Below are 126,295 nucleotides of genomic sequence, written 5' to 3' on the forward strand. Positions count from 1 at the left end.
CAACTACAACCACAGCTGCCACAAGATTCTCACATTAAATTTTCTTCATTATTTAAACACATATACGAACATTTGGAAACTTCTCATGATCTAAAATAATGATGAACATCTTGGCCCTTGGTTAAGGAAGTTCAGGTGACGGGCAAGTCAAAGGGAATGATTGAAACCCGCCTTTTGATGAATTCAATATTTATTGATGTGTTCAAAACCTGCAGAGGAGAAGGCATTCATAATTTTACATGGTGATCCATCTGATACATAATTAGTTAGTCTCACACAATTTTATCTTAATTACAATTTATTAAACATAGTCACATAACACAAAGTTCATTACTCTATTAATCTTAGCTACGCTTCATTCCACATTGTCTTATTACTCCAGATAAGGCAGAAACGAGTAGGCGTAATTAGTCAACAATAGTTCAGTACTGAGAGGTATATCGTCACTTAGACTATACAGGTACTTACAAGTGTGGGTCAATGCAGATCAGTATGGTGTTCCAAGAGACAACAGTACTGCATAAATTGTCCCAGCACAAATTCTCGGACAGGATTGTAAGTCGGTGTTCATCAGTGCAAGTAGAAGGCTGGTCTTCACAGCATCACTAGAGAGGGTGATCTGCCTCATGGCGGGGCGGGCAGCACCACCACCCGCCGAAGACAGTCCACTCAGCAGAATCAGGACTTGTCTGTTAACACTTCTACTTGTGGCGAGGTCACAGGTTAAAAGATTTAATGGCAACACATGCCAGGGGGGCGTCGGTGGTAGAAGCAGTACCGCTCTTGCCTCGCAAGCGAGATGTCACGGGTTCGGTTCCCGGGCCGGTGGAAAAGTTGTTTGGACATACTTCCTAGCCCCAATTGGTCCCTGTTCACCTAGCAGTAAATGAGGTACCTGTTGTAAATCGAAAGTTGCGAATTCGTATTCAGGGAAAGTTGTTGGAGCTTCCAATAACAGATGACAAAAACGATTGACTCTTCAGGCTTCTATGCCCTTGACCCTTCAGGCTTCTACGCCCTTAACTCATGAGACATAAAGGCAAGCATGAACTTAGCATGCTTTCCTGTTGGGCGCTGTAAACGCTTCTGCGCTTCACCTAACACAGGATGTAGGGGGGGATGAAAAAAAAAAACATGCCAGCACTGTAGCTGAAGCCAGCGGTGATAACAAACAGTTTATTATTATAAAGATGTTACCTTTGGTTTGTTTAATAATTATCCTGACAGTGATACAGCCGATAACAGATCCACCAATCACCTTTACATACAGCCTTCCTTTACCAAGTATTGCCAGGTAAAATTGTGAGCATGAGACCCAGGGTGGGGTCAGTGCATCTTTGGCTGACTGTACATGTGAGAGAACATAGCTACTGTACATGATTCTTGAGTAAGGAGATCTTTCCTGCTTGTTTTGTCTTGGATTTGTATGTTTAGACACTAAGATTGTGATTCTAAGTGGATTAGAAGCCGTGATATTGGTAGATATAAGTTTTTACATGGCAGCCATCTTGAAAATTCAAAATTGCCACCATAATATATCTGGAGGAAGTGGTTCCTATCAAAAATGGAACATTAAGGCACTGGGTAGCAAGTGGGGAAAATTTGTCACTTTTGTTTGGAAAGTCCACAACCATTTGCTAAGCTTGTTAGCTCCCATTTACCAGTTGTAATCATTGATGAAGATCCTGTAGATTCAGTACAGTACAGGTTGTACCTCTCTAGTCCGGCAACCTCGGGACCTGACCGGTGCCGGACCATGGAAATTCACCCTTTTCCTGGACAGATAATGACTCGCGTTTAAGTTAGCACCACTTTCACTGCTTCGTGGTCTCTTTGAAGACATATTGAAGGGTTAAATGTCGTACAGTAGCTTCTCAAATTTCGCGAGTTTTTAATTCGCCGTTTTTTATTTGGACAAAAAAAAAAAACACTACATAATTAAAAATTTTGACGGCGGAAACTCGAATTTTGACGGGTTTGAACGGCTCGCCAACGTTCAGACGATGTGCCCAATCGTGTAAACAGCGTCATTTCTCTTATGTACAAATAATTCATTATTGTTTATTACTGAATGTCTTTTTTATTGAATTAATGTTTATGTGTGCAAAATGAGCAATACAATTCATTAATAATACGTAGAATATTAAAACACACGAGGAAATGAGACAGCATTGTTTTCGTCGAAAACAAAACCAGTGACTGAGTGGTTCTACATATAAAACAAGAAAATAAGACCCTGGTTGTAGCTGTAGTAAAATTAATGTAAAATTTAATATGGTTGTTTGAAGTAATGTTATTTAATGTTAATAAATGGAACAATACAGTGGTCTCTCGATTAACAGACACAATTGGTTCCACAGAGTCGGTTGTTAACCGAATATTTCGTTAAGTGAATCTATTATTTCAATGGGATATTGGGTAATTGGTTCTAACTCATAGAAAAAGTAAACATACAAAATACAGTAAAGTATCGAATAACGAGGGTAATGTGTCCTCCAATATTGCAGTGTAAGGTGAATCATCGTATCCCTAATCATTAATTACCATTAAAATAAAGCAATAAAAATGGGATGCATTCCCAAGTGTGACCTTTTCATATCTTTTGTGTGGCTTTTTACCTTCTTTTCCCCCCAAAACAATAAAGTTAATAAAAATTGGTTTTTGGGTAATTGGTTCCAGCTCACCGAAAATTGCCTAAATTCAACCAAAAAGGTAGAAAAGTGTGTATGTAGAAGGCTCCTGGATGATGATGATGATGATGATGGGAATTAGAATGGGGGTGGAGGAGAAGGGAGAAGAGAAGGCATTGGGATGGAAGAGAAGTCACCCCATGGTGCCATTTCACCCATAAAATTTTAGTTCTCTTGGTGTAATTCAAGATTATTTTCTTTAAATCAACACTGCACTGCATTATATATTGTCAATATGTAAAATAAATTTCAAAATGACCAATAATTTGCTTGCAAACACAGAAAAAAAGTGTTTAGTTGAAGAGAGTCTCAAGCAAGATGTTACCTCCAGTGAAAAGACAGAGAGACTGGCGCCTGTTTGGTGTGTTGACAGGCTGGATGGCGTGCATAAAACTAGTCTCCTTACCTTCAATTATGTTCAATAATTGTTAAAATGACTAAAAAAATTATATTAAAATTTTATAATTATTGAATAGTATAAACTTCTTGATATTTACTAAAATGGTAAGGAATATAAGCCCCAGAACAGATTACTGTATTGGCGGACTAATACTACAGCTGGTGGACCGACAAATGCAAGTGAAAACATGTTGAGGTCGGCTCGTAACAAACTCGTTAATCGAGGGATTGCTCGTTAACCGAAGTTAAGAATCTTATGGAAGGTAACTCGTTAACCGAAATCTCGTTAACCGAGGGACCACTGTATAAGTAGCTAACCATTAATGTTAAAGAAAAAAGTGAGACTGCGCGTATGTAAGTGAGCACATGTAAAAACATATCGTCATTACTCTTCACAAGAATATGAAAGCAACACTTATTTACTGTTTATATATATTGAAGGGTTAAATGTTGTACTCTGTATAGACAAGCAGAGAGAGAGAGAGCAGCCGAACTGCCTGATGTAAACAAACCTTACTTTCCCGCGGCTTTGTTGTTGTTGTTTTTTACGGGGATTAGCCCACCCGGGCACAGGTCACTGACCCACATTGGAGCTTGAGGGACGAAAATGCAATACTCCAGTAATAATAATAATAATTCAGATAAGTAAAAAAAAAAAAAAAAGCTGCTTATCTACCTATTGGACAAACTAAAATCGTTCCTGACCACGGGAGTTTCCGGACCACAGAATGCCGGACTAGAGAGGTACAACTTGTATTAATGTTTATGGGTTAAGTTTTCAAACTGAAATGGTCTTTTCTCCATTTATTAAAAAAAAAAATTAAACTACTGCACAAACAGTTATGATATCACAGAAATTATTATTAATATGATTTTTTTATGATTTAAAAAAAAAAAAAAATCAAGAGTGAGAAACAATATACTGTTCTGTACTTTATGTATGTTGTGTTGTCAATAGTAAGAGAAACAATTGAGACCTTGCAATTGTGTGTAAATGAGGCAGAAAGTCAGATCAGCAACCCAGGATTTGGTCACAATTTTTGTGATGCCATATGGCAGTAAGGTCTACCATTAGACATCACATTATGCTTCCAATATCTTCCCAGGTGGTAGTACCTCCCTGTTTGGTAGCTGCCTACTACCTGTGAGTGTTAATAAAGTATGAAGCTCATGTGTAGCGAGCTTCGTGAACACACATTTGATGTGGTTGAGAGACTGAGCAGAACTGACCATATGGAGTAAGGCACTGGCCAGGGGCCGGGTCCTTATTGCTGACCTAGCCAGGGCGGAAGAGCTAGATGTCAGAGGTCCTTTCATAGGCAAGGAGATTACTTGACATATATCACTTGCTTCAATATTAGAGAGAATAAACTGATACAAGCTGCCTGACTAAATAAATGTAGTTGCTTGGGTAAGATGTGGTGTGTCTCAAGCCTTACTTTGCAACCTTTTGCTGCACCACATACTGAATTGGGGTTATACAGTACATTACTTAGAATATAGTCAAAGTTCATTAGTCTTCCTTAACTATTTTTAAAATTTCTCACATTATAAGTTATTATTAATGTACAGTAATGTATTTGGTAGGCTATCAATTTTATGTATTTCATTGTGATTTCTTTAACTGTATATACAGTACAGATATTAAAGAATAATTATGAACTTCACTGTATCATCTTCAATACTGTAAAGGTTTATTACCTTTGGGATTTTCACTAGAATGTATGATTTGATGCAAAAAATGTACAGTAACTTCAGTGGTAGAGAGCAAGGAAAACCCAACTTTGATTTTGTTTATGAAATGTTGAATTGGAATAAAGAAAACTGCTATGAAACTGGCATATTTTAGGAGGCATGAACCATTTAGTGCTGTTACAACCACATAAAGGTTTTTTCGCAGAAAACATGCATATTCCTGTGCAGAAAAATTTTCTTTGATTTGTTAATTATAATACAGGGGAGGGAGGCTGACTTGTGAACGCCCGCTGGTACGAACGAGGTTAAACTGTAAATTTACAGTATTTTATTTACCTGATGACTTATTTTTTACTTTCATTTGCTATATTTTGTCATTCTATTTCTTCTTTTTCCTTAAATTAAGTGATTTAAGATCTATATAAGGACTTAGGCTATGATATACAGTGGTCCTTCGGTTAACGAACACAATTCGTTCCACAGAGTCGTTCGTTAACCGAAAATTTCGTTTACTGAATCTATTATTTCAATGGGATATTGGGTAATTTGCTCCAACTCACAGAAAAGTACATATAAAGTATAAACAAAATGCAGTAAAGTACACTTACTTTGAGGTGTGTATGTAGAATGTTGCTGGTTGATGATGATGATGATGGGAATTAGAAGTGGGGGGTGGAGGAGGAGAAGGGAGAAGAGAAGCATTTTAATGCTTCTTGGTAGGCGAGTCACCTTCCATAATAATGTCAAGAACCTCTGGACTGACAGATTCTCTAACATGAAAATCCTCTCTCCTTTTTTGGAGAGGAACACTGAGGGGAATCACCTTTCTCACCCATGCTTGATGCAGTAATTTCACCAATAAAATTTAAGTTCACTAGCTGTAATTAAAGATTATTTTATTTAAATCAACACTGCACTGCGCTATATATTATCAATATGTTAACAAAATTTCAGAATGACCAATAATTTTAAAGTAAAAACGTAAAAATATTCTGTATTCAAGAGACCAACAAACACAATGTTTCCTCCACTGTAAACAAAGTTAAACAGAGACGCTTTGGCAGGTGAGTCAAGCGGCTGATGGGTGCACAAAAAACTAGATCTCTGTACTACATATACAGGTATTTATTATCAATATGTTAACTAAATTTTAAAATGACTAATAATTTTAATATCAAAAATGCAAAACTATTAAAGAGCACAACATTCTTGATATTTACTCCACTGGAAACGAATGTAAACATGGAACCGATTACTGTATTGGCGGACAAGTCAATCAACTGATGTGCACAACAAAATGTGATTTTCGTAAGGATTTCGTTAATCGAAGTTTTGTTCGTTAACCGAACTGAGAATCCTAATGGGAGCTAATTCATTAACCAAAATTTCATTAACCGAGGGACCACTGTACTGTAGTGGGATTTTGAACATTGTTCTGTAAGTACAGCGTGCACATAGCATATGTTCCGACTTAAGTACAGTGGTCCCTCGGTTAACGAGCACAATCCGTTCCAGCAGGTTGCTCGTTAACCGAAACCATTGTTTCAATGGGTTTTTGGGTAATTGGTTCCAGCTCACCGAAAATTGCCTAAATTCAACAAAAATTTTAGAAATGGACACTTACCTTGAGGTGTGTATGTAGAAGGCTCCTGGATGATGATGATGATGATGATGATGTGAATTTGAAGTGGGAGGTGGAGGAGGAGAAGGGAGAAGAGAAGGAAGTGGAGGTGGAAGAGAAGCATTTTACTACTTCTTGGAAGGTGAGTCACCTTCCATGAAAATGTCAGGAACCTCTAGACTGGCAGATTCTCCACCATGAACATCCTCTCTCCTTCTTGAAGTGGAAGACTGAGGGCTAGCATCATCCTCTCTCCTTCTTGAAGTGGAAGGCAGAGGGATAGCATCTTGTTCCCTCTGCCTTTTACTGAAGAAAGTGTCAATTGTGGTCTGTGGGGCATCTCTCCTCCTCACCATTAACTTATGTTTAAAGAAGGAGACCACTGAGTCCTCAACATGACACAAAGTTAGTTCAGTTTTTTCCACTTCTGGGTGCTTTGAAGCCAGTTCCCTGAACTTCTCCCAGTAGTAAATCACATCTTTCAACTCTTTAGTTGACATATGGTCATCACTTTCAATTTCCTCCTCACCACTGTCAGCCTCTACCTGTAACATCTCATCCAGTTGCTTCAAGTCATCAGGAGTAAGTTCCTCCTCATGAGACATCACAAGCTCTTCCACATCCTCCTCCTCCACTTCAAGGCCCAATGACTGACCAATAGACACAATCTCCTGGTCCAACTCTGTTTCTTCCTCAAATCCCTCAAAATCATGCACTACTGATGGCCACAGTGCTTTCCATGAAGAATTGAGGGATCTAGTGGAGACTTCTTGCCATGATGACACAATCAATTTTACAGCCTCCAGGATGTTGAATTGTGTCTTCCAGAACTGTTTTAGTGTTAGTTCAGGATCATTGGAAGTTGCCTGATGACACCTCCTAAACATTTTCTTCATGTACAACTTCTTGAAGTTGCTGATCACATTCTGGTCCATTGGCTGTATGATTGATGTACAGTAGTGTTTGGAGGCAAAAACAACACTTTCACAAAGTCAAATTGATACTCCAAATTTCTGGCAAGGTCAGGGTCATGACCAGGAGCATTATCCATGAGAAGAGCCTTTAAAGGGAGTTTATTGATGGTTAGGTAGCTCTTGACACAAGGGCAAAACACATCAACAGCCCATTAATTAAAGAGCTGTCTTGTCACCCATGCCTTACGGTTGGACTTCCAATAAACTCCAAGCTTTGTTCTTACCACTTACTGTTGCTTGAACACCCTGGGGTTTTCAGAGTGGTAGACAAGCATAGGCTTCAGTCGGAAATCCCCTGAAGCATTGGCACCAAGCAATAGAGTGAGACGGTCTTTCATGGGTTTATGCCCAGGTAGAGAGGCTTCATCTCTGGTGATGAATGTTCTTTTGGGCATCTTTTTCCAGAACAGCCCAGTTTTGTCCACACTGAACACTTGCTGTGGAAGATAATTTCCTTCTTCCATCAGTTCTTTAAATTCAACTAAAAACTTTGCTGCCCCTTCCTTATCAGCACTAGCAGCTTCACCATGCCTAACAACACTGAAAATGTCACTTCTTTTCTTAAATTTTTCGATCCAGTCTTTGCTGGCCCGAAAATCTTCAAATTCTGTGCCTGAAGAACCAGGTTGATCTGTCTTTAAATGTTCGTAAATCTCCCTGGCTCTTTCACAAATGAATTCAGTAGAAACTGAATCATCTTTCATCTGTTTTTCCCTAATCCAGATGGGAAGTAACCTCTCAGTTTCTGCAATTAGGGATCTACTTTTAAACACTCTTGTAGATTTGTCTCTCACTTTCACTTCTTTAAATTTCTTTCTGTGCAAGAATTGTCGACACAGTTGATGTCGACATGCCATATTCTTTGCATAACGCATTTGTTCTAATGCCTTGTTCATGTTTTTTTATGATTTCCTGCTTGGTTTGGATTGAAATCGCTTTTCTTGATCACTTAGGCCCCATGCTGGATTCAAACAATGTCAACACGTGTTTTTTAAAGTTAAACTTGTTGTAAATAAAGAATATTTTCTTTAAAATAACACTGCACCGCGTTATATATTGTCAATATGTAAAATAAATTTCCAAGTGACCAATAATTTGCTTGGAAACACCGACAAAAAGCGTTTAGTTGAAGAGTGTCTCACGCAAGATGTTACCTCCAGTGAAAACAGATAGAGACTAACGCTTGTTTGCTGTGTTAAGAGGCTGGATGCCGCTCATTAAAGTAGTCACTTTACCTTCAATTATGTTCAATAATTGTTAAAATGACTAAAAAATTTAATATCAAACTTTTAAAATTATTGAATAGTATAAACTTCTTGATATTTACTAAAATAGTAAGGAATTTAAGCCCTAGAACCGATTAATGTATTGGCGGACTAATACTAAAGCTGGTTGACCGCCAAGTGCAAGCCAAAACTTGTTGAGGTCGGCTCGTAAGAAACTCGTTAACCGAGGGGTTGCTCGTTAACCGAAGTTAAGAATCTTATGGGAGGTAACTCGTTAACCGAAATCTCGTTAACCGAGGTGCTTTTTAACCGAGGGACCACTGTACATTTCTGACTCAAGAACGTCCTCGGTAATGGAACCCGTTCGTAACCCGAGGGCCCCCTGTAATAATATTAGTCAGTAAAATTGGTATACAGTACACCTTTACAATTGGATTGGCATGTACAGTGGCATATATAAGTTTCTGGAGAGGGGGGGGACAAGACTTGAAGATAGGGACATTATTTTATTTCCATTCTGTAGTTAATAATACAGAAACTCACTCTCTTCTCTTGCTGTAGCTTCATCTTTTTTATTTTTTTATTTTAGCTTTGAATTGTTTAATACCAATACTGGTTTGATGTGTCTGGTAACTTGTTCCAGTCTGTTATTACTAAAGGAGAAAGTGTTCTTTGCTTGACTGCAGACACCAGATACCATAAGATTATGTTCACTCCCTCTAGTACCCTGCAGATTCATATCCCTAATCCTTACCTTTAAGCCTTAATTTTAATTTGGCGACATATGACTTAAGCTGTTGTGTTGCCAGGGATGTAATTACCACAATCAATCAATCAATCCTTACAAAGTTTGCTGTTAGGTACTCTGGACACAGTCCATTGAAAATCTTGTTAGCATGATTCAGCCTCAGTTGCTTCACTGTCTGCCATATTTAACATGTTCAGTGAGGGAAGAACTTTGTGACCAACATTTCAACAATGAATGAACCTCACTGCTTTGTTTTGAACAATTTGTAGCTTGGATTTGAGCCTCTGTGTTAGGGCAGAATACCATGACAAACAGGAATAGTCCAAGTGACATTGTATAAGCGCCAATCCCCACAGGCATCAGCTAAAAGGCAATTAGCATTTCTATAGATAAATTTTAATTAGCGGTAATTTTTTTTTACTATTTATCTACAATTAATTCATTAGACAAACAAAGAATCAGGTGTTACCGCCAATGAAGCGGTAAATACGCACCGTCTGGATAAGAAGACCTGTACACGTGGACTCAGTGATATTTAATGGTCACTACAATGTTATTGTTAACACATTACAGTACCGGGTACACGTGATTTGTGGATTACAAGTTAGGTGACTAATAACAGCTTTGTATCATATACAGTAGTAACAGCATTTACTACACACTTATCTGATAATTACAAAGACGTATACAGCTCCTCCCCGACTTACGACGAGGTTAGGTCGAAATAATGGGTGTCTCTTTTTCTTCTCAGCACCACAAAGCTCTCACCTTTAAGCTTGCCAGCCATTTTAAAGGGAATTACAAATTAAAATTTTGTCTGTGTACTGATGTTGGAACTCGAAAATATGTAATTTGGCAAAATTTTGGTACGACTGAGGCAGGTCGTAAGTGCGGGTGGTCGTAAGTTGAGTAGGTCGTAAGTCGGGGAGGAGATGTACATGTATCTCCCAATACATAACAGTTTAGAACAACAAAGCTTCGTTTGAGAATAGACTTACATGTAACGGGTCCTAGAACTAATCTGTATGTGATACTCGTAATGCTCACAGCTCGACAGTGTGTCCTGAACAGCCCGACCCGGGACAGATGGAGTTGAGAAATGCTGTCGTATTCGTATGTTTTCGTTCAGGGGCCCCGGCTGACCATCAGGCCAATCCAGTACCATTGCCCCTCGCTTAGTACACACCAACATCTCTCTCATTACTCTTGTGTGCTGTTTCAGCAGAACTGCTACCATCAACACTGCTAGCCTCACACCTTCAACTTTACTAGTTAACTCTGTATTCATATCAACTATTTTTCCATATTACCATTATCATAACACTCACATACGTTATCCTAAATTCCACCATTACCGCTCGCACATTGCAGGCGATAACACAGGAGTTAGTCCAAGTTATTTCACATAGTACAAGGAATTTGTTTACACTTCTGAGTTTTCTTTTAGGTCCAAATAATATTGCTTCTGTCTTTCTTAAATGTATGGATAATTTATTGTGTATGAGCCATTGTTTGCATGACTCCAGTTCAGATGATAACTCATTAGCTATATTGTTTGGATCTTTACCTGACACTAAAGAACACTGTCAATGGCATACAACAAGAGTTTACAAGAGACACTATTGGGCATGTCATTTACATAACACAGAAAGAGCAAAGGTCCTAGGATAATCTCTTGTGGGACTCCACTGACAATTGACATGGATGTTGACTTCGTGTTATTTGCAACAACAATTTGTTTTCTGCGGGCCGGTAGATTGGCTACCCATATCTACTTTCCCGAAAAGAGAAAAATCCATTTTAAAAGTAGATAACCAACTTTCCCGGAAAGTAGATATTTCCCATTTTCTATGATACAAATTTCCTGTTTTCATGGACAAGTAGATACCTAATCTTTCCCAGAAAGTAGATATTTCCATTTTCTGTGATACAAATTTCTGTTTCTATGATAATTCATTGAATTAGGCAATATTTCCTCAAATGTCGATAATCACTGTGGGGTTCAAGATGCTGGCTCCAAACTACCAAGATGGGTGGAGAAAGGAAAACTCACAATGTGCTCTCATGTATACATGTTGTATTGATGGATGGTTAAAATAATTAACGGTTTATTGGAAACAACTTGCAGCCCAAGGCTGAAAATATACATTGGACATAAATGATTTATTACATGCAGTGGTGAAGTTAACAAAGCTTATTAGATGAAAGGAAACATTAGCAGTGATATATAGATTAATGTAGGTGTTGAACAGCAACTGTAGGGTAACTCCCTCCATAGTGTTAGAGGAACTCACGTGGTGTAGTAGTTCCTCAATGGTGTTAGAGGGACCTGGCGTGTGTAGTAATTCCTCACAGATGGTGTTACAGGTGGCTCACGTGGTGTAGTAATTCCTCGCTGGAGATGTTATGCGTGGTTTCACGTGGTGTAGTAATTCCTTCACAGATGGTATAAATCACTGGTGTAGCAATTCCTTCACAGATGGTGTTATGAGGGTCACGGTAGTAACCTTCATGTGGTGAAGAGGAACCCATGTGAAAATTCTACAGATGGTGTTAGAGGCCTCACGTGGTGTAAAACCTTCAACAGTGTTAAGAGGCCTGACGTGGTGTAGTAATTCCCCACAGATGGTGTTATATGAGTGAGGTGGTCCCAGGCCTTCCATCGTAGACGATTAAACATACGTGCCAGTTGTAAATGGGCCGTTAATACTGGGTACCTGGGACCTCACTGTGTGAAGGTTACCTTGGGTGCGACTGTAACTGTTGAGTTGTTCTCACTGACTTAAGCACTGTTCACCTCTGTTTAACACTGGTTCCTTTCCTAAATGAAATTGTAACTGAAATTGTAACTTCTGGCGAGAACTAGTTGATATTCCGGTGGGGAGGAGGGTTCAGGGGAGGGGGTTGGTATGGGCCAACTTAACAGTTGACCTGGCTGCTCCGACAGGAGCGCCATGTACGTCTTGACCCTTCGGTGGTCAAGGATGTACAATGCAGCTTGGTGCTGGGAAGGCAGCATGGTTACAAGCATGATGTAGAGAGAGCTGGTTGGTGAGGATGCTCAGAGGAGGACCAGCTTGTGGGTCGCCGGCGGGAGCGAGGACCGCCAGGCAGCGGCGGAGGAGGAGGTGTTGCTGACTGGTTGGTGTAGGTAGAAAGAGACAGGTCACCACGAGGTCAGGTCTTAAATAGCGGGGGTAGACGTGGCTTAGTAGTTGACCCCCGCTCCGTGATGTATGGCGGCGCTGGTTGACGAAGCACACACTGTGGAATTCGTGGGGTCGGCTACGCAGCGACAAACAGCGTTTGTAGTGGAGAAATCCACTACACTACTTCCCCAAAAAGTCGATAATTATCGACTTTTCGGGAAAGTAGATATTTTCCATGATATCAATTTCACGTTTTCTATGATAGTCTACTTGGAAAAATTATGTAATATTTCACAAAAATTCGATAATCTACTTCCCCGAAAAGTTGATAATCTACTGTCCCGAAAGCAGAAAAATCTACTTCTCGGGAACGTAGATTACCAACTTTCCTGGATAGTAGATATTTCCCATTTTTTATACAAATTTCCCGTTTTCTATGATAATGTGCTTCGCAAAATTAGGTAATATATCACAAAAAGTCCACCTTGGCCCCCCCTGGCACACTAGGCGGAATCCTACCACATTCTGGGCAGAATCCCACCGTCTTCTGGGGTGGAATCCTTCCGTATTCTGAGGCAGAATCCTACCGTCTCCTGGAGCGAAATCCTACTGTATTTTGAATTGTAATCCTACCGTCTCCTGGGTTCAGAATCCTACCCTATTCTGGGATGGAATCCTACCGTCTTCAAGGGAGGAATTCTACCGCATTTTAGGCGGAATCCTACCCTATTCGGGGCCAGAATCCTACCTAACTTAACCTATTTGGACATAACCTAACCTAAGCAAATATATGAGTTAGCCATCAAAATAAATAGGTTTTCTTTGATTCTCCAACAAAGAAAACTGCCTGACTTGTCTTCTTGTGACAGACCATATTCACAAGATGTAAAAGTGCTTCCTTGGAACACTAGAACCATAAATCCTACCGGATTTTTGGCAGGGTGGGCCAGGGTAATTAGCATTGCAAAAGTAATTAAAAATTTCTAAATTTCATTTGAAGAAGCACTAATCCAGATATCAAATTTTGGTTAACAGATCCTTAAGCAGCATGTTCAGGAGTACCTATACTGAAATTTTGAACAAAATCCATTTTTTGGCCGAAAATGACAAAAAATACTTTTTCTCTCTCAACTAAAATTTAATGTGCCTAACTATTTAAGTACATCCAGAATAATACCCAAGCACCAAGAAATGACCTCGAAAACCCATAAGTGGCGAGTATCAGTACAAAGCATCACAAAATATTCTAAAATCATTTGAACATTTTCTAAAAGCCATTTGAACAAGTTATAATCAAGATATCAAATTTTGGTTAACAGATCCTTAAGCAGCACATTCAGGAGTACCTATACTGATATTTTGAACAAAATCCATTTTTGGGCCGAAAATGACAAAAATTGTAAGTCTAATGCCTTAAAGGATTTTTGGCCAAAAATACTTTTTCTCTCTGAACTAACATTTAATGTGCCTAACTATATAAGTACATCCAGAATAATACACAAACACCAAGAAATGACCTCGAAAACCCATAAGTGGCGAGTAATTAGCATTGCAAAAGTAATTAAAATATTCTAAAAATCATTTGAACATTTTCTAAAAGCCATTTGAACAAGTTATAATCAAGATATGAAATTTTGGTTAACAGATCCTTAAGCAGCACATTCAGGAGTACCTATACTGAAATTTTGAACAAAATCCATTTTTTGGCCGAAAATGACAAAAATTGTAAGTCTAATGCCTTAAAGGATTTTTGGCCAAAAATACTTTTTCTCTCTGAACTAAAATTTAATGTGCCTAACTATTTAAGTACATCCAGAATAATACATACACCAAGAAATGACCTCGAAACCCATATATGGGCTAGTAATTGTAGCATTATAAAAAGTAATTAAAAATATTCTAAAAATCATTTGAACATTTTTCAAAGCCATTTGAACAAGTTATAATCAAGATATAGAAATTTTACAATAGATCCTGCTATACATTCAGGAGTAATTTATACTGAAATTTGAATAAACTATTTTGGCCGAAAATGACAAAAAATTGTAAGTTTAATGCCTTTAAAGGATTTTAATAAAAATACTTTTTTCTGAAATCCAAATTTAATGTGCCTAACTATTTAAGTACATCCAGAATAATACACTAATACACCAAGAAATGACCTCGAAAACCCATATATGAAGTAGTAATTAGCATTGCAAAAGTAATTAAAATATTCTAAAAATCATTGAACATTTTCTAAAAAGCCATTTGAACAAGTTATAATCAAGATATCAAATTTTGGTTAACAGATCCTTAAGCAGCACATTCAGGAGTACCTATACTGAAATTTTGAACAAAATCCATTTTTGGGCCGAAATGACGAAAATTGTAAGTCTATAGCCTTAAAGGATTTTTGGCCAAAATTTTTCTCTCTGAACTAAAATTTAATGTGCCTAACTATTTAAGTACATCCAGAATAATACACAAGCACCAAGAAATGACCTCGAAAACCCATAAGTGGCGAGTAATTAGCATTGCAAAAGTAATTAAAATATTCTAAAAATCATTTGAACATTTTCTAAAAGCCATTTGAACAAGTTATAATCAAGATATGAAATTTTGGTTAACAGATCCTTAAGCAGCACATTCAGGAGTACCTATACTGAAATTTTGAACAAAATCCATTTTTTGGCCGAAAATGACAAAAATTGTAAGTCTAATGTCTTAAAGGATTTTTGGCCCAAAATACTTTTTCTCTCTGAACTAAAATTTAATGTGCCTAACTATTTAAGTACATCCAGAATAATACACAAGCACCAAGAAATGACCTCGAAAACCCATAAGTGGCGAGTAATTAGCATTGCAAAAGTAATTAAAATATTCTAAAAATCATTTGAACATTTTCTAAAAGCCATTTGAACAAGTTATAATCAAGATATCAAATTTTGGTTAACAGATCCTTAAGCAGCACATTCAGGAGTACCTATCCTGAAATTTTGAACAAAATCCATTTTTGGGCCGAAAATGACAAACATTGTAAGTCTAATGCCTTAAAGGATTTTTGGCCAAAAATACTTTTTCTCTCTGAACTAACATTTAATGTGCCTAACTATATAAATACATCCAGAATAATACACAAACACCAAGAAATGACCTCGAAAACCCATAAGTGGCGAGTAATTAGCATTGTAAAAGTAATTAAAATATTCTAAAAATCATTTGAACATTTTCTAAAAGCCATTTGAACAAGTTATAATCAAGATATCAAATTTTGGTTAACAGATCCTTAAGCAGCACATTCAGGAGTACCTATATGAAATTTTGAACAAAATCCATTTTTTGGCCGAAAATGACAAAAATTGTAAGTCTATGCCTTAAAGGATTTTTGGCCAAAAATACTTTTTCTCTCTGAACTAAAATTTAATGTGCCTAACTATTTAAGTACATCCAGAATAATACACAAGCACCAAGAAATGACCTCGAAAACCCATAAGTGGCGAGTAATTAGCATTGCAAAAGTAATTAAAATATTCTAAAAATCATTTGAACATTTTCTAAAAGCCATTTGAACAAGTTATAATCAAGATATCAAATTTTGGTTAACAGATCCTTAAGCAGCACATTCAGGAGTACCTATACTGAAATTTTGAACAAAATCCATTTTTTGGCCGAAAATGACAAAAATTGTAAGTCTAATGCCTTAAAGGATTTTTGGCCAAAAATACTTTTTCTCTCTGAACTAAAATTTAATGTGCCTAACTATTTAAGTACATCCAGAATAATACACAAGCACCAAGAAATGACCTCGAAAACCCATAAGTGGCGAGTAATTAGCATTGCAAAAGTAATTAAAATATTCTAAAAATCATTTGAACATTTTCTAAAAGCCATTTGAACAAGTTATAATCAAGATATCAAATTTTGGTTAACAGATCCTTAAGCAGCACATTCAGGAGTACCTATACTGAAATTTTGAACAAAATCCATTTTTTGGCCGAAAATGACAAAAATTGTAAGTCTAATGCCTTAAAGGATTTTTGGCCAAAAATACTTTTTCTCTCAGAACTAAAATTTAATGTGCCTAACTGTTTAAGTAGGCTACATCCAGAATAATACACAACCACCAAGAAATGACCTCGAAAACCCATAAGTGGCGAGTAATTAGCATTGCAAAAGTAATTATAATTATCTAAAAGCCATTTGAACAAGTAATTATCCATATATCAAATTTTGGTTAACAGATCCTTAAGCAGCATGTTCAGGAGTACCTATACTGAGATTTTGAACAAAATCCGTTTTTTGGCCGAAAATGACAAAAATTGTAAGTCTTATCCCTTGGTAATTTTTCGCCCAAAATATAATTTTTACACAGAATTGAAATTTAAGGGGTTTAACTATTATAAGTACTTACAGAATAACACTTTAACACCAAATTCGTACTTTGGAATCCCATAGTTGGCGAGTAATTAGCATTGAGAAATGTAATTAAATTCTCCAAGGGTCATTACAGCCACTAATTACCCTGCAATCGAATCGTGGACCATATAGTCGAAATCAGCATGCTCTGGAGTACTTATGTGATTTTCAACAAAATCTAATTTTTGTGCCAAAACTGTCGAAAAAGGCGGTGGCACCCCCAGGGTTGGCGACGCTCCTACGGGCCCTCCCAGGGGAGGTGGTGCCCCTCCTTAGGTGTGGCAACGACATCAGGGGCCCTGCCAGGGACAGGGGCGCCTCCAGTGGCCCCCTAAGTCCGAAACCCTCCCAGGTGCCATCTCAGGGTCCCTGCTAGGGGCGGACGCGTCCCAAGGGCCCACCCAATTGGCATCGGTGCCCCATGGGGCCCTTCCAGGGACAGCTCTGCCCAGGCGTAACCGCATCCCTAGGGACTCACTTTAGGGGTAGCGGTGCCCCCAAGGGCCTCCCAAAAGCAGCGGCACCCTAAGAGGCCCTTCCAGACACAGCGGCGATCCCAGGGTAAGTGAGCCCCGAGGGGCCCTTCCAATGGAAGCAGCGCCCCCTGGGACCCTCCCAGAGGTAGTGGAACCCCCAGGGGGCCTGCTAGAGGTAGTAGCTCTCCCTAGGGCCTGCCAGAGAAGATGGCATCCCTAAAGGCCCTTACAGGGGCAGTTTTCCCTCAGGATCCTGCCAGGGGCGATGACGCCGCCAAAGACCATTCCAGGTGTGTTTGCGCCCCAAGGGAAGGTGACACCCTTAGGGGCCCTTCCAGGGGCGGTGTTGCCCTCAGGTGCCCCCTTAGAAATGAGGGTGACCCGAAAGGCACTCCCAGGGTGGTGGCGCCCCCATTGGAACTCCTAAAGGCACCCTTAAGGATCCTCCCAGGGGTTCTTCAAGAGAAGGTGGCGCCCCCAGGGTCGGCAGCACTTCTACGGGCCCTCCCAGAGGCGGTGGTGCACACAGGGGGCCCTCCTTAGGGGCCCTGCCAGGGGCGCCCCCAGTGGCCCACCCAATGAAAATGGCCCCTTAGGGCCGCTCCGAGGGACAGCGGTGCCCCCACTGCCAGGGCCCCTGAGGCGCCCCCAGGAACCCTTCCAGGGGCAGTGGCGCCTCCAGAGAATAACCCAGGGTCACCTGCACCCCCAGGGGCCCCTCCCAGATGCGGTGACATCCTCAGGGGCCCTTTCAGGGGCTGTGACACCCCCAGGTGCAGTGGCGCCCGCAGAGAAACTCCCAGGGTCTATGGTGGCCCCAGGTGTGGCAGAACCCCCTGTGGTTCTGCCAGCATTGGAAGCGCCCTCTGGGGCTCCATCCAGTGGCGGCAGCACCCCCATTTTAGATTGTTTTTATCTCCTATAGAACTTATGTTATTAATATTTTAAACTGCCCCATATAATATACATATACCCTGTATGCAAGTCCTGGAAAACCAATCCCACATTAAAACAAACATTCAAACAATGCTGTTCTAATTTTCAAAACTGACCTTCAGATTACTGTACAGTATAGCATTCCAAGTGCTGACACCTGAAGGGTTAAGCACATGACCCTCCTGTTGATATGCCAAATAATAAAGTCCATCTATCAGTAAGCACAATTCTCTCTAAAGTACTTCGAACATTACTGATGAATCTCCTTCAGCTTAAAATACTTGTGAATCAGTTTCAACATGTACCAAAAAAACCTAATACATATAAACAAATACCTTCATTGTTACTGGCTGCCTAATGCCTTGAGCTGTCCCCACATTTCTTGATCAGCTGTAAGTTGACACAGATGAAAGGATTACACTACATTTAATAATTCCAACAATATATTTAAAGTTTATCACATAGGTTAATTCTCAGTACAGATTAAGAGTAGCATGACAGAACCTACTCTGAGATTAGTAGAACTTTTACTAAAATCTGTGGAACCCTTTCATAAAATTTGTAGACCTTTCACAACATAAATTGTAGAATCTTTAAAAATTTGTAGAAGCTGTAAGAGGCAACACATCCTTCAAAGCTATATTTTGTGCAATATGTGGAAAGAGACAATTAACTTCACTACATATACAGGACATATAATGGTGATTTACAAACAACAACAATAATGGGGAGGCAACTAGCATAGAGGATGGGTCACTGAAATGGTCCAGATACATGTACAGTGAAGGTGAACTTGTTAAACATATTCTGGAAATAAATGTAAGTTCAGTTTTCACTTTCTATTATTCACTATAGTTCACTTGAATGGACCATCCTGTAGTGTAGATTTATTATTAATGGTTCTCATAATGTCACTAAACCCAATGTCTTTATGAATGCAGAAAAACCTATTATAAATAACTATATACAGTATGCTGCTATGATAAATATTGAAAACAGCGTGGCAGTCATAATATACAGGGTACTGTAAATGTCTTTTATAACCAACACCCAGTACAGTACAGTATCTTCAACACAATCCACATTTAACTTAAACGTCAAGATTCTTAAATGTTGGTTTGACGGACATGTATTGGATTACCTGAAGATTAGCCCCTCCCCTGCCTACTTCACCTGCTGATTATAGCAATTTCTGGATGTTACATTTTAAGCTCAACTTAACCTTTTCACAGTACAGTCTAATTATATTTCAGAGATGTTCAACTAAAACTGTCACTTACCCAGGAAAAAAATAAGTAAAGGTACACCACTGATTTTCTGGCACCCTTGGTTCCAAAGCCTTGCCGGATTATCCGTTTTGCCAAACCAACCGAAATCACGTAATAATAATTCAGCAATATACTGTACCTCTGACCCACTAATTATACACCTCCCGTGTCTCTAAGTCACCATGGACAACTAGAAACATAAATTAAACACCACCACTAATGCTCTCACCTTTCTTTGAAGCCATACCTAGGGTTAAATGTAAGCAAAATAAGCTAAGAATCTCCCAGTAAACTAGTCTGACAGTCGCAGGAATTTTAAGTGCCCTCTCGTAATCTTGTCCGGACTAAACGAGGTGCCGGACCATCAGTTCCCGGAAAATCGGTGGTGTACCTGTACTGTAGTGTTTTGTAGTTTTCCAACTCTTGAAAAGAATATTACAAATGGATACAGGGTATTTAAATCTTAAGCAAGAATATGTGAAAAAATATACTGTAATAAAAAGATTCTTCAATAAATGTCAGTAAAATTTAGGATATTAATTCATCATGAAACTAAATATATCCCAAAAGCATTAAACCAATCGTCTAAAATATTACCACAAATCCTGGCAAATTTTACACACGCTAATACGTATTGACGGAATATAACGCTTAATCAAGAGATGGTTTCCTTTTCATTTATACAATACAATGCAGTACCGTAGTGTACTTAAAAAGAAGTACATTAACAGGAAATTAAAAAAGTTAAATGGATTCCCTGAAACCATATTACTGTAACAGGTTCACAACAACTTACAAAAAAACACAAATTCATTTACCATTCATAATAATTTATTAAGACAGTAATAGGTAGTATGATATAACACTACATATCATCTGATCCCATATAAAAGTTACTTAAATTATCGTGAAACAGTAAACAATTTTGCTGTATAGACGACGTCGCAGGAATCTAACTCGTCATTTGAGTGTCTGTTTACAATCCTGTTTATCAGAGCTGCTCACAGACAGCAGCACATGGGGTTGTTTACTGGTGCCATGGGAGAGTTGTTGAACTCAGTATTGTAGTAGAAGAAAAAATAATCTGAATGCTGTAGCGTGAAGTCAAATGCTGTTGCTTTAAGCGCTAATAAAAGTTCTTCCAACATTGCTCAAATTCTGCAGTGAGAAGGTTTGATTACCCCAGTTAGTTATGTTCTTACATCTTGTTATGCAAAATATACATTTTGCAAACCTTTGAGAATTTGGATCCAGGCTTGGAATTTCATGGGAACTGTTGCCCTTTGATTCCCCCCTCCCACCCAAAAAACTCTATGGCCATTGTTATCTGTTCCTCTTTGTTTCAGCTGTTGTGGTCTTTTCGTGGATTTCCAGGCCTGCAACTTTGTGCGTTATCTTCAAACAATTAATTTTACTCTATCCCTAACTAAACTAGGTGAAATACTGTAGGTGCACTGACCCTCTCTTGAAATTCAAATCAAAATAAAAAGTAATTCTCCATAACTATTAAAATTTCCAAGAACTGAAATATTACTAACAACAAATTGCCTTATTCCTAATACAGTAATAGAGTACAGTACAGTTCATGTCATCAAGTAACTTGTATACTAAATTACCGGTATAGCAATGTCATACAAATATGAAATTACAGTAGCACAGTATAAACAATTTATAGTAATAAGGTTTATAATAGTGGTATAGTATATATATTATAACAGTATACAAAATATCATGTGAGAATTACCCAGTTTGAGCTCTTGGAGTGTACAGATGATAACACTCATGATATTCTTGTACCATTGACATCTCCTAAAATCTAAGAAAACATCATTTTGTCTCGGATCTAATTTATTTTTGAACTGAAAACCAATGAGTAAAATTCTTAACCTCTTTAGCTGACACAATAACTAACACTGATACTTAAACCTATAGTGATCACTTAATGTATTAATTTCTACCACAGGAGACTGACCCAGGGATTTCAATAAGGACACAGTCTCTTGTCATTTATCTAACAACTGTCCAGATATAACCCAACAAAAGCAATAAAAAGAGTGTTCGCTTACTGATACAAACTATCTTGACCACACTGTTACAAAATTAACCCCAAAATAATGGTATAGAAGCAAAATCCTGACAGAACTCTAGCCCCTTTCCCTTGTTGGTGCACAGTCATAGCCTTTGTGGGTGTGACACTGGTGAAGACGACCAAAAACCCACTACTAGCCTCACCACACAAGCAAAATCTTTGGCACATTTGCCATAAAAATCAGAAAGAATCAGAATGTATCATGATAAAAACAAATGAGCACAGATTCAGCAAAATAGATGCAATAGTTTTTCAGTATTAAGAGACACTACACTATCATCTACAGTACCTTTCTTTTGTTCATATTCATAAACAAAAATTTTCCTCCATAAGGTACATTTTGCTACAGGGCATTATATTATCTGACTGTATGAAGGAAAGGCAAGGCCATTTTATTAATGAGTCATTACTAATAAAGTGAGATGAGTGAAAATTTCTTATTAACCCCTTCACTACGGGGAAGCCACTTATAATATTTCATTTAGCGGACAATTTAATCAGATCAGAGGGGAATCTGTACACAATGGGTTAACGATGTTGCAGTAGTGTTTAAAGAACAAACTCATATACAGTAAAGACCATAAAAAAGAGCTGTTATGGACTCTGCCACAATAATTACCATGCCTGTATTCTAATCCAAAATTTCTTAATCCATGTATCAGAAAAGTATTAACACAACAGAACACATTTGACAACAGAGCCAGACAGTGAATGAAGAGATATAAACTGTAGAGTGATTGCGCTGGGGAGGGTGGGAGTGAGAGATAAAACCTCTGACTATCCACAACCAATGGTGTTAATTAAAATATAATACAGTACAGGTATAGGTACTCTAAACTACCTTCAGTAATCAGTAATCCTAAACTCCAGCACCTCTCCTACCATCAATAATGTACTACTTTGTACATTCAAGCATGGTAATTAACAACCTCATTCCTAGTCCTCTTCAACAGCTCTACAAATATGCCATGAACTAACTTTGCTTCACTTGATCATTCATCCCTTTCTTATATTATTTCTTTCCTTTGTACATTATAACGTACAGTACTTTCTCTTCCCTGTCAACATCAGTTTTACATGTCCCAGATACCATTGTTAACTTCCCATTCATTCATAAACTACAATTTTAGGATAGTGATTGTACTTTCTCACAGATGTATACCAAAATTACAACTACCACCTACTTACCGAACCACTATGGAAATACAGCTCCTCCCCGACTTACGACCTACTCGACTTACAACCACCCGGACATATGACCGCCTCAGTTGTACCAAAATTTTGTCAAATTACGTATTTTCGAGTCCCAACGTCAGTGATTGTGCTGTGTACTGAAAAAATTTTTGTTTGTAATTCACTTTAAAATGGCTGGCAAGCTTAAAAGTGAGAGTTTTGTGGTGCTGAGAAGAAAAAGAGACACCCATTTTAGATTTTCTATGTATTATTTAAGCATTTTCGACTTACGGCCTGAATTTGGGTCCCTAACCCCGTTGTAAGTCAGGAAGCAGCTGTACTGTAAATATGCAACTACGTAAACCTCGGCAGGGTTTTAACAAGTAACATGTACAGTATACAGTATTGCCAAATTAAGTAAAACTTCTTTCACCATACACTATGAACAATATGTCCCTCTTGGCTAATGAAACTACAACCACTTCTATACAGTATATATATATCAGAATGTTCATGTCATCTGTACACTCCATCATTCATTTGCTCACAATATTTCCCATTCCTTTTTAACTCCTCCAGAATGAACTCTTGGGAGTCACAGTGAAATTATCATATATCACACCTAAAATTAACAGAGACTTTGGTGTAGCCTGATTTATTACTGTGGGTATGGCATTGTTTATAAGTGTCAGCTATGTTTTGTTGATGCTTCTTCTTGTTGTGTTAGTTATGTGTCCTTGGTGTATCAGCTATTTTTCACATCATTTGTGTTTCCTTGATACATCAGCCATGTCTCACATCAAGGATGGTTACCCTCGAACTCACAGACATGAAACGATGAGCACAAGAACAAACTGTACAGTATCTCAAAAAAGTATCTGCCAGGTTTGTTCCAATGACTTCCAAAATGCTACATGCAACTCATGATGTCCAGGGAGGGTTAGTTTGCGTGGCTCTGTGGCATAATGATCCTACTACATTTGGTAACAACGTATTATTAATCATGCCAAAATAAATACACATTGCTTTACTTATATTAAACTATGTAGCAAAGTAAATGCATGTCCCAGTATCTATCATCTGTGGTTTCATAATGTTTCACATAGTGTGGACAGATACTTTTTTGAGATACAGTACTATATCTTCATAGGTCCCCCCTTTACCCCTTTATGTTATACTATATATCCCCTAAAATGTATTCATAGCATATACCTAAAGACTCTTTGATACATTTTGGTGAGAAAAATTAAAACATAAAGAACAATTTAAAAGGGCAAGAAAAAAGATGATTAAAAGAAAGAAAGAAAAAATAATCCCAATAATCTTTGCACTTTTACATTTGCTTTTCCAGAACAACCTACACTGTGGTCTCTGTCATTATCTTGAGAAGGTTGTTTCTTGCCTGAGTGAGAGCCTTGAAAGCTTCTTCTGCTCCAGGTGCCTTGCACTTATCAGGATGAACTAGTGCTGCCAAGCGACGGTAAGCTTTGTTCACCTCGTCCCTAGGTGACAAAAACAAGTACTGTACAGGGTACCTGGTAATAATGTTTTTCATCAACTCTTAATTAATAACTTATTATACTGTACATGCTTTTCAAAATTAGCCTGCTTTGCTTATTTGATCATAAGTAACAAATTTTGTTTTCAATAAAACTTAATAAATATCTTATGCATGCACTTGATATCAAATTTAATTTTCATATGTTCGAAACATGAGATAATTCTATATCACCAAAACTTTATAATCTAAGATACTATGGCTGCACTCAAAAATATAAATATTAAAGTAGACAGTGGATCAGTTAGCCATCCTACTAGGCTATGTGTGATCCAAGATCCTGCCAGGCAGTTTATGACAATCTTGATCAGATGGCAGGACAAAACTTCTAACCCATAAACCTACAAACTGATAGAATACTAGGTAGCCAACATGGACGTCCCTCTTCTATCAGTAAACGAGATCTTATATGTTACCTGTACATAATTTGAATTACTATGATCGTGTGGGATATGAGGAACATGTAGCAGGCAGGTTGGGGAGACTTGTCTATATGGCTGAAGATCTTGATGAGCAAAAATGTATGCACAAAATTTATCTATCTAACTATTATCTTCACTATTCTCCCACTTTTGTGTGAGGTGAATTTAGGGGGGTACTGAAGCCCCAAAGGAAAAGGTAATAAGAGAAAATGGTGGATGCTGAAAATGACAAAAGTGCCAAGACAACATTTACAAACACTGTACCTACATATACTACAGTACTTGCTCATATACTGTACTGTACATACAAGTGTTTTGCACTTGTTTATAAAGATTGTATCCTTAGCTTCCAATGTACTTCACTAAATAAACACACATGGTATGGATAAATACTATACAGTACTACCGTGTGCTATGGAGGGTTGGGTTAAGTCCTAGATGCTATGGAGGTATTGTGATGGACAAATTCATTCATTAGAGTCAACTGTCACCTCAGTCTAAAATATCTGTAATTCCAGAAACTTTTAAGACTTTTCAGAAAATCTTAAATAGTTATAGTGCATCAGAGTAACATAAAAAGTTCTACAATTGTAACTTTATGTCCTCTCCAGGGTGACAGAGCTGTGAGTAAACACACAATGTTTTGAAAAAAAGCTTAAATTATCAACATTATATTCTAGAATGACATAATTCAGACACAAAAACAAGACACACGAATAAAGGTACCTTGAAATTGATCGGCGATTGATTCCCATCTTATCAAAGTCATCTATGGCATGAGTTAGACGATGGATTGCTTGTATAATATCTGGATCAATAGCACCACCTGCAACACCTGGCTGCCGTATACCATCTTTCATTTGCAAGGCTTGGACAAACAATGTCTGTACCAAAAAAAATCATTAGAAGCTAACCTTCAATATCATCAGCAATGAATGATTATTAAATATTTCCACATAATATAACATAAAGTAATGATACAACAATTTTAAGCTAGGCAGTATAATAATCTACTGGTAGCTTACTGGTCCAGTACAGTACAGCCAGAGATTTATGCTATACACATTACACATAACAGCAATTGTATACAAGGTATTCACAAAAATTATCTTCTTATATATGACTTTACTATATATACAGGTGCTATGTATGAAAGCACATGCTGCCCCTCACTCCATGGTCCTGCTTCATCCCAATATCTTGATCAAAGTCTCCCTCATTTCCTCCCTTCTCCTCCTCTCCCGCACCAACACTTACATGAAATGCGTGTGAAATTCCATTGCCCAGAGCAGCAGAAGTGAGGACATGGGAAAAGCTGTGTTTATCAGCCCAGCCACGACCATCAGCCTCAGACACCTGCCGTCCACCTGTCCCACCGGTGTCTGTTCTTGTGCCACAAACTATCACTGTTAAGTTCCATTCATTAGGTCTGAAAGGAAGAATAATTATCACTTTAAAAAATCAAACAAACTCTTTATAAGCATAATTGTTTCTGTAAAATCTCTAGTGACTATAGTACTTAAACCCAACTAAAAAGCTGTCCGTATAATTCTTGGACTATTATGGATCTTAAAAACATTTTAATTTGTAGCAACATTAAGTTTCCCTGAAGGGTTTCTATTATTTAACTCCTAAAAAGAGGAAAGTTATGGGATGAACCAAGAACAAACAAGTGAAAATGTGTCCCAAAAGCCTGATGGTTCATTTGGTGCAGTGTAGATGCATCACAATGACTACTGAGCCTTTGGTACACAAATGACCAGTGTGGCCAGCACTACAATCAATTACCTTCACTTGCCCAACTATGAAGTCAGGTGGGTCCCATGGGGTTACTCTATGAATGAACTTTTGATACTATGAACATTAAGACTACCGGTAGAGGTGAGTGATGTACCCACTAACCACTGCATCCCAAAAAATAATTAACTCATCACAAACCTTGGTGCTGGCATGCAGACTCCTCACACATTACTGTATCAGCTTTCCTCCATCTCCAAGCTGCTTGTTGAGGGTAACACAGTTTTAGTCACACATTTATACAGTAAATATAAAAAGCAAACTTTTTTATTATCATCTAACATGCGGTAAACAAAAACTAACCTGCAAAAAACAGTACATACAACTAACAGTAGTTTTTAGTACTTAGATAATGACAACTGAGGGACCTTAAGTTCTTGAAAAAGCAACAGAGTTAACACAGAACTTCTCTTGCCTAGGAACAGGAAAATCAAAGTTATGGTAAAATTCTTCTAAGTCTGATATGAAGATCATAAACAAAGTACAGTACCAGACATGAGAGAGTTTACTCTAAATTCTTGTTAAACAGCTAGAAAAGACGTGTGTTTCAGAAAGAGATAACCGTAAGTTGTTAGACAGGAGAGATATTTATTACAATAACAATGGTTTTCATACACTGTTGCTGTCTACTGAAAATCATATTTTATAAGGTAAATCAGTATATCTCATTTATTTCCTATACACTACAGTATATTGTAAGAGATGAGTCATGGGTAAGAGAGGTACACTGGTGCTCAAAGTCTCCCTGCCTGGTAGATCAGTTTCACCTTATTAAGTTGGGAAGCGGCCAAGTTAATAGACAGGAAGAGGTAAAGTGGAGTCATCAACACCGGGTCAGTTAGATGTAAGTATACTTTACCAACATCTGTAAGGGTCAGAAACCTTTTTTCTTTTATCTCAAATAATATTTTAACACACTGATCTATTTGGTTTCATGTGACCCACGATTAGTTCACACTTTACCAGTAGGAGTGACACACAACTCAACAGGAAGAGGCACAACTTTGAACAAAAAATAAAAATAACTTCACATCACCAATACTGAGAGGAGTTTATGCAGTCCAAGAGTTTACATATAACTGCCTTTAATGCTTGATCTTCTGTCAATTTGTTAATTTAAAAAATCTATAACTGCAGCAGTAATATTACTGGTAAAACAAATGAAGATCACACCACAAACACAAGAGGTACTGTACTGACATACAGTATACTTACGATCCCAAGTTATGTCTAAGTTCTGCTAGCCACGCATCCAGAGCAATGAATGAGGATCTATCAGTGACGTCATAGGTTAACATAATTCCTTGCATATCTCGATAAAACTCACTTCGAACCTGTAATAAATGTCATTTGTAGTACTGTACTGTATGTAGTGTGTTGGATATGGAACTACAGTACTTCTATCAACTAAAACATAAATAAAACAATTGTCATTTATTCATTGATACCAAAAAAAGAAAAATACCTTTAACCATTATAATTAGTATTGTTCAACTTCATTTAAATAACAACTTGATTGTCATGGTATCCACAGCCATAAAAAAGGTCATTAGAAATACAGGACAAAAAAGTTGTTTCTAAAGATAATTACAGGTCTGTCAACTTCCTGTCAGGAAAGAGTTGTCAGATCTGAGACAGGCCAGTTATCAAATTCTAGACAAGCCAGAGTTAGCATATTCCTGTCTGACTTGAGGTGCCACCCTCCTGTCAAGCCACAGCTGACAGCTCTATAAATAGTAAAGGAAACCTTCTTCTGTACTTCAAATGCTAAAAAGTAATATCAATGTAGAACTTGCAGCATTACTGTACAGGTACTCCAATACAGTGCACAGTAACTAAACTAAGAATACAATAGACTTAAACAGGTTCAGTTTAAGAGAAAGATGAGTACAGTCTAGCAGGAGGAAGAGGAAGGTAATAAGCTGCTGTGACTACCGTAAGTGTTTCTATAGATGATTGAGGCTGGTTTACCAATTAATGCACTGGTCATTTAAGACAAACTGTAATGAAGTACTTTAGACCAAAGCCAAGAATATATGTGGGAGATATCCATTACCAAAGAATGAGTGAGCTAAGATGAACAATGACTGTCGTACATGAAGAATTATTCTCTCACTATTAAGGCCACTACAATGTGTCTCAAAAAAATGTATAGTCATGGGATCTTCATGAAAATCTGTAAAGCAGCATTTATACATTTTTCTGAGATACCCTGTATGTAACTAATGCAGAACATACCTCCTCAAACAATGGGCTGCCTGAAGTGTCGAAGAAGTGAACCGAGACTTTACGTCCATCCACATCAACATTTGTCGAGCCATAGTCAATACCAACAGTCGGGATGTATTTGTTAACAAATCGATTCTCACAGTATCTTTTTATAAGGCAGCTCTGAAAAGTAAGCATTGTATGTACTGTACTGAGAACAATGTACCTTTAGCATAAAATAAATACCTGAGGTTATTTAATAGTCATGATAAATCACAATTATAAATATAACTAATAATCAGATCACCTACGTTTGCAACATCCCCCCTAAAAAAAAGTTAATGCATACAGCCCTCCATGTACCGACCCATTAACTCTACAGATATTCCAATCCTGACAAGAAAAAAAAAACTTAGTTTCAATTTTTTCTGAGTTTTCATTATATATATTAAGCTGATTAGTATTTTGTTCCATTATCTCCTCTACTCTCTTGATATATTCCATCTCATCTTCTCTTCATGCACAGTACCTAACCAAACCTAACCTAACCAAAGCCTAACACATTTCTAGGCTTTAAGAATTCAGTTAAAATTGATCCATATACTGTACTGTAGTGTATTGTAACTCTCTCCTGTCTTCAACTGTATTAAGACAAATAACTATCATACAGTACAGCACTATATTGTATCAGCAATCTGTATTTCCAAGGATGTGTAAATTTTCTTCTTTAATATCTAGTGTATTTTATATATCTATACCATCTACATACATTCATATTCACTATCTTCATAAAAAATAAATAAAAAAGGTTCTTGACATCACACAATTTGACATTTAACTTTACCCAAACAGATTTCTACTGCTTTAAATCTTTACTTATCTGTACAGTACATTGGGAGGTTAAGAGATTCTCGTCCAAATTCTTCCATACACAATAAGATGGTGGACCTTTACCTTACCAACTCCAGAATTACCAAGACTCAGGATACGAATTCTTGAGACGTGCTTTGACCCATTACGGCTATCCATGTTTAATATTGTACATCAATACTTGTGGCAGTGATGCACAAAATAATTCTTGATTTTAACCTGAGGGAGGAAAATTACAGCCTTTGAGTTCTCATGTTTGAAAAGTTCTTTTTCTAGGTAAATTATATATTTGTATACCTGACTTGCATTATATATATTGTTTACCTACACTATGTACATTGTTTGCCTGCACTGTTTATGTTCATTGTATACCTGTATTGTCTTTATAAGTTGTTTGTATACCTATATTGCCAACGTAAATTATTTATATACCTGCAATATCATTTTAAATTGTTTGTATATCTATATTTTTATTACAAATTGTTTGTGCACCCATAATGTTTATGTAAACTGTTCCTATACCTACAGTGTATATATACTGTACATATTGAAACATTGTAAACTTATATGACAATTTTACTGAATATCTATCTACAGTATCTATGTCCGTGTGATAATAGGCATAAACTAATAACAAAGGGGTGGTAAGAGCCATACCTCTCACTAACAGGATCACAGCAGACGGAACTATGACACAGAGTAGTTTTAATGACCTGTTGTGGGTATTTCCGCTGGCCTAAATCAGTGACACGCCTCCTCGCTACCCTCTTCACTCCTCCCCTTCTTCTAGCTTCTACTTGAGGATGACAGTCTTTAACCTCGGCGCCAGGTCCTCTTTAGGTCCATATCTAAGAAAGACTCAAGGACAGGAAGCCAGGGAAGGAGAAGAAGGATTATTCACGAGCTCAAAATACCTCGCTGGGTCCTTGTTTACACTGACGGGGACTCGGGTCCTCCTGAACTGCAAAATCAAAATTAAAATATCAATAACTGCTTCACTCAGCTTCAATATTCTTATTTTCAATGTTTATTTATTACTTATGTGTATATGAAACAATTTAATGAATTTTTAACCTTATATGAGTGTAAGTATTGTGTAGTCTGTAGGTCAGGTATTGAACAATGTTATTTTATCTTAATAAAAGAATTAAAAGATACAATCTGTGAGTAATTAGAATTTAAAAATTAATATTTCATACACAATTAATAATAATAACCTTCACATATGGATACTCTATTGAGGTTTAACGCGAATTTTCATGTTGGTCTATCAAGTTAGCAAATTTTCGTATTTCAGGAGGAGAGAGTATCATCAGATTCTCAAAAGTTCTTTTATTCTAACTGAATTATGATAATATAGACTTGAGAGTACTTTAAACAGATGCTGAAAATTTTGGTTGCGCACAAATATGTATTATATATATATATATGTATATATACATATATTATTTATTGAGAGAAAATGAAAAAAATCATTCAGAATTTGTTTTTTAAAGACACCCCTTATTTTCTATAGAAGAAAATGAAATGTTTATTTATGGTAAACTAACGTATACGGTAAATTAGCATTGCAACTGTGTGGAGGACGAATGAGGAAAAGATTCATAATGTCCCCCGGTGTAAATTTATCAGTGCTTTTGGTACAATTAGAAAAATTATATCTGAAACTGCTGGTATCATTACTATACTGAAAGTCACTTGACTACAATTTCTAGACTCGCAAGTCAATAATGAATACTGATTAGTGATTTTTATACAAGCTTAATGGAAGACTTTGCGTATACAATTCTATTAATTTATTATTTCACCACTTGTCAGCTTACTAGCCGTCCGGGATGTTGTTCTGTTCTGTTACTTTCATATGAACTTTCATGTTCAGTGTTTGTACATGAGGTAAGTTCTCAGGTAACCAGAGTACTCAGAACAAATCTGTGAATAACACCCATCCCGGGTGAGTCTCGCGCTAGGATTCGAACCCAAGATATAATGGTGAGAGATATACTACACTTTATGGTGAGGATTTCAAGAAGATTCATACCTTCCATGTCTTATAGTGTGTAACAATGGTTTGCTTATTAAAACGTAAACTGGGCGACTTCCGAAGGACACTGTAGATAATTTGGCACGGAATCAAGTGATGATCATCACCACCAACAGATATTTACGGGGAGAACGTCCCCAAAACAACTTTTCCTGTTGAAAGTAGCCAAAAACGGCTTGACGGAAAAATTCTCTGACTGACCCTTGAAAACCGGAGTTCCCCCTCCTCTCACTGTACGCAACAAATGACGTCACAGGCTACTTCACTCTCCTTTCTCCCTCTCTCTCTCTCTCTCCCTCTTACTATATATGTGTCTCAGGTGGCCAGAGAACCAGTTGTCCACTTTCTCTCGCTCTCGTCAGTGGTGTGTTAGTGTGGTGTTGTCAGGTGTTCTGGGAGGACGTGAGCCTCGCGGGTAACTTACAGTGCACAAACCTGAATTGGACTTTCGCTTTTGTATTACAGAGAAAATGTGAGTACTGTACTTTTTAACGTCTGATAGTAGAAATAAGTAACTCTTAACTATGTTAGTTGTAATAAAGTACTTGGCAATAAAGTAAGTAGCTACTGAAATGTATTAATTGTAAGAACGTACTTCATACTCGAGGTAAATAATAACTGACCTGTGTTGTTATAGAGTACATGACAATAAAGGTAAGTACTGAAGTTTTTACGATCGTAGTGTAAATGAGACATCCTACACAGGCCAGTGGCCACCTTCCCTTGGCACGGCCACCTCTAGTGTGTGGCCATTAGGTAAATAAAGATACCCGTAAAAATGAATTTGTTTTTCGTTGTATGTCTGTCTCCTTAGGTGTCTGGGTGACTCTCCTACCATCTATCCTCCCACTTCCTCGCGATTGTAATGTGTAAACTATACAAAATAGTCTAAATTCATGGTGCATTATAAACTATAAAAATATTTATAAATTTAAAGAACTAAAGGGATTACTGTCAATGCTAAAATACGGGCAGTATATAGAGTTATAATAACGGAATATTAACGGTTTGAAGGATAACTAAACAAAATAAGCTGACGTGATGATAGTGATCAAGTTGGTATTAATTCATCTTCAAGCTTTAATAAACGTTAATATAAATATGGACAAAACCGAGCAGATAACAAAATAGCATCATGATGTAAAAAACAAGATTAATACGTACAAGATATGGACGAAAACCGAAGAGATGTTTTTCATTTAAAGCGCCATGACGAGAATCATCAACAAGCTGGGTACATGGTCGCTGGGGTGTGACATAACACCCTGGCGGAAAATTGGGGGTCGGTAGTAGATAATTTTAGGTAATTTTATTGATGAATTTAATTATTTGAGTTTTCAGAGTGTAACATTGACAAAATTAATATTTCCTTCTTGACAGGATATCATTACAAATCGTTTCTCACTTTTCGCGTTATATCTGTACTGAATTGAAAAAGCTCTGTGCATTTACCCTTCTAGCCAAAGCACTCAAAATTCTTATATCATCTTTCTTTAACTTGTATTAAAATGTGACCTACAGCGCACATGGATTTTTATACACATGACAAATATATGACCCCGTATACATACTGTAAACCTCTTCTTAAACACACACACACACACACACAGTATCGTGCCAACTTTGAACCCTTGAAGTGGTCCATTAACCTAAACGGTCACATATAAGCTAGCAGTGCAGGGCAGCTTGTCCAGCCACGCCCTTAGTAAACTTACAGTGTACATAACATTCCAAACGGTAAACATGACTGAGCAGATTGAAGGTAAAATGAAATATACTAAATATGTCCTATTTCTCCCTTCTTTTAAATTTCATCAGCAAACATAAATATACAATCCTATCATAGCGGTTCTACTGTATTTCACGCCACGTACAATATATAAGAGTTTGTAGTCGTGTTTTCATTGTGGTAACCGACCCAGCGACTTCACCTTTCAAGCTCCCTTACAAAACCCCCATAATAAATGTTTCCTTTCCCTTACTCTCTTCAAAATGTTTACTAGTCATTTAAAGTATGTTAGTTTATGTTAAGGTAAATAAATTAACTAGTGATTTCATTGGGAAGAGGCGTCAGTTTGTTATGTTTGTTTGAAAGTGAAAGTGGTCCCATAGACCTGACTGCTTGTTAAGGACAGCTGGATACAGCATGGCCGGTACTGCACCTTACCGCCTTCACTTCCCCAAGTTGTAAATCTAGGTACCCATTTACAGTCGGGAGCAGGAGGGGAGCGCTATATCCGCTCCTTATGTTTGTTTAGTGTCTGTTAAAGAAATTTACAGGCGATTTCATCGGGGGGGGGGGGTGCTAGTAGTGAGTTACATTCAGGCGAGTATTGAAGCTACATCCATATTATCTAACGTGTCGTTGACCAATGGTATATTCATATAGTACATATGATTCATAAAGTAATGAATAGAATAATATTGCTTATTTCTTTCTCCCATCTGTTTCTAATGAAAATGCTTGGCAATATATTTACCATCTCCTTGAGGGGCAAATACTATCACTTATGGATGATGATGAAAAATGATTCTCATTATTAAAAATGTCAGTAAATCACGGTAAAAACAGAACAAAAATCACTAAACAACGCATGGCAAGAGGCAGAAAGGCGTAGCCATAGAAATGCCTCGGGGGCATGTTGTGAGAGTGAAAGTACGGAAGGTTTAACTACTACTGAGTACCACCAATTCGGGTTATCTCCCAAGATTAGCTGAGGCCGCATAGGTTTACTTAAGCTTTCTTTTACGAATCAACAACTTTTAAAACATGTTTAATAGAGTGTTTTCTTATTATCGGGTTACGGTATTGAAATTGTTAAGTTGTAGGCACACAATGGCCCAGGGAGGGTGAAGGTAAGGTTGGCGGGGTGGGGAGAAAAAGGGACTGTGGGTGATTGTAGGGAAGGGAGTGAGGGGGAGCTGCCTCACGACTTTCACCTGTTTTGTGTCGGTGAGGCGACCGTGTGGGAGAAGGGCAGGGGTGGAGGATCAAGATCAGGGCTAACTTTTACTCCATGTTTCTCTTAACCAAAGACAGCGGTCAGAGTTTTGTCTTCAATACTGTCAGCTTGTGATGTGCTGTTCGTTCCTGTCACTGATAATATTGTAATTTATAAACAACTTATGATGTAACACTTTTAGTTAACATTACTTTTTCAGATCTTTTGAAGATTAGGAACCTCTTCTCATTTCATCGTTTAATTGGGGGATTAGATTAGCGAGGGCGTTTAATTATCAAGTAAAATAAGAGGGAATTCTTAAACTTCATGAAGTTCCGTTTTTCTTCGTTTTCTTTCAGTTGATCAACAAAGGCATACAGTATTGTAAGAAATTTGTAGGAAGACAGTTGTCAAAGCACGATATAAAGAAGAAGAACGCACGAGTGATGAGGCTGTTTAATTACAACAGTAACTTTGGAGATTGGCAATACTGTAGTGGCCAATAATAATTAATAACAGCCTACGAAATCATGTACTAAAAATATCGGCTACAACTGTTATGGTTAGGTAGAAAAATATATTCGACTGCGAAATGGTTAAAAAAAAAATAATATTAGCAGCACGGTTGTACAAAAAGCCTAGCTGGACTCACCTAAACAACGTATAGGCTAACTCGCTTTCCCCCAACCACTGATCCCAGAGACAGTGTATACAACGTTTACACTGCGGTCACACAGGAAAGTAGCAGCAGAATATGATGGCAGATAGCTGTTATAAAAGTATTACACAGAAATATTCCCCGCTCACAATAAACATTACCACTACGATATCAAATAAATTTACTCTATACGTAATGGATATATCAAGATGTTTTCGTAATCTCTTGAGCTGGAGAGTATATATACAATAGATAACGGAAACCGTGTAAAATAATATGCCACAAATGGCCTTATTTCATGGTGTAATTGCATATCCATTACAATAAACATGCCACATAACCGCAGTAATAGACGTTCTTCCGCCCCGCCCAGCCACCCACACGTGCCGCAGGCGCCCTCGTTCCTTGTCTGCCAGAAATACTCACGATACGTGCTACTTATATGTTCTTAAATAATGTGTCCTATGGTTAGTAATAAAAGAACGAAGGGTCTAAAGTGAACCTAACAGCGCTACCAGAACGAAGATGTTATATAACGCCATAATAACAGTTCCAAGAATATCAAGTAATGCCGCGTGATTTTCTCTTCCTTCCCAGCTATGTTTACTTGTAGAAACTTCCAGGTTTTATCTCGAGTAACACTACCACCACACAAACCCTCTTACTGTAGTTACGGAAACTTCCGCTCTTTCTGGTCCGTTGTGACGACCCCGCCACTGAGGGAACTTTCTATTTTATCTCTTTCATTTGATGCTTCGTTTATTACACGCTATGTAACTCCAGTTCGGAGACACCCAACACACTCATCTACTGTACACTACTCTGCTACTTTCTACGAGTCATATTAGGTCATCTGTTCAAGACTATGTCCTTAAAACCACACTAACAAAGTTTTATGTAATTTAAAATTTTCATAAGTTTTTAATGATTTTAACCGCGTTCTATACTTTTAAACCATATTTTTGTTGATAGTTAAGAAATGCGATACCTTCTTTTAAGTCAGTTTCTCCCAAATAAGGTTATCGGTATGAAGGTTGGCGACTGTCAATAAAAACAAGTTGAGAGAGCCGGAACATCAGCTGCAGATAAAACGTAATGTCATGCTCGACCTTCCATGATCTTGCAGGCCACTGAACCAAGTGAACCATGAAGTACCGAGAAACGTTTGTGATGGCGAGTGAAGTTCATTTCCCAGAGATTTCTTCGACGAGTTCCTGTCTCCCTTATTGACGTTTCTCGGACCGTTGCTCTCACATGTGGCAAGTTTTCTGCCATCTTCTTTGACACAATGCAAATCATCTATCTGTTTCATTCATTAAAGGTTTTCTTCATATCTGTTCTATCCTTTTTAGTTATTGATTAAACTAGAGTTAAATAAGAAAACGGTATCCGAATCAAAAGTTTCCATTCCGGGTGAACAGAAATTATGAACATAGTATATTTACTGTATATGAACTAAGCGTCGGTATATTGTATAGGCTTTTGACGTAGATGAAAATACCATGAGTCTCTAATCACTATCTTGGGTTAACTAACTGTTCTAACTGTGCTTCCTCCTCCAACACACTCTTCTGCCTCCCCCCCTCCCCCTCACACTCTTCGTGGTCCCCCCTCCCAACCCCATTCACCTTCACTCCCACACTCACTTTCTCCCCGGAGCCCCACAGTGCAAACCTAAGCTAACAACACTGGGTCCCACCTGCCTTTCTCTCTGGATAGTTACATGTTAACTTTACTCGTCAAAAGATAATTTCTTGACTTTTACTTTTTTTTCACTGCATTCGAATCCATTATTGAGATGTTTCTTGGGAATTAACTAAGTTGCGGCTATAGTTACTGACCTCTCTACAAGCACATTAATATAATTTTAACTTATAATCTCAATGCGGACACAATACAGCTCTGGTCTGCTAGGTTTGTTGCCATTGTATTAATTCACCAATATATAATAGATTTATTAACTTCAATGATCTAAAACCTCATATATAATACACCAAAAAATGGACATCGTACACACTAAATCGTTCAGTTTGTTCGATTAATTCATGAAGACAAGGGCACCAAGGAGGCGTTAAGAAATTCTACCTCAAGACTCTCTCTCGCTCCCCCCCGCCCCCCCACACAGTCTCTCTCTCTCCTTTTTTGTAGTGGTGCAGTGTAGTCCTTGTTGTGGCCGCCCTTCACTTTATACTGAACGTCTTCGAAATTATTCATCAAACTTTGGCAACATTATCTACTTTACTAAGATCACATGGGGATCAAATTCCCTAACGCTAACTGGGGGAGGGGGGGGGGTCGGTTAGCTTAGGTAAGTTGTTAATCTTCAGTTGTTCCCTTAACTGAACTTGCATTGACTTGTTTTTACCTGGAACGTGTTAACAGAAACGACAATAATATAAGAACTCGATAGAAAAAGGAAGAGAAAAGAAACTTGAGCGCAGGAATTGTACACAGAGATGGTGCAGTGTATTTATACATGACAAAAGCAACTCAACTTTCACTTACTTTTTGGTTGCTCACATTAATGATCTTTCAGTTTAAGGCGTTGATTTATTCTCTGGAGATGATATTTTAATAACAGAAAATCAAGATATTCCGAGATAATTTCTGTATACACATTCACACTATATAACAAAAAGTTAACAAAATGCACTCTGAGGTGATGTGGGAGTGTACTCGGTTGATGTGAGACTCACATTGTGAGTCAGTCGTCAGGTATTTGTCGCTGGTTGGTGTTCGCTCCAGCATACCAACGGTCAACACGCGTCTTCCCTTTCACTTAGTAGTACTGTAGTCAGTGCGTTTCAACGTAAACCAATGCTTAACTTCCCCTCTCGACTGTCCTTAGTACCTCCCTTAGTGAAACAACTTCGTCACTTTCACTGGGAGGAGACTATATTTACACTAAAAAAATACAATACGCCTTCAAGGATGATCTACGTACAGTAGCTAAAACAACTATCTGTGCATACTTTGTGGGAAACAATAGGAGACCATGGGCGATAAATATTGGTATATGAGGGCTGTCACTAGTCACACGTAAAATTTCGGAGCATATCGACCCCCACCTGCACAGATAGTTGTTTTAGCTACATACAAGTATGAGCTGCAAGACAAAAATCCTTGCCTTGTTGTATCCACCTTTTCACATCAGCTGCGTTAGTAGACTGACTGCTAAGAAATTCCTTTTCATATGGTTCATCGCCACAATGAGTAAGCCATGTTAAATCTAACCTACTGTTTATTTTATAACTGGGATTCCCGGTGAAGGCTCAGCATCAGAACATTCAGCTCTCCATTTGCTCGTCTTAGTTACTCGACGCCAAATACAGTATATTCAAGGCTAGGTGGACAAATATGGCTTCTTGGTCTGCTTATGTTTACTCTCCGATGGTTTAGTAATGTAATCTTGAGTTTTCTTGTTGTCATTTCTATATACAACAGATTCTTAGTTTAAGATCTTTAAGAAAACTTAGAACGGCAAATTACAGTTTTCTTGCTTACTGAATCTGTTTTACTACAGCAAGGTGGTAGAAGTGATACGAATTTGACCACAGACATCATGACTTGAACCATGTGGTGTAGCGCTCCCCACCTGCCGTTGCCTGCTTGTCCTTACTTTCAACTAGGTGGCCATGACGGGTGAAGGTGGTGGAGGAGGAGCGGTAGGGCTAACGTAGGTTGGAGGGAGAATGGCAGGGAGTGAGGTGAAAGGAGCACTGACCAGGTGATGGGTGGAATGGTATTAGAAAGTTTGTTTCATCACGGGAAAGGAGGAAGGGACTGAAAGAAGGGGTCGCTGCTACCTGCATAATAGCATCCAAACCAAGAGAAATCCATATAATTGATCTCTTATATCTCAAGTTTTATATCTCCTAAGTAAAACAAAACAAAAAATTGGGGGAGTTTGCCCACGTGATCTACCAAGACATAACTAACGGGTTCACAGACCGTGGGATTGTTAACATGGCGCATACCTCAGAACCGAAGCATTATTGTGGGAAAAGATTCAGACGCAAACTTAGAAAATAATGGTTAAATTGAGCACACCACCAAGCAGGGCAAGATAAATTACATAACTATTTGAAAAAATAGTAAATGTGAGTGAGGAGGAAGGAGGGGTGGAGTGATGGGGTGAGGATGAAAATTAATCGATGCTTCAATAATTATTATTTTTTTAACGTGTACACTAGCCTAGACTACACACTAAATATATCTGTTTATTATAAATTAAGATACATGCATCACTCTATATGTTAAGAAGTCCAGTACCAGGAAATTTGACGCATAAACGTGATGGGCGGTGTATCGTGACGTCAGACATTTTCACTACCACAAGTAGACCTTTCTTTCAAACTGGTCTACAGTAGTTTTCCCAAACTCAATTACCACTTTTGTTTTCATTTTCCTTCTGCCTGGTCGCCGTCGTTTTCACTTCCGGCCAGTCCTTTGATAACGAACAATAAATACCTCCTACACCAGGAAACGGGGAGCTTCACCACACAGACACACAAGACTGCCACCAACTTTCACTGGACGACGTGTGGGTGTCACCTGGCGAAGTTCATCGTCCGACTCACTGGTCACGGGGTAATACGGCAGGTGAAAATACTGATCACAATCTCACCTCTACATTGTCTTTAACCTTTCTTGATTTAAGATAACGACAATATCTTTTGGCTTCTGTAATAACAGTGTGAAAATTAAAAGCATCTCTCCTATCTTAATATATGATGTCTTAGTTAACGTGCTTAAAGACTTCAGTTGTTGAATTGTAGTAATACATCATAACATCAACACTATCTAATATATATTAAAGCTAATTAAATCGTATTCATTACACAAAATATAATAACCTGAATCTGCGAGACAAATATTATGGGTCTGAGGGTCGACAACCAGTAGTAGGTAGGAGGCAGCTACCTTACAGGGAGGTACTACCGCCTGGGAAGATATTGGAGCATAATGTGTTGTCTAATGGTAGACCCTGCTGCTATATGGCATCATGAAAATTGTGACCAAGTCCCAGGTTACTCATCTGACTTTCTGCCTCATTTACACACAATTGCAGGGTCTCAATTGTCTCTCTTACTATTGACAACACAACATACATACATTGTTCCTCACTTTTTATTTGTTTTTTTTTGTATTTCTTTGTGGTTCTTTATTATTATTATTATTATTATTATTATTATTATTATTATTATTATTATTATTATTATTATTATTACATTCTCGCCCCCAGGCCCCGATGTGGGTCAGTGACCTGTGCCTGGGTGGGATAATTCCCGTAAAAAAAAATATATATACATATATATATATATATATATATATATATATATATATATATATATATATATATATTATTTATTTATTTATTATTTATTTATTTTTTTTTTTTTTTTTTTTTTCGGGCTGTCTTTAGCGACCTCTACTGGTACCATTAATATCTCTACCATTATCCCTTCACTCTTAATCATGTCGCCATTGTATCTTATTTGCTTTATTCTATATATTTTAAATATTTCCTTCGTTGCTCTAGTCTTCCTTAGTCCTCCAATTGTTTATATCAATATTACTAATTAATTATTAGCATTCTTCCGTAGCACCACAACAACAAGGACACTATACCATGACAACACACGCCTTTATTATCCTCGTCTTCTATGAGAAACAAACCAGAAAGTTAGTTACAAATAATTAAATTTATAGAAGACAGAAAATGAATCATACTCATAAACCTTTAGTTTAAACTCACACAAAGTTCCCCATCTATCCGGGATGACGTCACATATCCGGGATCCTCCCTTTCACTCTCTAGATGCGTCTACCCTTCTCCTCTCACTTGTCCACGGTATTCTTCTACATCTCCGAACCGATATATTCTTAATTGTTTTAATTAACTAGTGTAATTACCAAGTTGCTGAAGTGCAGTTTTAAATTAACATCAACATCTGAATCTCGTTTTATTCGGAGTTTCAACAGCTAAGGTTTTTAATTACAATGTACAGTATAAGTCTCAGTTTCTGCATTAGACAACGGGATGAATATCTTATGATCTTTTAATTGTTGTTGTAGATGTTTAAGTGGAAATATCTCCAGACTACAACTGACAACAACGTTTGAAACTTAATAGCACAATTGTTATTTTTAGCATTTACAGTATATTATAAACCGGGCCACACATGGGGAACAGGCGGTCAGGCTAAGTTAGGACAGGTTAAAGTGGTGTGTAATCACCAGGTGAAATAAGCTGGAGTGGCTTATCTTCAGGTGATAAATTATTTTTGACGTGATGCTTTTCAATGAGTCATACGTCGTTTAAACTCACCCAAAGTGATATTCTAATTTCATTTGTTTGTTGTTTTTAGGTATTTTTCTGCTGAGCACGTACGCTAAGTTTATTCATACAACTAGTATATAAAGGAGACATCATCCTGTTACATATGATTAATGTTGTGTTCCGGCAGATGCGGTGGAGGCTGTGGTGTGTGGTGGTGACGGTGGCTCTAGCGGGGGCTGACGAGGGTGACAACAATGAAGGTTAGTATCAAGTATACTTTTTACTGTTTAGTCCTAACGTAAAATATAGAGTAATACGGGTGACAGTTTAATATAAAGAGTAACTAATTATAATTTACTTCCCCCAATTGAGTTAGTTTTTAAGTGGAATTTATTCGAGTGTTGTTACGATTGTTCAGCAACGCTCCAATCTTTTCATTTACTGGCGGAGAAAATTTTATTTAATCTCTAATGGAGTAAATTTTGTTTATCTGTGATTGATTATTATAAATTATAAAATCGACAAAACTGAACATAATTCTAACCAAATTCAGTTGTATACGTGACATTTTATTGAAGGTAGAATGTATCTCTCCGAGGAAAGTTGTTTGTTCTAAGTTTACATACACCTCTAGTTTATTTGTGTTGTATGTTCGCGTGACACAACACATGTCTCATATCCTTCAACAACGAGACAAAATCAAATGCAAAGTTTTATTTTGTCACACTACACACCACCGTAATGGGTCATTTCATGGGTTCAAAGTTGGCACGATACTTTTTTATGGTGTGTGTGTGTGTGTGTGTGTCCAGTTAACCTTAGTGGTTCGTTTATGGGCGGCCATCTTAATTAATTTTTCGGGATTTTCTCTAGAACTTTTGTTTGAATGCATCGAATGGAAAGCTGGTAGGGGAGCAAGAAACAGATAACTTTTAATTTACTAAAGAAATGCTGAAGCGTCAGGGATGAAAACAAGATGCTCCTGTTCACACGCACAACACAGAAACGTTATATAAAGACTTGCTACGTTTTCAATGAATGATCACAATGACAATACTGAAGTATAGTTTGCTACGATCACTACACTAAAAACAATACCTTCAACACCCAGGTAACATAATTGTTTCAGGTAACAGCCTAGATGGTGCATCAACAACAGCGGGCGAGGGGGCAGCAGCAGTCGCAGCAGCGGCGACAACAGCAACTGCTAGTGGTATATTTGGTCCACAGCTGCGAGTCATCCTTGGGTACGTAACTGTTGTTCATTTATCTAATTATGTTGTTTTTTGCAGGTTCCTCCGAACGTGTGTCGTCCATGGAGAAGAGCGTCGGGGAGAACCCACAGGGACACCCCCTCCACCACAGGGTCACTCGCCAACTGTTGGACGGCTTCAGATTTGCCAATGATGGAATTTTGTCAGTCTCTATATATTCCTTTCAACCATGTCTACATGTCGTGCTAACTACTAATAAACTAAAAACATATATGTATTTTACAACGTAAACCAGCCATAGCTCCTGTTATACACCGTAACCTACAACTACTGTTGCTGACTAATTGATGTAGTTTAATACAATTTTACACCTTTCTCATCTCAGTAAACATCATATTAACTTACAGTTACAGTTATCTCAGGTGAAGCTCCAAGACTAACGTTGTGACCTTCGCAAATGACTGACATTATAACATTGTGACAGTCTCTTAGGTAATATAAATCTTTTATTAATTTATATTTACTGTTATCTCAGGTAAAGTTCGAAGACTAAAGCTGTGAACTTCGTAAATTACTGACACAATATAGTTCTACTGACCTCATCTTCTGTACAGTACTTGACCTTACGTTTCAGGTTGCCCACATGACTTGCAGTTTGTTACAAATATTGTCTACCTTTCTATCACATTGCGGTTATTAAACTCAAAGGTGAAAAATATAGCAAACTCATTCGGTATTTGTTTTCAGATATTTTCTCTGTGAGGATCAGTGGCTCATTAAATGTCAGATCTTTGTTTTGCTGCACTGTAGTATATAGAATTTCAACTGTTTTAACACATAGAAGATTTTATTACCCCAACTGACCACCGCGCTGCTAGAACTCACTGCTGACTAACACTCACTGCAGTTACTGTTTCTTCCTTCGACAGACTGTCTCATAGTCGTCCCTCTAACAGTTTTGTTCACTGATGGAGTAATGTACATAATGGGAGTTCTAATCAACAGTATAGAATGTAAATATTAGATATTCCAAATGCAGTGAACATCAATACCTAAATGGCAATGCTTCATTGTTATTCTCCGTCACTATCATTAAAATTTTGGCGTCGTCTCCAAACTCTTCCAACGCCATTATCAAATTGCCTTAAATTTGTAAAATTATCAGGTCATTTCCCATGACTCAATAATGTACAATAGGATGTCGAATACGCTGTTGGAGTTTAAATACAGAACTTGACTGAATCGACGTTGAAAAGTGTCAAAATCTCACTTAAACCTATTCCTGTAACTCCAAACTAAGAGGTGTGGTGATCACTGCATGCAGGGCCGGATTTACCTAATATTATAATGTAAGAAATAAGAATTTCAACACAATGTGACACATCATTACTTTTAATCAAATTAGTTCTATATCATGTACATCTTATATATGGGAATAATGAAAGAAATACAATTAACTGGAAGCATAATCAATTTTGCAAGCACCTGAAGTACAGCAAACTGTGTGAATTTCAAAATAAATTCTTCCTACTTTTTTCATGGAAAATTTGTCAATGATACTGTTTGTGTCAAGGGATTGTAGGAGGCCAGATTCAATGCATAATAATGAAAGTGAGTTTAATCTGGTTTGTCCCATGGTAGACCTCAGGTGATTTTTCACCCTAGATAGAGTAGAGAAAGACCTCTCTCCTTCACAATTTGTAATGGGGATGGTAAGGAAAATTTTTACCAAGATAATAATGTTTGGAAAGGCAGTTGTCAAAATACCATCTTTGGACCTCAGCAAAGTGGAAATGTTTGTCACTGACCTGTCAGAGTCAGAAGACAAAATGTCTTTAAATTGCAAAAACTCATCTAGAACAGATGCTTCCAGGTCACTGGAATAGGTACTGACAACCAATTCCAGTTGGGCTTTGAGATCATAATATTTCCTACTGTCATACAACGAAAATGACAAAAAATGTAAGTCATTTGAATAAGTAATAATCCAGATATCAAATTTTGGTCAACAGATCCTTAATCAGCAGGTTCAGGAGTACCTATACTGAGGTTTTGAACAAAATCTATTTTTTTGCCAAAAATCCTGTAAGGCATAATACTTACATTTTTTGTCATTTGTGGCCAAAAAATAGATATTGTTCAAAACCCCAGTATAGGTACTCCTGAACATGCTGATTAAGGATCTGTTGACCAAAATTTGATATCTGGATTATTACTTGTTCAAATGGCTTTTAGAAAATTGTAATTACTTTTGCAAGTCATTACCATAACTTCATTGTTTGATGTCAACACTCGTAATCAAGGAAGATATAGTACTGTACGTGTACTGTATATTCCTTTAGAAACAATGAAGTCGTAATTTTTGTAAGGTATCTAGAAAAGGCCAAACCGCCGTTGTTATAAATTGATACAGTATTTTCATAAATTTCTCAAAAATTTCCTTTTATCCATTCTTCAGCTTTCACCGTTTGATTAGGTAAATTGTATCTACAGTATTTTAAATGGTTTTCCTTAAAAACTGTTCATGTAATTCGTTGGGATGCATTTTCAAGTCGTGTACCTCATGATTCATTGCTCTATACATTTAGCTTGAAACAATGTACTTATGGGGGATCTTCTTACCTCAACAGAGCTTTAGAGAATGTGGATGACATGCTTCGTAGTACATTACCTGATGTTGACCGCTTCCAGTGCCTGGAGCGTTTAATGTGCTCCCTTGCTTCTTCTCAGCTGGAGCCAGACACACCAAGGTAATGTACTGTTTTGGGAATCTCTGTTGTGTAAGTGTCTAAGTAAATTTATTGAGCGTCTCTGGTTATAAAAATAAATATCCTGCCAACTTTAAACCCCTGAACTCAAACTTATTTTGTACAGTACTGTCCAAAAGTTCTGCTGTTACGAAGCTGCATGATCTACCCGACACATGGTTTTTGTACATATTTAAGTTGTTATAACACTGTCTTTGAGGCTCATTAGAAGTATTATTTACTCATGTACAACGGGGACACTTTGTGCAGCTATTTGTGACTAATTACTATTTGGGTAAATTTTCTAAGAAACTTCCTGATAAAAACTGCAGTATGTGTTGTCATTAACAACTAACAGTTTCACCAGAAAAATCATCACTTACCTGCTTGTGTCTTTCCAATATTTTCAGTTTACCAGTTCCATCATTACCAGCCTTTGATCCAACCTTTCAACAAGGATTTATCCAAGATTCATCTACAATCCAGCAAGGATTTCAGCAAGTTCTCCAACAGGGACTTCAAAATCCAGCATTCCAGAATCCAGCATTCCAGAACGCAGCATTCCAGAATCCAGCATTCCAGAATCCAGCATTCCAGAATCCAGCCTTTAGACCTCCTCCTCCTGCAGGATCCTTTCCTCAGTTTCACCCTCCACCGACAGGCCAGGTAACGTCAGTGTACCTGTAATGTAGTCTATATATCATGAACAAAATTTGAGGTTAAGTTACTTAGCTAAAAGTCTAATGAGACATTGAGAGAAATTGCCCACATTATAAAGTTACTGGATGACTTTGTGTACAGTACAAGGCGTGTAATTTACGAAGGCTAACTATTGATATGACGAGTTTTATTTTGTCTCTAATACCAGAATGTTTATGAATCCTAACCACAATTCCACATATTCCAGGTGGGACAAGGGAGTTTTCAAACCTTCCAGCCTACGATAGGTGGGACTAACTTCCAAAACTCCTTCCAAAACTTTAGAGAAAACCCTGATACTCTGACTCAAAATCCAAACAGGAGAGAAAATAGACCTCCACTGCTGAGACGTAGAAGACCAATCAGGAGAAGACCTCAAAGAAATGGATTTCTCAGTTTCCTTAGTGACCTCGGGAGAAGAAAGAAGCGTAGCGCCTCTGATAGCTCCCGACAAGAGCGTAGCATCTTTGATACTCTGTTCAGTGGATTTACTTCACAAACAGTTATGGGGTGAGACCAAGTCAGCCATGGTACTTGAATAATATATTTACCTGTACAGTATAGTATAATGAAAGTATGTTTCCCTGTAAGATGATGAGTGAAAAGAATATACCTGAATATTTACACCTTTGTTCAACACAGTACAGGTATAGTCACACACACACACACACTTTTGTTCAGCAATGTACAGTCCCACTCATAAATTTGTTCAGTAATGTACAGTCACACACACATTTGTTCAACTCAGTAATCACACACACACTTTTGTTCAGCAGTGTACAGTCCTACACATACATTTGTTCAGTTATGTATAGTCACACACACACATTTATTCAACACATGTAAAATAATTTCCTCATAATTCACTTCTCTCTCCAGGTCACTTGTTAACTCCACATGTCTTTCAGAACCTTAAATAGTATCACAATTTTTCATCGATCTAAGGTAATATTCCTTGCAGGTTACTGGACCAGATGACAACACAATACTCCTTCCACCCCTACACACACGCAGCTTACATGGGATATTCAGGAAGTCCTAGAAGATGTGAGAGTATGTATCCAGCTTGTCCGTCCACCCCAGAGGAGATGATTGAAGTCTTCAACAACTTCCACAAATACTACCCATCTGGAATTCCCTTCAAGGATAATTTGCCATGGCCACTTAATGTTATGTTACCTTGAAGAGAGCAGTTCTTGTTGAATTAGAAGTCTTGGAGGACCACCACTCAAGGAAGATACTGAAGGACTATCTTAAATTGTCACCAAGACTTTCGTTTCTTTGATAGTCTGTAACAATGCCAAACTTAATATATTTTTTATCGTACACTATTGTTACTCTAATTTGTACTTTATTTACTGACAGCCGATTTTTCTTCATATTTTCTTGTACGTTCTTGTGGCCACGTGAATGATTTTTCTCTACCATCATCTTTACCTACTGTTGTACTGTACTGTACTGTTATTTTCACCTCAACAAGTACAATATGTTGACAAAACTGTATCAATGTATCACAGTATCTGAAGCTTGACTCACTCATATAATGAGCCAAACTAGCACATTTTTTCTTTACTTTACTTTTATCCTCTGCACCACTGATCGGCTCGTCAGCCGCTTGGGCGATCGGTCACGTCTGTTACTTTTCTTTTTCTTTTATAAACATTGTTTCAGGTGTGTGAAATAATTTGTTTAAATTTGACTGCCGAGAGGTAAACATGAACAGTATCTGGGAAAATTTTTGTACAACAGTATCAACCACTGGCAGATGGCCTGCCCTGCCCTGCCCCAGCCAGCTTTCTTGGTAACCATCCTGTTTTTCCTATTTTATTTGAAATTACTCACATTCACTTTCAAAACACTATGGGGACACCACTTTTAATATTTAATGTAGCTAATGCCAGACGATGTTATTCAGCTCAGAGGGGACCTCGTACCCAAGGGATTAATCGACGGTTATGGATTCCCCCCTCCCCCATGTGTACAAAAATGCAACACAAGGAAGATAAAAGCTTCCATCGATAAATGCTGCCACACATCGTAAACCATGTCATCTATATGTGTACATGAGATCAATAGGGATACAGGTAGCCTCTGAGGTGAACCAGTTTGCTGTCCTCAGTACAGTACAGTTATCAGTATACAATGTCCAATGATGGTTTACTGTTTAAGCACTATTTATTAAAGACCATACCAGTTTCTTCCTGTCTGTTAGTATTTAGTTTTCTATTATTTATTATTATTTAATATTAATTGCTTCCTTCTATTTTTATACAATAATTGTTTAAACTGTTTGTTGTACTGTATTAGTAATTATAAAGTTATACGAGATAATAAACTTTGCATGGGTATTTACTTAAAGATTCCAGGAATTATAAAATACCTGTTATACTGTATATGTATTTTGTAATGAGTTAACCTTATACAGTATCATTGCTATACCTGTGCTGGTCACAAGGTAAATTATACATAGTGTATTTAGCAAAATCAATATTGTTTTACTACTCCTTATAACATTCGGATAACAATTAACCAAGTACTGATGTTACCAAGTACCGTTGTTCCCAGGCTGTGGTTCACATCACGCCGCGTGAAACATGTGAGGCGCTTAGGGGAACAGTAACGAATATGCCAAAATAATTGCGGTTAAGGTTGATATAATATTTCAGTGTATCACCGTAACCCACCACATGATTATGATGAAAATTGTGTCAGAGATAGGATGTTTAGTTTAAGGATACAGTATATAAATACAGTAAATCATATTCATCACTGTTCTCCGAGGGCCTCACAAGGAGTTTTAGGGAGTTCAGCCTTACACCGACTCACTGCATCATCTCTCGCTTTTCCTGTAGGCATCATCATTAAGGGTAACAGGATCACAGAAAAAATGGCAAAAAGTTTCAGTGTTCACTACCAATGTGGGGGAATGAAGCTGACCTCTGTAAAACTAAAACCTCAAATGGGGAACACACAAATACATAGCGTCTCCTGTATTGTCATTAATATGCTTTATCTTCAAGTGATTATAATCTTTTTTCATTCTGTACTAAACGTTCAAGTCCCATACTTTGAAGAATCTTGGTCCAAACTGTGGTGGATGCTGACTGTCCCAAACCTTTATCAAGTTCCAATATCATGAGGTCACTCTTTACAAAAGAATTTTGCCAAGCTACTGGACGCCACGGGAAAAGATGACCAATATTTTCATTCATGTTTCCCCAATTAAGTTGTTTAGGAATAATGCCCGTGTAGTAGACGTCCTCCAAGCGGAAGGGGTGAGTCTTGTTCGCTGCTTGGTATAGAGCTGGTACCATTTGTCTGTATAAAAAGAAAATATATACAGTACCCTGTATTGTATTAACATTGATTACACCTTTCGTAGGCCATTGTGTGGGTTAAGTACTCCTGCTTGTTTCACCTGATGATTAAACACCCTAATGCTAATGGGGAGGACAGGTTAAGTTGGATTAGGTGAGGTTTTGATTCGGTTGGTTAAGTTAGCATTTGGGTGTTTATCCATCAGGTGAAATAAGCATTGACCTTTATGTGACACGCTAGTGGTGTGGCTAACTATTGTCTATCCTTTAGTTTGTGTGTGTGTGAACAGCTCTAAAGTATATCAGTCAAATGGATTTTGTTCAAATTTAGCTGACAGGTAATTTACATTTCACTTTGTTTTATAATCTGATCCTTCATGGTTAACTGATATTCATTTATTCATTGTGTTCCTGTTCGGTTGGATGTGACAAGTGGGGACACGCGCACACACAAACAAATAAACCCGGTACAGTAGTTACACCGTACGGCAGAAAAGGGAACTGTAGCATCACCGTAACATTTGGTCTGTGCAAGAAGCAAAGGTTTCTAGATCCTAACAGTGATAACAGAGTGGAATACTTAAGACCATGGTGTATTACCTTAAGCGTGAGTCATTGTATATAAAAAAAAATGAGTAAAAGAGATTCTAAAAATATGGTCTGTTGTAAATATTTGTCGCCCCAATCACACTTCAGATAACTTTATTTTGACAGCTCAAAACTTAGCCAAATGATATTCCTATTAAAATTAAATATGAATGCAGCAATATACCGTACCAATTGCAATATTTGTTAACTTAATACCTAGGTATGACATAGCCAGGACCCATGCAGTAGACCGGGTATCTGTTATGAGGGTATTCTTCCCAGCTCACACGCCACTTCACTTTTCGACACCCCGTACGACAAGGGGAAGCTGGGCCTCGGGGCTTGCACAGAAAATGGTTCCTACTGTGATTTGTTTTCTCATCATATTCATGGAGATACCTGAAAGGAGAGTCCAGTTAAATAATGATCATTTTGGAAAGATATTTTTTGGTATCTGTGTAAAATAATAAACAGTATTGTAGTCTGTTGTATTATATAATCTCATTTGACTTTTGAATACTGTACACATGTTCAGTTGTCAATTTACTTATAAAAAAATTCCGTGAACCTTGCTTACTAATATACTAAAGAAAATGTGAATAGTTTTCATTTTGGCCATTTAGTTTCTTCTCTAAATAGATCTACACGAGTCCTGCTCTACCTGCCTGTAACTCTCATAAAACAAGAACACTTTACATCAACAGTAAATTTCCGAGAAAAAAATTAACACTGTCAGGTATTACAAGATATAATAACTCCACCTGTAATGTATTAATTGAATGGGATTTCAACCATTTACTGTTTATTACAAAGGAGATCTGTATGAAAAAGCTGATATCCATTTCCCCTAAGTCTCAAAGGGGTACAGTATAATTAATAAATTGTAGACAGTAGAGTACAGTAATGAGTCAGTCCCAAATGTAAAGAGGTAATACAATACAGAGCCTCAGTGTAAATACATGTATGGTGTGCATATATTTTGTATTATTACTATACTGTACACTGTATTAATTTCAGTCCTTACACTTTTAATCCATCTAATATGAATGAGAAAGAAGTCACTAATTATAATAGACTATTGTAAAATAAAACATTGATAACATCTCATTATCTCACCTGGTGAGCCTGAAGGTGTTCACCATAACATCTGTGTCACTCTTAAGGACCCAGACAGGTGTTGAGCAGAAGTTGTTAACCCAGTGTAGGCCACACAGGGTCTTGAGACTGAGGTTATCATATGTGTCCAGGAAATTGAACTGTAAAATGTCGTGGTACTTATTGCTCTCTTCTCTTAAGGCAGCCATCAGTTTGTGGTCAGTCACTATACCTGTCACAAAGACAGTTCTGAAACCTGTCTTATTTTGCCAGGTTTCATGAGCCCATAGACTTCTGATGAGGGTTCTGGCTCTGATTTCCCAGGGTGCAACGCCTACAATGTTGATAACGTACAAGTTGCTTCGTCTAGTACAAAAATCTGGTTCATTAATCAGATACTTGAAGGGAAAGTCATCACTGATTGATGATTTATTTTGTAAGGTCTTTGTCAGCTTAGAACTAATGGTTACTTCAGAACTGTAGTTGCTGAGAGATGTATTCACAAACTTTAAACCTGGAAAATGCAATGATCGTATTTGGGGGTTCATGCAGGGAAAACCTCTTTTTATGGCTTCGTAGAGCATGATGAAGAGAATCAAGGCAAACACAGCCCTCTGAAACCGTACACGTTGGGGGTGGAAAGGCGAACACAAATCTGGCAAGAAGGAATTTGTTTTAGTTTAAATTGAGGTTTTAATGGTGAAGATGTACAGTTAAAAGATAAAATTAAAGGTTGAGTAATGATCCTGACTCCTTACTCTTGGTAAGTGTGACGAATAACACATATGAACACACACATGCACACTACACACACACACGCTAGTTTATCAAAATGCAATTTACAGTCTGACAGCTGTGAAACCTAACCACTTAATTTGGGTTACTAGTCTACTGTCTAGTTTCTTCTGCTCATAACACAGTTTTATCTCTCATAATTTTTAATTGTTGATTGATAGTGTAATTATTTACCTTGTTACATGTTTAAAGACCTTACTTGTTTAAGTGCAGTAATAACATTATAACAACAACAATTCTGCTTAAATGGAACCCAACTTCCATTAGGCCTTAGATCTAGTTGGAACAGGCCCTGATAGATCCTAATGGGCCCCAGCCCTGATAGATCCTAATGGATGTCAGGCCTTGATAGATCCTAATGGGCCCCAGCCCTGATAGATCCTAATGGGTGTCAGGTCTTGATAGATCCTAATGGGCCCCAGTACTTGATGAATCATGATATGGCATTAAAAATTAAACCTAAGAAGCCGCAGCTGACGTTCTGGGAGACTCACCCAAGTCTTACCATTGACTCCTCTCATTAGTTTCCGGCTAGGTGACAGCACAACTGTTGCCATATCTAAAGTGCAGGTCTGAAAATGAAATACAGTATTCAATTTATATTAAAAGATCTATGTACTCAGAAAAGGTGCTGCTGTCGTCAGTGTATCATAATTTTATTAGGTAATATAGATATTGTTATAGAGATACTATTTCAACAAGTATTTGAACATAATGATGTATGATATGCCATCCCATACAGGTGTGGTGGTGATGGTAATGAGGTGAGGTGGGGCGGGGCAGGCAGGGAGGGGCGAGACAAGTGTGTTGGTGTACTGGACAGGGCCACCAATTATCATTATCATTATCACTCTCTCTCTCTCTCTCTCTCCCTCTCTCGCTCTCTCTCGCTCTCTCTCTCTCTCTCTCTCTCTCTCTCTCTCTCTCTCTCTCTCTCCATTCGAGGGATAAAATAACACACCCTGGAAGTTGTTGTTGATGCTTTTTGTTATTGTTATTTATTTTGCTTTAACCATTTTCGATGACAATAACCATTAAGTTGCCTTCAGCATAGTATAAACAGTGATTTCAGGTGTGTGGTGGTTGAACGGATAGAGTACTTACAGTCTGTTCTAAGGGTCAATGGTTCACTGCCGGGGTACCCTTAGTTGACCCAACTGTTAATGGGTACCTAATTTTACAGACCAAGGAGTGGATGGAGTCATGGTCACACTGCGTCACACTGCTATTAATCTTCAGCGCATTATATCAATCCTACTCTTAATGGGTCGCCAAGCCAAGTCATAGTATGTATTCCTGTAGCCCACCAGTTACTGTATGTATTCCTGTAGCCCACTATTTACTGTATGTATTCCTGTAGCCTACCAGTTACTGTATGTATTCCTGTAGCCCACTATTTACTGTATGTATTCCTGTAGCCCATGAGTTACTGTATGTATTCCTGTAGCCCACCAGTTACTGTATGTATTCCTGTAGCCTACCAGTTACTGTATGTATTCCTGTAGCCCACTATTTACTGTATGTATTCCTGTAGCCCACCAGTTACTGTATGTATTCCTGTAGCCCACTATTTACTGTATGTATTCCTGTAGCCTACCAGTTACTGTATGTATTCCTGTAGCCCACCAGTTACTGTATGTATTCCTGTAGCCCACCAGTTTACTGTATGTATTTACTGTATGTATTCCTGTAGCCTACCAGTTACTGTATGTATTCCTGTAGCCCACCAGTTACTGTATGTATTCCTGTAGCCCACGAGTTACTGTATGTATTCCTGTATGTATTCCTGTAGCCCACCATTTACTGTATGTATTCCTGTAGCCCACCAGTTACTGTATGTATTCCTGTAGCCCACCAGTTACTGTATGTATTCCTGTAGCCCACCATTTACTGTATGTATTCCTGTAGCCTACCAGTTACTGTGTGTATTCCTGTACCAGTTACTGTATGTATTCCTGTAGCCCACCAGTTACTGTATGTATTCCTGTAGCCCACCAGTTACTGTATGTATTCCTGTAGCCCACCAGTTACTGTATGTATTCCTGTAGCCTACCAGTGTACTGTATGTCCTGTAGCCCTGTAGCCCAGTTACTGTATGTATGTCCTGTAGCCCACCAGTTACTGTATGTATTCCTGTACCAGTTACTGTATGTATTCCTGTAGCCCACCATTTACTGTATGTATTCCTGCAGCCTACAGTTACTGTATGTATTCCTGTAGCCTACCAGTTACTGTATGTATTCCTGTAGCCTACCAGTTACTGTATGTATTCCTGTAGCCCACCATTTACTGTATGTATTCCTGTAGCCTACCAGTTACTGTATGTATTCCTGTAGCCTACCAGTTACTGTATGTATTCCTGTAGCCCACCAGTTGCTGTATGTATTCCTGTAGCCCACCAGTTACTGTATGTATTCCTGTAGCCCACGAGTTACTGTATGTATTCCTGTAGCCGAGGACAAAAGAACATGTAGAGTAGACGTGGCGAGATGTAAATGACTTTCAGGAATCTCAGGGCCACGAGTTTAGCAGGAAGTATGTTAAGTCAGGCTCGGCCATGAATATGCAGACATGTCCGTCTCTTTGATGAGTAAAAGTTTTCTGAGTTAATTTGTTCCAAAGTTGCATGTTTGAATAAGCTAAAATGTAGTCACTCTGTGTTTATGCGTGGGTAAAATATTAATATCAGATTTAATATTTCATTTGGAAATATAATTTGGAAAATGTGTGGATTTGTTTAAGGTTAAAAAATTCAAATGTGTGCACCCCCCCCGCCCCCCCCCCCCCTCCACCTCCGTAAGCCGATCTTGAGGCTGCAGGAGAAAATAATTTGGCCCACTAGCCTCGGAGTCACTATACAGTCTATAACCCTCTCTTCCAGACGACTACTATCCCTCCCTGAGCCTGCTTAAGAAAAAATTATGGAATTATTGATTATTAAGAATAATTATGAAGGTTTTAGCTCTCCCTCCCTCACCCAGTAAAATAATTCTGGATACACCGCTCCTAAAACACAAAAACGTTCTGGAAGTTCAGAGTCGAGTCACAATTTAATATTCCTCGTAAGTGTTAATGTAATACAGTACACCAGTTGGTTGAATTAAGATAATACATAAAACGTCCCAAAGCAGAAGTTGCCATCAGAAGAAACTAAAGTGATGTATCGGTATAACGCTGAGGCTATTTTTTGACGTTATTTCAGTTTTTAAGTTCGTAAGTGAGGTGTATTCTTATATTTTTCATTTACGGGGAATAGAACCCCAGAGACTGGTAGAAATAAAATGAACTGGATATCGGTTTTGTTCTAGACACACTAATAGGGATATTTACACGTGTTATTAATGTGACCACTGGTGTTTTCCTTCTCTATTTTCCTTTAAACGCAACACTACGGATTCTGAAATATAAAGACACTATTGATTGACCGATTTGTCTTGTATATTTTCTACACGGGTGAAAATTCACTTAAATCTTGACAGGAGAAACTTTAGTGGGGTGTAGTAGGTAGAGTGAGGGCGGCGTCGACTAGTGAACTGTGGCCGTCCCGAAGGCCCAACTCACACCTGACCTATCACCTGTGAGTTATACACACACACGTCATAAACACACCCAGTCCACGGCACACTGAGTTAATCACACCCAACTACCATAACGATGGAAAACATACAGGGTGATTCAAAAGGTGTAGTTCTCTGAAGGAAGTTATCCATTTCATCCTGAGTAACATACACTGCAAGAGCCAAGACGGGCGAGCAGACAATTCGTTACGTCACTTACAGTCACGAGAGGACGTTCATAAAATTCAATCACCCTGAACATTTCTTATAAGTTCAACGTTATAATATAGTAATAAAAAAAATCAGTGACTGCAACTTTTTCATCACACTGTATAAGTACACTGCTACAGTTTCAGTTCCGTTTATATTTGACGTATTTCGAGAACGTCATTGAGTCTTCTGGGAGATATGATTGAAGATAAAGATAAGAAGGAGATGAAGAAAAACATGATGATAAGAAAGGGAGAAATAAGTATGGAGGGAAGCGGCAGTACTGGAGGCTATGGTGTTGCTGCTGTAGGGGGCCGCGCTGGGTCAGGTATCCGGAACTGTGATTGGCTGCTGATAACATAATCCAATAGGACAAAAATATTATTGATAATCGGAGTGAGACTGGTGGACACTGAAAGAAAGATTCAAAACGATAAATAGAGCGTCAGACAGTGCCAGCTAAAAGTGTGTGTGTGTGTGTGTGTGTGACAAAGTGGCCAGTAGACAAAATGCTGTCGTCAGGGCTGGACGAGCTCTTCACCACCCTGGGTTTCGGCCGGTGGACTCTCTCCGTCATACTTACATACATCAGCTGTGAGTTGTCTCTTCCACCCGCGGTTATTGTGTTAATATAAGACAGTGTACTTTCAACTGATTCACCTTGTTCTCACAATTGCCCGAACTGAAGTTCCCGAGCCAGTGTGAGAAGGTGAATAAAAAAAACTAAGCTAGTAGGTCTTAATAAGAAAGTCTTTCAAATATCATGAGTGAAGTGCTTCCCTGCCTGGAGTACTGTCATCCCATCTGGTCCCTGAGATATGCTGGAAACTGTCAGTTGATTGAAGATGTCCAAAGGAGGGCCACCAGACTGGTGCCTGCACTACGGCACCTCAGTTACCCAGAGATTAGAACGCCTGCAGTTGCCTAGCTTATACTATATAGGCGGGCAAGGGGTGACTTATTTGAAGTTTATAAGCATCGCAGTGGGCACTAAATTGAGTGTCCATACCTGGAGCTGGCGGATGCCCGCCCACTAGAGGTCACAGCTCAAGGTTGAAGATGCCACAATTTCAGAAAATTGAGGCAAACTTTATCAGAGCGAGAATTGTAAACAGGTAGGAGGCAGCTACCAAATAGGGAGGTACTACCGCCTGGGAAGATATTGGAGGCACAATGCGTTGTCTAATGGTAGACCCTGCTGCCATATGGCATCACAAAAATTGTGACCAAGTCCCAGGTTGCTCATCTGACTTTCTGTCTCAATCACACACAATTGCAGGGTCTCAATTGTTTCTCTTACTTTGACAACACAACATACATATATTGTATCTCACTATTGCTTTTTATGGTCCTTTATTATTATTATTATTATTATTATTATTATTATTATTATTATTATACCCCCCAGGCCCTGATGTGGGCCATTAACCTGTGCCCTGGTGGGCTAATCCTGTAAAAAAAATGAAAAAAAAATAAAAAAATAAACTCTTGGAACAAACTGCCAGTAAGTGTTGCGACGGCGTCGAGTGTGAGCTCATTCACTGGAGCCGGTTCAGATACCTTCAGGAGTCAGTTCAGTTCATGCCCAGTACTTGTCAACAGTGCGTAACAGAGACGTGACCGACCGTACAAGCGACAAACGAGTTGTTCAGTGGCGAAGAGGATAAAATGAAAAGAAAATTATTCTGTCAAATGTCCATAACTTGAGCTGGCGGATGCCCGCCCCACTAGTTTACTGTGGTATTTTCCCTTCCATCATGAGGCCCTGACACACACCCATCCCTTCCTAAAACTTCTTCGTGCGCGCCTTGCATGTTAATGAGGAACAGCATGCATAAGGCAGATAAAATAGGCAAATCATAAAATTATACTGATTTTTTTTTATTTAAATTTCCTGAACAGATGTTGTAAGTGCAGACACCTGTCGAGGAGCTGGTACGAACGGGCTAGTGAGTGTGGGAGTGTGTTTAAGGAGGACCGTGTTCTTGTATGTGAGTGACTGAAAATCTACACAAGTGAGGTGTAATATATGTAGGGTCACGTCCCACTGTGTGTGGGGACATAATGTGGTCAAAATACAAAGGAAAATATATATGCGTTAGTACACAACTTCACACTGTACACTGGCTTACATAAACACACCATCATATCAGCTAATGCACGTAGTACATAAGAACATAAGAACATAAGAAAGTGGGATACTGCAGGAGGCCGACTGGCCCATACAGGGCAGATCCCTTTCGCACCCATCCCAGCACTTCCATGTGCCTATCCAACTTCGTCTTGAGACTAATTGGACGGTAATTTGATGCAATTGATTTATCACCTTTTTTGAAAATTGGAACTACATTTGCAAGTTTCCAAGCTTCTGGCACTAGGCCCGATTCTAATGACTTATTAAATAAAACTGCTAATGGATTACTCAACTCATCTCTACATTCTTTTAATATTCTAGCATATACCTCGTCTGGACCAGGCGATTTATGAGGCTTCAGTTTGTTAATTACTTTAAGCACATCGTTACTAGTAATACAGTATTGATATTCATCAACATATTTTCTATACTGTCGTTATATACCTTATGAACTTCTGGAAACTGTGCTAGGTTTTCATTTGTGAATACGGAGCGAAAATGACTAATAAACGTACTAGACATTTCTAACTCATCATCAGTCATTTCTCCTGTCGTAGTTTTAAGGGGACCTATTGTATCTCTAACCTTTGATTTATACAGTTGATAAAAAGCTTTGGGGTTATTTTTCGATTCGTTTGCTACCTTGATTTCATAATTTCTCTTTGCTTTCCTAATTTCTGTTTTTACCTGTCTTGTTAGGTTCTGATAGTAACCAAGTAAGTGATTTTCGCCTTTCTTAACTTTTCTATATACTCCTTTCTTTTTCCCTAGAAGTCACACCTTCACATCAGTTCAAGGTTGACTTAGAACTTCCAAGGAATTCTTCGTGAAAAATGCAAGTAAGATGTTAACTAGATTTCCATATGAAAATTACGCCAGGTATAGCCAAAAGCACAAGAATTTAAAGGTATAAAATTTTATCCAAAACACTGATGGTCCCGTATAATGGCGGTCATAGTAGGAGTCTTGGACCTGGTATACCTGAGTAATGAGTCGTTATGATAATAGTTCGCTGGCAAGAGCACTTAAATGAGCCCACACTATGGTAAAACCGCGGGCTTGTGATGTCATACTTTGCAGACGCGATTTTGATTGGTTGATATGTGAGGCCTTCGGTTGTTATAGCCGGTGATGCGGGCGGGTTTTCCCATAATGTGTGGACGAGACATGACACAAAGAGTTATGCGAGTCGTATGTACTTAACCTAAACTAACTTAACCTAACCTAATCTACCACTGGGGGTGTTTAATCTCCATGTTGGCAATATAGTGATCTGTATCTCTAACGTGTTGATGTGTGTGTACAGGGGCGCTGGTGCTGCCATACTTCTCTCTGGGTGGCGCCTTCTACAACCCAGAGGTGGACCACTGGTGTGACGTCCCACAACTCAGTGACAATAACTGGACCCTCGAGCAGCGCCTCAACTATTCAGTACCGTGGTAAATATATCAATAAATCTATCACATATACTGTTTCATTGATCAAGTTGTGACTAATGCTGTACCTAACGTTATACGTGATCCCCAAGAAAATGGATCACATGCACATTAACCCCAAATTTCACCTTAAGATTAACCACTCTAGCGCTAACCTACCCCCCCCCCCTAAGATAGTATTGGTGTTTTTAGGTGAAACAAGCTGAGAGTTTAATCTTCATGTAATCACTAAACAGGGAAGAGCGAGGAGGTGGGCTGGAGAGATCTCACTGTAATGTCTTTATTCGTAACTACTCGGCCGTGTCCAACCTACCATGGACACCTGACCTTCAAGATGACCTCACCTTGGCCACCCGTAACTGTGACCACTGGCAGTACGACACCTCCACCTTCACCTCCACCGTCACCATGGAGGTAAAAGAGGGATGGAAGTAAAGGAGGTAAACGTGAAATTAATGTTGTTCACTTAACCAAACAACTTTCACCGAGTCACTCTGACCATCATCAAGATAACCCTTGAATTGTAGTGTTGTAAAAAAAACTTCCAGGTGATAAAATATCTTATAAACTGTGTCTTGTAATGGTGAGTTTGTGTTTCCAACGGTGATCCTTAGGTTCCAATAGCATTCTCCTGTGCAGTATCTTCTTTGCCACCTGTTTAGCTTACTAGTCAGTCGAGCGGTCAGTCTGTTCTCTGTTACACATTGTTGACCAACGCTGTACTGTAGCAGGTATGAACGGCCTCTTGGCCCTACTGTACACTGAGAATGTGTTAATGTGTGTCAAGTCTGGCAGGTTACACCAAGTTACAAAATTCAGAATCCATTTTTTGTTAGATGACAGTACTGTATTATTATCTTGTGTTTCTCTCGGCACATGTCTCCCAGTGGGACCTGGTGTGCGAGCGTAGCGGCCTCAGTCCTCTCTTCCAGAGTCTATACTTCCTCGGTGCAGCCATTGGTGAACCTTTGCTAGGCTTCTTGTCTGACAGGTGAGCCACAGGTAAATTAATATTATCGTCTCATTAAAATAACTAAAACTCATTGGTCATAATCTTTATATGGAATCTCTTGCTGTTCCCAATTCCACCCGCACATCATCTTTAGCCCAACTCTCTTAGAAAAAAAAATCTTAAAATGGCGGGAAATAGGGTCTCAAAAAGGCAGTAAACAGTATTGGTGTTGGTTACCATAACTTAGCCTGATGCCGCACGAGTATGATTACGCATGAAGTGTTTGGACACAACTCAATATCATCAACTTGCATCAACCATCTCTTTCAATATCAATTTATCTTTACTTCTTGTTTTCTTCCATAAGTAGTTTTTCTTGGTCCATGCTGACTAAGGTAAAAGAAAAAAAAGAAAGAAGCAACATTGAACATTCCTGCTAATGACGTGAATTTATGTGACTGTTGAAGGTATGGCCGACGCTGGGTGCTCATGGTGGCTGGAGTAATATTCTCACTAGTGGCCGTCGCTTCAGCCCTTCTACCACTCCTAACCTTAGTCCTAGCCAGCCGCTTTATCTTAGGACTGCTCCATCCCTCCTGCAGCGTCGCCTATGTGAAAGGTCAGTTCAGGTGTGTTCTTGTGTGGACAAAGTGAGGCAAGATAATTAGGAGGAACTTTGGCGGTCTAAACTTGTGTTAACGACGACGCGACTACAGCTTCAAGTCGAAGTTGTTGGGGATTACTGGCCTCTTCGCCGTTAGGCTATTTCGGCCGAAGCTGATTGGTTGGACTTCTTTCTTTTCTTGTTTCTTCTTTTGCTTTTCACTTTCCATTCTTCTTCTTCCTGGTCTTCTTCTAGGATATTCTCATACACGTCAATAAGCGATGTTAAAGATAGTGTAATGTTATCGGGTTCCTTGATCTTGTTCTTGTCTTGCTTGTTCTTGTCTTGCTTTTTCTTTTCTTGATTTTTCTTTTCTTGATTTTTCACTACAAGGAGGGCCTCCTTGTAGCTCAGTTTTTCTTTAGCCCGCAGCTTGGCCACCCTGCACTCCTCCCTCCACTTGGGACACTCCCGGTCGGAGGAGGAGTGAGGGCCACCACAAGCTGGGCACTTCTTCACGGCCGCCAAGCAGTCAGCGTCAATGTGCCCGGGTGTCCCGCAGCTTGAACACACCTCCCGAGCACGACACTTCCGCGCCGGATGGCCGTACTTCTGGCAATTGTAGCAACGAGTAGGTCTTTGCTGGTACGGTTTTACTGGGATTTTCTCCCAACCCAGTAAAACGGAGCTAGGAAGTTCCTTTGGGAAGCCAACCAGGGCAGCTGTGCTGGTCAGCTTCCTAACATATGAGATATCATCTCCGATCAGCTCAAAAATTTCTTCTCCTTCGAGATGTTCGATTTCTGTGTGGGAGATGACTCCCAAAACCGAGTTGTCCACAAAGGAGCATACAAGTTTGATCTTGATTCCATTGATTTCTTTAATAGGTCTTAATTGCTTGGCCTCTCCCCACTCCGCGAAGGTGACGATAAGTTCACCGCTGTCACTGCGGACGACCCTTGTCACCCCCGTGATTCCCGAGGAGTCAAAAAACTTCCTCAGGACAAGGAGGTTTAGTTCTTTGCGCGAAGGGTGCTTGACCGGAACCAGTCTAGCGACCTTCGCCTGGTCGAAGGTGAACATGGTCTCACGGTACCTCGGGAGCAGAGAGAACCTACCTCGCCGAGGTTCAGTTCTCAGGTGACAGCTTCAACAACGCAGCTCGAATTTATACAAGACAGAACACAAGGTCAACGACGCAACTAAGACGTTAAAACTACGTCAAAAACGTATGGTTGATCTCTGAAGCATGTATTGAGCTCTGATTAGATAAAATTGTCCATCAAAATTATTTGTATTGTAGGCTTTTCTCTTCTCCATTTGTCAGCTTACTTGTTAATCGACACAATGGCTCTTGGGTGTGCCTGAATACTCTTATGTGTCAGTGTTGGACAAGACTGGACTTACATGAGTTCACGCTTCATATTGTCACAACATTCTCTTGCAGGTTATTCCAATATTTCAGAACTCTTAATCCAAATAAGTTAGCTCTAACAGTTTTCTGTGATGACAGCTTTATCTTGAACCAATGACCTCAAGTGGGGGTGACAATCCACCATCTCCAGATATAATACATATGACTGAGTAGTGACCTCTGAAGTGCTCATAATTTTCAACTAAGTCAACGCCTGTCCGTCTGTTGTATAAAATAGACTACTAGACAATTAAAAGCATTCTACTCCCTTGACAAGTGAGATGCTCGAGTACCAGCACCAGTTTCGTGGCATCTGGCATATCACTGATAAGGGAAACTGATTGACACTGTTACTCGTGATGATCATGCCAGTGATCATAATGAAAGTCTTCGCTCCAGGTTGGGAGGTTCCCTGTATTCCTTGCCTCTCCAAAATATTTTCAATATATACAGTATTGTACGTAGCTACTTACACTGCATGTTTAGTATACTGTACACAAGTATGTATGATACAATTCAGCATGATGTTTGTTGTTGATGAGTCTGTCATGAGGTAATGTTTGTGTGGTACAGCGATGGAGGTGTGCCCGACCAAGCAGCGCACCATCATGGGTCTCTTAATCACTGCACCATTCGCCTTTACCGGCATGATGTTCGGCGCCTGGGCGTACCTAGTGAGGGACTGGCGGACACTACAACTCTTTTGTACCTTGCCTGCAGTCCTCATATTACTCCAGATACCGTGAGTTGCTCTTCATTCAGACTGACTAAATTTACTCCATTTCCTAATGCTCACAACCATCCTCTTTCTATATACCAAGACACACAAACCTTCACGATGCTAGGCTGAAACTTTCTTCCAAGGACAAAACTCTCAAGTACAGATATTATAAGTAACTTCTAATTATATGTGCACCCATACCTTTAACTTCGGGTTAATAGTAGGAAGTGTGACATGGTATTTAATTATTAGGTTTATGGACGAGTCACCGAGGTGGCTAATGGTACAGGGCCGTGTGGAAGAGGCAGCCAAGGTCCTACACAAGGCCTCTTGCTGGCAGGGTGATGCACTTCCTCCCCAGCAGCAGCTTACAGACCACCTTCAGAAACTAAGAAACCAGGTGAGTTTCCTTGACTCCAGTATCCCACAACACACTGAGCGACAACGTCATCAGAGATCAACTGATACACAACAGCCAAATATTTAACAGATTATTGGTTACTCTTGTAGAAAATACAGCTTTGTCTACCTTTCAGCAGCAAACTGTTCCTAAGAGTAAGGCTGAGGAGTATGGCTGTGTGGCAGTGTGGTTCAAGGATGTGGTGCTGATGCTGCGACAACCCACGCTCAGAAAGATTACTTTAGCCTTGTTCTCCTGTTACTTCCTCACTGGTATCACCTACTGGGGCATCAGTCTCTCTGGCACCGTCTTCAGGTAGGTCTCTTAACATGTGGTGACACTTGACCCCTTGAGTATGATGACTTAACCCCTCGGGAAATTTAATTGATTTATCTTTATAATAATTGGCCCTGTTCATTAATTATTATTGGTGTTATTAATCCAACTCCTCTTAAGACAGTGACGACCCCTTCCTGTACATGGTGATGAGCTCCCTGATGGAGGTGCCAGGCTACAGCGGCTTCACACCTATCGTCGTGAAGTTTGGTCGACGCCCTGTTCTCAGCTCCTGCTTCGCCATCTCTGGTGCTGCTATCCTTGCCATTCTCATCACTCCGACGGGTTTGTTTTGATTCATTTTTCACCTCCATTCCCATTCTTCTTCTCCTTCTCCCTCCCCATAATTCTTCTTCACCCTCTCCCTCCCCATTCATCTCCCTCTCTCTAAACCCTCCTATTAGCACCCAGATATTATACTTATCATCAACAATTAAAAAAAATCCTCCACCCTCAACAACTTTGTATCTTCCATCACCCCTTCAGATTTAAGACCATAAAAAAACCTACGACTTTTTCTCTACAAATATATCAACACCACCTAACCTACCCTAATCGATCTCTGACCCCTACCTATGATCACTTCTACTGCTCTACCTATGATGACCTCTACTGCTCTACCTATGATCACTTCTACTGCTCTACCTATGATGACCTCTACTGCTCTACCTATGATGACCTCTACTGCTCTACCTATGATGACTTCTACTGCTCTACCTATGATGACCTCTACTGCTCTACCTATGATGACTTCTACTGCTCTGCCTATGATGGCTTCTACCTTCAATGACCTCTACCTTCAATGACCTCTACCCATGATGACCTTTACTTATGATGACCTCTACTTATGATGACCTCTCTCCCCACACAGCCTACACGACAGTGACCTTAGTCTTGGCTCTAGTGGGCAAGTTGTTCATCACGGGAGCCTACAACTTGCTTTACCTGACGGCATCGGAGCTCCTGCCTACCTGTGTAAGATCCAGGGGGCTCAACCTGTCCTCCATGATGGCTCGTGTTGGCTCCATCATGTCTCCATTCATTATAGGGCTTCTGGTGAGTTACTCTATGTTTCCTAGTGCTGTGATGTTGTACTGTCTCCTAGTGCTGTGATGTTGTACTGTCTCCAAGTGCTGTGATGTTGTACTGTCTCCTAGTGCTGTGATGTTGTACTGTCTCCTAGTGCTGTGATGTTGTACTGTCTCCTAGTGCTGTGATGTTGTACTGTCTCCTAGTGCTGTGATGTTGTACTGTCTCTTAGCATCGTTTTTCTTTTTATTATGATCCATATTCCCCAATCTTTCCCTCACTCTCTCTCTCCATATCATTGCAGGCACTGACGTACAGGTGGTTGCCCTCATTGATGTTCGGGACATTTGCCGCTCTAGCAAGCCTCATTGCATTACTGCTACCAGACTCCAGACACAAACCCCTGCCAGACACTACCCAGGATGTGGAGCAACTCTACGGCAGACGAACAGAAGCGAGCCCAACACTCATTACCAATTCAGAAAGTCTCCCACCACTTAAAAATCAGGAAGACATCGAACAGGAAACTACAACACAGTAACACTTCAGAAATTTACTACGCAGTTACTGTAACCGTTAGCGGGGAAGGGAGAGTCAATCGTTGCCAATTTAAAAAACGTAACTAAAAAGCGAAGTAAACCAAGTCAACATTTCGTGTATGTATCTAATAGATGTAAAAACAGTTAATGTATGTCTTTTGTGTCGTAGTTATTTGTTTTTATTACTATTATAGTAACGGTGAGCAAGTCTTATAAACGTCAAACTATAGGACCACTTCTTTTTACCAAAGTATATGGTCCAGAGACCTCGGTAGCCATTCGATTGATCTTCTTCGCCCAATCTTCTTTGACTTATGATTCCCTCACCTGAAAACGAAAAAATAAATAAAAATAAAAGAACATCGATTTTCCTTAAGTGCACGAAGACTGAGACACCCTGTTGTAAGTGTGCAGTGGCGCCACAGTACCAGTACGTATATACGCATGTCTGTATGTCTTGACTCTTGAATGCATATCACATAAAATGACAATGACTGGAAGCAAACTCGCAATCATTATACCCGACATCCAACACCTTATCCTTTAGGTCCTAAAGGATAAGGTGTTGGATGTCCTAAAGTTTAGGACATGCTCTGAGCTTTTCCCTAATGGGTGTGGCTCGATACAGACGTCAGCGTATTCGTGTGGGTGTTGGCGTGGCCGCGAGTCAGGCTAGGTCACCCCAACCCACATACAGTACAGTACTGTACTCTAAATAAAGGTTCCATTAATCATACTTAAGTTCATTTTATACATAATTTAGCTTAATTTTGTATACAGTAACACAATTTGGTACATTGAAGACAAATGCGATTAATATATACAACACAACCCCGCAACCGTTATAACAACCAACATTACATCACAATCCCCACAGACGTCAGAACACCCCTGCAAAACATGATCCAATTTTCTGAAAATGACTTTTCGACCGTGACAGGATTCGAACCTGCAATCTTCGGATCCGAAGTCCGACGCCTTATCCGTTAGGCCACACGGTCTTAAAAGAAAAGTGACTCCTCGAGGGTCTTGTAATGTGGCTTGAAGGTTTAAATGGGGCCTTGGGGAAAAAGGTATTATTTAACAGATGTGTAATCAAAGTCTAAAGTATTCTTACGTGAAATATTTTTCTTTGGCGATATATCTTGATAGGATAATATTAGTGTAGTTTAGAAGGTACAGTATTATTAACCGTTAACTAACCGACTGTCCGACTGGCTAGTATGTTGACAGGTGATTAAGACGGTAAGTTAGGAAACAGTGAGGACAGAAAGTAGATTAGTGAGCAAGTTTGTAAACAGATAATTAAGTAAGTAGTTAAGTAAATATGACAGCAAATAAATATATTGCAGGTTTCTTTAGTTATTGGTTCCTCAAGATTAAAAAAATTAGTCGACCGTGACAGGACTCGAACCTGCAATCTTCGGATCCGAAGTCCGACGCCTTATCCATTAGGCCACACGGTCATATATCAACTACAAAATTTTTGTCAGTATTTATTTAATTTCTCAAAACCTTTTGCACTATTGTGTTGGGTCAAGTTATGAGTTAGTTTGTATTGTCACACGCTACGGGTCATTCATTGCGCATGTGTCATACAGCCAAAATAACACACCCGGTCAGTAGTGTGGACGGCACTGCGCTCGACTGTCGTCACTTCCCCAAATGTAAAGGCAGGTGCCCATTCGAGCTTCGTGTCTTGGGAGCGAGCCAATCCTTATCGCGCGTTGAGCCCCCATAAATAAAAATAATTTACGAATGTTTATCAATTTCTTTTAGTTTACGGTAATCCTTTATACATGAGTTAGTGATACAAACTTTATTTCTAACATTTCCTGCTGACTGTAACTAAAAATAACATCGACCGTGACAGGACTCGAACCTGCAATCTTCGGATCCGAAGTCCGACGCCTTATCCATTAGGCCACACGGTCTGCTCCACGATGAAGGAAGTTACTTGTTTCTATCACATATTATGAGAGGTGAGTAACACTATGTGAGACGGCAGTGACACTGTGTGGGAGGTAAGTGACACTGTATGGGAGGTAAGTGACACTGTGGGATGTGAATAACACTGTGTGGGAGGGGAGTGACACTGTGTGGGAGGGGAGTGACACTGTGTGATAGGGCAGTGACACTGTATGGGAGGTAAGTGACACTGTATGGGAGGTAAGTGACACTGTGTGGGAGGTGAGTGACACTGTGTGGGAGGTAAGTGACACTGGGAGGTGACACTGTAACACTGTGTGGGAGGTGAGTGACACTGTGTGGGAGGGGAGTAAGACCCTTTGGACCTTCTTAACATTGGTAATAAACATTTGTTGAGGTTCTACATATTTCTTCAATGTGAAATGCTGCAGCAGGCGAGGAACCAAACACATTTTAAAGGGTAGAGAACGAAGAGGTCATAACTATAGGCTGCACTGACTCGCCCATTTATTATTATTTGTATTTTTCATGATATTCGTTATTATAAAATATGCTATTAAATTCTAGGATCATTTAGTAGCTTTTATGAAGTATTTGATTGTCAATTGTACTGTACATATATTTGGCACACACGTGTGTCTAGACCAGGCATGACTCATATCATAGAAACGTAAACCGCGTTCTTACTTTTCTTCTATTGGTTCCGACATTAATTTTCTCATTGTACATTTGAAAAGAGGAGATAAATTTACACTGGAAATACTATAAAGGGAGGGGAAGAGGTTGATCACTGGCTGCTACTAGACAATCAAATTGACAACACAATAACAAATAAAGAGACCTGCCGCCCAAATGGCTAGTAAGCTAAGTGGTGAAATGTTAAAATAAACTGCAATTCAACCGCCAGTGCTTATGAATTAACCACATAACTATGAACTTACCCTTTTCTGTCTTTTGGAGTCTTTTGGGAAGAAATGAAACCGTAGCTCTATTATTTCCTTCGTTTTCCCCCACACAACACAACGGTAGCCGGAGTTTAGAGCCGTGTGTATAACTCACCAGTACACCACGGCCCTTAGAACACGTTGAAGCCGAGACACCCGGAGTGGTAACTGACCAACCAGCAATCCAACGCCATCTCTGGGACCATCATCCAACTAATGGGGATTGAATTCCTCCTGTCTGACTAATACAGTAGTTCCACACATTTCTTGGCGGTGTGGTGTGACTGAATGAAAGTGTTTGTGTACACATACCTGTCTCTTGAGTCTACCTATACTCACATCGGGTAGCCTCTTAGATAATAATGATTTTCAATATATCAGTAATAAAAAAAGGCATGCAACTGAAAGACTGTCACTATGGAAAACATAACAGTAACACCTGTCAAACCTACAAACTAAAGAAACTTCATTTCAACTTCAAACATTAAAATCCAAGTTCGTACTCGGTTCCTGAAACCATGACAAATTATGTTGTAGAACCTAAAGATAGCCAGCAGTGCATACTTCACCAAATAAAAACACACAGGCTTGTATTACTCCTCGTTAGCTGATAAAAAGTCAAGACCGACGAAACCAGCATAAATTCCTAAAACCTTAGGGGTCAGACCAGCGTTTTGCACAACACGAGTACCGAACATTAGCAACAGTGCTTCCATAACCTTTTCCTTGTGAAATATCCGCCCCCCACCCCACCTTCCCAACAATATTAATAAAATATTACAAAATGCAAATGACAGCAAGCAATATCCTTCCTATTTTAAACGAGTCATGTCAACGGCTCCACTAACTGTAACTAACTAGCCCCTAGCACAAGCAAACTAGCAGATTTCCATTCACCTGGAAGTTGGTAGCCACCCGACTTTGCAGCCAATAGTAGTGTGCTAGCGCTGGAGTAGGCAGTTGTAATAGCACTGGGTGTTTGACTAATAATCATGTTCAGTGCAGTTTGAAATGTACGTATCTTATTATGTATTTTATGTTAACAGGTTCAGATTAATGTTTAATTATCATTTTCTCAACAAATTAATGTACGTGACAGAACCTTCAACAGATAGCTCCTTCAGAAGAGTATTTGAAGCACCGGATTCTCCTCTCCTTTCAATCCATTGTCGTTTTACCCATCCATTCCTTCTTCCTTTCTGTTTTCTCCTTAAAATTTCAATAAAATTCTGGTGGACACAGTGAGGAGTTACCTGGAACTAATCTGTGACTCACTGTTGTGCCGCTCTTACAAATTTATCTGCAGGTTTACAGATTTCTCATGTCCATTCCGATGTATTTTCAGAATTGCGCTAATTACATTATAATGATTATAGGGTCGCAAACTTGCTTGTGGTTTATATTTTATTGGAAGGAACAGTCATCTAAACATGTTATTAGACAAGACTGAATGGTACCACCGAGTGTTAAAGTACAGTAGGTGCCACGTGTCAACAGCTGCTAGTGTTTTGTCTAAGGATTGAAAAGAATATTATTTTCAAGTAAATATCACACTGCTGTTGCTTCATTTTATTCACTTGTCTGTATCTATTGAACAACGAATGTGTCCAATGATGGGCTGTTTCACCATCAACAATTACACCCCATAATATACTGTACTGTACGTGTATTCATTTTATTGTCAGGGTACAAGGACGAGTGTGTATGTATGTATGTATGTTCCATGAGGTAAGAGTAATAATACAACAATTTTTCATGTTCTATATTTATATTTGGCAAGATATCAGGTTCAAAGAAGAAAAAAAATGTTACAAAATTTACAAATGGGCACACAGTTTTATGTACACTGTACACACACTCATTTACTCTCATGTCCTATTCATGATTATGCTGATTTAGTTTTAAAATTAAATGAAAAAAATTCAATATTTGAGAAAGTCTCCTCAGAGTACACACTTGAAACAAGAGTGCAGTTCACCACTCATCAACAAGAGACTGTCCGCTGCAAGCTGTTTGATTACATTTTCATGCATATCATCATAAATAAAGTCATCATAAGCATTTTCAGACAACCCCAGTAATTTAAAAAACAGACACGATGCTAGAAGGGTAACTAAAAAAGAGCGTCATCAATAAAAGTAATGGAATTATTACAAAATCTAGCAACTGAGAATACACTTGACTGCCAATTATCTTACAAACAGTTTTACTGTATTATCAATCTTACATTTCTAAAACCTACAGTAACCATATGATGCATGAAATGAGTAATGAAATCTAATAGTATGGTTGAATACTCTAAATGGTTATGGTAATGGCTCCTGATTGCATGCTAAACAAATGAATGTCATTATGTCATATCATCTGTCAAATACTGTACAATGAAGCATATTAAATACAAGAATGGTTCCAATGATACTACTATCAAAAGAGAGCAAATTCCAACAACACAAGCATGAAGTAATACCTAAAATACACTATTAGGAGATTCACAAATATAAATCACAGAAATGTACAACATACAGCCCCAGTTATAAACAAACCAAACTGTTTTCTCCCTGACAAAATAAAGAGGTAGAACCTCACATTTTCTACTTCAACCATATACTTTTTCACAAAACAAAAGTACACAATCAGATACCAACACAGACAGCCGTGTTGAGCGTCGTCCTACCCACACATATACCTTAACTCAGAAGGATTATACCACTTGGAAACAAAACTAATAGTCAAGGCTTCAAAACCTATGGTCAGTCTTCCAGTCTTCTCTTGTACACCACACGACCCACACAGGTAAAGGTTGATTGGACAATGTTCTTCGTCCCTCATTTATCTCAGACGTTTAAAAGACTTAGGAAAACCCTCATATCCTCTGTGACACCCATAGGAACTTAAAGATAATCTCTCACATCTTTATTTTAACTGTCATAAGATTATAATAATATGCCAACACTTGATAGTGATACCAAATCTCAGTAAGTGCTGGACTAACACATATCTATATTCATTAAGTGACCCCATTATCACAAGTCATTATACTGCCATTTTTTCTTTAGTTTAATAAAACATAAAAAATTAAAAATTAACTATTTAATGGCACTTCAATTTATCACAAGAAAGCCATAACAACGGTACAGTGGAGTCGCGATAAAATATAATATAAATATAATTTCAATGCGTTGATATGACTTAAAAATAAAGAGAATATACAGTAATATAAAAAGTGAAACGTGGGAATAAATTTTGTGTAAGATGTAGGAGGTAGGTACAGTGTTACTGTACTGTATACAACAATAGAAGCTGATTTTATGAGCTCTCCAACAGTGGGTTTGGATTTTTCATTTGATTAATTGTGGGGAGGGAGGGAGAAGAAACCAAGGCTTTGGTACTTTCTGGAAGCTTCCCCTGCAAGATCATGTAATCATCTATGACGTATGAAAATTTTACGTAATTATTTTGAAAACCCTTTCTTGGGTGAAATTTTTAAAGTTTAATGACACAATTTGTATCACTGATGCAAATACTGATACCCAATGATTTGATGGGATTTGCATTTTAATGCACGAGAGGATTAATAAAACATTATCATAAAGTAATAAATTATCCTGAAAAAAATCCCCAACTCAACTGCAGATAATTAATGTGTGGTGTTAAATTCCTTGTTCTTTGTTTACATAGCACAGACACAGCCAGCCCAGCGCCTGTTAGTGTAAGTGGCATAACCCGTAGCAAATTATGAGACAAGAGGGAGCTGTTTATGTAATATGGATCTACTTTTTGTACAAAATTTGTGTTATTGTATTATTTTATGAACAGTACAGTATTATGTATTATTAAACCAATTTTGGAACAGTTTATTTAAATCAATTAAATAATAATTCACAAAGTTCTCTGGTAACTATCCCATGAATTATCACAACTCCACTGTAATACACTACCAATTACACCTGACATCCATGAAACTATTTTTGTTTACCAAGAAGCAAATAAATAAATAAATAAAAAAAAGCGAACCACAAAGTGAGAAAACAAAAGTTGTTGTGGAAGGTTCAGTCAAAATGAGAATTAAAAGTTTCATCACATCACATCTTTGTGTTGGGGATTAACTTGCATGTCTGAAGTAAAGGAAAGTACATTATTGTATTGTGTATTCCATCACACAATATCTCTATCAATCCTGTTATCACAATTCAAATCTACTTATTCCTTGAAGTAGAAGTTACTGAAAGAGAGAATAAATGTACCCAATTGAATAGGCCAGAAAAACGTTCACACAGCATTATTAAATTGTTATTTCATGATGCATGTTCTTTGTAGTCAATGTAACATGATAAAGATATGTGAATAATGTCAAATATGAATCTTTATGAATTCCATCTTTTACAAAGTATACAATTTTACTGAAAATTTGTCATAGTGTGATCACAGACGGTTATATTCTTACATACATATTACCCAACCAGATGCAGAGTGCTGTTTGACATACAAGTGATGTCCTATTAATTAACATAACACATTAGCACAAGCAACATCTTGCCCTACAGATGAAGGTGTGCTAATTATTGAATTGTGTGAAATAATTACTGTATAATTATTTCGGAGTGTATCACGAGAGATCAACAAATTTGTCTACATCAGATGAGACGCTTCAGTTTAGAATTAAATTTTAAAAATTTTAAGACTGAAAATATTGCCATAAGTTACCACAATTTATGCCACACAACCATAAAATACATACAGAGTTCTGTAAGCTAACACTTTAACCATTGGTACCAACAGTAACCATACTGTACTGAGCACTTATTTACAATACTGTATGCATCTTTTGCATACCAAGTAATATAACCTTCCAGTGCCTCCCATAACCTACATCTGAACTGCAGAACACTCGGGTAATGTCCTTCCATTAGCACAACCTCTCTTTTAATACCCTATGCTTGAAATATTCATAAGAAATGATATGAAGAAGTTAAATTGTTTGCCAAGTAACAACTTTACTCTCAACTTGTTGTTGCAGCAGCAGTAGGATACACCAGGTGTGTGCCCAGAGAACAAAGGGAAGGATTAATTCACCCCTGACTCATTAACCTCTGGTAGTAGGGTTTTGGGATCAGGGATTCAGGGTTGATAAGGAATTCAGGTCCTGTTTCTCCTGAAATATTATAACATGAAGAAGGTTTGTGAGTGGAGTGAAACAAGTACTCCTCTACCATCCTAAAGGGCAGCAAAGGACATTTAACACATTTACAGTCAAGAAGAAACTGTTTTGTTTAATATCTGGATTTACATATAAAGTTTGCAAATATCTGGAGGGACATTTAATACCCCTCCTGCTTATCATCACACAGCTGTTGTATAAGTAGAGTGAGTGAGGGGCTGAAGAGGAATGGGCTGTTCGTCTTCCTCTTCCACTTCCAGACTAACATCTTCAGCAGACGCTAAGTTCAGGGAGACCGTGAATGGTCGTTGTCCCTCGAGTAGAGATCGAAGTGGTGTAGCCAACCTTTGAGCCATTCTTGTTGGGGTTAATTCTAAGGTGCTAGACCTGTGGAGGTAAAATATTTTATACAGTACAAAAAATTAAGAAAGGTAGTAAAGAGTATTATTTCATTATTTTTAATACCATGTGCAACACAGTCAGTTGAAATTTCTTGAGTTCAGGAATTAATTCTGCCACAAATTTTAATATCCTCCTCTCCATTGTACATATTCATTCAAGACTGATTTTCCCTCATCTACCTCCATTGTTTCCTCTTGTCTCTCTGTCAGTCCCTCTTCATTTAAACGTTTTTATACGTCTATGATGTACTGCAAGTCACACTCTTGAATGCAGGAAGTAGTATATATGTAATATACTGTACTGTGATACAAACATATAGGCCATACTAAAAGGTTGGCAAGTGTGTTTAAAGATGACCAATTTGTTTTCTAATTTAATCTGATGACCTGAGAGGGATGTTCATCACTGTAGTCTTAAGTTATAAAAGTTGCACAGTTATCTTGGAGAAAAAAAAATCTTGTACAATATACTAAACCAAATACTGTTCATATTCAGCAAGTATAATTCAATCTTACTGAATTTTGTTGCTTCACAATACAATACTAACCTATTATATTCATTCATGTTTGTGCGTTGTTCCATTGTTGCAATGCGGTCTAAAGTTGCCGTCATCTCCAGCGTGGCAGTGCGAGAACGCCCAAGCGAGCAACGAGTACCCCTTCTGTCTGCTGTGCCTGATCGCGAGGCACTGCTGTACGGCCCGTCATAGAGAGAGGGATCATCATACAATGAGCGGTCGTGCGAGAGGGAGGAGGAACGGGAGTCAGAAACTGGTGTCTCCTCATCCCCGAGGGAGGTGAGAGCCGCAATAACATGGGGAGAATCTTCGATGGTGCGAATAACCTGTCAAAATTTTTTATCAGTCATGGGAGATTTTTCTTATTACAAGTTTATAGTTATGTCCACATATATTCACACTTCATCACACTAAATCTTTCAATTATTCTTTTCTGTCCAACTCTCAGTGTACAGTATTTCTTATGCAATAAGATTTAATTATAGCAACCAGAAAAAATATTGTTTTCTAGTTCATAAGTACAGTACATACTGCATTCTAAAAAGACTGTATAACAATAAATGCTTAATCTAACAGCATCTTCATGTAATACCTACCCAAATATTACTAATACTGTAATACTTCAAGTGGAAAACTGAAAACATACCTGTAAGGTCAGTGGAGCATCAAGGGGGATGGGTTCAGAGGCCTCACGATTGTGGATGATTACAGCAATGTGGGCGGGGTGGGGAATGGGTGGGGGGATCAGCAGCTTCTCTGGCACACGACTTCCGCACACTAAAGGAACAAAGGATTTCTCTTGATATGTAACACAAATCATCACATATTATCCCATCTCTTAATTCTATAGAAAATTTTTCCTAATGATAAAAGCTTAACACTTAAAATGATACTTGTTCAATCTATGGACTAAATAAAGTGTGTTGTATCTAGTTTATAAGAGTATCTTTCCTTTACACTTTCACCCACATAACAAGACTAAGTTCGTGAAGATCCTAAATCCATGCAAAATTCTGTTTGTTCACTTTTGAAGTTTTGTCCAGTGATGTGCTGCTCTCATCCAAGTACTGCCACCCTGCCCTTACCCTCAGTCCTCTGCTATAAGCTCTTCTACTCACATCATTAAAAAATCTTAAAACTCACACTGAAACACTTTTAACCATTCCAATAATTTACCTGCCTTTCACAAGTCAGCCTGATATCACTAATTCATTATTGCTTTTCTTCCACATCATCCATTCTTTAGTATATTTTATTCTAGTGAAAACTCTAGTGTAATCTTTACCCATTCTTCGTCCAGGGTTGAGCCTTAGTGAGAGTCTGGCAGCTAGGCTGGTCTTGCCCGTGCGGTGTGTGGGTACACCGTGCCGGACAAGTGGTGTGAAGGAAGCTAAATCTAGGTATGGAGCATGAACCTGTGTGGTAGAATGTTTAATGGTTATTACAATTTCAATATCTGAAATTCTCAAAAATGCAATGCCAAGTATCTCTAATTCACCAGTCACAAGAAGCATCAAACATCACAAACATAGAGACACATACCTGGATATTACCACGAGGCGTATGAACAGTTAATTTTTCATCTAAGTCCGGTCTATCTGGCATACAGCGCGTCATCTCTGTGTATCGAGACAAGCTAACTCCGTGTACCTGTAAAGGAAGAAATTTGATTCCAACACTATTTTATTAACGCTATATTTCATAATTGATAATTCCATGAACATTTTACTTTCTCGGTCATATTACAGTGCCATTCAGATACCTGTATAGTTTTATTACAAATGCATAAGAAGCTTAGAAGTGTCATGAACTAAATTTGCAGTAAACACATTTTAATTTTTCTCATGATTCACGTAAACATTTAAATTTACTGCCTTGACCTCTACATAAACTGACAGTATATACATAAACACCTGATCCACTCTCTCCATTATGACTCAGTATGGGGGAGAGTTACCATTGGATGAGTTATTACAAAAATCTATAATATATCAAAGTATCTTATAGGAAATAACTTCTATTCACTTAACTGTAATGACATACTAAACCCCCTTACCTCCATCTGGAAACTGGTATCTGATTCTTCCATTGGTGTCAAGAAATCTGAACTAAAGATTTCTGTGAATATTAATGAAGCTAAACCACCATAGTCACCTGTTGAAAGATAAAGGAAAACAAAATGAATTAATATCAACACCTTCACCTATCTGATAGTCTCTTACTGTGTAGTGGGTTAAGACTACAGTGAAACCTCCACATAATGGACTAACCTCTCCCGTGAAATCCGTTAAATAGAGGTTTCACTGTAAATAATGTATATTCTTCTCAAGGCTACAAAGAACAACAGAAGGTAAAATGCAAAAACAATCTTCTGATGTTGTTGTATCCTTAATGATAGTTCCCACCATCAACAATTGGGCAAAGTGAAAATCCTCCCTTCATCATATGATTTATATACAGTACATCCCACCTACACAAAACCTCCTTCAAGAAATAAGCAAATATTTTATCCCCTCTTTTCAATTCTGCAACTCCCTGATCCATTTCCCCATCTCCATAATTCATTCACAAACATAGTTGGCATACTGTCACTCATTCTATCGATCTAAAACTTCAAATTATGTATTTTGTAACTTATAAAATCAACTGATAACACTTTAAACACTTCAAAACTAATGTTGTGTATTTCATTTTGAAACTTGACAACCTCTTTTATAAATCTCTTTATTAAGGACTTAAGTCTTGCTAACTTTGTAATATTTTTAAGTGCTAAACTTCAACCCTTAACCAGCAGCTAAGGATTCCCTATTCCTGCCCCCAAGATGCACAACAATGGAATGCAGTGAACTTGAAACTTCCAAAGATGGTGGCTGTCTTTGCCATTTTAAAAGTTTCACGCAATCATATAAACATAAACATACCAAGAGCAAGTCCTTTGCTGTCCCACCATTCTTCAACTGTTGCAAACTTTGGTTCTATCGGCCCACCTCTTCTTGTTCCACTTATCACAGCGCCTCTTTCTAAAATTCCAACATGTTTTGACACAGGTGCATTACTTCCGTGTATTGCTTCAAGACGGTTCATAACTGTCCCCACCTCGCCGTCAGAAGGTTCAGTTCCCTGCTGGTCAATGATCCGATTCAGCACGTGGGAGGGATAGAAGTCTTCCAGCATGACGGTGGCTTGCTTCAGGGCCAGCTTCAATTCCCTCGTTGTTAATTTGATTTTTGATCTGATAAATAGAAATAAAAATTATTTGAACAATGATTTTATATCTTCCCACAAGATATCTATCTTCAATAATTATTCAAATGTCAGAGGAAACTTTTCTTACAGTTATAATTGTAAAATTTCAGCCTGGTTCTCAGGTAAATCAGTTTCCTATATAAATTACTCTAAGCTTAATCACTTAAAAACTTACAATAAAGTGTTCAACATATTATTTCCCTAAAGCTACTGACAAATGTTAATACCTCACCTGACACTGATGGGTAGCCCCAGGGCCAGGTCTCTCCTCCGTCTGTCTATTTTTTCTTGCAACGTGAGGATTAAGTCACGCACTTCTTTCTCCACCCTGTCATAGTTGCCAGTTTTACCAATGACTCCACTAAAGGGACCAAAACAACGCTGCACAAAATCCCTAAAAACAAAGGAGAGAATATTTAGACGGGAAGACACCGAGATCAACTCTTGCAGTAAAAGAAAAAAGTAGCATTAAACCCTCTACCATTACAGTATGTTCTAAAACCAATGATTAACAATCACACACTGAGGAATATATAACCCCTCTCTTACATATTATTCTGTAATCACACTTGATCACAACACAAGAGGGCAGCACCACACCCACACCAAGAGGACCAAGGTGACAACCCTGAATAACATGACGTTACAAGTTAGAGGAATGTCACAGCTCAGTTGATCATACCCGAATCTTCAACTATTAAGACTTAAGTTTGATCCTCTGACCAGGATGAGTCAGAGGAACATCACTGTGTGTGGCACCTACATAGCTCAGTCACTGGTCTAAGAAAGATCTTCCTCACTCAGGTTATGGACCCATAAAAATCATGAGGCATGATGTAAAGACTTTTTAGTTTTAGTTACAACTTATGGATAAGGTGACCACTTCCTTAAGAAAAATGTCACTTACTTTAGAGACAAACAAGCTATCAGTGTTCAATTTTGTTCAGAGAAATTTTCAACACAAATCAGAAATGTAGGTAATTAACTGAATGTAGGAAACTGAAAAAAAACAAATTGCCAATATTAATAAAAGAAAACATTTAAAAATTGTCTTACGTGTAAACACAAAGTGGTTTGTGAATAATTGCTTCCATCTCACGTTGATACACAGCCAACTCGTCCATTTCCAGCCGTGACTCAAATGATGCTAATGCTTGTTCACAGCTTATCTGTATGACAAAGAGATACAAAACTTTCTTAACAGTCACCTTGAATATCTAGGTATCTATCTATCTATACAGTACTGTTTATAAAATATAATATGCTTATCATATGTACAGATCTAGAGAAAATGCACATTACAGCATCTAGAAATACTGTATAGTCATTCATAAAAGAAAGTTTCCCTTACCCAAACTTGATTACCATAACATTCATCTCCTTCATTCCTCACTCTTCTCATTTACAGAATTCCTGCCTTCTAATATATTTCCATCCACATACAACTTTATCAATAATACCAATCTTGACAGTGCAGACTGTCTACCAACAACTTTAAAAAGAAGATACACCTAAAAGTTTTATTCAAGCTTCTTGTAAGAAAAGGGAACAATGAACAAACCTGATAATAGAAGTTATTATGTAAGCCAGGACCAGCAATACGCTTCACAAGGAAGCTGTCAGAGGCTGGGATACGGCCACGCTTTTTAATAACTGCATGGAACATGACTGCATCCCACATGTGTCTTAACCCACGCCGTATTAATCCATCTGCAGAAGAGACATATATTTAAACACGGAAAAACAAATTAAAAGGTTACACTACTGCTACGCAGTTCATTCAACTCATTTATTTCTCATAACCTTTTTGTTGCAGTTTCAATTAGGACAATCCATTATACCACAAAATATTAAAGAGGATAACACACGATACTTACACAGTACTGTATAGATATAAACAGAAAGCAAATAAACTTACACACTAGAACAACAGCAGCTAGAATTGGACACATGAGGGTTGCTGTGAGAAAAGAAAATATGGCCTGCAACACTCCCAAAACAATAAGATGAAGTCCTATTGCTTGAAGTATTGGACTCCATTTTCTCATGCCAGTTGGAGAATCCAGATCATAGAGAAATACACAAACTATGTGAGAGAGGAGGACACAAGCAGGCACCCTGTAAATTAAAGATAAACATAATTACACACAAACACTTTGATACAACACTACTTGTTCTTCCTCATGTATGTTATATTTATTGTACCGTAGCACTTCACTACTTCATGGCCAAAACAGTCAAAAGGCCAGCAAGTCCAAAAGCAAAGACAACAGACTACTTCAACACCTATTGTAGGATTTTGCCACCTTACACCTACTAATGCACATTACACTCTGGAAACAAAACTTATATATGGAGAGTCTCACAGACCACATTTCTGTATTGTCCCCATGACTTTGTTGAATACGGTTATTAGATATGCAGGTAACTAATCCATCGATATCAACAGCACTGGTGAAATATATGAGAACCTGTAACGTACACAGGAGAAATTTCTTTACAGCAGTGATGAAGTATATTTTGTTTATCGCATCAAAGTAATCAGAAGTTGTACTAAAATAGACTTACCAAAGAGGAGCAGCGACAGCAATAGCCATGGACCCCAAGGACACCAACAAGCAAGTTAACGGGAACACAGTTGTGAGTAGTAATGTTCCCACGATGCCTTTCATGACATAATTCCAAGCGCGATTCATGTGCCGAGTCACTCCTTTGCCGATAAATCCTGTGGAGAGATGAGACTCGTGGAAATTTTACTCCTCAACAAGGCAGCAGATCATGTACACAAAATACTGAGTTGTTTAATACAGTGATGACTTCTGCCTCAGTGGTATTTCTCTGGTAGTATTCTGGAAAGACTCTGTATCCCTAATAATGATGTGATTTAACTATTTTTGTTTTATTATACAGGTTAGAAAAAACATTGACGATAAGGTTTCTAGAAAATCTAAATTTTAACCTAATTTAACACAAAATTTACTTACCTAACCTGCTAGCTAGACCATGTTAGGTTAAGTCACATTACATTAATGTAGTTTAGATCCGATTAAATTGAATTTCTGGAATGATGTCCCTAATCAGTTTTCTATTTTATAAAAACAAATAAATAAGAATTCTGAAGAAACAAACAGAAACATTATGAATGCTGTGAAATCATTCTAGAATACTGTACTACAACCTTCCCATCATACTCAGGACTATTCTAATCTAAATATCATTCATTAAAAAATTCCTAAGTAGACTTGCCAATACTCTGGTCAATCAAGTCCACCCTGCATCACATTTTAGGGGACACAAAACAAGAGCTTAAACCATGACCATCACTACTTTCATTCCTTTAGTTTTACATCACATTTTCATTCATTTTCCTGTGAATATAGGCTGGCTGTACCATATTAAAATGTTATTTTTTACTCCCCACATAAATTATTATTGGCCGAAGAAAACACCTGATCTATATTTTACTCATACAGTACAGCATTTCACAAAAAGGTGCTGTTTAAGGATATAGGTACTGTATATGGAGAACAAAATTAAACTTGTGTTAATTAATGACCCTTCAAATAATTACAAAATACTGTACTCTAAATTTCACACATTAATTTTGAAAGTCTTTATAGATCTTTAAGTATTACAAAAACTTATCTTACCCGTGTCAGGAGTAGTCTCAAAATGTGTACGAGATTTAGAAATGTGTCGCCAGAGAGTGTGCAGTCGAGAGGCCAAGGTAGGTCTCAGTGAAGCTTTACTTGGGCACACTGTTCCATTTACCTGTAAGTAAAACATGTATTTAATTTTGGGGAATAATATTAAAGATTTTAGTGAATATTCAGATGTGTACCAGCCACCAGTCTTCCTGTACTGCCTCACCATCTCTCATACACTATAATCTGCTGCTCAACATCTCAATTTGATTTTAGCTCTCCAAAACAAACCATCATTGTCAAGATTAATAACAAGGTTCTCCAATGTTATGATAACAATCAAATCAATAAACCTTTCATTTGTGTTCTATAAGAGATATATGGTAAGTATTTCAGACACACTAAACCTCTTCCTAACAGGCCAAGTGAGGTATTTGCAATCATTCCCTACCTGACTGAGACTGATGACTAAATACTTGTCATGTAGTTTTCATCCCTTTCAATGAGCTATATGTTATTTTATGGTTATTTTTCATCTTGTAATTTCAGGTAAATATACTTAACCCTTAAGCCCCCGGTGACGTTCCAGAATGTCCGCCAATTCCTGCCGCTGTTTTTTTTTTAAGTTGATTTTTCCTCAATTTATCTCCGCAGGGGGGGGAGGAGGGGTGGTACTGCCAGCTGCCAGCTGCCAGCAGCACCCTATCCCAGGGCTTAAGGATTTATTTTCTTCAAATCTTTTTTAATCAATTACATGCTCACATCTTCCTAGATATAGAATATGAAAAAAAAATAAAAATAAATAAATAAATGAAAACCAACATTAAATACTGACCATAAGTGAAATTCATAAAAGGAAGAAACAATTCTCGGTGCACTAGAGTTAACACGCTGAGCGGGGGTCAGTGGAATGTGGGAACTCAGCTGCTCTAGGCTGTCTCCCATGTGTAGTGAAACGGATGTCCAGTAGCACAAGGGTTAAGATGATCTGGACTTACCTGTGACAATTCAAAGTCTGACATGAAGGGATCACGGTACAAGAGTGCTCTTAAGCTGACTGGAGAACACAGAGGCAACCAAACCTGGGAAGAAAAAAAAAAAAAAAAGATTTAGATCTACAGTTAAAACACCAACCTCATTTACCTATACACCCAGCACTGCGAAACAATAGTTTCAAAGTTTTCCTTTCTGCATGAGACAGCGTTTAGAATTATGAATAAACTTTAGGTACTAATTCCCACATTTTAAATACAGTACAATACTGTACTATTATTTTATACTCTTAAGTCATTTCTTAGGAGGGTTAAAGTGGTCCAACACCAAGGTGATTTATGTTTGGAAACCATGGTGATTTATGTCTAGGAACCAAAAGCCACACAATGTCTCATCATTTGTAGTTAGGTTAGGTTAGCTTAGGTTTGGTTATGCTAGATTAGCTTACGGTGGGTTAGATTAGGTTTGGTTTGGTTAGGTTAGCTTAGCTTAGGTCCCCAAAACTCTCTCATTACCTAACTTAATGGGTTCTGCATAGTTATATATGATCGCTCTGGGCGACAAGTACTGTAGACAAAAAAAAAAAGTAAGTTTAGAGAGAAGTGTTATGATTATGAGAGTATAATACACATGTCCAGGCAGTTTGTCACTTGTCTTCACCTCAACCAGAGCGTCTTAATTTTAATTCTACATAATCAGAGATTGGCCAAATTTCTGTACTGTATTACCTGGTACCAAGACTATACATACACTTGCCACATTTTACTGCTCAAGCATTAAAATTAAATTGATAAAGTAATGCTAGGATTAAGCTGCACATGATTAAGCTGCACATGATTAAGCTGCACATGTTTAAGCTGCACATGTCTAACTTCTTACCCCGAAGAAGAAGAGAGCATTAGACGTCCAGGCCCAGGATCTATGAAGGAAGTTGAACCAGCGCCAGAAAGGCCAACGAGTAGAAGTTGTTCTAATTAACTGAAAAACAAAAATTACAACAAATGTAAAATATTATCATGGTACAGTATCTTTATTACAGAAATTATCATGCAGTAAGATTTGGGAGATTACCACAAAAAGCAACACCGGTGACTATCACTTCTCCTCACTGTTGTTCCTCTACCGTCTCTCCTGTTTGACCACCATATGTTTAAACACCACAGAAAGAATGCATCACCAAGCCAGGTACACAGACGTGTTCCCTCTCACTGTTTATTATTCATTTTTCATTTAATTAAAAAAATAATCAATATGTACAATATAAGGTAATTGTATCATTCTGCTCTTAACTTATGGCAAGGTTGAAATTTTTTGGGGGGTAGTTTTAGCATACTGTAATGGATAGCCATCATAAAAGGCCCCTAAATAAATTGGCTGCCAATTAACCAATTTTAAAGTTGTTAGAATGATTTTATGTGCACCATTGTCTAGTGATCCTCTCAGTTCAAGCCAAGCTGAGTGTAAAATGTCTGCTGGTTTCAATAATGACTGGTAACAGAAATAAAAGTTACAGCACTGTCAGTGATAATAAAATAACCACCAACTACCCATTTTCATGAAATAAAAAAACATTTACTACATTGTAAAATTTTCTTATCAGTTGCTGCTATGTAACCACAGTACTGTAACACAAAACCGAGGACAGGTCAGACAGACAGAGAGACAACAATTGTTTGGACTGGAAGAAGACTAATAACTTACCTGCTTCTCTAACAAGTACACAGGATGGCTTGGGTCTGTACGTGGTGTGGTGATACACGTGGGTGAAGAGGCCAGTACTGTTGGAATTATTTCACTCTCGCCCTGAAAGCTGCGGCTGACTATGTAGTTACCAGGAAACCAAACTTGAGCTCGCCACTGGAACACTCGCATGGCAACTTTCAGGTTCTTCAACTCGTTCATCAGGACTGGTTCTCTCTGTTAAATATAGCACTATGTTTAAGAACAAATACCTTAACTATAAATAAAACAAATTATTTATAAAGTTCCTAAAGTTCCCTCTTTTGCACAACAGTATGACCACACAAATCCTGTGTGTGTTGTTTCTGTTGGAGGCACACCACAGTATTACACTTTGCAATGGAAACTTTCTATGGAGGCTTAGCATTTAAGGACCTTGATATAACCTCCCCTGATCCCATGCCAGCCTTCATACTCCCTATAACAATTAACTGTAATAAAAATCCTTCTAAAAACAAGAATTTGGGATATTCAGCAGAACATAAAAAAGAAGATTAATAAAAGCATTAATCTTATACCTCTCTCATAAAGGAAAGATCTCTCTGAAGGAAGTAAGCATGTTGCTGGAGGTCGTGCTGTCGACACAGTGCCAGAGCGTGATCATGTGGCCGCCACTTGTGTTGCTCCATCAAGGTGTCGTGAGTAGCACTCAACTGGTCGGCCAGCCAGGGATCGATACGGGAAAATATGGAATGTGTGTGCTTGAGCTCCTCCCGCCTAGATCGTTCACCTTCCTCATATATTCTCTCTACTTCATCAAGGGCTCTGGTGAAGGAGGGAAATGGATTTGGGATTAAATATCTATCTATCTCATAACCTCACTCTATTTCACAACTATGTGAGGCTGGATCTAATATAAGACAATGACTCACAGAAAACTAACACAAATTAATCTATCCTCAACACCAGAACAAGTGAAAAACAAACTCTCTCTTTATTTTCTGTCCTAGTTTTTGTAGGAAAGTCTTCAAATAAATGGTCAAATGTTCTAACTGCCTAAAGCTAACTTATATAATACCGTACTGTATATAAGTGTACTGGGGAAGGTTCACATACCTGTGCATCAGCAAAACTGCCTTGGCGTGATTGATAAGTAGTAACGGCACAGAGTGGCCAAGGTCCTGAAGGGACGGGTGTGCTAGGATGGCTGTGTACACACGACCCAGGTACTCTTCCTGCACTAGACGGTTTCCTTCCTGAAAAATATTTATCTACTTGTTAAATATGAGCATTAATATTGGTATGTAATAACCAAAGTACATACACTACTCCCATTTCACTGAAGATTTAACTTCAGGCAGTAAACAATTAAAGTTACTTCTTAAGTATTCTCCCAGGTAAGGCATTAAAGAAAACCTACATCATAGTTTTCATCTGTATAAGACTTTATCGTACCTGAGACTTACAGCTTTTCTAAATGATTTCAATGAATCAAAATGACAATCACTGTAAATAATCAGTGAGTTTGTAAAACTAAACTAATTACTGTATTAAATTAGAGGTACCGGAGACAGTACATCTTCATAACACATTAACACATGTGTGTACAGTGAGAGAAAGAAGTATCATCCCAGCTTTGGTCATAGCATAATGAAACCTGACTACCCAACACAGTGAATGGTGTCACTGGAGACCCCTTTCCAAGGTTCCACAGGCCTGCCAACTGTTTATGGGCTCCACACATGCTTGTGTCCAATGGCTCAACCATTCTGCAATGTATTCATCAAAACCACAGGAAGATACTTCATTCTCTTACTGTACAGAATGATAAACAGATAATATAGTACCAAGATAGTCAATAAAGGGTGATGTGCCCCCTACAAAAAATCCATGTTCAAAATAAGTCACAACTCTGATAACTAATGATGGAAAGTGGTGATTATTAAACTCAGTCAAGTTGCAGAATCAAAACGACATTCCATATGTACATACAGAGGAAGAGGTAACACTATATACCCCCCAGGGCCTTTTTTTACAGAGGGGCACGGTACAGTAATGTAAAGAGAATTGTTGTTATGTATGTACTCACCTTCTCAACCTCATAATCACTGAGATTTTGTGCCTTGAGATCAGCAATAACTTTCTCTCTGAAGTGGAGGAACCAGCCCCGAGCTTCCTTCTCCAGTATGCTCACCAGCACCGGCAGTGCCTTCTTCATCAGCTCCCTGCAATAACACTCTAGTGAATGACCCGATTCAGAAACTTTATACAGAAATAACAATGTAAGAACAGTAGAGATTTAATTAAAATGAGTTACAGTAATTCCCAAGTGGTGAGAGTACAAGTACTGTATTACAAAAATGTATTCCTTAACCTAGTCACTGTAATCTGCTGTATCTCTAAAATAAATTTATCTCTCCATATACAAATATATAACCTAAGCCTCTTTTCCTCCTTTTAAAGCAGGATAATCTACTCACTGTCCCACTACTGTCACGAGTTATTCCTGTTGGTCCACCTGCTATACTCAATCTACCCAACCTCAACGGTAAAAAGTTCACTTAGTGTCACAGTCAGATATAAATAGTTCTCACAATACATAGAGCTGATGATTTAACTACAAACAGACATAAAAGTGGATCTCTCTTCCTCTCCTAAGTAAGAGTCAATATCCCATTACCTGTTAAAGAGTCGGAGATCCAGCTCCAGCCCCTGAGGAGTGGTGAAGATGTACGGCACCGGTGGCTGCTTCTCGTCCGTCAACTGAAACTTTTCTCTTGTGGCTCGCTTGATCTGCTGCACCATCCATGAACACAGGCCCTCAACGTCACCATCCTGTAATGTTACCAGCAAGATTGTTATTACTGTAATGAGTTTATAATGTAGTTTATACCTTCACAACACAATACTTCTATCAATATTTCTATCAATACTTCTATCAACAATTCTATCACCACTCCCATCAATAATCACTACAGTTATTTACCTAAATGATGGTCTAGTTCTGACTGTGTGAAGATTTTTAAATGGTAATCATTATCACTCAGAAATAGGTCTTCTTTTCTCCAACTTCAAGTCCAATTAAGACATTCTTCACCCAAAATATGAGAGCCACATTGGAAATAAGTACAGTACATGTATCACTAATACAGTAATGTACTGTATTTTATCAGTAAATATTACTAGATGTATGCGTGTATGAACCTTTACCCAATAAATTCAAATCAAATGAAATCAAAATCTCACTATTGCAAGTGACAAAGTTTCTGTAAAACAGTAAAAGTATAGAGCATTTCACACTTTTGAGCCTTTATCCACTACATATATTACAGTATAGGATGGAAGGAATTTAGATTAAACACAGAACTCAAAACAGAAAATACTGAAGTCATTTAACCCTTAAACAGCAGCCATCATCAGAGGAAGTTATCTGTAGGGATGGAGGACAGTGGAAGCTAGCTGTAGAGACATGAGCCATTAACAAGAGATGTTTCTTGTACAGTATACCATATTCCTAGATAAAGGGCAGAGTAAGGACTTCTTAACCACTTGTTAAGGATTAGTACTCATCAATTAATTTATGTAAGGTAACACAGAGCAAATTATGTAAATGACTTCTGGACATAATAAAGCTAAATTTACCTGACACGTCAACTCCTGCACCAGGTAGCTGCATCGCTCCTCCTTCATCCGTGCCTCTAAATTATGTGCTTGAACCCATGGTACACCCACAGCCAGATCTGGAACATTCAATAACACCCCTGTAGTACACTAATAATTCTCCTTCTTGACTAACACAAGCACACGGGGTCTTCTCAGGTCTTATTTATGACACACCATTATCTTTAACTCTTCTAAAATAAGTTAAGTATGTGACTACAGTACAGGATATATCTAAATATTTATATAAGTACTCAATGATTCCAATCTTTCAAAAATTGGTATATATACTGTAATAATGATTAACTTATTATTCTGTACTATACAGGTACTCTCCGACTTACGATGGGGTTAGGGACCGACATCCAGGTCGTAAGTTGAAATGGTCGTAAGTCGGAAATGCTTAAATAACACATAGAAAATCGAAAATCTAGGTCTCCTTTTCTTCTCAGCACCACAAAACACTCACTTTTATGCTTGCCAGACATTTTAAAGTGAATTACAGATGAAAATTTTGTCTGTGTACTGACTTTGGGACTCAAAAATACATAATTTGACCACATTTTGGTACAACTGAGGCAGTCGTAAGTGTGGGTGGACGTAAGTCGAGTCGGTCGTAAGTCGGGGAGTACCTGTACTACGTATTAATTACAAGGTAAATATAATTCTTTGCAATAGTTTCATAAAAATAAGTTTTGTACACTTATACAGTACAGTCTATCAAAGGACCAACTTAAAGAAGTTCTAGAGGCGAGCGCTCTGATGATAATGATGGAACACATTCTGTACCGAGTAATTCTAAACAAGAAAGTTTCCTCACTCTCCAAACTGATCTTGACTTGTATTTTGTGGGAATTTAAATGTACAAACAGAAAAAAATACAAATAAGTAACTCCTGAATCAGTATAAAAGTCATGACTGGTAGATGGAATAATGAACAGACAGAGAGACAACATGATCAGTGACTGCAGGGATGACCACACCATACCATAAAGCACTAAACCCTTCATAATCACGTAAAAGTATCAAAGAGCCGTCAACTTACCCACAAGCATAAGGATTCCCTGCCATACTGACTGCAGCGAGTGGGAGAGTGAGAACAGAGGGGATGACAATCTGTTCTTGGCGGTAACAACAATGAGGGAGAGAGCTAGAGCAATATCATCCAGCAGTGAGTTATGGGCTCTCTCACACCCCTTCTGGAGCCACCCAGACACTTGCCAGCGGTGGGTCTGACCTGGGAAGTGTAGTGACTCGACCTCAAACTCTCTGTTAAAAAAGACGTCCCAATTAGTTTAGCCTTTTTTCTTTTTTCTAGAGTAAAATCTAACACTCGGAAAGATTATTCCCCTAGAAATGTATAATTACAGTATGTCAATTAAGTAATACAGGTACTGTAATTTGGCATCGTATTGTCGCTGTTATGAAAATATTTTACTCTAACTTTCCACTAACTAAATCAATCTCTCATTAACAATGAAATTAAACTCTGCTGTATGGTATTATCCAAATGTTTTTCCAAATGTGAAATATCTTCCTATAATAGTTTTCCTATTTCAAAATACATAAGTCTTCCCACACAAACTAAAAATGGAAGCATCAGTATATCTCCGGTAACTCAATGTTGTCAGTAATTTTAATTTTTATTAATTGTGTTATTGAGTGGATTTGTAATTTCCACAGATTTAGATAATTAAGAAAATCCTTCCCAAATTTAATACAAGAACACATTACTGTAATTAGGGTAATACAGTAAGTCCCTCCCAGAGATATGGATGCAGGGGTGCAGGAACCTGATGCCTGACAGGTGTGGGTGATGAAGCCTCACACTCCTGACCTACACATTAAATATTAATGTACTGATCTTCATTACGGTTTATGCTAAGTCATTGTTTATAACGAACCAAGACATAAATTTCTTTTAAAGCTTCCATTATTTTGAATTACTGTTAACTGATTTTTTTTCTGATATTCTATAAAACAAATACATACCTGAATCATCACAGCAGGCAATAACTGTTAGTGGTATGATCACTCTGTTTCCAGGTGATTATATTCATTATTTCTTCAAGTATCAGACAAATATTAAATATCTTAAATGCTTTACCACATTCAAGAGACAGAAAGTCTAATCAAATTAATTTCATCTTGTCAGGGGAGACTAAAGTTGAGGCAAGTACTGTACTGTATCTCTGGGGAATGTTGATGAGCTCAGGCATGCTTGTACCCTAACTGATGCCAAGTCCATTATGTAAATTATTATAATTCACTGGTTAACTAGATTATATACTGTGACTATCTCTTGGGTTATACTGTATATGAATTTACACAAGTAGAATATGCAAATAATAAATTGTTCTTCATTCAGTCATGATCATAGATAAATGAAATATTATGCATATTTATTCTTCATGGAATGGAACTTCATATCTGAATCAGGCAATACACAAAATCTCTCTTTTTGTCAGCGTACTGAACTTGTTTACATCTCACAGACAAAAACAAACACTACCAGTACAGTACAGTACCTGGTCTGAGGACAAGGCAAATCATTCACTTAACAGACTATCCTTTTTATTCTTATTTATTGACCTCTAAGAATTCCTATTGATTAACTGCACAAGAAATATCTCACCAAGTTACAGCAATTACCTGTAGTAAATAAGATTTACTTATTACAGCACAGTACAGTAGTCTAATACAAAAACATGATATGTACTGTACTTCTTTACAATAAATTGTTCTTAAAAAAGTTCATAATGATTATACAGTACAACACTTTTGACTGATATTGATATAAACTTAACATATTTCATGTAAATAATTCCTGACAAGACTAAGTACAGTACAGTAGTGTAGTGTGAACAATAGCTATGAAAGTGTGACATTGAGGGGAGAGCCATCCATGACCCCCCCGCCCCACAACACCAGGCATCCATCATGCCCCTGAAGCACTGAAAAGGGTTTAGCCAGGCATATGGGTAACAGCATGCAACCCCATGGATAATGGCCATGGATATAATTGTCATGCAATGTGTTGTCATCAGGCAGGAACCTACCACGCCCACCTGTGGCCCTCTGGTGCGCTGCTCAAGTTGTAGCATGTGAGGTACAGAGGGTTACTGTCTATGACCTGTGACACTACTGGTACAGTACACAGTGTTATATTGATCCTAAACTTTACTATGAGACTGATGTACACATCTCTATAGGTAGGTGTGTGTGAGGGTAGTCATGCATGTGTTATCTGACCACATAAGTCCATACGTACATGCATATGTAAGTAAATCTGTGATGTTAAAAAAAATATGTAATAAACAAATAATAAACCTGGGACAACAAACATTATAACTGTGAAGACAAGACAATGTTCACAGACTGGTACTGTCCTCGGTAGTCTTGTGGACGTCACTGACTATAAAAAATAATATTAACCTATAAGTGCTGGAGTCACTGTGGTTTACACTGTACAGTACTGGATAATAATTACGGAGCTAAATTGGTACAAAAGACAAACAAGATGTACCGGTAATTTAATTATGGCTGTTTGTGGGTGCATCTTTAGGACAATCAGAACACAAATCAATTACATGTAACTGTCTGTGGGAGCACCTTTAAACACTAACACACTGATAACAGAGTTTTTATCTATCAAAACAATAATAAGATAAGTTTAAAGGACTGTAACTTGATCTCAGTCTTGACACTTACCAGATTCTTCAGGGAAATTCACCCCCCATAATAACACTACACAGTTACTATCACACTACTACTCCAACACAGAGGTGCAACACATGCCAGGAATCATGTCAACATTGCCCGTGTCTTGCATGTTTCCCAATACAATATACTAATGTATCCACCAAATAAACACAGGTTGTTAAAGTCATAAATCTGTAGCCCATGATGGTCACAGTCTGGCAATGCTGATCAAAGTGGAAAATCCCGGGACTTGATTTTAATGTGGCAAAGTCTGGCAATGTATCTTTTTGTACAGTACAGTACAGTACAGTACAGTACAGTACAGTACAGTACAGTACAGTACAGTACAGTACAGTACTCTCATGTGCAATATTACTGTATTTCTGTTGTTGAATGTTACATGGCTAATAATTCCAGTTATAATAATGAAAGTTATTTCAAATGCATATTACAGTAATAATAATGCCCTGTTATTATTCTTAATGGTTAATGAAGAGTAATCTTGAAAGAAATTAACTGAAAAACATTTGAATGTCAAGAACAATTACTGAACACTTATATATTACTGTAAGACAATGTATGACATTTTCATGATGTCTTGTGTCTTCTGCCATCTTTATATTCAAGAATAAAACCAAAATCAAATCCTGCACGTTGACCACAACCTAACACAGTGGCCGCAGCTTCTGGTTCAGGCATCTTAAGGTCTGGAGCCGTGGTTCTCCCCACGTGTGGGCCATCATGCAAACCTTCTTTCCCTTGCCATGCAACAGTAAGAGCTGGGAAGCAACACCACCAATAACCCAAAAGCCTAACTTACTCAGCACTATCCCTGCTATGAGCTCAACATGGGCACTGCCCTTGATAGCAGATCAACATGGAGACTATCCTTGCTAGGAACTCTTGACTTAGTAAAGAAGTAGCAACATTCCATCTACTGACTGCAGGACACAATGTTCCCAGCCTGGGAGTGTTAGGAGTATGAAGCGGGACATGACTCACAACTGACACGAACAGATCACATTTTCCATTCTCCTCTCACAACAAATGTGGCCTCAGTAGAACATCAGTTTCCAACATTAAATGGAACTGAGTGAGAAACACTTCATCCTTCTTTCTGCAGGTGTGTGACGCTACTCCTGAATAAGCCATGTTTGTTGTCAAGGGAAATATCTCCTGAGTTACCCATCACCCCAATTGCTTGATAACTCAGAACTTGTGGGAAAATGCATCTGGAAAGCACCACACCGTCCAGCCAGTACCAGTATTAGGAAGTTCAAAAGAGCTGTGTTAAATGATCGAGGGTTACCACAGCACAGATTATAAGTCCTCGGGCACACGCGTGATTTAATGCTGACAAACCCACTCAAACTTAAGAAGGGATTTATGATGAGACACGTGGACCCACACAGAGGGAATATACCTACATGACATGACATCAAGTAGAACTAATAAAAGCAAAATGGGGAAATGGTATGATTGTGGTAATCACACCAAATATAAGTTAAGTCTCAGATCCCAGAGAACTCGGTGCACACATAACCTTAACATGAAAATGTTCTCTGTAATATGCATGGACATGAACTTGCTCTCCAACTCATATCTGGAATAGATTCACTCCCTGCACTGTGTCATCTACTTTACACATAAACTCTTACACCAATTAATGAGGTCATGTTATATTGACTTGGCTTAGGTTGGATTAATATTCTTGAGCTTATCTATGTATACACACTCCAAAAAGTATTTTTACTATTTTGTGAGACAATAATTATGACACAGTGGACGAAGGATTTTGTATAACCTTCCCGAAACAGCAGGAGTTGTGGTGTTCATTTTAAAATTCATCAGACCTCTCCGTAAAGATACCTTTTGAAGCGAGTGCACAGTAGTTTTATTTGGTGATTTAATCATTCAGGTGTCAGTAGTATACAGTACTGTAATGAGTTATATGAGCTTCAGCCAATCAGCATCAAAGTCTCTTAACTCTTGTCCAATCAACCAACAGTATGGGCCAATGAGAGACAAGATCCATGCCCTGTATATTGCCAACTCCATCTATGGGACACAAAGTCCATCATTTCAGCATCACAGTGTGCACAAGAAAATAACAAGAACCAGTTGTGTGGACTTCCTTCAAAATATTAACTATCATAGTCACTGGTACTGACTGGGCAGGGAAGAGAGCACAGGACATTGGAACACAAAGACGAAATTCATAGTCACATAAGAGGGCAGGAGGACTGTTTGTTTCTAATAGGGTAGGTTAGGTTAAGTTGGTTTGGTTTGGTTTGGTTTGGTTTGGTTTGGTTTGGTTTGGTTTGGTTTGGTTTGGTTTGGTTTGGTTTGGTTTGGTTTGGTTTGGTTTGGTTTGGTTTGGTTTGGTTTGGTTTGGTTTAGTTTGGTTTGGTTTGGGTTGGTTGGGTTGGGATTGGGTTGGTTGGGTTGGGTTGGGTTGGGTTGGGTTGGGTTGGGTTGGGTTGGGTTGGGTTGGTTGGGTTGGAGAAGTTAGTTGGGTTGGGTTGGGTGTGGAGGGACAGGTCCAGCCACATAAAGAGGGACGTTATCCCACAAGAGGCGACACAGGGGCACTGGACACTCCCTGCACAGACTCCGGGATGCTGGAATAAGAGTAGTTGATAGAAAGTTTCTAGCACCAAACAAGAGTGAAGTGGAGGCCGAGGCAGGTGATGGAAGGCTCAGCGGGGTAGAGGGAAGAGTTAAGGGAGAGGCTTTAACACTGAGGGAGAGTCTGGGTGAGATAGTAAAAGAGTGAGAGAGCCACAGAAGGTGAGAAGAAGGCACAAGGAAAGTTGGAGTTCCAATTTGGGATGACTGAACAGTGAGAGGGCCAAGTTAAGGTGAGAGCCATACTTGTGTGAAATAAGGTTGAGGGCGCCACATCAAGGTAACATGAGTATGAGGGAAACACAAAAGAAGGAAAACCACAACAGGATGATATAAGGGTGAAAGAACCATTTTGGGTCAACAAAAGTCATTGACGGGTGACATCAGCCTGAGAGATGCAACACACTAGGGGAGGTAAAGGAGCCATAGTATGCCTTCCATAAGGTGAGGAAGCCACTCGGGGGTGGCACAAGTGTGTGTGAGAGCCCACGAGGGACAACATAGGGGTGAATGAGCCATGCTTTGGTGACGAGATAAAAAATGAACCGTACTGTACTAGGCTGCACAAGGACCAAGGAATCATGCTAGGATGATACAAGGGGAGAAAGAGCCAAATAAGGATGGCATGAGGGTAGAGAAGCCAGAGTATGGCTTTGACTAGAGCGACAATAAGGTGACAAGAGCGACACAAGGATGACTAAGAGACACTAGGGTGAGAAGGGTGACAACAGGACAAGCAGTACGGTACCCGGAGCGTCGCAGAGTTTCCAGTTGGTAATCGTTGAGGCGGCGGCGCTTCCCTTGACTGTCCCGATGCAACCTTACCAAAGGGGGTTAGTACCAAGCGTTAGTACCAGGCATTAGTACCAAGCATTAGTACCAGGTATTAGTACCAGGCTTCAGTACCAACCATTAGTACCAAGTGTTAGTACCAATCATTAGTACCAGATGTAAGTACCAAGTGGTATTACCAAGTGTTGGTACAAAGCATAGTAGCAAGGAATGATACCATCACATTAGCACCAAGCATCAGTACCAAAGGCACAATACCAGCACACCAGTACCAGGTATTAGCACCAGTAGATCAGTACTAAGAATTAGTACCAAGCTTATGTACCAAGTGCTGGTATCAGGGGTCAGTACCAAGTGTAAGTACTAAAAATTAGTACCGGGCATGTGTGTCAAGGTGCCATACCATTTATGTGGGTACCCCTGCTCTTACCAAGCAGGGGTACCTCACAAGGGGTGGAGGGAGGGGGACAAACTAGCAACATCAGTACAGACAAAGTGTACCCCAGACAAATCTCACACACATGAACAAGAGCTTCGTAGAGCCTCGAGTTTGGGAGGGGAGGGCTAATACTTTTAAGTGAGGTGTGCTGTGGAGAGAACATTACGGGTGTACCTTACATTTGTATAGGTGGGGGGCGGGAAGGTAGATGGAGGGCCGCAGCTATCAAGGTGTAGCTGGGGGGGGAATGGGAGGAGGGTTGAGAGAGGGCTTTCCACCACATCAACACCAGGAACTAAGACACAGACAGGTTTTCTCTTATTATTTGTCTACAAGTTGTGTTACAGTTACTAGAGGAGTGAGCCACTGTAAACTTGAACTGTGTTATATTGGTAATTTTGTTTAAAAAAAGATTAAACTAGTGAAAGCTTCAAGAAATTAATTTGACTGGGATATAAAGCAAATTGAGTGATTATTTTTGAAGATCTATTAAGTAATAATAAGTTCCATATGAACTGGCCAATCAGGAAGAGTCCCTGGCTTCAGAGGTGACCATTAACTGGCCGAGTACTTAAAGGGGCCAATCAGGAGGTCCCTCTGATGCCTGAGGTATCCTCTGACTGGTCAACTTTATAAAATGGCCACTGAGCTTATTTTAAAAACTGACAAACATTCATTCACAGTTAATTAATGCTTCAGAAGCCTGCTTAAGGGGGAGATCTGGCTATGTCTTCCATAACTCTCCAGGTGTTGAGTATTAATGAGATAATATTTACAGGTAACACTAGGTGGGAATAATCAGTAATTAAAAATGACCAGAGGTGACACTTACTGCAAAGTCAATAATCCAAGAGAACATATCATATATTAGTAAGAAAATGGTCAGTCAGCAGAACACACAACATGCTTATATTAGTAATTAAGAATTTTGGATAAAAGTTAAATTTTTAAAGGACAAGATAAACCATCTTTTTATATAGTTTGCAATACAACTTTTTTTTCAATACTAAAATCTTGATGGAATTTAGATAAAACATCAATCTGGTTCAATTACGAGAGACCTAGAGTGAGATGCAGTTATATTGCACAAGTTGCTAAAAGTTCAAATGCATGAGTCTTGCTCGATCAAAGTAGAAGACAGGAATAATAATATAGGTGGTTAAAATAGAGAGACTCCGGCATGGACAATAATATGTATGTACGTATGTCACAACGGCTGGTATGGAGGAGCATGCAAAGCAAAAATAATACAGCTACGTATAGTTTTATAATGTTTTACGCTACAACTGCCATCGTCCAGAAGATCATTATTTATCAGTTGTTCTCGTACTCGCCACCGCCATAAATAAACACCATTATTACTTCTTCCTCTACACACACCATCATAACAATAATAATAATAATAATAATAAAAATAATAATAATAATATGTAGTAATAATAATAGTAATAATAATAATAATAATATGTATCTATAAAGTGTTTCTTTAATGCATCACAATAAACCTCATTAATTGTGTGCCATAATTTACCCCACTACCTGTTTGAGCTATAACTAACCCCACTACCTATATGTGCCATAACTAAACCCACTACCTGTTCAAGCCAATAAAAATAACAGTAAACATCAGCAGTTATCTTGCGCCTTAACACTGGCCAGGAGGACACACCCTGGCCAAGACACACACACACACACACACTGGCCAGGAGGACACACCCTGGCCAGGAGGACACACCCTGGCCAACACACACACACACACACACACACACACTGGCCAGGAGGACACACCCTGGCCAACACACACACACACACACACACACACTGGCCAGGGGACACCTATTGAGACACACACACACACACACACACACACACTGTGGGCCTGGCCAACACACACACACACACTGTGGGAGACCTGGCCAGACACCACACACACACACACACACACTGGCCAGGAGCCACCTGTGCAGACACACACACACACACACACACACACTGGCCAGGAGGACACACCCTGGCCAACACACACACACACACACACACACACACACTGGCCAGGAGGACACACCCTGGCCAACACACACACACACACACTGGCCAGGAGGACATACTATACAAGGTACCACACAGGAGCAAAATATCACCGTTTATGTGTGAGGGAGACGACAGCAGGGTGAGGACCTGAGTGTATATGTGATAATGTAGGAGGAGGAGGAGGAAGGATAAAAGGAGGAAGAGAAGAGGATGGAGGATGAGGTGGAAGGATAAAAGGAGGAAGAGAAGAGGATGGAGGATGAGGTGGAAGGATAAAAGGAGGAAGAGAAGAGGATGGAGGATGAGAAACAAGAACAAGTTGAGGAGGAGTGGAAGGAAGAGGTGGTGGAAGGAGTGGTGACAGTGGGGGCGTTGGTAATGGTGGGAGAAGTACAACAGTGCCACTATCACCATCATCACCATCATCATCATCATCATCATCGTCATCACCAGAAAGAATACTTGTAGAAGAGGTAGTGTGGTAGTGCTGGTAGAGAGAGTACACCCAAAAGAGGTGTAAGTGTGGTAGTGGTGGTGATCAATACAAGCGTGTGAGGTTAGGTCTGTCAGTGTGGTGGAGGGGAGAGGAGGCAGGTGCGGGGGAGGGACGGGGAGGTTCTACTGTACTCTATGTTACACCTGTACTTTTGATTCACGCTTAGATCACAGGTTAGGTCAGTTCAGGTCAAGTTAGGAGGCACTATGACATAATTAGTGGTCACATCATTGAAGCTACGACCACTCCTTAATCTTCCATATGGTTACAGTCCCTCAAACAGAACAGAGTCGTCGTCTCACACACACACACACACACACACACACACACACACACACACACACACACACACCCACACACACACACACACACACCAATAACTTGTAATAAACCAGTGTATTCACTCCCAGTAAATACTACTTCTTGCACTGTCACTATGTTGAAATGCACTGTAGTTTGAGCTTTTCCCCATCTAGTTATTATATATCTTATCTGTGTCACTTATGTTACTTGTATATTATTTGTAATTCGAAACCCATTCCCCAAATATGTAACTGTATATTTTCAGCCTTCTGGCTGCCAAGCTCTTTCAATAAACCGTTAATTTTTATTATTATTATTATTATTATTATTATTATTATTATTAGGCGTCTCAGGAGGAAGTGTGGCGTGATCCTCGCTGGTCGTCTAGGGACATGTACCGCCCTTGGCCCCAGCTGCTGTTAGTGACACCGGCCCTCTGAGGATTAGCCCTGGGATACTCACACCTCCCTGGCACATGATGGATGGCTACTCTTACCTGCCCCTCCCTCTGTGTCCCTCTCTAGGTACCCCTCACCAGTGCCCCTCTCTAGGTCCCCCTCATCTGTGTCCCTCTCTAGGTCCCCCTCACCTGTGTCCCTCTCTAGGTCCCTCTCATGTCTCGCTCTGACGATTTTTTTTATTTTTTTGTCCTCTCTCTCTCTCCTTCATTACTCTTTATTATCTTTGTATCGCGCTCTCTCACCAAGACCCCTTCTACCCTTTCTTCCCACATTTCTTCCTCCCTTTCATCACCTTCCTCTCTCCTTCCCTCTGCCTCCCTCCTTCTTCCCTTTCCTGGCCTCTATTCTCTCTCCCTCATCTTCCTCTTCTTTTCCTCTCTACTTTTCTTCCCTTTCAATAAGCTTCCCTTCCCCTTTCCTCCTCCCTCTCATCAACCCGACCTCACCTCTTCCCTTTACCTCTCACCAACCCCTTCCCTTCACTTCCTCTCCCTCTCACCAACCCCTCCCTCCCTCCCTCTCCCCGCGCCCAAACACTCACCCTTTCTCACGGATGGAGTGAAGATGGTGATTGGACAAGCGGCGTGGATCACCCTTTGAGTCAACAGCCACGGCATCCAGCTCGTCGAAGGAGGGGACGACGAACACATCTCTCAGTACTAGAGGCTTGGCTCGAACTCCTCCTCCTCCTCCTCCTGGTCCTCCTCCTCCTCCGGTACCAAGACCTGTTCCTCCATTACCAACGCCTACGAAGTTTCCTGTAAGAAGAAGAAGAATGAATGTTTTATTTTAGTGTAGTTGACCTCCTCCTCCTCCTCTTCCTGGTTCTCTTCCTTGGCCCAACTCTACGACGCCGAAGTTTCCTGTGAGAAAAAGAAGAGACAGAAGAAGAAGAAGAAGTAGTATTATGTCTTCGTGTGCTGACTTAATGCTTCTTCTTCTTCTTCTTCTTCAGCTACACCAACACCCTGACTCTTACGGCGACTGAGACACACACACACAATAATAATAATAATAATAATAATAATAATTAATAATAATAATAATAATAATAATAATAATAATAATAATAATAATAATAATAATAATAATACTTACCTGACGGATTGATGACCTAACATGACTTTCAATGACCCTATGACCTGACATGAACCTTACCTGATATGCCAATGACCTGTAGTGACTCATAATGACCTTACCTGACAGACTGATGACCTGTAGTGACTCACAATGACCTGATATGACCTTGCCTGACAGATTGATGACCTATAGTAGCTCATAATGACCTAATGACCTGGAATTACACCACCTGACGGACAAATGACCTGTAGTGACTCATAATGATCTGATATGACCTTACCTAACGGACCAATGACCTGTAGTGACTCATAATGACCTGCAATGACCTTACCTGACGAATTGATGACCTGTAGTGACTCATAATGACCTGCAATGACCTTACCTGACGAATTGATGACCTGTAGTGACTCATAATGATCTGACATGACCTTACCTGACGGACTAATGACCTGTAGTGACTCATACTGTTCTTACATGACCCTGCCTGACGGATTACTGACCTGTAGTAACTCACAATGACCTGGGAAGGCGTACCTGAGGAGGCAGAGTCGTGTTGGACGGCGACGGGCGGGGGCAGGTGTAGCGGGAAGGTCCTCCAGTGATAGAGCACATCTTCCGCCACCTGCAGATAAAGACACCAGACCTTAGTGACCTCATGTGACCTCTACGTGAGCTTATATGACCTCTATGTGAAGTTAATGACCTCTACATGATCTTAGTGACCGCATGTGACCTCTACGTGAGCTTATATGACCTCTATGTGAAGTTAATGACCTCTACATGACCTTAGTAACCTCATGTGACCTCTAAATGACCTTATTGACTTTTATGTGACCTTATTGACCTCTGACGCCAGAACTTTTGACCCTTGTTACCTTAACCTCTGACCCCCAAGGATCAATAAGGATCTTTCTTTGTCAACCAAGGGGGGTGAGGTGAGAGCCAGCTTCAGTTACCCTCAGGAAGCAATTTGTCTACGGGAGGACAGACGGAAGGATAGACGGAAGGATAGACGGAAGGAAGGAGAGAAAGATGGAGGGAGGGATGGAGGGATGGATGGAGGGAGGGTGGAAGAAAGGGAGGGGAAGGTTTGATGGAAGAGAGGAAATGAAAGAGGGAGGGAAGAAGGGGAGGAAGATATCAGCCAGACAAAGGGTATACAGGACGTGTGGCGCCCATAAGCTGTGTGATGTAACCCTCCACCCTCATCCTCCACCCTCATCCTCCACCCTCATCCTCCTCCACCAAGCATATCGACCCCGGCCACCTCCACCCATTACTTCCACCCATCACTCTCAAGGATTTATAACCACCCACCCACCCACCCACCCACCCACCCACCACACACACACACACACACACACACACACATATACACATCTGAAACGACAACATCTCCAACGAACGATGACAGTGAACAGCAGCAGCCGCCACCCGCCTGAATGGTCGATAACCCGCGAGAGTCGTGTGTGTGTGTGTGTGTGTGTGTGGTCGCAGCCATACACCACAACAGCCTGCCACTCTCGACCCAAATTAACCCAATCTATTCCCGAAATGAACCCAAACGAACCCAAATTAGCCCCATTAACCATCCCACTTCAGCGTTAACCATCCCATTTCAGCGTTAACCATCCCCTCTAGGCGTTAACGCGATATTAACCACCAGCCTGTCCCCCATAACGTAGAGATTCTTAAAGGTTAGGTTGGTTAGGTTAGGTTAGGTTGGTTATAATCTTCAGGTGAAATAAACTGGGGTGTTTAATCTTCAATCAATCTTTTGTGTCTTAAGTTAAATCCACGAAATGAACCTTAATCTAACTCCCTCAGACACTAACCTAACCTAACCAAAAGCTAACCTAACCTTACCAAACGCTAACCTAACCTACAACGTCTTAACTATTCCACAAGTCTATATTTCCTTCCATTAACTGCAGATGCGACAATGCATTTAAATGGCTTCAATTACACCAGGACATCCAGTTAATGGCCGCCAAAATGGCTGCCAATTTGCACCAGAGACTCAACCTAACCTAACCTAACCTAACCCAATAATCATAAAAAATCCAACTTAACAGAGTATAAATCGATGCGTTCTTGTCATAAATCCTTTCAGAATCCAGGGTCTCGAGTTCAGGTAATCCGGATTCACCAAAAACAAACACAAACACACAGCCTCAACTTAAATCCCACTTATAGAAAAGAGACCTCTAACCTTATCTTGACATCTGACCTTATCTTGATATTTGACCTCTGACCTTATCTTGACCTCTGACCTAATCTTGGACCTGATAACAGATTCTCAAAGAACCTTACGTGATTTTTTCCTCTTAACTGGAGATAAGAGAATGTATTTGATGGTCTCGAGCTGAAGATTAAACTTATGTGGGGGAATATGATGTGAGAAGGAGGGAAATGAGAGAGGAGATAGTGAAGGTGGTGAGAGAGAAGGAGGAAGAAGGGGTAATGAAGGAAAAGAGGAACAATTGGAGGAGGAGGAGTAGGAAGGAAAATGATAATAGCGGATAAATCAAGACACTGATAATAGCGCGCACACACACACACACACACACACAGCTGCTGTCGAGAGTTACTACCACTCTCTATCATCCATGAATCTATCTCGCCTCCTTTTAAGACTTTCCAGCGTTCCAGCACTTACTACAAAGTTGCTAAGCTTGTTCCACTCGTCCACCACCCTATTTGTGAACCAGTTCCTTCCCATCTCCCTCCTAAATCGACACAAACAAACAAACAAACAGACAGACAGAGACAGAGCAGACAGACAGACAGACAGACAGACAGAGAGAGAGAGAGAGAGAGAGAGAGAGAGAGAGAGAGAGAGAGAGACAGACCTACCTGCTTGATCTGGTCGAGGAGGGCGGCTGTATCAGGCGGGAGACCCTCTGTGTTGACCTCAAAGCTCAGCTGTTCCCGCTGTAGAGGAGAAAAGGTTTTATAAGTTTAACAAATATATTGATAAAACTTGTAGTAGAGTTTGCCTATTGTGAGTAATTCAGTGAGGTCTTGACACTGAGGGTGGCATCACTGTTCACCGCCACGCAGGACAGAGGTTCATACACAAAGAAATACATCATATTCATTAACAGTATATATATATGGACACGTGTTGTTGATGATGATGATGATGATGATGATGATGATGATGATGATGATGATGATGGTGGTGATGATGATGATAATGATGGTGGTGATGATGATGATGATGATGATGATGATGATGATGATGGTGGTGGATGATGATGATGATGATGATGATGGTGGTGATGATGATGATGATGGGGTGGTGATGATGATAATGATGGTGGTGATATTAATACACAGACGTAAACAAACACAGGAACAAACATATATATCCTCCTTCGTTCTTCCTCCTTCTTTTTTTCCTTCTATTCTCTTTCCTTCTCTACTTATCCTCATCCCTCCTTCCCCTCCCTAAAGGGTGACTTACCACTCCGTCCCTTCACCCTCCCTCCTCCTTCCTCCTCCTCCTCCCCCTCCTCCTCCTCCTCCCCCACCTCACCTGCACAGGTTGAGTAACGCTACACTGACTTTTATTAATTTGTTTTATTTGTTTATTTGTCAATATTTTTTCCTAGGTTGTGTCTGACAGCTGGTTCTCTCACACACATATATACATACACAAACACATATACAGTCATACATACACAAACACATATACAGTCATACATACACACACACATATAGTCATACATACACAAACACATATACAGTCATACATACACAAACACATATACAGTCATACATACACAAACACATATACAGTCATACATACACACACACATATACAGTCATACATACACAAACACATATACAGTCATACATACACACACACATATACAGTCATACATACACAAACATTAAACACAAACGTCTCGTGGGGAGCGGAAACAAACCACGATGGACGTCACCAACAAGGCGAGGATTCTGGACGTCACCCTCCACTGTCCCACCTGAGGCAAGACAGGTGATCACAGTCGCTGACCTGACCTGACCTGACCTGACCCATCAGACGCCTGGCTTATTACAGAACATGATTTAATACTGTCCAAGACTCGAAGGCGGTGTTGGGGGGCCGTGGGGTGTGGTGTTGGGGTGGCCGGGGTGTGGTGTTGGGGTGGCCGGGGTGGTGTTGGGGTGGCCGGGGTGTGGTGTTGGGGTGGCTGGGGTGGTGTTGGGGTGGCCGATTTAATACTGTCCAAGACTCGAAGGCGGTGTTGGGGTGGCCGGGGTGTGGTGTTGGGGTGACCGGGGTGTGGTGTTGGGGGTAGGTGTGGTGTTGGGGTGGCTGGGGTGTGTGTGTTGGGGTGGCTGGGGTGTGGGTGTTGGGGGTACGGGTGTGGTGTTGGGGTCGAGTGTCAAGAGCCGAGGAAAGAATTGGTGTTGGTTACAGTAAGTCAGGTTAAGGTGGGGTGGGTGGGGTGTGGAGGGTGGGTGGGGTGGGGTGGGTGTGTTGTGGTGTGTGTGGGTGGGTGGATGTGTTGTGGTGTGTGTGTGGGGTGTGGTGGGTGGGTAGGTGGGTGGGGTGTGGTGTGTGTGGGGTGGGTGGGGTGGGTGGGTGGGTGGGTGTGTTGTGTGTGGGGTGGGTGGGTGTGGTGGGTGGGGGTGGGTGGGTGTGTGGTGTGTGTGGGTGGGTGGGTGTGTTGTGGTGTGTGGGTGGTGGGGTGTGGGTGTGTGTGTGGTGTGTGTGTGGGGTGGGTGTGGGTGGGTGTGGGTGGGGGGTAGGTTTGGTTGAGTTTGGTTAGTACTGGGGGCCATTGGAATCAATCAATCACCACCATCAACTATTCATCACTACCACCACCACTACTACCACCATCCACCATCCATCACCACTGCCACCACCACCACTCACTACCACCACCACTACTACCACCATCCTCCACCCATCACCACTGCCACCACCCACCCCACCACCACTACTACCACCATCCACCACCCACCACTGCCACCACCCATCACCACTACCACCACCACTACTACCACCATCTCCACCCACTACCACCACCACCACCTCACCACCACTACTACCACCATCCACCATCCATCACCACTCACCACCACCTCTACCACCACCACTACTACCACCATCCACCATCCATCACCACCACCACCATCGCTTAATGGTTATTCTGGCACCATAAAGGTTATATTGCCATGATAATATTTACCTGAGCTAAAGGCCCAGGTATTGCCCCCACTAATTATCTTCACCACCTGGCCACACTGTTAATGTTTCATCCACTTATCCACACACGGCTGCCAGGTCTGTGTCAACACGATCACGCACACACAATCCACCTGTATACACACACACACATATTAGCGCACACATACACCCAGACATGCACACACACACACAAAACACTCAAATATACACACACACACACAACAGCCGTAATCTAATGTAACTCACTCACTCACTCACGCACCACCACCACGCACTCACCACGCACTCACCACCACGCACCACTCACGCACTCACTCACCACTCACCACGCACCCACTACGCACTCACCACCACGCACTCACTCACCACGCACCACCACGCACCCACGCACTCACCACCACTCACCACGCACTCACCACCACCACTAACTACCTACCCAATATGTACTCCACTCACGCACTCACTACCACTCACCATTTGTCTCACTCACGCACCACTCACTCACTCACCACTCTGCTTGTTGTTGTAATTTATCTTTATATATAAATTACTTATTAAAATACAGTTATTGAATAAAAATTATACATTCCAGTCACCCACGGATCAACCCATTCACCCACGGATCAACCCATTCACCCACGGATCAACCATTCACCCACGAAAACCATTCACCAGATCAACCCATTCACCCACGGATCAACCCATTCACCCACGGATCAACCTATCACCAGGATCAACCCATTCACCCACGGATCAACCCATTCACCCACGGATCAACCCATTCACCCACGGATCAACCCATTTACCCACGGATCAACCCATTCACCACGGATCAACCCATTCACCCTCGGATCAACCCATTCACCCACGGATCAACCCATTCACCCACGGATCAACCCATTCACCCACGGATCAACCCATTCTCCCACGGATCAACCCATTCACCCACGGATCAACCCATTCACCCTCGGATCAACCCATTCACCCTCGGATCAACCCATTCACCCACGGATCAACCCATTCACCCACGGATCAACCCATTCACCCACGGATCAACCCATTCACCCACGGATCAACCCATTCACCCACGGATCAACCCATTCACCCACGGATCAACCCATTCACCCACGGATCAACCTATCTACCCACGGATCAACCCATTCACCACGGATCAACCCATTCACCACGGATCAACCCATTCACCCACGGATCACCATTCACCCAGGATCAACCCATTCACCTCGGATCAACCCATTCACCCACGATCAACCCATTCACCCACGGATCAACCCATTCACCCACGGATCAACCCATTCACCCACGGATCAACCCATTCACCCACGGATCAACCCATTCACCTCGGATCAACCCATTCACCCACGGATCAACCCATTCACCCACGGATCAACCCATTCACCCACGGATCAACCCATTCACCACGGATCAACCCATTCACCCTCGATCAACCCATTCACCCACGGATCAACCCATTCACCCACGGATCAAGCCCATTCACCCACGGATCAACCCATTCACCCACGGATCAACCCATCTACCCACGGATCAACCCATTCACCCACGGATCAACCCATTCACCCACGGATCAACCCATTCTCCCAGGTGACCTACTGCCGCGGTTGGGACCAGTCTTTCGCTTTCCACCCCGCGTGAGACAGTGGTTTTCAGGATCCTGTGATGACGCCTCAGTAGCGGTGAAGGTGGCGGTGAAGGTGGTGGGGGCGGGGGCGGGGTTTGTTGAGGATGACGTCAATGGTGGTGGTGGTGGATGGCGCCTGGAAGGGTGTCGGTGGCGGTGTGGCTAACGTCTCTTCGGCGGCGGTGGCGGGAGGGTGCAGGCCAGGCAGAAGCAGAGCCACCACTTGCTGGCCGTCAGCTGAGAGCAGCGTGTGTGAATATCGATGTTGTCCTTCGTGATGTTGGTCAACCTCCTCCTGCTCCCCCTCCTGCTCCTGCTCCTGCTCCTGCTCACTACACGACATCTGCTATTGACGTTTCTACTGTTGTTACTGTTCCTTTCTAAATTACTGCTACTGTTATTGATGCTATATTCTGTTGTTATCTCTCTCTCTCTCACACACAGGGGGGGTATGAGATATGCGGGTGACAGGCCAGCAAGATAAGATAGGGGGGGTGGTGATCTGTGGGGAGGGTAGATGTGACACTTTTTGTTTACCCTAATGAAACATCTTCCATCCCTCCTCTCCCTCGCCCCCCACGTTAAGGGAGTTGGTAGATGAGACAGACACCAACTTCAGGGTCTTATGAGGTAACGTATGAGTTATGGTCTCTTATAAGCGCCCGTGTTTGCCTGCGTCCTCACCTAACCTAACCCTTGACCTGACCTAACCTAACCTAACCTAACCCTTGACCTACCTAACCTAATCCTAACCTGACCTAACCTAACCTCAACCTGACCTAACCTGACCTAACCTAACCTAATCCTTAACCTGACCTAACCTAACCTTAACCCAACCTAACCCTAAACCTGACCTAACCCTTAACCTAACCTAACCTAACCTCTTAACCTGACCTGACCCAACCCAACCCTTGACCTGACCTAACCTGACCCAACCTAACCTAACCTAATCCTTAACCTGACCTAACCTAACCCTAAACCTGACCTTAACCCCTAACCTAACCTAACCCTTAACCTGACCTAACCTAACCCTTAACCTGACCCAACCTAACCCTTAACCTGACCTAACCTAATCTAACTAACCCAACCTAACCCAAACCTGTCCTATACTAACGTAACCTAATCCCAACCTACCCAAACTTCATCTAAGAACAGACACAGTTAAGATACACACAGACGAGTACACACACAGACGAGTACACACACAGACGAGTACACACACAGACGAGTACACACACAGACGAGTACAGACACAGGCGAGCACACACAGGCGAGTACACACACAGACGAGTACAGACACAGACGAGTACAGACACAGACGAGTACACACACAGACGAGTACACACACAGACGAGTACACACACAGACGAGTACAGACACAGACGAGTACACACACAGACGAGTACACACAGACGAGTACACACACAGACGAGCAGACACAGACGAGTACACACACAGACGAGTACACACAGACGAGTACACACAGACGAGTACACACACAGACGAGTACACACACAGACGAGTACAAACACAGACGAGTACACACACAGACGAGTACACACACAGACGAGAGTACACACACACAGACGAGTACAGACACAGGCGAGTACACACAGGCGAGTACACACACAGACGAGTACACACACAGACGAGTACACACACAGACGAGTACACACACAGGCGAGTACACACACAGGCACGTGCGACCACCCACAGAGATAAAAAGGCCTCCAGCCTCATTTGAATAATTGGCGTCGTCAATATCTCCCGGAGGAGTTGGCCCCTGAGTTACCTCCCTGACCAGCCCTCACCCGCCCTCACCCTCCTGACCAGCCCTCACCCGCCCTCACCTCCCCTCACCAGCCCCCACTCTCCCTCACCAGCCCCACCTCCCACAGCCCCCTCACAGCCCCCACCCTCCCTCACCAGCCCCCACCTCCCTCACCAGCCCCCACACCTCCCTCACCAGCCCCCACCCTCCCTCACCAGCCCCTATACCCCCCTGTATGGCGTGTTACCTGAGTAAAATATTCATTTTGGAGGAAGACCAAGAGAGTGAGGGGTTCCTGCTGTTGCCTGAGTGTTCCCTGTTCCTTGTTCCTTGTTTCGTGTTCCCTGCCGCTACCTGAGTGTTCCTTGTTCCTTGTTCCCTGCTGCTACCTGAGTGTTCCTTGTTCCTGCCCCCGTGTTCCCCGTTGACACTGGATCAACAGGTGAATTCAATTAAGGTAACCCGAGCCAGGTGAAATAAACTGAGGTGTCTAATACGATAAAATAAGGCTCATAACCAGGTGAAATTCAGGTGCCAAATCAAGTGAAATAAGCTGCGATCAGGTGAAATAAGCTGGGATGAGGTGAAATAAGCTGGGATGAGGTGAAATAAGCTGGGTGAGGTGAAATAAGCTGCGATGAGGTGAAATAAGCTGGGATGAGGTGAAATAAGCTGGGATGAGGTGAAATAAGCTGGGATGAGGAAATAAGCTGGGAATGAAATAAGCTGGGATGAGGTGAAATAAGCTGCGATGAGGTGAAATAAGCTGCGATCAGGTGAAATAAGCTGCGATCAGGTAAAAAGCTGCGATCAGGTGAAAGAAGCTGGGATGAGGTGAAATAAGCTGGGATGAGGTGAAATAAGCTGCGATGAGGTGAAATAAGCTGGGATGAGGTGAAATAAGCTGGGATGAGGTGAAATAAGCTGGGATGAGGTGAAATAAGCGGATGAGGTAGTGTGGGATGAAGTGAAATAGCTGGGATGAGGTGAAATAAGCTGCGACAGGTGAAATAAGCTGCGATCAGGTGAAATATGCTGGGATGAGGTGAAATAAGCTGCGATCAGGTGAAATAAGCTGGGATGAGGTGAAATAAGCTGAGGGTGGGTAATCTTCAGGTGACCCGCGTCCACGTGTACCCTGACCAACCACCGTCTACATTTCACTCCGGTTCATCAGGTTTAACACACACACACACACACACACACACACACACACACACACACACACACACACACACACACACACACACCAACCTTAGTTTTTTGAGGTCACGTGTTGTTGACCCTTATTTAGAGGTCATCCAAAGGTCATAATGTTATAGGTCATACAAGTATCTATCTATCTATCTATCTATCTATTACGTATACCCAGTGTGGCACCATGACCCCGCTACTCCGAACCATGAGACGCCATGACACAAGGGGCAATAATGTCACAATAACGGGGCGCCACCACGACTCCAGTAACACACCTGCGTTATTGGGGTCTGCCTGTGCTCACTCACTCGCTACCTGGTACAAATGTCGTTCGTAATATTAATCCGACCAAGAGGCGGATTCTTTCTTGAAATAAGAGTCGTTCGTGAGAGAGAGAGAGAGAGAGAGAGATAATCAATATGTAGGTCACAGTTGCAGACTCCCGGTCGGCTGGTGCCACTTGTTCTTGTTCTTCCTTCTTGTTTCTGTTCTTGTTCTTCCTGTTCTTGTTCTTCCTGTTCTTATTCTTCTTGCTCTCCTCCCACCCTCCCTCTTCCTCACCAAACTCACCAATAATGACTCTAGGATCTAATTTCCTTCAAATATCCTAAACGGGGAGAGCACCCCCCTTTCTCTCTCTCTCTCTCTCTCCCTCTTCTCTCACCTCCCTATTACTTCCTCTCCCTCTCTCCCTTCCTCCCTCCCTCCCTCCAGGTCACCAGGAGAGAGTAAGCTGAGGACGTCACCACGCCTCACTTCCGTCAAAATTTGTCCCAATTACATACGAGGGAGATAGTGATGGGCTCCCTCCCTCCCTCCTTACCTCCCTCCCTCCCTCCTTACCTCCCTCCCTCCCTCCTTTACCTCCCTCCCTCCTTCCCTCCTTTACCTCCCTCCTTACCTCCTCCCCTCACTACCTCCCTCCTTCCCTCCTTTACCTCCTCCCTTACCTCCCTCCTTCCCTCCTTACCCTCCCTCCCTCCCTCCTTACCTCCCTCCCTCCCTCAATTACCTCCCTCCCTCCCTCCCTCCTTTACCTCCCTCACTACCTCCCTCCTTCACCTCCCTCCTCCTCCCTCCTTTACCTCCCTCCTTCCCTCCTTTACCTCCCTCACTACTCAATTACTCACAATACCTGGAATCTGCTCTTGTCAACTGGTGTCAATCCGTCCTCGTCAACTGTCAACCCCGTCAATCCCAGGTTGACAGTGGGAGGTGGGAGGATTAGTGGAACTCCCCTCAATGTTTAAATAGCTCCCCACCCCCGTCAACCTCATCAACCCCGTCAATTGGGGAGACAAATAGAATAATGGTCCCCTCCCTCCATAACTCACCCACCCTCCCCACCTCCCTCAACCTCCCTCCCTTCCCCAACTCCTCTCTCTCCGCCCCCTCCCTCCCCCGTCAACACACACATATCTCCACTGAAATTCCATAAGCCTCCAAGACGTTCACCAGAGAGAGAGAGAGTCTGCCTCTCTCCTGGACCAAGTTCACATCTTTAACACAGGCCGCCCCTGTCCTCCTACACACACACACACACACACACACACACACACACACACACACACACACACACACACACTCCAACCCATCACAATGTTAGTTCTCCTTCCTTCCCACCTCCACCTATCCCTTCACCCTCCACCTATCCCTTCACCTCCACCTATCCCTTCACCCTCCACCTATCTCCTACCCTCCACCTATCCCTTCACCCTCCACCTATCTCTCCTACCTCCACCATCCCTTCACCCTCCACCTATCCTTCACCTCCACCTATCCCTTCCTCCACCCATCCTTCACCCTCCACCTATCCCTTCACCCTCCACCCATCCCTCCTACCCTCCACCTATCCCTTCACCCTCCTCTGGTCCTCCAAATTTCATCATCCCGAGGCTAACTCAACACCTACAGTAGTCGCCTCCCACTGTCTCTTCCACCTCCCTCCACATCACTCCACCCTCCCTCCACATCACTCCACCCTCCCTCCACATCACTCCACCCTCTCTCCACATCACACCACCCTCCCTCCACATCACTCCACCCTCCCTCCACATCACCCACCCTCCTCCACATACCTCCTCGTCTTCCACGCCTCCAGTCTTGTCCTCCATAATTCACCAGCCGCTGCTCCTGGTGTATGAGGCTTTAGTTTACTTTGTTATTATCATGTGGTGTTCCAAGTGTCCTCCACCACCCCTACCTGCTCCTCCACCACCCCCTACCTGCCCTCCACCACCCCCTACCTGCTCCTCCACCACCCCCTACCTGCTCCCTCCACCACCCCCTACCTGCTCCTCCACCACCCCTACCTGCCTCCACCACCCCTACCTGCTCCCTCCACCACCCCTACTCGTTCTCCACCACCCCCTACCTGCCCTCCACCACCCCCTCCCTGCTCCTCCACCACCCCTCCCCTGCTCCTCCACCACCCCCTCCCTGCTCCTCCACCACCCCTACCTGCTCCTCCACCACACCCCTACCTGCTCCTTCACCACCCCCTACCTGCTCCCTCCACCACCCCCTCCTGCTCCTTCACCACCCTCCTGCTCCCTCCACCACCCCCTACCTGCTCCTTCACCACCCCTCCCCTGCTCCTCCACCACCCTCCCTGCTCCTTCACCCCTCCCCTGCTCCTCCACCACCCCCTACCTGCTCCTCCCACCACCCCCTACCTGCCCTCCACCACCCCCTCCTGCTCCCCTACCCTCCCTCTCCCTCCCTCCACCCCCAACACTGATATTGATCTGCCTGTGTGTACTGCGCCCTGTTACACCCACACCACACTACACCCACTTCCTGAAACACTACACCCACCACACTACACACCCACACCACACACACTACACCACACTACACCCACCACACCCACCACACTACACCCACACCACACACACTACACCACACCACACACACTACACCACACCACACCCACCACACCCCACCTCTAGAAACATTACACTATCACACACACACAGGGGCAGTAAGTCAGCCAGGTGTCATTCTAGAGTTAATTGACGTCCACAGCCATGGGACGTACGACAATATGTGCTGTATATATTGGACGTCCGTACAGACACACACACATACATACAGACACACACACATACATACAGACATACATACATACATACATACATACATACATACAAATCATACATACATACATACATACATACATACATACATACATACAAATCATACATACATACATACATACATACATACATACATACATACATACATACATACATACTTTATTTTACTATGTATCTACAGTAGTTTACTCTCTCTCTCTCTCTCTCTCCTCTCTCTCTCTCTCTCTCTCCCACACACACAATGTTTCCCATTATGTCCTCTCAAGGGAGGGATCACAGGGCTGTATGACTGGCTGCTGCAGTCAAGTTCTCTCCTCCTCCTCCCTCCCTCCCTCCTCACGTCATCGCTCGGGACAGCGTCAATACTGAACTCTCTGCCAAATTAAGGTTGATTGGTCAATACCCTAACCCACCGTGACCCACCCAAGCCCTCCTTGACCCACCCTAGCCCTCCTTGACCCACCGTGACCTCCCGTGACCCACCCTAGCCAACTTGACCCACCGTAACCTAACTTGACCCACCTTTCCCTGACCACCCTAAACCTCAGCCCACCTTACCTTACCCAAGCTAACTCATCAACTACAGGTAAGGAAGAATTAACATCAACACAGGTAGTAATAATCTAACATTAGTGTCTTGTTAATAGTGGTGTTAATAACCAACATTAGTTATATATGGTGGATGTGTTGACTGTGGTGTTGTTGTTGTTGCTGTTGCTGTTACAGCATATTATTATTATTGTGTGTGTTGTGGCTGTTGCTGTGCTGCTATGGCTGTCTATTATTGCTGTCTAATGTTTGTTGTTGTTATTACTATATGTTGTTAGCTGTTATTATGTGTTTAAGTAGTATTATGCTAATGCTAATTTGCTGTTGTTTGGCTATTGGCTGTTTTGTGGTATATGTTGTTATTCTCTTCGTCCTCCCTCCTGACTGGCCCAGCTGACAGACTCTTCTGCCTGGCTCTGGGGGGAGGGGGTGTTGACAGCTGGTAGTATCCTCCTTCCAACACCTGGCCGCCTCCCTTCCAACACCTGGCCGCCTCCCCTTCCAACACCTGGCCGCCTCCTTCCAACACCTGGCCGCCTCCCTTCCACCACCTGACTAACCTACTATCCCACAATTCACCGACTGTATGTCTTATCCCAGTGAGTAGGAAGACGTTTAAACCTTCCACCCCACAGTACCCCCACTGTAGCTGTGATCAAGGGGCGTTACTGCCTGCCGGGGCGAAGCAAGATGGACGAGGTGGTGGAATACTGCTTCGACTGAACTGCCGTTTCCTCTCTTTCTCTCCCTGTTTCCCTCCCTCTCTCTCTCTGTTTACCTTCTTCTCTCCTTGTTTCCTCCCTTTTCTTCCTTCTCTCCCTGTTACCTCCCTTCCTCCCTCGTACCCTCCTGACCCTTGTGTACACCTTTCTCCTCCCTTCTGCTCTCCTCTTCCCTCCATCTCTATCTTTCTTTCTACCTTCTCTCTTCCTCCCTCCTTCCAGCTCCCCATTCTCAACCAACTTCATCTTCCATTCCTTCTCTTCCTTCCCTCTCCCTCGTTCCCTCTCCCTCCCCTCCCTCAGAAGGTAGTTTGGTTCCTTTAGGCAATATATCCCGACCCATCTGTCACACCAGCTGTCACTCTGAAGAGGAAGGAGAAGAGAGGAAGAGGAAGGAGGAGGAGGATGAAGGAGAGACAGGCAGAAAGAAGATGAGAGAACAGAATTGGGGATGAAGGAAAGGTAGAGTGGTGAAGGGAGAGGGAGGGAGGAAAGGAGGGAGAGAGAGGGAGGGTAGTAGAGGAAACAAGGAGGGAGGGATCACACACACACACACACACACACACACACACACACACACACACACACACACACACACACACACACACACACACACACACACACACAGCTTCCCTCCTCGAGCATTCCAGAGACCAATAGAGGATTTTGGGATCTTGGGAGAGGGAGGATGGTGGAAGAGGAGGAGAGAGTGATGAGGGAAAGGGGAGAGGGGAAGGGAAGGGGAGAGAATGATGGGGAAGGAGGTTAGAATGAAGAGGGGGAGGGAGGGAGGGGAGAGGGAGAATGATAGGAGAGCTTTTAAACTATATGATGTGTGTGTAGTGTTGCCGGGCTGCTGCATGCTTGTGGGGTGCCACACCAAGGGGCATAGGGAGGGGGGCAAGGGCAGGGGGCAAGGGGCCTAGGGAGAGGGGCAAGGGCTCAGGGAGGGGGGGCAGGGGCAGGGGAGGGGGCAGGCAGCGGGAGGGGGGGCAAGGCAGCGGGAGGGGGGCAGGCCTAGGGGGGGGGGCAAGGGGCAGCAGGAGGGGGGGCAAGGCCCAGGGAGGGGGGCAGGCATATGGAGGGGGCAAGGCCTAGGGAGGGGGGCAAGGGCCCAGGGGGCAAGCAGAGGGAGGGGGGAAGGGGCAGAGGGAGGGGGGCAGGGAGGGGCAAGAGGGAGGCAGGCGTAGGGGCCTAGGAGGGAGGGGCAAGGGGCATAGGAGGGGGGCAAGGGGCAGAGGGGGGGCAGAGGGAGGGGGCAAGGGCAGAGGGAGGGGGCAGGCCTAGGGGGCAAGGGTCATAGGGGGCAAGGGGCATAGGAGGGGCAAGCAGAGGGAGGGGCAAGGGGCAGGGAGGGGGGCAAGGGCATAGGAGGGGGGCAAGGGCATAGGAGGGGGGCAAGGGCATAGGAGGCAAGGGATAGGAGGGGAGGCAAGGAGGATAAAGGGGAGCTAGGGGCACTAGGGGAGCAAGAGGGGAGAAGGCAGAGGGCGTTTTGGCCATGTACCAAAATATATTATTGTCATGAGCCCTCATCATCTGTGTGTGTGTGGGTGTGTGTGTGTGTGTGTGTTCATAAAAAGAGAGTATAGAGCCACAGGAACCAGTGATAATGTTACCGTTCTGAGAAAAATCACACAGGTCCCCCTCTCCCAGACAGGCCAGCCACCCGACCTAACACAACACAACACAACACAACACAACACAACACCTTGGAAAACACAATAATTCACCTCATGTATTTCTGATATAACACACACACACACACACACACACACACACACACACGAGGCTAAGGACGGTGAAGGACGTCTCGTTCGAACTTAACGAGCGAGGCGCCATCATGAAGGAACCTCTGTTGGGGGGAGGGAGGATGTACAGGAGGAAGAGAGGGAGAGGTGAGGAATCAGGAACAGAAAGAGGAGGAGGAGGAAGTGGGAGAAGGAGAGAAGGAGGAGAAGGGGAAGAGGTCTCCAAAAGTTAACCCTTTGAACTGAAACAGTTTATTTAGCGTCAACAACACAGATACAGAGTGGATAATAATAACAATATTAACATGGCTGAGAACCTGAGCTGCACCTGATATATACTATACATTTATCTCAAGGAAGTATTATGTAACATTTAGTATCATCTGGAATAGTACAATAGCATGGTGGTAATAAGAACATGTTACCACGGTTATCACTTCAATATTTATTTATTTTATTTACTTATTTATTATTAGTTTCTCACGTTATTCTATCTATCTATCTACTATCTGTCAATCTACCAGTCATACAGTCAGCCTTGAAAACAGTTTAAGCATTCATCAAGCCAACCATTCACACATCCTCCCAGTCAACCAGTTTTAACTCACAGTCACTCGCTCGGCCAGTCATCAACCACGACACACACACACGCAGCCAGTCAGTCAGTCAGCCAGCCAGGGAGGTACTGAACCAGTCACTGAGGCACCTGGAACACTGCCAACTACCACCACTACCAACTACCACTACCACCACCGAGCTGACGGGTAATGGTGGTGGTGAAAATAATAATAATAATAATAATAATAATAATAATTCCTGGCGCACCTTTGCCACTTGGAAGGTCAACAAGATCAGTCAGGTCAATCAAGGCTGGAGTTGTACCCTAGAACACTGCTCTAATGGGCCCCGTGCAGAGGGCCCAGATTCTTATGGTTAGGTTAGGTTGAAGAACTATGAAGACTGGGACCTTTCTGTATACCTCCCCTCTTCCTCCTCCCGGCCCATGGGGACTCTCACGTCTCTTAACACCCACTAAAAGTTCAGTTTTACTAGCTTACACGACTCTCCTCCTCCCCCTTCCTCCCCATCCACGTTCCCCCCACTCTTCCCCTCCTCCTCCCCATCCACGTTCCTCTCCCCCTCTCTTTCCCCTCCTCCTCCCCATCCACGCTCCCCACTCTTTCCCTCCCTCCTCCCCATCCGTTCCTCCTCCCCTCTCCCCAGGCCCCAGTATTTTCCCCAGGATGAACTAAACACTGGCCACGTCCTCTAACTTCCTCACTTAATTTAACTTCAAGACTTAAATGTTTAACTTGAGGTTCATAATTACACCGCTGGAGGGTTTAAGTCATCAAGTTATAAGAACATACGGAGTTTGCAATAGGACCGGTTAACCTGTGCATGGCAGCTCCTGTCGAGCTACTACCACTCTCTATCATCCATGAATCGATCTTGCCTCCTTTTGAAACTTTCCAGAGTTCCCGCACTTACTACAAAGTTGCTAAGCTTGTTCCACTCGTCCACCACCCTATTTGTGAACCAGTTCCTTCCTATCTCCCTCCTAAACCTAAACTTATCCAACTTAAATCCGTTGCTCCGAGTCCTATCCTGCTCGGATATTATAAGAACTTTATCTATCACCTTTATTGATTCCTTTCACCCACTTAAATACTTCTATCATATCTCCCGCACTCTTCGTCTTTCTAGGGAATGCAAGTTTAGTTTCTTTAACCTATCCTGATATGGAAGGTTTCTAAGTCCCGGAATCACTTTCGTCATTCTTCGCTGCACCGACTCTAGTGAATTGATATCCATTCTATAATAAGGGCACCAGAACTGAACCGCATAATCGAGGTGCGACCTGACTAGCGCAAGATATCGTTGCAACAAGATCTCTGCACTCTATACTTACACTTCTAGATATAAAACCCAATACTCTGTTTGCCTTATTTCGAACATTAACGCACTGTTTTCTAGGCCGTAGGTCCGGGCTTACAAGTACCCTAGGTCTCTTTCTCAAGTCGACTTCTAGGTTGATGTTGTTAAGGCTGTATACATTGACAGTATTTGTTCTTCCAATATAAAGTACGGCTGCACTTGCTGGTGTTGAATTTCATTTGCCATTTTTCAGACCACTCCTGCGGTTTATTTAGATCCTCCTGTAATGTATCCTGCCCTGAATTAATCTGCCGCCCTATTTTGGTGTCATCCGCAAACTTGCTTATGCTGATCCCAGTATCTAGATCGTTTGTAGATTATGAACAAAAGTGGGCCCAGTACTGACCCCTGGGGAACCCCACTGGTTACACGACCCCACTCAGATTTAACACCATCTACGCTGACCCTCTGCGTTCTATCAGTAAGCCATGATTTTTATCCAATTTAAAACTTTCCCCTCGATACCATGAGCCTTAACTTTTCTCAGAAGCCTCTGATGCGGCACTCTGTCAAACGCTTTGCTAAAGTCTAAGTAAATAACATCGTAATTTCCGTCATTATCTACTACCTCGAAGACTTTCCTAAAAGGGTTTATCAAGGGTTTAAGTCATCAAGTCATCGAGGCTCGGCAGACACAGCATATGAATACAGCAAACAGCAGACAATTAAGGCAGACAGCAAGATTACAGCAGACGAGACACCAGACGGGGCAGCACGGTTCCTTCCCTCCCTTGGCCAAGTTGCACCCCCCCCCAAGCTCAAACACAACCCCTTGCCCCCCTTCCTCCCTCATCTTTCACCTCCCTGCCCCCCCTTCCTCCCCTCATCTTTCACCTCCTGCCCCCTTCCTCCCCTCATCTTTCACCTCCCTGCCCCTTCCTCCCCTCATCTCTCCCTGCCCCCCTCCCCCATCTTTCACCTCCTGCCCTCTCTCATCTTTCACCTCCCTGCCCCCTTCCTCCCCTCATCTTTCACCTCCCCCCCCTTCCTCCCCTCATCTTCACCTACCTGCCCTCCCTTCCACCCCTACCTCCCTACCCCTACCTCTCCCTCCTCCCCGGGATGGGTCAGGTGAAAGTGATGAGTCACGCCCCCCCTAGACCACACATATATTGGGTCACTCCCTTTAAGGTCTAACTAGGTCAAAAGGTGACCTCTCTCTCACTTAATTGTCTGGCTCGGCTGTGAGATGCTGTATGGTGCTGGAACAGTCTGCCACGTACTGTGTGTGTGTGTACTTGCCTGCTTCCGTGTTTGCGTGCCTTCAGCCATCCATCATCACAACTCACCTACGACCACGACCTACCACCATCCACCATCACCACCTACCACCATTACACTACCTACCACCATCCACCACCATCCACCACCATCCACCACTACACCTACCACCATCCAACGCTACACCCTCTACTACCACCACCACCTACCACCATCTCAGTGCCATGGTAAAGTAGATCGATAACAGACAGACAGACAGACAGACAGACCACACCATAAATAACACCATACTCTACACTGTGATTAATGGCGCACTGTACAACCACATTAAAGTAAATTATAAGTGTTGTAAAAGTTAACCTCCACTTAACACTTACCCTCGTGGGGGGGGTTAAGTGTGACGTGTTAATCTAGTTACTTAATATAAATAGACCTCTTAAATATACAGTATTAAGTTATTATGTACTTAGTAACTTGTGATGACTTAATAGAAATGCAACAATAACTTAACAAATACAATAATAACTTAACAAATACAATAATAACTTAACAAATACAATAATAACTTAACAAATACAATAATAACTAAACAAATACAATAACTGAACAACTACAAATATTTAACTGCAATAACAACCCTCCCTTCCACCCCTCACTCCCTTCCCTCACCACCCCCACCCCTCACCACCCCCACCCCTCACCACCCCCACCCTCACCACCCTCCCCACCCCCACCCCCCACCACCCCCACCCCACCACCCCCACCCCCTCACCCCACCCCCCCCCCCCCCCCACCACCCCCACCCTCACCACCCTCCCCCCACCACCCCTCACCACCCCTAACCCCACCACTCCCACCACCCCACCTCCCCCACCACCTCCCCACCTCACCACCCTCTCCCCACCATTCCCCCACCACCACCTCTCCCCACCTCACTCCCCCACCCCCACCCTCCCCACCCCTGCCCCACCCCCACCTCACCACCACCACCCTCACCACCCCACCACACCCTCACCACCCTCCCCACCACCCCACCTCACCACCCCTACCCCCACCCCCACCACCACTCTCACCACCTCACCACCCTCACCACCCCACCTCAACCTCACCACCTCACCACCCCACCTCACCACCCCTCACCACCCCCACCCTCCCCCACCACCCCCACCCCACCACCCTCACCACCATCACCACAATAAACAACCAACCCGTCAACACTCCACCACCCCCCAGGCCTTGTTGTGCAGTGTTACCAATACAGTGTTGCTAAATAGTGTTGCTACAAGTACAGTATGATGCTAAGTACAGTGTTACCAAATACAGTGTTGCTAAGTACAGTGTTGCTACTAGTATGATGCTATAATAGTGTTACCAAATACAGTGTTGCTAAGTACAGTGTTGCCAAGTAAAGTATGATGCTAAGTACAGTGTTACCAAATACAGTGTTGCTAAGTACAGTGTTGCTACAGTATGATGCTATACAGTGTTACCAAAACAGTGTTTATACAGTGTTGCCAAGTACAGTATGATGCTAAGTAGTGTTACCAAATACAGTGTTGCTATACAGTGTTGCCAAACAGTATGATGCTAAGTACAGTGTTACCAAATACAGTGTTGCTAAGTACAGTGTTGCCAAGTACAGTATGATGCTAAGTACAGTGTTACCAAATACAGTGTTGCTAAGTACAGTGTTGCCAAGTACAGTATGATGCTAAGTACAGTGTTACCAAATACAGTGTTGCTAAGTACAGTGTTGCCAAGTACAGTATGATGCTAAGTACAGTGTTACCAAATACAGTGTTGCTAAGTACAGTGTTGCCAAGTACAGTGTTACCAAGTACAGTGTTGGTAAGTACAGTGATGCTAAATATAGTGTTGCCAAGTATAGTGTTACCAAGTACAGTGCCACCACGTACGAGTCCTCTACATCACGTACGGTACAAGAGACATCACGGACATACTCACCGCCTCACCTGGCACCACACACACGTGAAGACACTAATCACCGTCACACACACTCACCTGTAACAAGAAATAACATTATATTATACAACACACTCTAGTTATACAACACACTCTAGTTATACAACACACTCTAGTTATACAACACACTCTAGTTATACAACACACTCTAGTTATACAACACACTCTAGTTATACAACACACTCTAGTTATACAACACACTCTAGTTATACAACACACTTTAGTTATACAACACACTCTAGTTATACAACACACTCTAGTTATACAACACACTCTAGTTATACAACACACTTAGTTATACAACACACTCTAGTTATACAACACACTTTAGTTATACAACACACTCTAGTTATACAACACACTCTAGTTATACAACACACTCTAGTTATACAAAGTGTGTCGAGTGTATCATATTTATAACACATACACTCTTGGCAAGTTTCTTTACGCCATTTGCCTCTGTCTACCCAGCAGTAATTGGGGACCTGGATGTTAATCGATTTGTGGATCGTGTTCCGGGGTAATGGTTAGCCAGTGCAGTTGGCGAGTTGTCCGGTCTTCTCGGACTATTCCTTGACACTGGGTCATGCAGCTCGTTAACTTAGGGTGTGGTTATTGTGTTGGCGACAGCTTCTACACCTTAAACAAATTCGCGCCTAGGTGGCCCTTGGGCCGGCCATCCCGCACACGAGGGGCCACCATTATTATTTAGTTGTATACATAGTTTCTACGTAGTAATATATTATAATACTAAGTCAATCTCCGCCCCCCCCCCACACACACGGTAATATGAGCCAGGTGGTGAGTCAGAGGCTGTGATTGGCCAGTTATTGATGGATTGGATCAACTCCTCCAGCCAGTCATTACTCCAGAAGGAAGGGATGAAGTGGAGTGAAGGAAGAGGAAAAGGAGGGATGATAAAGGAAGAGGAAGAAAGGAAACAGTGGGTTGAATTAGGAAGAGGAGGAGGAGTAAGAGTAAGGAGAGAGAGAGAGAGAGAGAGAGAGAGAGAGAGAGAACACTTTACATGACGCCATTTTAACCATTCTCTTCTCTCATAATTTGAGGAGGTTAAAATACACTTTGGCGACCTTCTCATGACGCTAACGGGCGATTTCTGAACGATTTTTGGCGGTTTTCTGACGATATTTTGACGACTAATATCTTGGCGGCTTTTGGGGGAGGCCGGAGTTTGATATATTTTGGCGATATTTGATGAATCTTTTATATTTGACTTGTGGGCGATAGGTTCTGACGATATAACACAACCTGTAGGCGACATCCAGCAAACATCTGACACATTTGAGGGGATTTTCTTGCGATACTTTCCCTTTATTTGTATTTTTTTGTCTTTATCCATTTTCCGAAACGAACTAAAGCCGATTAATCCGACATGACCTTCAAAACCTGCAGCCGGTAGACGTGTACGTGTGTGTGTGTGTGTACGTGCCAGCAACCCACACACAGGTATTAACACGTAAAAAAAAAATCCATTAATTTTTTTTGGCGGCGAACATTTTGACGTTAAATCACACACACTCACACACACACACACACACACACACACACACACACACACACACACACACACTCAAAGGCACCACACTTGGCAAGCCTTCCTCATCTGTGCGTGCTTGCGGGGCGGGAAACATAAACAATCCGCAGTATGGTCGCTATTACCGTGTATCTCTGGTGGGGTTATCGACCTAAGGACACGACGCGCCAGCTGGGGGAGGAGCCGTCTAACACTATGTTCATATTTATGGGAGTTTATTCGGAAATATCTGTACAGGTGTGTGTGTGTGTGTGTGTGTGTGTGTGTGTGTGTGTGTAGTCTCAGCGCACAGACGCCATCTTCTCCGGCCAACATATCACAGTTCTAGAATTATGGGATAGACACATGCCCTGGGAGGACCATAGTGGGCTGGCCAGTATGGAATGAGCAGGCATGAGCAGAAACAGCAAATAACAGCAGAAGCAGGTAGTGGTAGAGGCGACACAGCAGGTGGTGGTGGTAGAGGCGACACAGGAGGTAGAGGTAGTGGAGGTGGTAGAGGTAAGTGGAGGAGGTAGGGTAGTGGGTGGTAGAGGTAGTGGAGGTGGTAGGATGGAGGTAGGTAGTGGAGGTGGTGAGAGTAGTGGAGGTGGGAGTAGTGGAGGTAGAGTGGAGGAGGTAGGAGTAGTGGAGTGGTGAGAGTAGTGGAGGTGAGGTAGTGGAGGAGGTAGAGGTAGTGGAGGTGGTAGAATGGAGGTGGTGAGGCGTTAAGGAGGTGGAGGTGAGGTGGAGGTGGTAGAGGTGGTGGAGGTGGGAGGAGTGGAGGTGGTGAGAGGTGGTGGAGGTGGGGGTGGTGGAGGAGGTGGGGAGTGGTGGGTGGTGGGGTGGTGGAGGTAGAGGTGGTGGAGGTGGTGGGGTGGTGGAGGAGGTGGGGTGGTGGAGGTGGGGTAGTGGAGGAGGTGGGAGTGGTGGAGGTGGTGGGTGGTGGAGTGGTGGGGAGTGGTGGAGGTGGTGGGGGCGACACAGGGAGGTGGGGGTAGTGGAGGTGGTAGGGGGGTGGTGGGTGGTGGGGTAGTGGAGGAGGTGAGTGAGTGGAGGAGGTGGGAGGTGGTGGAGGTGGTGAGGTAGTGGAGGTGAGAGGCAGCAGGCCTCACATACACACCATGAAATGACCTTACAGTGTTGGTATTCCCCTCTGATGACCCTTTTAGTCTGATGCTCCTCACTCCCTCTCCCTCTACCTCCTGTCCTTTCTACCTCCTCTCCCCTCACACCTCTACCTCCCTCTCCCCTCACACCTCTCTACCTCCCACTCTCCCCTCACACCTCTACCTCCTCTCCCCTCACACCTCCTCTACCTCCTCTCTCCCTCTCTACCTCCTCTCCCCACCCTCTCTACCTCCCTCTCCCCTCACCTCTCTACCTCCCCTCTCCCCCCCACCTCTCTACCCTCCCCTCCTCCCCCCTCACACCTCTCTACCTCCCTCCCCTCCCCTACCTCCCCTCTCCCCTCTACTTTCTACCCCTTCTCCCATTTTATAACCTGCTCTCCCCTCACCCCTTCTCTTCACCTCTCCCTCATCTCTCCTTCCTGGTGAGCTCTCATTTCCTCCAGTCTCCTCGTGCGACAGTGAGGGGGAGGGGGAGGAGGGAGGGGCCATAGAGAGAGAGAGAGAGAGAGAGAGAGAGAGAGAGGAGTCCTCCCCTCAGGACATTCCCCCTCTCTGTCAGCTGTCAGACACCAGCCGTATCATCCTCGAGACAGCTGGTTCAGGTATCTTTGGTGTAGCGATCAGATGGTGATTTGAAGAGTTATGGCTAAAAGTGAGATATGGTCTCTCTCTCTCTCTCTCTCTCTCTCTCTCTCTCTCTCTCTCTCTCTAGACCCACCTGGGATAAATAAAACATGGCGCTACTTCTCTTACGTAACACCAGTTGGGATTAAAGATTCAAGCGGCTGCCTTGGACGTCTCCGCCTTGAATAAGAGTTAGACGAATATTCCCTAGTTCTTCCTGGGAATACAAACGAGGCAAGAAGTAAACAGCGACACTACATACAGTTCCCCCTGGGATAAAAAGAAACGATGACTGGCCATGAAGTTCTCAGACCTAACCTAACCTAACCTAACTAACCTAACCTAACCTAACCTAACCTAACCTAACTTGACTGATCTAACCTAACCTAACTTGACTGATCTAACCTAACCTAACTTGACTAGTCTAACCTAACCTAACTGATCTAACCTAACCTAACTTGACTGATCTAACCTAACCTAACTTGACTGATCTAACCTAACCTAACTTGACTGATCTAACTAACCCTAACTTGAATGATCTAACCTAACCCTAGCAGTCTGACCTAACCTAACTTGGTAGGAGGGCAAGGTAGAAGGGCCAGGCTATAGGTAGGAGAGCCAGGTAAGTAAGAGGAGCCGGCCATATAAAGAGGGCCAAAGTAAGTTAAGAGGCCATGTAAGTGGGAGGGCCAGGTGGGTGGGAAGGAGGGCGGGTAGGTAGGAAGGAGGACCAGGTAGGTGGGAAGGAGGGGCCAGGTGGGTGGGAAGGGGAGGGCCAGGTAGGGTGGGAAGGAGGTCAGGTGGGTGGGAGGCCAGGCAAGGATGGGGAGTGGGTAATCAGGACAGGTAGGGGAGGCCAGGTGGGTAGGGAGCCAGGTGGGTAGGAGGGCCAGGTAGGTGGGAAGGAGGCCAGGTGGGTGGGAGGCCAGGCAGGTAAGATGGCCAGGTGGGTGGTCAGGACAGGTGGGTAGCGGGCCAGGCAGTTAAGAGGGCCAGAGGAGAGACAAATATTGACCACTTAAACATTCAAACTTCCAACAGACGGGAGAAGCGAGAGGCAGCCCCCACTACAGCGTCGCCCCCAGGCAGGTAAGGCCCTTCAATAACCTCTAAATAAACTCAGGTGAGCATAACATCCATCAGTGACGTCATAATAGACAGGTAAGGTCCTTCAATAACCTCTAAATAAACTCAGGTGAGCATAACATCCATCAGTGACGTCATAATAGACAGGTAAGGTCCTTCAATAACCTCTAAATAAACTCAGGTGGGCATAACATCCATCAGTGACGTCATAAGACAAGGATTGCGTATGTAAACAAGATGACGTCATCACTAAAACTCCTGAGATTTCGCTTATTATTGTTGTTATTATTATTATTATTATTATTATTATTATTATGAGTAGTAGTAGTAGTAGTAGTAGTAGTAGTAGTGTTAATCCGTTTATTTACTCAGCCTACATCTGGTCGAGTGAGCCTGGGGCACAAGGCAAGGCACAGGTAAGTGGTGTTGTCATTAAGGTGAGACTCAGGTGTGTATGGCCCAGAACCATGCCTGCAATGGTCACTTCTTTCCACCCAACACCTGCCACCATCATCATCACTATCACTTTTCTACCACCACCACCACACCACCTTTCTACCACCACCACCACACCACCTTTCTACCACCACACACCACCTTTCTACCACCACTACCCACCACCTTTCTACCACCACCACCCACCACCTTCTACCTACCACACCTTTCTACCACCACCACACCACCTTCACCACCACCACCCACACACCTTTCACCACCACCACACCATTTCTACCCCACACCACCTTTCTACCACCCACCTTTCACCACCACACCACCTACCACCACACCCCCACCTTTCTACCACCCCACACACCTTTCTACCAACACCACACCACCTTTCTACCACCACCACACCTTTCTACCACCATCACCCACACTTTCACCACCACCACACAACCTTTCTCCACCACCCCACTACCACACCACTACCCACACACACCTTTCACCACCACCACCACACCACCTTTCTCCACCCACCACACCACCTTTCACCACCACCCACCACACCACCTTTCTACCACCACCACACCACCCTTTCTACCACCACCACCCACCACCTTTCTACCACCACCACCACACCACCTTTCTACCACCACCACCACACCACCTTTCTACCACCATCACCACACCTTTCTACCACACCACACCATCTTTCTACCACCACCACCACACCACCTTTCTACCACCACCACACCACCTTTCCACCACCACACACCACCTTTCTACCACACCACCACACCTTTCACCACCACCCACACCCACCTTTCTCCCACCCCCACCCTTTCTACCACCACCACCACACCACCTT

The 126,295-nt window shown here is 41.1% G+C and overlaps 5 protein-coding genes and 3 non-coding genes across 10 annotated transcripts; 2 read left to right on the forward strand and 6 right to left on the reverse strand.

The window, feature by feature from the left end:
- Nucleotides 1-23,322: 23,322 nt before the first annotated feature.
- Nucleotides 23,323-30,652, reverse strand: LOC121860551 (dnaJ homolog subfamily C member 27-like). The gene is made up of 7 exons (XM_042357709.1): nucleotides 30,355-30,652; nucleotides 29,782-29,916; nucleotides 28,858-29,010; nucleotides 27,835-27,953; nucleotides 26,080-26,251; nucleotides 25,549-25,706; nucleotides 23,323-24,344 (listed from the first exon to the last, which is right to left on the reverse strand). Exons 2-7 carry the CDS (start codon nucleotides 29,854-29,856, stop codon nucleotides 24,200-24,202), a joined length of 822 nt encoding a protein of 273 aa, XP_042213643.1. The 5' UTR covers nucleotides 29,857-29,916; nucleotides 30,355-30,652; the 3' UTR covers nucleotides 23,323-24,199.
- Nucleotides 30,653-32,076: 1,424 nt separating this feature from the next.
- Nucleotides 32,077-48,769, forward strand: LOC121860553. 2 transcript variants are annotated; one of them, XM_042357713.1, is made up of 7 exons: nucleotides 32,077-32,210; nucleotides 41,809-41,881; nucleotides 42,751-42,868; nucleotides 45,466-45,585; nucleotides 45,993-46,248; nucleotides 46,490-46,791; nucleotides 47,243-48,769. In XM_042357713.1, the coding sequence occupies exons 2-7, from the start codon at nucleotides 41,809-41,811 to the stop codon at nucleotides 47,463-47,465; spliced, it is 1,092 nt and encodes a 363-aa protein (XP_042213647.1). In that variant the 5' UTR covers nucleotides 32,077-32,210; the 3' UTR covers nucleotides 47,466-48,769. The 2 variants fall into 2 exon arrangements, with proteins under 2 accessions (XP_042213647.1, XP_042213646.1); XM_042357712.1 differs by lacking the exon at nucleotides 42,751-42,868 and adding an exon at nucleotides 42,914-43,037.
- Nucleotides 48,702-68,437, reverse strand: LOC121860552 (UDP-GalNAc:beta-1,3-N-acetylgalactosaminyltransferase 1-like). Of its 2 annotated transcripts, none has more exons than XM_042357710.1 (5): nucleotides 68,279-68,437; nucleotides 52,582-52,648; nucleotides 51,303-51,936; nucleotides 50,403-50,585; nucleotides 48,702-49,599 (listed from the first exon to the last, which is right to left on the reverse strand). In XM_042357710.1, the coding sequence occupies exons 2-5, from the start codon at nucleotides 52,631-52,633 to the stop codon at nucleotides 49,305-49,307; spliced, it is 1,164 nt and encodes a 387-aa protein (XP_042213644.1). In that variant the 5' UTR covers nucleotides 52,634-52,648; nucleotides 68,279-68,437; the 3' UTR covers nucleotides 48,702-49,304. The 2 variants fall into 2 exon arrangements, with proteins under 2 accessions (XP_042213644.1, XP_042213645.1); XM_042357711.1 differs by lacking the exon at nucleotides 68,279-68,437 and adding an exon at nucleotides 55,407-55,597.
- On the forward strand, nucleotides 56,353-67,394 carry LOC121860560 (organic cation transporter protein-like). The gene is made up of 11 exons (XM_042357732.1): nucleotides 56,353-56,437; nucleotides 59,284-59,416; nucleotides 59,650-59,827; nucleotides 60,301-60,404; nucleotides 60,833-60,984; nucleotides 62,957-63,125; nucleotides 63,357-63,504; nucleotides 63,641-63,819; nucleotides 63,965-64,125; nucleotides 64,712-64,896; nucleotides 65,174-67,394. The coding sequence occupies exons 1-11, from the start codon at nucleotides 56,353-56,355 to the stop codon at nucleotides 65,408-65,410; spliced, it is 1,731 nt and encodes a 576-aa protein (XP_042213666.1). The 3' UTR covers nucleotides 65,411-67,394.
- On the reverse strand, nucleotides 66,337-66,409 carry Trnar-ucg. The gene has a single exon. It is a non-coding gene; the product is annotated as a tRNA-Arg (tRNA).
- Trnar-ucg lies at nucleotides 66,802-66,874 on the reverse strand. The gene has a single exon. It is a non-coding gene; the product is annotated as a tRNA-Arg (tRNA).
- On the reverse strand, nucleotides 67,270-67,342 carry Trnar-ucg. The gene has a single exon. It is a non-coding gene; the product is annotated as a tRNA-Arg (tRNA).
- A 1,593-nt stretch (nucleotides 68,438-70,030) lies between the features above and the next one.
- LOC121860561 lies at nucleotides 70,031-102,465 on the reverse strand (the record flags this gene model as incomplete). Its single annotated transcript, XM_042357734.1, has 26 exons — nucleotides 70,031-73,826; nucleotides 74,389-74,684; nucleotides 75,005-75,135; nucleotides 75,644-75,773; nucleotides 75,901-76,008; nucleotides 76,415-76,512; nucleotides 77,280-77,590; nucleotides 77,837-77,998; nucleotides 78,661-78,773; nucleotides 79,166-79,314; nucleotides 79,523-79,722; nucleotides 80,173-80,329; nucleotides 81,255-81,375; nucleotides 82,247-82,330; nucleotides 83,121-83,219; nucleotides 83,943-84,158; nucleotides 84,500-84,746; nucleotides 85,038-85,177; nucleotides 86,011-86,146; nucleotides 86,602-86,756; nucleotides 87,564-87,661; nucleotides 88,627-88,850; nucleotides 94,660-94,731; nucleotides 98,975-99,191; nucleotides 100,048-100,135; nucleotides 102,370-102,465. Coding segments are annotated over 26 exons (4,053 nt in total), but the record flags the coding sequence as incomplete, so codon positions are not given.
- Between the last annotated feature and the right edge of the window lie 23,830 nt (nucleotides 102,466-126,295).

The sequence above is a fragment of the Homarus americanus genome, unplaced genomic scaffold (assembly GCF_018991925.1).
Source record: "Homarus americanus isolate GMGI-L3 unplaced genomic scaffold, GMGI_Hamer_2.0 scaffold16836, whole genome shotgun sequence".
NCBI lineage: Eukaryota > Metazoa > Arthropoda > Malacostraca > Decapoda > Nephropidae > Homarus > Homarus americanus.

What these genes read in the sequence shown, in the direction of transcription:
- LOC121860553 (XM_042357712.1), top strand. Translation starts at nt 41,809, where the DNA reads ATGCGGTGGAGGCTGTGGTGTGTGGTGGTGACGGTGGCTCTAGCGGGG. An exon ending in CGAGGGTGACAACAATGAAG is followed by an intron (nt 41,882 to 42,913) that starts GTTAGTATCAAG and finishes TGTTTTTTGCAG; the next exon opens with GTTCCTCCGAACGTGTGTCG. An exon ending in ACTTCACAAACAGTTATGGG is followed by an intron (nt 46,792 to 47,242) that starts GTGAGACCAAGT and finishes TATTCCTTGCAG; the next exon opens with GTTACTGGACCAGATGACAA.
- LOC121860560 (XM_042357732.1), top strand. Translation starts at nt 56,353, where the DNA reads ATGCTGTCGTCAGGGCTGGACGAGCTCTTCACCACCCTGGGTTTCGGC. An exon ending in CTAGGCTTCTTGTCTGACAG is followed by an intron (nt 60,405 to 60,832) that starts GTGAGCCACAGG and finishes TGACTGTTGAAG; the next exon opens with GTATGGCCGACGCTGGGTGC. An exon ending in CATTCATTATAGGGCTTCTG is followed by an intron (nt 64,897 to 65,173) that starts GTGAGTTACTCT and finishes ATATCATTGCAG; the next exon opens with GCACTGACGTACAGGTGGTT.
- LOC121860552 (XM_042357710.1), bottom strand. Translation starts at nt 52,633, where the DNA reads ATGGCAACAGTTGTGCTGTCACCTAGCCGGAAACTAATGAGAGGAGTC. An exon ending in ACTAATGAGAGGAGTCAATG is followed by an intron (nt 51,937 to 52,581) that starts GTAAGACTTGGG and finishes CCTTCTTGCCAG; the next exon opens with ATTTGTGTTCGCCTTTCCAC. An exon ending in AACACCTTCAGGCTCACCAG is followed by an intron (nt 50,586 to 51,302) that starts GTGAGATAATGA and finishes CTCTCCTTTCAG; the next exon opens with GTATCTCCATGAATATGATG.
- LOC121860551 (XM_042357709.1), bottom strand. Translation starts at nt 29,856, where the DNA reads ATGGATAGCCGTAATGGGTCAAAGCACGTCTCAAGAATTCGTATCCTG. An exon ending in CTTAGACATAACTTGGGATC is followed by an intron (nt 26,252 to 27,834) that starts GTAAGTATACTG and finishes TCTTCCTTTCAG; the next exon opens with ACCTAATGAATGGAACTTAA. An exon ending in AATCGCCGATCAATTTCAAG is followed by an intron (nt 24,345 to 25,548) that starts GTACCTTTATTC and finishes TTTGTCACCTAG; the next exon opens with GGACGAGGTGAACAAAGCTT.